Source organism: Salvelinus alpinus, chromosome 12, assembly GCF_045679555.1.
Source record: "Salvelinus alpinus chromosome 12, SLU_Salpinus.1, whole genome shotgun sequence".
In the NCBI taxonomy this organism is placed as follows: Eukaryota; Metazoa; Chordata; class Actinopteri; order Salmoniformes; family Salmonidae; genus Salvelinus; species Salvelinus alpinus.
Window position 1 is genome coordinate 25,929,361 of NC_092097.1, and position 125,714 is coordinate 26,055,074.

The window sequence follows — 125,714 nt, forward strand, 5'->3', positions numbered from 1 at the left end:
TTCCAGGTGACTACCTCATGAAGCTGGTTGGGAGAATGCCAAGAGTGTGCAAAGCTGTCATCAAGGCAAAGCATGGCTACTTTGAAGAATCTTAAATATAAAATATTTTTATTTGCTTACCACTTTTTGGGTTACTACATGATTCCATGTGTTTTTTCATAGTTTTGATGTCTTCACTATTATTCTACAAATGCGTCTCTGTGTAAAGTGGATTTAGAGTTTTTTTCCCTCTAGTTGCACACTGATAGAAATTAGGTCAAGCAGATTTCAGTTTTCCTGCATTACAATCCCTTTTATTATATGCTTATGGCCATATACAGCTCGTTGTGTGCAGTCTTAGTGCCAGCATCGGTTTGTGTTGGTAAATAGACAGTTATGAAAAATATAGATAAACTCTCTTGGGAAATAGTGTTGTCTACTGCCTTTAATGAGGTACTCTAGCTCAGGTGAGCAAAACCTTGAGACTTCCCTAATATTAGAGAAAGGCAGATTATCCACTCGTCAGGTAACCTGCTCACCGGCCTCATCTTACTAATGATGGGGATTTGGGCCTGGTCCGGGTAGAGCAGTATGTCCTTCGCATCCGACTCATTGAAGAAAAAATCCTTGTCCAGATCGAGGTGAGTACTTGCTGTTCTGATGTCCAGAAGATATTTTTGGTCATAGGCAACAATGGCAGAAACATACAAAATACCACACTTAGTCAGGAGCCTGTAAAATGACAGCTATCCCCTCCAGCGCCATCCAGTGTTAATATTGTTAAACATACAGCATGTCAATGTTCTAAAAAGAGTGCCCCAAAGGACACTGTTAAGGCCTAACCTATTTGCAAGACAACCACTGGTTGGATCTGGATCTGACAATTAATCTTGATGGTTGTACAGTCGACTCAAATAAAACTGTAAAGGACCTTGGCGTTACTCTGGACCCTGATCTCTCTTTTGACGAACATGTCAAGACTGTTTCAAGGACAGCTTTTTTTCATCTACGTAACATTGCAAAAATCAGAAACCTTCTGTCTAACAATGATGCAGAAAAATGTATCCATGCTTTTGTCACTTCTAGATTAGACTACTGCAATGCTCTACATTCTGACTACCCGGATAAAGCCCAAAATAAACTTCAGTTAGTGCTAAACATGGCTGCTAGAATCTTGACTAGAACCAAAAAATGTGATCATATTTCTCCAGTGCTAGCTTCCTGTTAAGGCTAGGGTTGATTTCAAGGTTTTACTGCTAACCTACAAAACACTACATGGGCTTGCCCCTATCTATCTTTCCAATTTGGTCCTGCCGTACATACCTACACGTACGCTACGGTCACAAGACGCAGGCTTCCTTATTGTCCCTAGAATTTCTAAGCAAACAGCTGGAGGCAGGGCTTTCTCCTATAGAGCTCCATTTTTATGGAATGGTCTGCCTATCCATGTGAAAGACGCAGACTCTGTCTCGACCTTTTTAAGTCTTTATTGAAGACTCATCTCTTCAGCAGGTCCTATGATTGAGTGTAGTCTTTAGTCTAGGGGTGTGTAGTCTAGGGGTGTGAAGGTGAACGGAAAGGCACTGGAGCGACGAACCACCCTTGCTGTCTCTGCCTGGCTGGTTCACCTCTCCACTGGGATTCTCTGCCTCTAACCCTATTACGGGGGCTGAATCACTGGCTTACTGTTGCTCTTCCATGCCGTCCCTAGGAGGGGTGCGTCATTTGAGTGGGTTGATTCTCTGACGTGATCTTCCTGTCCGGATGGCCCCCCCCCCCTCGGGTTCGTGCTGTGGGGGAGATCTTATTGGGCTATACTCGGCCTTGTCTCAGGGTAGTAAGTTGGTGGTTGAAGATATCCCTCTAGTGGTGTGGGGGCTGTGCTTTGGCAAAGTGGGTGGGGTTATATCCTGCCTGGTTGGCCCTGTCCGGGGTTATAGTCGGACAGTGCCACAGTGTCTCCCGACCCCTCCTGTCTCAGCCTCCAGTAATTTTGCTGCAATAGTTTATGTGTCGGGGGCTAGGGTCAGTCTGTTATATCTGGAGTATTTCTCCTGTCTTATCCGGTGTCCTGTGTGAATTTAAGTATGCTCTCTCTAATTCTCTCTTTCTCTCTCTTTCCCTTATCTCGGAGGATCTTAGCCCTAGGACCATGCCTCAGGACTACCTGGCCTGATGACTCCTTGCTGTCCCCAGTCCACCTGGTCGTGCTGCTGCTCCAGTTTCAACTGTTCTGCCTGCGACTATGGAACCCTAACCCTGACTCTCTACCGCACCTGCTGTCTCTAACTCTGAATGATCGGCTATGAAAAGCCAACTGACATTTACTCCTGAGGTGCTGACCTGTTGCACCCTCTACAACCACTGTGATTATTATTATTTGACCCTGCTGGTCATCTATGAACATTTGAACATCTTGGCCATGTACTGTTATAATTTCCACACGGCACAGACAGAAAAGGACTGGCCACCCCTTAGAGCCTGGTTCCTCTCTAGGTTTCTTCCTAGGTTCCTGCCTTTCTAGGGAGTTTTTCCCAGCCACCGTGCTTCTACATATGCATTGATTGCTGTTTGATGTTTTAGGCTGGGTTTCTGTATAGCACTTTGTGACATCGGCTGATGTAAAAAGGGCTTTATAAATAAATTTGATTGATATTCTTTAGTCATGGTCCATGTGTTTCACTCAAAACCCTGTATTTCCTCTTCTCTTTCTCTCCCTCAGTATCCATATCTCTCTCTGTCTGTCTGTCCGTTAGTCTCTCTCTCTTGCATTTCAGCTATGTAGTATGAGTTGATACATTTAGTAGGTACGCCCAATCCCATCACCACTCCACCGTCTAAACCACTCTCTCCCCATCCTACCCTCTACTGCTCCCTTACTCCAAGTTCGTCCCGTCTTTCTCCTCTCCCACACCCTACTCGCTACTTCGCTCCCACTCCACCTTCAACCTCTCTCTCTCCTTTCTCCTACCCTCTACCTCTCCCCCACCTCTTGTGTCTATCCCAGAGCAAAATAAGCGGTAACTGCGAGCTGCAGTTTTCCAGCTGTGCTGCACGTGTAAAATGTCCAGTGTTAATCCATAAATGTGTTATGTACCTTTGTTTGTAACAAATGTTTTTTCCCCCTTCTTTCTCACAGTGATGTGTGGCAGCCCCATGCCTAGGATGATGGCGTGTCATATGACTATGCCCAGGTCTATGGGCAGTGTTCATTTTGTGAACACCTATTTTTCAGCAGCAATTGAGGAGACTATAACTGACTAAATAAACCTAGAAAAACCATTCATTTGACTTAAACAGGAGGAGACTAAATTATCTGTGACTAAAATCTGACTACTGAGTGGACAGGACAATAGTTTTTGGAGAGATTGAGAGCTTTCCAGTGATAAGCACAATTATTATGTACAGCACAGATGCGCAACACAGTTCCGTTCAGCAGTGTGAAGGACGCGCCACACCCGACATACAGCCTAGCCTATATCAGCTTGTGAATTGATGGGGAGCAAGCGATGAGTGTGAGCAGACAGGCTCCGCCTCCTATTATACACATCACTTAGGCGACTCTCTTGCTTCACCTGTAGCTAACCAGTCACCAGCAGCCTGGTTAAGAAACGCAAGCTGTTTTACGAAATGAAAAACAATAGCAGCATTAAGTTTAAGAGTAAAACAACAGTCTAGCTATATTTCTGTCCCTTGAGTGTAGAAACGTGTAGTCTCTATCAACCCTTGTACTTTCCCCACTGCTTGTCATAGCCAGGTTCTGTAACCAACGAACTAGCCAAGTCTCCCTCTTTTCCTCTGAGGAAACGGTGTGATTTTAGCCATTACCGATCAAAAGATATGACCCATAATACCGGCGCTATTTTTTTTCTTTCTATCGTGCATTGGTGGGTCGCATTTTACATTCACAAAGCATAACCAGGCTACTTACAGACCGCACCGTTAACCACCTTGTTCAGTCATGTTACCTCATTAGCTAGCTACAGCTAACAACCTGGGGTGCATTCAGCAGGACACAATGTTTTGGAACGTTCAGATTGAAATATTCTATGTGGAACATAGACATGTTGAATAAGGAATAAAGTTGGCTCTATTCATGAATTTCTATCTGCAACATTCAAGAACGTTTTGCAACTGAATGTGGCTCTGGTAACATTGCCAGTAGCTTATATTATGCAAACATTTCGTGGCACAGAAAGAAAGGATATCAAACAATTTATGAACTAAATCCCTCTTGCCACTACCCTATATCTGTATTTTGAGTTAATGTGGACCCAATGACTCAGACTTCAGTACTTGGACCAGGACTTGAGCACGGGGACTTCAGCCATAGGGACATGTGACTCGATAATTGTTGACTCTTACTTGGACTTGGACACAGGGGACTTGGAACTCGATTTCGGACTCGAGGTTTAGTGACTCGACTACATTACTGGGCGAAACAGTTATCAGCTCCCTTTCTACTTTTGGACATCAATGTGGCTGTGTTGATAACAATGGCAATGACTTGGCCGAGTGATGGAGGTGCAACCCATACTACTTTTCCAATACTTTGCGACACCATCTGGTGATTGTGCTACTCTCAAGCATGTCTGTTTTTTAGTTAAATGTGCAATATCTGTGTAGGCTGAATTAGGACTTTACATGGCCGGATAATTGTTAAAGTATATATTCTTAGATAGTGAACAATAACAACAAATATAAATGCAACATGTAACAATTGCAAAGATTTTACTGAGTTACAGTTCATAGAAGGAAATCAGTCAATTGAAATTAATTCATTAGGACCTATTCTATGGATTTCACGTGGCTTGGTGCAGCCATGGGTGGGCATAGGCCCAACCACTTGGAACCTACCTACCTGGCCGCCCGGCCGGCATGACCTTCCTATCTGGCCAGCCAGACCTACCTGGCCGACCAACCTATCTAACCTACCTAGCTCGCTGGCTGGCCAGCTGGACCTACCTGGCCGGACTTATCTGGCAGACCTACCTGGCCGGAACTAGCTGGCCAACTGGCTGGACCTATCTTGCCAGCCTGACCTACTAACTGACTGTCCAGGTAGGTCCGGCCGGCAAAATAGGTCCGGCCAGTCGGCCAGCTAGTTCCAAAACATACCCTTAATAATAATGAATGCAAGTCATGCAGAGCCCCTGGTCTAGTGATAACCCAGCTTAGACATGTCACCCTTCTCCCACATTATGTTGTGTTACAGCCTGAATTTAAAAGTGATTAAATTGAGATTTATTGTCACTGGCCTACACACACTGTTTTTCAAACTATTTACAAATGAATTAAAACTGAAAAGCTGAAATAAGTATTCAACCCCCTTGTTATGGCAATAAGTTCAGGAGTAAAGATTTGCTTAACAAGTCACATAATAGAGCCCCACAGTAGAGGTGTCATAATAGCCATAAAACCTAGCAGTCAAACAGGGAAATGGTTCCAACCGTTTTTCAAACATATTTTTTCCCATAGGGGATTTTAGAAACACAGACTGTGTTTCATGTAGGTGTTGCGTGGTTCGTTCTGCTTTGTGTACTTTTAATTAGGACGCTGCCACAACTGAAGGTCTGCTAGTTGAATTATTTTTATTTGCCCTGCACACTTAGAGACAACACACATGTTATGTTAACGCTTGGCACAGTCCTAGCTCTCAGGCACCTTGCTAGCCGAAGGTCAGGCAAAAGAGAACCAAAAGGAAATAACAGGTGCTGCGTGCACACATTCGATGCACAACAGCACACCATACAATACAAGTAAAATGATACAGAACATAATTCGGACAAAATAAAAGACATACCTGCACACGAAGAGACAACACACATTATGTTAACCCTTGGTGCAGTCCTAGCTCTCAGGCACCTGCGCGAGCACATGGACACTCACTCAAACACTGTCCCAAGTACTCACAAGTTACAATAGATACCCTAGTTAGCGAGCTTTGTGAAACTTGTTAACATAAATCTTTTTATTATCCACATTGTAACAAACTTATGGTTGCATAACAGTACATTGTGTAACATTATGACGGTTTTATATTAAACAATTTCGGAGCCAAGGACAACATACCTTGCTAGCCGAAGGTCAGGCAAAAGAGAACAATAAGGGGGTACAGAAATACCAGTGGTGGGCCGTCAGGGCCTGCAAGGCCTTCTCTGCTGGCCTAAACATCATCAGAATATAATTTTTTTTTTAAATATATTTTCCCACAAATATGTATTAAATTATTCCCCAGAGTAAGAGTTATACTCTTCATTTCATAGCTTTCCTCTTGGTTGCACTGCTTCCAGCCCCAGGTTGAGATTTGGAGGGCTGGTCTTTATGTTAGATCTTTTATCCAATCATATTCAGCCATCATGTGTTGCCAGGGGTCTAAAATCTGCCCTCAGGCCTTCAGAATCAACAGTGCGGGCGCTTGTAGCTTATAGTGAATGGAAATGAAAATTTAGTGTCAACCAATCAGCTTTAGAGTTGGCTATTGTACGCCTGCTAGCTGGCTCCAGTGTTACACAGGAGCCAGCTAGCAGGCGTAGTGCGTGCACGTCTTTTGATTGGATTACCAATATTGAGAGGCAGGTCCTATTGGCAGGTCTATGCAGATCTAGGAAACAGAATTTGATAAACAAATTAATTCACGTACTACTAAGCTGTTTTTTCAACCCACAATGGCGGAAGGAGGAGAAGATATCGATTTGGTCGAGGATATAATTATAACGCCATTCTCAAGACGAACTTTTCAAGAAAAGTTAGACATTGTAAGGAGAGGTCGCCCGACGCCACAAAGCCTGTCACAGGCGGGAAAGCCACTTTCAAAGTTTCAACTACGAGCGCTGTCAATGGCTCACAGACTCCGAGAAGCACTGCAAACTGTACTGCTGGGAATGCCTATTATTTGCAAGTGATCGATTTGGTGTTTGGAGCCACACTGGCTTTGCAAACTTGAGTTGTCTAACCAAGGTATCGATTTGGTCGAGGATATAATTATAACGCCATTCTCAAGACGAACTTTTCAAGAAAAGTTAGACATTGTAAGGAGAGGTCTCCGAGAAGCACTGCTACGAATTAATTCACATACTACTAAGCTGTTTTTTCAACCCACAATGGCGGAAGGAGGAGAAGATATCGATTTGGTCGAGGATATAATTATAACGCCATTCTCAAGACAAACTTTTCAAGAAAAGTTAGACATTGTAAGGAGAGGTCGCCCGACGCCACAAAGCCTGTCACAGGCGGGAAAGCCACTTTCAAAGTTTCAACTACGAGCGCTGTCAATGGCTCACAGGCTCCGAGAAGCACTGCAAACTGTACTGCTGGGAATGCCTATTATTTGCAAGTGATCGATTTGGTGTTTGGAGCCACACTGGCTTTGCAAACTTGAGTTGTCTAACCAAGGCAGCAACGAGACTCCAAAGTACGGCTGGGCACTTACAAGCAATTGTGCTTTTGAAAACTTTTGGGGACACCGGAGTGGATCTACAGCTCAAAAAACAAGCGCACAGGGCAACGGAGCTGCACAATGAAAAGGTGAAGGGAAATATTGAAAAGACTCATTGATTGTGTCATGTTTTTGGGTAAACACTGTTTACCCAAAAATGTCAATTTGTCAATTTCAAGGTGACGCAACGCCTGGTTATACTGCGTTTCTGTCTAAATGTATAGTGTCTAGAGTCATGGCATCATAATGATGGTAATAAGAGGTGGATTAATTCGGGCGGGACTGTGTAGTACCTCACTGAAGGCCCAGGCCCCAGGCCCACGGCACACCACTGAGAAATACAGATAACCCGCGATGGGCCAAACCAAAATATACAAAACTTTTACAATCACAGGTATGTACAATATTGATATGAAAAAGTGTTTGTATACCAAATAAAAACATTAGCTATGCAGCTGTAATTCAATTTAAAAAATACACTGAATTATTATTATCAAATTATTAACATCCCCTCTTGACCTGGCCTATTTGAATTGGTCCTTGTGTGCAACTTGGTTGGTAATCTAGGGGAACAACATCACACTGCTACATAGGCTTACTCTGGCATGACGTTTTGATATCCATATAAAGTGCCTTTGGAAAGTATTCAGACCCAATGACCTTTTCCACATTTTGTTACAATACAGCCTTATTTTAAAATGGATTAAATAAAATGTAAAAAACTCTGCAATTTACACACAATACCCCATAATGAAAAAGCAAAAATAATTTTTTGAAATGTTTGCAAATTTATAAAAAATAAAGAACAGAAATACCTTATTTTACATAAGTATTCAGACCCTTTGCTATGAGACTCGAAATTGAGCTCAGGTGCATCCTGTTTCCATTGCTCATCCTTGAGATGCTTCTACAACTTGATTGGAGTCCACCTGTGGTAAATTCAATTGATTGGACATGATTTGGAAAGGCACACACCTGTCTATATAAGGTCCTACAGTTGACAGTGCATGTCAGAGTAAAAACCAAGCCATGAGGTCGAAGGAATTGTCTGTAGAGCTCCAAGACAGCATTGTGTCGAGGCACAGATCTGGGGAAGGGTACCAAAAAATGTCTGCAGCATTGAAGGTCCCCAAGAACACAGTGGCCTCCATCATTCTTAAATGGAAGAAGTTTGGAACTACCAAAACTCTTCCTAGAGCTGGCCGCCCGGCCAAACTGAGCAATCGGGGGAGAAGGGCCTTGGTCAGGGAGGTGACCAAGAACCCAATGGTCACTCTGACAGAGCTCTAGATTTCCTCTGTAGAGATGGGAGAACTTTCCAGAAGGACAAGCATCTCTGTAGCACTCCACCAATCAGGCCTTTATGGTAGAGTGGCCAGACGGTAGATATTCGTCAGTAAAAGGCACATGACAACTAGCTTGGATTTAGCCAAAAGGCACCTAAAGATTCTCAGACCGTGTGAAACAAGATTCTCTGGTCTGATGAAACCAAGATTGAACTCTTTGGCCTGAATGCCAAGTGTCATGTCTGGAGGAAACCTGGCACCATCCCTACGGTGATGGCAGCATCATGCTGAGGCAGGGACTGGGAGACTAGTCAGGATCGAGGCAAAGATGAACAGAGCAAAGAGATCCTTGATGAAAACCTGCTCCAGAGTGCTCAGGACCTCTGATTGGGGCGACGGTTCACTTTCCAACAGGACAACAAACCTAAGCACACAGCACACAGCCAAGACAAAGCAGGAGTGGCTGAATGTTCTTGAGTGGCCCAGCCAGAGCCCGGACTTGAACCCTATCTAACAGCTTTGGAGAAACCTGAAAATAGCTGTGCAGCAACGCTCCCCATCCAACCTGACAAAGCTTGAGAGGATCTGCAGAGAATAATGTGAGAAACTCCCCAAATACAGGTGTGCCAAGCTTGTAGCGTCATACGCAAGACATTTACATTTACATTTAAGTCATTTAGCAGACGCTCTTATCCAGAGCGACTTACAAATTGGTGCATTCACCTTATGATATCCAGTGGAACAACCACTTTACAATAGTGCATCTAACTCTTTTAAGGGGGGGGGGGGTTAGAAGGATTACTTTATCCTATCCTAGGTATTCCTTAAAGAGGTGGGGTTTCAGGTGTCTCCGGAAGGTGGTGATTGACTCCGCTGACCTGGCGTCGTGAGGGAGTTTGTTCCACCATTGGGGTGCCAGAGCAGCGAACAGTTTTGACTGGGCTGAGCGGGAACTGTACTTCCTCAGAGGTAGGGAGGCGAGCAGGCCAGAGGTGGATGAACGCAGTGCCCTTGTTTGGGTGTAGGGCCTGATCAGAGCCTGAAGGTACGGAGGTGCCGTTCCCCTCACAGCTCCGTAGGCAAGCACCAAGACGACTCCAGGATGTAATTGCTGCCAAAGGTGCTTCAACAAAGTACTGAGTAAAGGGTGTGAATAGTTATGTAAATGTGACATTTCTGTTTTTATTTTAATAAACTTGCAAACATTTCTTAAAACCTGTTTTTACTTTGTCGTTGTTGGGTATTGTTTGTAGATGACGAAAAACAACAATTTAATCAATTTTAGAATAAGGCTGTAAGTCCCTGCAAGCTCCTACATGTCATCTCTAGTTGACATCTTTGCTAACAGGTATTGTGTCAATTTAAAACTTGCACAAGACAGTTCACAGAATTGTTCATTTAAAGAAATGTATGCAATGTATTAATTACTACATTTAACTAACATTAGATAGATTAGATCCAGAGATTCTTACCTTTTCCCCGATTCGGCAGTCTCATCCAGATCATCATGGCATTTAGTTCTTTATGATAGCCACATTAACAGCTAATTAGCATTTCATTTTGGGGGGGGGAGTGTAAATACAGGCAAATATATTCATAAAAGCCACCTTGTCCTAGAGAGATTTACATGGTAATCCAAATGTCACGCCACAAAACATGAAACACAGCCCTTTAAGTGTTTCTAAAATGCCCTATGAGAAAAATTTAAGGTGGAAAAACGATTGGAACCATTTTCCTGTTTGACCGCTAGGTTATGGTTATGACTCATACTGTGATACTCTATAAGTTGCATGGACTCACTCTGTGTGCAATAATAGTGTTTAACATGACTTTTGAATGACTACCTCATCTCTTTACCTCACACTTACAATTATCTGTAAGGTCCCTCAGTCAAGCAGTGAATTTCAAACAGATTCAACCACAAAGACCAGGGGGGTTTTCCAGTGCTTCGCAAAGAAGGGCACCTATTGGTAGATGGGAAAAAATGCAGACATTGAATAACCCTTTGAGCATGGTGAAGTTATAAATTATACCTTGGATGGTGTATCAATACACCCAGTCACTACAAAGATACACGTGTCCTTACTAGGGGGCGGCAGGTAGCCTTGGGGTTAGAGCGTTGGGCTGACAAGATAAAAATTAGTCGTTCTGCCCTTGAACAAGGCAGTTAACCCCCTGTTCCCCGGTAGACCATCATTGTAAATAAGAATTTGTTCTTAACTGACTTGCCTAGATAAATAAAGGTTAAATAAAAAATAAAATACTAACTCAGTTGCCGGAGAGAAAAGAAACAGCTAAGGGATTTCACCATGGGGCCAATGGTGACTTTAAACCAGTCACAGAGTTTAATGGCTGTGATAGGAGAAAACTGAGGAAGGATCAACAACATTGTAGTTACTCCACAATACTAGCCTATTTGACGGAGTGAAAAGAAGGAAGCCTGTGCAGAATAAAAATATTCCAAAACATGCATCCTGTTTGCTACAAGACACTAAAGTAATACTGCAAAAAACGTGCCAAAGCATTTCACTTTGTCTTGAATACAAAGGGCAAATCCAATACAACACATTACTGAGTACCACTCTTCCTATTTTCAAGCATTGTGGTGGCTGCATCATGTTGCCAAGTCAACCAGCAGTTCTCTCAGCTCCTGTTTTTCCCAGTCTTTTTCTCATCCTCCTGGTTTTGACTCTTGCCTGTCCTGACTGAGTCCGCCTGCCTGACCACTCTGCCTGCCCTTGACCTCGCGCCTGCCTGTCTGAGACCAGCCACATGGACAGCCGATGAACCTGAGGAGTATTTCTGTCTGTATTAAAGCCCTGTTGTGGCCTATGCCCTTCCAAGGCCCACCCATGGCTGCGCCCCTGCCCAGTCACGTGAAATCCTTAGATTAGGGACTAATTAATTTGATTAAATTGACTGATTTCTTTATATGAACTGTAACTCAGTAAAATCGTTGAAATTGTTGCATGTTGAGTTTATATTTTTGTTCAGTATATACACTGCTCAAAAAAATAAAGGGAACACTTAAACAACACAATGTAACTCCAAGTCAATCACACTTCTGTGAAATCAAACTGTCCACTTAGGAAGCAACACTGATTGACAATAAATTTCACATGCTGTTGTGCAAATGGAATAGACAAAAGGTGGAAATTATAGGCAATTAGCAAGACACCCCCAATAAAGGAGTGATTCCGCAGGTGGTGACCACAGACCACTTCTCAGTTCCTATGCTTCCTGGCTGATGTTTTGGTCACTTTTGAATGCTGGCGGTGCTCTCACTCTAGTGGTAGCATGAGACGGAGTCTACAACCCACACAAGTGGCTCAGGTAGTGCAGCTCATCCTGGATAGCACATCAATGCGAGCTGTGGCAAGAAGGTTTGCTGTGTCTGTCAGCGTAGTGTCCAGAGCATGGAGGCGCTACCAGGAGACAGGCCAGTACATCAGGAGACGTGGAGGAGGCCGTAGGAGGGCAACAACCCAGCAGCAGGACCGCTACCTCCGCCTTTGTGCAAGGAGGAGCACTGCCAGAGCCCTGCAAAATGACCTCCAGCAGGCCACAAATGTGCATGTGTCAGCATATGGTCTCACAAGGGCTCTAAGGATCTCATTTCGGTACCTAATGGCAGTCAGGCTACCTCTGGCGAGCACATGGAGGGCTGTGCGGCCCCACAAAGAAATGCCACCCCACACCATGACTGACCCACCGCCAAACCGGTCATGCTGGAGGATGTTGCAGGCAGCAGAACGTTCTCCATGGCGTCTCCAGACTCTGTCACGTCTGTCACATGTGCTCAGTGTGAACCTGCTTTCATCTGTGAAGAGCACAGGGCGCCAGTGGCGAATTTGCCAATCTTGGTGTTCTCTGGCAAATGCCAAACGTCCTGCACGGTGTTGGGCTGTAAGCACAACCCCCACCTGTGGACGTCGGGCCCTCATACCACCCTCATGGAGTCTGTTTCTGACCGTTTGAGCAGACACATGCACATTTGTGGCCTGCTGGAGGTTATTTTGCAGGGCTCTGGCAGTGCTCCTCCTTGCACAAAGGCGGAGGTAGCGGTCCTGCTGCTGGGTTGTTGCCCTCCCTGCCCCAATCACTATTGTTTCTGGGGCAGGGCTCCCATAGCTAGCTCTGTTACCTCCCACCAAAATAATTAGACTAACTGGTTTTAATAGTTTTTGTTGCAGAGGCCATTGCACCTGTCTGGGAAGTATAACCACTGGTCTTTTTGACTCAAACGATTCAGTGTAAAACCCAACTTAAGTAAACCACCCCAACCTGTTTGTGGGCAGCAGTGTGGGAGTTATGTAATATGTAGGTTAGGGTTTTTTCACCCCTTGATGATTCTTCCTGTACTGTTATGACTTTTAATTCAGTCAACCCACAAGCACAAGAAAATGGTACATTTGGTTGATAGCCTAATTTTTGTATTTGACAAGGCAACATTAAACATGTCACCCCCCAAGGCGGTACGGACGGACAGACGGAGACCGATCCACAGTCCCTTCCCCGATTTCATCATGGGGGACAATAATACTGTTTCCTGTGTGTATCCCTGCCAGGTGCTTCTCCTTTAGGATCGGGGAGGATGCTGTGTGTGTGTGCATACGTAATGAGCGCAGTATTGGTTAGAACATATTTCTCTACTACTTTTTCTCTCCCTCTAATTTTTTTCATTTCCCATACGCAATGAGAAAAAAAGACTGTAAAAAAAAAAAATTGATCATATGTCATAAGGTTTTGACGTGTCTGTCCTAAATCTAGGAGATATAAGAAAGGTCAGGAAATATATATATTTTTACACACATTTAACCCCTTACTTTGTTGGCACAATACCTCCATACTTCCATTTGTTTGTATGGATTGCCTTCAGATTCTAGATTCTCATGACACTCTTGGGGGTCCTAGAGCAGAACACAATCGTATTCGTGAGTCTCCCCTTTCCATAGAGTTGTCAACAGTGTGTAGGCCAAACTGTTCAGACACAACATACGTTTTCGTCTGACAAACACCTTCCACCGCAGATGCGGGAGCCCGACATAGGCGGAGGAGGTGGATTGAGACGCAGCCCATGCAACAAAAAAATATATCTTTAGCTTAAACTGACAGATTTTGTGGAGGATTTTTAAAAATATGTTACGGGTGAGCCAATAGACAAAGATTTTAAACTGCAAAAGCACCGGTTTTATAATTGAATTGTGATTCAAGGAAAAACTTGGTTTAATTCTTTAGAGTCAAAGGCGTTGGAGGAAGGGGGTGCTAAGCTGACATATGGCATTGTTTTAAAATGGTCATACTATGGATCATTTTCCTATTAGATTTTTAATTTCAGGACACCTTAAGGTATCAAAAAAAAAATTTTTTTGATACGGAGAACACCATCGTGTTTGTGAGAATCTTCCCTTTCCACAGTGTAGGTCAAACCCTTCAGACACTAGACGTTTATGTGAGAAGACCGATTTTCAGGATGTCTCATGGTCTGACAAAAACCAGTCTAGCTCTGCCACCTTTCACCTCAGATGTGGATGTGTCACACTGGCGGATGCGGTGGATTGAGACGTGTCCAATGCAACAACAAAAAACATCTCTCTCTAACTTGACAGATTTTGATGGGGATTTTTTTGTCTTAGCTTGATGAACAGGTGCATCAAACGACTCTAGGGGGTTTAATGTAAAATACTACTTTTTCTGAAATATGCACTAGGTGTAATGTTTTGTGCAACAGGGTCTAATGAATGAAACATGAATCAAAATCCTTAATATGGCTACGTATTCAGAGGTTGTCTTTATCAGAACTATAGTTATGTATATAGAACTCTGTTTCTGACTACTGTATCAAGTTAATAAATCTAACTCTTTAGTTTAGAGGAAATACACATCTGTTATAAGGCCAAACTAAACATAGGGACTCTGCTTCATTTAAAGTCATGCCTCTTAGACACACTTCCTTAGAATATAAACATTTAAGATTTAATCCTTAGATTTGCATTATAAAGTACTTTGTGCATAGTTGTGCTGTTGATTGGGAAATAGAAATGTACACAATATTCATTTACAGCTATAATTAGATCAATATAGCTTTTTGAAAGAACACTGGGGAAAAAGTCTAATTTGAAACAGAAAAGCGATGCTGTAAAATCTCATACAGGCACCCCATTGTTCTAAATGCCAACATTAAGACACACACCTACACAGACAATATTAACAATATCAAAATACTTAACAAAGACATGGATTTAAGTTTCACTCCTTAAGGCTTCGATGCTCAAATAGTCAATGCCATTAGTCCAACAATGAGTATAGAAAACCGTGTAAAAACCAAAGACATCACCATTAAAAAACAGACTATAAAACAGCATGGAGCCTCGCATCTGGTCATGTAACAAAACCACAGATTACAATTCAGATTGTTAGGGTGATAGGGGAGGGGTAAACGGAATTCATTGAAAATACATGTCAGCTGAAGTTCACATCACTATTTTCTCTGTCATATGATTGTATCTGACACCTCATAAGCAGATAACAGACACAAAGAGAGGGAAAGAAGAGAGGGATTAAGACAGGTTTGAAGGTGTACTGATAAATCATATACATGTGTACTGTACATGTTTTAGCTCGTGCAAAATTGAGTTTAGCAGAATCTCCCTAGAAATTATTTGTGGTACATTAAAAGCTCATGTTCCTCATTCACAGGACTTGCAAATGTGGGTGACGATATTCCATACTTAAAATGACTGTCATTCAAATCATAATACCTATGCAAACCTGTTCTAAAACATGGATCATACAAACCAAAATGTAAATGTTATGTCACATTACAACGTCATGAGAATACGTGAAAAAAAACGCTATTGTGACAGGCTTTGTGAACACCCTGTGTCTGACAGTAGCCTGCTTCTGCCTTCAACCGTGCCACATCATTGCCCTTTCTAAACAGTCTTGACAGGGTGACATGTTTGCAACACAGAAACAGACTGGCACCACCCAGGCTATTCACTGGCCATGTCATGGCAAGGGTCGTTTTACACACAAGGGTCATTTTACCCACACCTGGGAGAGGAAACACATAGGAGAGCCGACTTTACAGACGAGTAAAGGACCGGTAGAAATCTATAATACTTACATTATGTAGTCTATTACTTTATCAATTCACGTTATAAACCAAATACTGTTAGTGCTCTGTAGAAGCTGAGGTTTGCTCCCAGGGAGAGCGTATAGGCACCGAAGACCAGGGCAGAGGGAGTAGGATGGCTTTATATTATGGCTTTATATTAACAGAAGTGCATAGCCTTAGGGTTAGTTTAGGGTGAGGATCATTATTTGCTCAATCTCCACAAGGTTAGTGGCTATTTGTCAAAGGAGGTGATAATAATGGTCCATTGTACAACCTGAGGCCACAGGTTGGTTTAGATTTCCTTTGTAGGTTAGGAATATGGTTAAGGCTAGGTTTAAGGTTGGGACAAAGGTAATGGTTATGGCTTCTCATAAATGTACCGAGGTATAGGGGCTTTTTCACACAAATTCAAGCATTACCAACACATATGCCCATTTGTCTCTGGTATAAATGGTGGGTGCGAGGTGTTTTGGTTTTGTTCTGATGTGGCCTCCCTACTAGTCTAAGTGAGGGCGTTACAGTAAGGACTTCATCTGTTATGGCAACAGTTACACACTTCCGAGAGCAGGGGCATGTTTCTGACAGACCTCACACTGCTTCATATATAATAGCATGTAGAAGAGGGGATTGAGGTTTGGGATTGATGTGAGGGTAAAGTTTCAGATGAGGGTTATGGTCAGGGTAGAGTTGGTGTTGGCAAGCAGAGAAGCCAGTTGAAGCATTTCCCATCTGAGGTGGTCTCCAACGTTTAACAAATGAAACATGTCACGAGCTACAAATTATTTTCTAGCTTTCAAATATATACATTATTCTTCTCTCCTCTACAGATCCTTAGTGTAAAGAGAAAGTAGTGCACTGTTTTCTGTCAATATACCTGGTAAAATAATGGTTAATAAAAACTAAGGAGGGCCCTATAAAAATAAAATAAAAATCCCCAAATTTGGTTTAATATTTTCCCAAATTCTGTTTTCTCCGTTTTATTTTTCTTGGTTTTAGATTTTTTAGTTTGTCACTCTCAAAAATTACTATTGTTCACAGAGAAACAACCAAACTGGATGTTCTGAATCAATGTCAATGCTTAAAAAGAACAAACATTTAGATTTGAGTGAAATTCCTCTTTTTTAATATTTAATTGCGCATCTAGTGTGCCGTCTAATGTACCGGTCTAGCGGTGGTTCTGTAGTGCTGCTGCTCATTTCACGCAGTTTGCAAATAATAAATAATCGATACAAATTACTTACTTATTAATGATATACTCCTGCCAGGTAAGCCCATTTTGCAGTTAGCATTTAATTGAGAAGGTTTTGGGGAAAGTATTTCTGTCAACCCACAAGACGGTTATCACATGAACTGCCTACTAGTCATTCCGAGTCTTTTCTGTGAGCCAGATCATTTGGCGCCGTTCCCCTGAAATAGCCGTTAATTTGGCTCCCAAACGGCTCTTTGCTCTGTAATGCTTAGAAATTGACTTAAAACCATGAAAGAAAAGTCAATCTCTAATTTAAATCCTAAAACGTTGCCTATCATTATGTCAGATTGTGACAAAATTATTAGATGGCCTTAATGACGCTCTCTCCGCACTTATATTGTTCCTGCACTGAGGAATTACCATCTTCATAGAATGTTTTTATAATTTATCTTCAGATAATCGATGTCTGGAACTCAAAAGCAATAGTAAAAGTATGCAAATCAGGGAGCCAAATGAAGTGATGGGTTCGCGAATGACCCGTCACTAGTGGCTACACACAGAGTAAGACAAACGCCCGCACTACACAGACAGAAAGGGGCAATATTGCTGGAAATTCATTGGCAGATATTGTGTTAGGTTTGGCTTTTTAAGCCAATAGTGGCTAACCAGGGGTGGGATAATGTCAATGTTGCGTTGGTTAGATAGTAGCTGGGAGCTTGCAGTGTCCGATACTTGTGAGATTTGTTTATGACAGTTTGCAGTGAAACACGTGAAAATTGCATGTACTTTCAGAATTGTTTGGCGAGCTACTCATAGGTGGGCTGCGAGTTACTGGTATCTCGTGATTGACCTGTTGGAGACCCCTGGTTTAAAACATACAACAAATAGCAGGAACATTACCCATGAAAACATCTAAAAACTAAGTTGGAATTGACAACACAGCATCAAACTGAAAAAAAATCTGTAATATCATTGGTCTCAAGAACGGAGACACAATTGCCTGTTCCAGGTACAGATGCACATTTGTGACTGCTCAGCATGCAATCCGTGAACTTTGCAGCACCTGTTACTATGGCAATTCCTAAAAAGTCTGGCTAAGCCCTCTTTAGGGGAGTTGTGAACCACCGTGTCTTGTGTCTGTTTGGGGTGTGTGGGGGAGCTGAAGTAGGGCCTCAGTGTCTGGGTGCTCCACAGGTTCCAAGGATAAGGTCTCTTATGTCTTATGAGGGTCTGGGGTGAGGGGTCCAGGGGTGTTGGTCCCATCCAGGCTGTGTGTGGGGATATGGAAATGAGGGGTGAGCACCGAGGGGAACTGAAAGAGAACACATAAGAGAACACATGAGAACACAGAACTGCTTCAAATGGGTCATAAAGAGCAGAATTTGGGTCCATAGAATAGAGGACAGAAACAGACGACACAGTAAGGAGTAGAAACACAGGGTGTTTCTCAATATGCATACTACCGTGCTCCACACTCATGCTCAGAGTTCGTTCTCCGAGGACGCTAGTGTGGAGAATGCATAAAAAATTACATTTTGAGAAGCACTCCCCTGCTACTGCATTATCTTTGACCAATACAGACAAAGCAACTACATAAAGTAAATGCAAGCATGTAACTTCATAATTATCAGCCACCTATATGTGAAAAGTATTAATCTAGCCAGTCAGCTAGTTTTACATGTAAAAAACAACCTAAAACTAATGTAATGAAGAGGTAATGTAGATGGCCAACGTTAGCTACCAATTCTTTATCAGTTAGCCTACGCACACTACAGTGGCTATTCCAGGCAGTTAAACATTTCATAATTAACACAGTACGTATTTATTTTTAACGTATCAAGGCAACACGAGATGTGATTGGGCAACTTTTCATTCCAGTCTGAGGTAATTTTCTCACTTCAGCTCAAAACCAGCAGCCATTGTTTTCAAGAAATATTGAGTCGTTTTTTTACTTGGCTCGTCATATTACACCAACAATCCTGGGAATATTTCAATTGAAGCTTGAATCGATTAATACTGAGAAATTTGTACAAACGAAGTATGCATCTGCGAACAACCATCCATGTTCCATTTCATATACTTTGATTTGGACTCTGATTACCGTTCCATGCTCAAAGCACACTAGTATGCATATCGAACTGACAGAGAGGACAAGGACAGAAAGAGGGATAAGAGAAAGACTGAAGTGCAGTGGAGATTGGAGGGTTCCCTGAGAGAGGGATGAGTGAGGATAGAGTAATGAGAGTGGGGGTGTGTTCTGACCTGGAACAGGGTGTGTGCGCCCTGCTGGCGCCGGGTGGCAGGGCTGAGGGGAGCCACCGGGCTGAGCGTGCTCCAGAAGTGGATGTTAGACAAAAGGGGACTGGGGGTCAGCAACAGAGTGGGTGTCTGTAAATACACACACACAAAACACACAAGGAGCTAGTCAGCAATAGATTTGGACACATAAGTAGTCATTTGGGAATATCTCAAATGATGGCACAAAATTGTTCTCAAAACTAGAATTCCAGCTTTAAGTGCAAGTAGTCGTGCAGACTTGATAAAGACCAGAAGAGAAAAGATGTGCTCTTCTGTATCCATAATGGAGGCTTTGAGGGTTTCCCAGCAGCCCAAGGAAAAGTCAACCCAGAGGAGAAGCTGGCCTGGGGCTGGTTCAAACAGCGCTGTCTCATGACCACATTAACATATACGTTAAACCATAGAGGTAGAATCTGAGAGAATAATGAGACCATTGTCAGGTCCTGCTGATCTAATCTTAAGATCACAACAGGAACACATTGTCATGTGGTCAAACGGTCAACATCTCATTGTCATGGTACCTCTGTTCAGACTGGTAGAAGGGGTGTTCAATAAAACTACAAAATTGCTGCCATCTGCTGGGGGAAAACTAGCAATGAAATGTGTTGACATTTCACTTAGCCTTGTCCCTAATTGTAAATGTGTCTTCTCCTAATCAAGAACACATCTCAAACAATAATTCTGAGTGAGTGTGGAGTGTATAAGATTGCGTAAAAATGAATGTGTGTGTGTGTGCGTGTGTCTCACCTGTAGCAATGCAGGTGTGAGAGAGGCGGTGGGAAGGGAGGGGCTGTAGAGGTTCATAGGTGAGAGGTCAGAGGTGGTGACCACCAGTGTAGGAGTGGACAGCTCCAGGACTTTAGGAGGCTTGCGGGCCTTGCCCCCTGTGATATGGCCACTCACACACAACGGAGATAAACTCATCTCCCTATTCCCCCCCTTGTCCCTGTTCTCTACACACACCTCACCACCTGACACTTGGCCAAAACTCTGCACCTGAGAGATGGGGGCGGGGGGGAAGCAGTTGAATCACAGAAAGCAAAAACATGAATGCTAAATCCATCTTCATGTTTAGTAATCTGCGACTCTGTGGACTGGACGGAGATGGTCTCCATGTCGCAGTAGGTTTTGTGTGCATGTGTGTTTTCCTTACCCCCTGTATCTGCGTCTCTGTGGGCTGGGAGGAGATGGACTCGATGTCGCTGTCAATCACCAGCTCCTGGGTGGAGTCAGGCACCGTGATGGGGGAGGGGCTCCGAATGGGCAACTCTGATAGGCTGAAACTATTCAGGATTCGAAGACTCGAGGATTCCATGGGCTTGGCTTGCTCAAACGCACACACAGCCTGAGGCAGGAGGACAGAGTGTGTCATCACGACATCGCCCATGGGAGGGCACAATGGCGGATTAGGTGTTTCTATTGTAATCGGAGGGCTTCTCTTGGGAGGGGTGGTCCCGAACTTGATAACTGACGGCGACAGCATTGGCTGCTGAGAGGGCGGGTCTTGAGCCTGGGTATTGGACTTCCTGTCGGCCATCTTGTCTACAGGGTTCTCCATCTTAATGGACTTGAAGAGCTGGCGTCCATTTTGCAGCGAGGTGAGGGTGAAAGAGGTGTACAGGCCAGAGTGGATGTAGTCATTACGGTTGGATGGCTTAGTACTGGACCCCTGTGTCGCTGTCATACCTCCACCCCTGTCCCCACCTTCACCATCTCGGGAGTTGTTGTCGCCCCTCTCGGACAGGGGCAGGCTACCTCCTGCACCCCCCTCCCCTTCCGGCCGATCAGAGGCATCCCCTTTTAGGATGTCTGGGTAGGAGACGAAACGGTACACAAACTTCTGCCCGTTCACCTTCTTAATGATGTTCTAGAAGAGAGAGTAGGGGAGAGCGAGAAATGTTACGCTATGTGGAAAAATAGGCACAGAAGACAGACACTCTACACTCCCTTTCCTCCCCTCCCCCTCTCTCTCTTCCAAAAACAACCGACAGAGTAACCACTGTGTGGGACTGTTCCATTCTTCCTGTCTGTACCAAGCTAAATACAGCTCACCACCCCACCCACTGACAGAGGCAGGCTGTCTTTAGGCCAAACCACAGGCAGAGTGGACGAGACACACAGCGACATATGAACCCAGCAGTACTCTGGGTGGTGTGGTGACATCACAGGATGGCAAAACAGAAACTTCCCTGCCCATAGCTCTACCCAGCCCAGCATTAAACTAAACCCTGCACTCATTTTCAACAGGTCTCATCAAGGGGCCCCTTGTCAAAGTTAATGCATTGTGTGGGAGTGTAAGTTCGAGTGTATGTACCTTGTCATAGTATCTCAGTATTCTGCTGAGTTTGTTGTAATTCATGCTGTGTGTCTGTGTGTGTGTGTGTGGGGGGCCCTCTAAAATCTGTGATGCGGAGAACGCGGACGAGATCACGTAATCTAGACATTAAAACAGGATTCAACAATATAAAAAATTTACTTATTTGAAAATGTATTGACTTGCCCAAGATTATCATAGGACATGAACAAAATGCATCAGTGATTCTTATTTTCCTTCAACTTTCTGAAGAGGCAACAATGTGTGAATCCCGTCTGTGTGCTCGTTTGTGTATTCTGGTATATGGGAAGGCTTTTCAAAAAACCTTTGCAATTAAATGTTAACTACAAAGTAGCCTATGCCTACCTGGCAGAATGATATCAGGATTATTTTCATCATTCCAGAGGGTATTTGTTTAGCAAACTATGCAATCACATAAATGTGCACTACATAAAACAGCGCTAACCAAACAAGGCTCTTACATTTTTGTCATTTAGCAGACACTTATCCAGAGTGACTTACAGTAGTGGGTTCATACATTTTCATACTGGTCCTCCATGGGAATCAAACTCACAACCCTGGCGTTGCAAGCACCATGCTCTACCAAGTGAGCCAAGGACACTGTGTGCACTTGCTGGTGTGCACTTGAATCTTAGATTTTTCCCAGACCTCAAAAGTGGTCTGCTGATGTGGTTAAAGCATTGTTGTGGACTTAGAACATCCAATTGAAATGTTTCTACTAAAAATTGTGATCTTGAGAGCAAAAACCTGAAAACATGTTGGACAAATCAGAAACCTTGAAAAACAAAAATGGAGAAAACAGAATTTGTGAAAAAACTAAATGGAATTAGAAAAAAAAAAGTATAGATCTTATAGGGGTCTATGCATGCGTGTGTGTGTGTGTACCTTGTCGTAGTAGTATCTTAGGGCTCTGCTGAGCTTGTCGTAGTTCATACTGGGTTTGTTCTTCCGGGTGCCCCACAGCTTGGCCACCTCCTCTGCCTGCAGCAGCTTGAACTCGCCCTCCTCATTGGTCCAGCAGATCAGCTGATCATTGGTGGGGTCCAATAGGAGCTGGAGAAGGAACTGCCACAGGGTCACGGAGCTGTCCATGCTACCCGCTACAGAGAGAGAGAAAGGGGATGAAGATGCCAGACCAGACATGCAGTGTCACCAAAAGGCAGTTATTGGTGATTCCATGGTAAAGTCAACCTGAGCATGTAAAAATAAAGTTACATTTCCAAATGAAACCACATTCCAAATTATCATTAATGTTTATATGTTGGAGTTCAGGCTTTATTTGACCAATTAAAGCAGGAATTGCATGATTTCTTTATATTACAGTGTAGGAGGTCAACTCTCAAATAAGGCTTTTAGTCATTCATATTTCATTGCAATTAGAAAGGGCTCACAGAGCTTGTTTTTCCACTCACACCTGTCCCGCAGTGTTAATGAGGAAGATGAGATGTTAATGAAGCAATACAGAGCAAATTGAGTGTCTTGAGTTTTGTTTGCATGTTCTACAGTCTTGTAAATATAGGGGGAGTGACTGGGACAGTTTTGTAAAACATACACCTTACATCAGATTATTTAAACTTTCTCTGTAAAGCTAACTTTCATTAAGATTTTATATGGTCAACAAATGGGTCCTTTCTTTTCATTGTCAATACCCTTTTTCAGCATGATGAAATCTGTAACATTGATAAGTTGTGAATGTGATGGACATTGATTTATCAAATCGTAGCTTCACAGACTTGTGCATTCACCAGATTTTATATGCTTGTTCCGAGATGTATCCCGTAGACGTTTACTGAAGCAATTGTTGATATCTTGAAAATTGGGTTCAAGCTAAGAATATCTTGGAAAATATATGCTGAAATGCATTTCTCATATATGGCAGTACTGTTTTTTAGATAATATGTGAATAGTTTCATATGAAAGCCCTCCAAAATATACTGACTTCATCCAGTGTCCAGAAAAGTAGATTGGCAGCATAGGCACATGCATATGGTCTCACTTGCATATTTTGTTACAATGTTTCAGAAAAATTGTAATTACCCCAAAATATGATATTTTTGTGTCTACATTCAACTGGTAGGGGCTGATATTTATGAATAGCGAGGGAGAAAAATACATTTTAGGGTGTGGTACCTGGTCTTGTATACACTTTTTTATGTAACCTTTATTTAACTAGGCAAGTCAGTTAAGAACAAATTCTTATTTACAATGACAGCCTAGGAACAGTGGGTTAGCTGCCTTGTTCAGGGGCAGAACGACCGATTTTTTCCTTGTCAGCTCGGGGATTCAATCTAGCAACCTTTCGGTTACTAGTCCAACGCTCTAACCACCTGCCTCACGAGGAGCCCGCCTGTTACGTGAATGCAGTAAGAAGCCAAGGTAAGTTGCTAGCTAGCATTAAACGTATCTTATAAAAAACAACCAATCAATCATAATCACTAGTTATAACTACACATGGTTGATGATATTACTAGTTTATCTAGCGTGTCCTGCGTTGCATATAATCGATGTAGTGCGCATTCGCGAAAAAGGACTGTTGTTGCGCCAACGTGTACCTAAACATAAACATCAATGCCTTTCTTAAAATCAATACACAGAAGTATATATTTTTAAACCTGCATATTTAGCTAAAAGAAATCCAGATTAGCAGGCAATATTAACCAGGTGAAATGTCACTTCTCTTGCGTTCATTGCACGCAGAGTCAGGGTATATGCAACAGTTTGGGCCGCCTGGCTCATTGCAAACTAATTTGCCAGAATTTTACGTAATTATGACATAACATTGAAGGTTGTGCAATGTAACAGGAATATTTAGACTGATGGATGCCACCCGTTAGATAAAATACGAAACGGTTCCATATTTCACTGAAAGAATAAATGTTTTGTTTTCGAGATGATAGTTTCCGTATTCGACCATATTAATGACCTAAGGCTCGTATTTCTGTGTGTTATTATGTTATAATTAAGTCTATGATTTGATAGAGCAGTCTGACTGAGCGATGGTGGGCACCAGCAGGCTCGTAAGCATTCATTCAAAGAGCACTTTCGTGCGTTTTGCCAACAGCTCTGCTGTTTATGAATTCAAGCCTATCAACTCCCGAGATTAGGCTGGTGTAACCGATGTGAAATGGCTAGCTAGTTAGCGGGGTGCGCGCTAATAGCGTTTCAAACGTCACTCGCTCTGAGACTTGGAGTAGTTGTTCCCCTTGCTCTGCATGGGTAACGCTGCTTCGAGGGTGGCTGTTGTCGATGTGTTCCTGGTTCGAGCCCAGGTAGCGGCGAGGAGAGGCATGGAAGCTATACTGTTACACTGCCAATACTAAAGTGCCTATAAGAACATCCAATAGTCAAAGGTTAATCAAATACAAATGGTATAGAGAGAAATAGTCCTATAATTCCCATAATAACTACAACCTAAAACTTCTTACCTGGGAATATTGATGACTCATTTTAAAAGGAACCACCAGCTTTCATATGTTCTCATGTTCTGAGCAAGGAACTTAAACGTTAGCTTTCTTACATGGCACATATTGCACTTTTACTTTCTTCTCCAACACTTTGTTTTTGCATTATTTAAATTGATTTTATTGATGTATTATATTAAGTTAAAATAAGTGTTCATTCAGTATTGTTGTAATTGTCATTATTACAAATACATGTATAAAAAAAATTAAATAAAAAAAACGGCTGATTAATCGGTATCGGCGTTGAAAAATCAAAATCGGTCGACCTCTAATACAGTGCATTTGGAAAGTATTTAGACCCCTTCCCTTTTTCCACATTTTGTTACGTTACAGCCTTATTCTAAAATGGATTTTAATTTTGTTTTTAAAAAGCTTGTAGCGTCATACCCAAGAAGAATCAAGGCTGTAATCGCTGCCAAAGGTGCTTCACAAGGTACTTTGTAAAGGATCTGAATATTTATGTAAATGTAATATTTACAACATTTCTAAAAAACAGTGTTTGCTTTGTCATTATAGGGTATTGTGTGTAGATTGATGAGGGGGGGGGCACGATTTAATACATTTTAGAATAAGACAAAATGTAAAATGTGAAAAAAGTCTAGGGGTCTGAATATTTTCCGAATGCACTGTACACCTCAGACTTTTACTTATATGTTCAATCTCCCCAAAAAGTGTGTTTATGTCATGAAACATCCATAACGCTTTTTATTTTCTTTATTTCTTCAACATGCCACCATTGAAAAAAAAGTCTGCTTTTTGGGGTACACACTCCCCCCACGGGGTACCATAGACACACACATACGTTTAATTTTGCCTATATTTTGTTTGTTCATTCTGTGAGACATTAAAGTTGTGATTTTGCATGCAATTGTTATGTCCATAACACTTGAATCACCCTTATCAAACTGGTTAACTGCTCCTACTCATGGCCTTGTAAAGTCCCTCATTCAGAATCTACAGCCTCAGTCAACAAGCCTAGAGTATCTGCCCTTTTCTGCACTCAACAACGCAAAAGCAACAACAACAAAAAGTCTGGCACCAAGGCTATCAGATGTTAATGTCATTTGCAGCATTTGCTAATCTTGATCACCTAATAATGAGTTACTGTTTGGAATTCAAGGTGATTTGATGATCAGTGATTCTGCACAGCCCAGCTCCTTGGTCAGGCATATCATCTTGAATGTCCTTAAAAACAGTGTTTTTAAATTGAATCAGTCATGAAGAAAACATGTTTTAAACACCTTTTCACCTGTTCTCTAGAAATGCTGTACATTCATTCGCATACCACCCTGCATACCACTGCTGGCTTGCTTCTGAAGCTAAGCAGGGTTGGTCCTGGTCAGTCCCTGGATGGGAGACCAGGTGCTGCTGGAAGTGGTGTTGGAGGGCCAGTAGGAGGCACTCTTTCCTCTGGTCTAAACAAAGATCCCAATGCCCCAGGGCAGTGATTGGGGACACTGCTCTGTGTAGGGTGCCGTCTTTCGGATGGGACGTTAAACGGGTGTCCTGACTCTCTGAGGTCATTAAAGATCCCATGGCACTTATCGTAAGAGTAGGGGTGTTAACCCCGGTGTCCTGGCTAAATTCCCAATCTGGCCCTCAACCATCACGGTCACCTAATAATCCCCAGTTTACAATTGGATCATTCATCCCCCTCCTCTCCCCTGTAACTATTCCCCAGGTCGTTGCTGCAAATGAGAACGTGTTCTCAGTCAACTTACCTGGTAAAATAACGGTAAAATAAAATAAATAAATAAAATTCATAAGGCTTTGAGAGAGACAGAAACATTATATTTCTGAATTGTAAAGCTGCAGGGGACATCGGTGTTGTTTGGACTTCTCTAAAGGGGAACTAGAGGTGCAGCGGGAAAGCAGCCTTTCATACAACTCTGAATAACTCCATCACGCACCACTTCATGGACAACAACAAAGGAGCAGGGAGCTTCGTGCTGTATAACTCAGCTGTGAACTCGGCAGTGAGAGAACACACACAGAGGGGCTCAGAGGAGAGCTCTACTGTATGAGCCTGGCGTATGGAGGAAATAAGGCGGATTCTACTCCCCAGTCCAGGCCCATTAAATGGCTAGGTGGAGCCCACACCTATCCTGTCCCTTCAGATATTTAAATACAACAAGGATAGGGCCATAAACAGGACTTGGGTTGTTTTCAAACTGAGGAACAGCATTCGTTTTTAAAAATACAAAAAAGTGAATAGGCTAGTAAAGCTAAAAACTGATTTTGGTTGGTTGATTATGAATGCTAAACAAGACAGTTACACTAAATGTATCATAAACAACATACACATCAAAGCTATTAAGCACTACATACGTGCTCCTTCCCCTAAACAATATTATACTGAGATTGGGCCTGACACCATTTTAAAATCTCAATTTAAATAAGTTTGACTGCCTTAGATTTTTGTATTTTCTGGCATTCAATCTTCAATAGCTCTTATACAAAGCATGCCATGACTATGAAAATTATATATTCTGAATCAGGCGAGGATGGACAAAATCCACTTGTTTTTTTGTGGCTCTTAATCTTCAATAGTTTATATCATTTAAATAACACCATTTTTAAAAACATAATTCATTCTAAATGGATATCTAAAACACACTCCATACTGAAATCAAATACACTGCTCAAAAAAATAAAGGGAACACTTAAACAACACAATGTAACTCCAAGTCAATCACACTTCTGTGAAATCAAACTGTCCACTTAGGAAGCAACACTGATTGACAATAAATTTCACATGCTGTTGTGCAAATGGCATAGACAAAAGGTGGAAATTATAGGCAATTAGCAAGACACCCCCAATAAAGGAATGGTTCTGCAGGTGGTGACCACAGACCACTTCTCAGTTCCTATGCTTCCTGGCTGATGTTTTGGTCACTTTTGAATGCTGGCGGTGCTTTCACTCTAGTGGTAGCATGAGACGGAGTCTACAACCCACACAAGTGGCTCAGGTAGTGCAGTTCATCCAGGATGGCACATCAATGTGAGCTGTGGCAAAAAGGTTTGCTGTGTCTGTCAGCGTAGTGTCCAGAGCATGGAGGCGCTACCAGGAGACAGGCCAGTACATCAGGAGACATGGAGGAGGCCGTAGGAGGGCAACAACCCAGCAGCAGGACCGCTACCTCCGCCTTTGTGCAAGGAGGTGCACTGCCAGAGCCCTGCAAAATGACCTCCAGCAGGCCACAAATGTGCATGTGTCAGCATATGGTCTCACAAGGGGTCTGAGGATCTCATCTCGGTACCTAATGGCAGTCAGGCTACCTCTGGCAAGCACATGGAGGGCTGTGCGGCCCCACAAAGAAATGCCACCCCACACCATGACTGACCCACCGCCAAACCGGTCATGCTGGAGAATGTTGCAGGCAGCAGAACGTTCTCCACGGCGTCTCCAGACTCTGTCACGTCTGTCACGTGCTCATGTGCTCAGTGTGAACCTGCCTTCATCTGTGAAGAGCACAGGGCGCCAGTGGCGAATTTGCCAATCTTGGTGTTCTCTGGCAAATGCCAAACGTCCTGCACGGTGTTGGGCTGTAAGCACAACCCCCACCTGTGGACGTCGGGCCCTCATACCACCCTCATGGAGTCTGTTTCTGACCGTTTGAGCAGACACATGCACATTTGTGGCCTGCTGGAGGTCATTTTGCAGGGCTCTGGCAGTGCACCTCCTTGCACAAAGGCGGAGGTAGCGGTCCTGCTGCTGGGTTGTTGCCCACCTACGGCCTCCTCCACGTCTCCTGATGTACTGGCCTGTCTCCTGGTAGCACCTCCATGCTCTGGACACTACGCTGACAGACACAGCAAACCTTTTTGCCACAGCTCACATTGATGTGCCATCCTGGATGAACTGCACTACCTGAGCCACTTGTGTGGGTTGTAGACTCCGTCTCATGCTACCACTAGAGTGAAAGCACCGCCAGCATTCAAAAGTGACCAAAACATCAGCCAGGAAGCATAGGAACTGAGAAGTGGTCTGTGGTCACCACCTGCAGAACCATTCCTTTATTGGGGGTGTCTTGCTAATTGCCTATAATTTCCACCTTTTGTCTATTCCATTTGCACAACAGCATGTGAAATTTATTGTCAATCAGTGTTGCTTCCTAAGTGGACAGTTTGATTTCACAGAAGTGTGATTGACTTGGAGTTACATTGTGTTGTTTAAGTGTTCCCTTTATTTTTTTGAGCAGTGTATATTTGGGTCAGTATCAATGTGTGACGTCACGTCCGTAAAACAACCTGCACACGCATCAAGCTGACAATGGGAGGTGTCACAACTGGCCTATGAGGACAACCTTGGGTAAGATCATTTCTTACCTTAACATGAAAGTAGCCTAGACTATCCCTTTATGGTTTATTGTTATAGATCATTTTTGGGTGGAGTGAACTACACCTGCTGAAATTTTGCATGAAAGGAGAGTGTAATATGGGTGGTGCATTACAGAGATGAGCTGCTGTTAGAGCTGAGCGATTACACAGAAGTTTTTATTTTATCCCTCGATTATTAAACAACTAATTGACCGACGTAGGTTCAATTGCTTGAATTCAATTTAGTAGGCATGACAAATGTATTATAAAAATGTCAGTTATATAATCAAAATCAATAAATAAAGCATGTTTTGGGGCTCATTCTGTAGTCATGGCACGCTTTGTGTAAAAGCTATTGAAGATTGAAAGCACCCAAATCCTAAAAATAAACAAACACAAAAATAATTATATTTGTCCATCCTCCCCGATTGAGAACTTTAATGGTCATGGCACGCTTTGTCTAAGAGTTACTGAAGATTGGGGGCTTTCAAACAAATCCTAAAAGAAAATGTATCAAATAAAAAAAAACTGTGCATATTTGACCATCCTCCCCCAATTCAGAAAATGTTCATAGTCATTCCACAATGTATAAGAGCTATTGAAGATTGAAAGCTGAAAACATACTAATACAATTCTAATAAAATACAAAAAGCTGTGTATTTTTCTCCATCCTTCCCCGATTCAGACTATATAATTTTTATAGTCATGGCACTTTGTGTAAGAGCTACTGAAAATTGAAAGCCAGAAGAAAAATTATAAAACAACCCCCCCCCCCAATTCAGAAAATGTTCATAGTCATTCCACAATGTATAAGAGCTATTGAAGATTGAAAGCTGAAAACATACTAATACAATTCTAATAAAATACAAAAAGCTGTGTATTTTTCTCCATCCTTCCCCGATTCAGACTATATAATTTTTATAGTCATGGCACTTTGTGTAAGAGCTACTGAAAATTGAAAGCCAGAAGAAAAATTATAAAACAACCCCCCCCCCCGCAAAAAAACCCTGTGGATAATTGTCCATACTCCCCCAATTCAGAATATACAGTGCATTTGGACCCCATCCCTTTTCCCACATTTTGTTACGTTACAGCCTTATTCTAAAATGTATTAAATATATACATGTTTCCATCAATCTACAAACAATACCCCCTAACGACAAAGTGAAAAAAGGTTTTTAGAAATGTTTGCAAATGTATTAAAAATAAAAATAAAAAGAACAAAAATACCTTATTTACATAACTATTCAGACCCTTTGCTATGAGACTTGAAATTGAGCTCAGGTGCATCCTGTTTCCATTGATCATCTTTAACATGTTTCTACAACTTGATTGGAGTCCACCTGTGTTAAATTCTATTGATTGGACATGCTTTGGAAAGGCACACACACCTGTCTATATAAGATCCCACAGTTGACAGTATATGTCAAAGAAAAAAACAAGCCATGAGGTCGAAGGAATTGTCCATAGAGCTCTGAGACAGGATTGTGTCGAGACAGATCTGGGGAAGGGTACCCAAAAATGTCTGCAGCATTGAAGGTCCCCCAAGAACACAATGCCCCCATCGTTCTTAAATTGATGAATTTTGGAACCACCAAGACTTCCTAGAGCTGCCCGCTCAACCAAACTGAGCATTCAGGGAAGAAGGGAGGGGACCAATAACCCGATAGTCACTCTGACAGTTACTCTGTGGCAATGGGAGAACCTTCCAGAAGGACAACAACCTCTGCCACACTCCACCAATTATGGTAGAGTGGCCAGATGGAAGCCACTCCTCAGTAAAAGGCACGACAGCCAACTTCGAGTTTACCAAAAGGCACTTAAAGGACTCTGAGCATGAGAAACATGGTTCTCTGGTCTGATGAAACCAGGATTGAACTATTTGGCCTGAATGCCAAGCGTCAAGTCTGGAGGAAATATGGCACCATCCCTACGGTGAAGCGAGGTGGCAGCAACATGCTATTGGGATGTTTTTCAGCAGCAGTGACTGGGAGACTAGTCAGGATCAAGTGAAAGATTAACGGAGTACTGATGAAAACCTGCTCCAGAGCGCTCAGGACCTCAGACTGGGTCGAAGGTTCACCTTCCAACAAGATGACAACCCTAAGCATATAGCCAACACAATGCAGGAGTGTCTTCAGGACGAGTCTCAAAGTCCTTCAGTGGCCCAGCTAGAGGCTGGATAGAACATCTCTGGAGAGACCTGAAAATAGCTGTGCACCGACACTCCCCATCCAACTTGACAGAGCTTGAGGAGCTGGAGAGAAGAATGGGCAAAAACTCCCCAAAGACAGGTGTGCCAAGCTTGTAGCATCATACTCAAGGCTGTAATCACTGCCAAAGGTGCTTCAATAAAGTACTGAGTAAAGGTTCTGAATACTTATATAAATGTGATTTCAGTTTATTTTAAATAGTTTTGCAAAAATGTCAACCTGTGTTCGCTTTGTCATTATGGGCTATTGTGTGTAGATTGAGGGGAATCAATTTTAGAATAAGGCTAACGTAACAATGTGGAATAAGTCATGGGGTCTGAATACTTTCCGAATGCACTATCATTATCATAATGGCATTCTTTGCATAAGTTATTGATGATTAGAAATCGGAATATCTACCGAGTATCTAATAGAAAACGAATTGTACCTCGGTTTGATGTGGTACATCTGACTGCTTGCTCTCTGCATAGGTTTATGGGGCAAGAAGGCCTGATAGGGTTGTGTACTGAACACTGCCTACCTAATGCTTGTGCGTCTAAGAGGCTTAGATAAGTAAATCTGCCTTGACTCATCCAGGCCAGCTGGGACACACCCCCTACTCACAATCTGACCGTGTAAAAGGGGTCAAAACGGGACCAACTGGCTCTCAGTGCGGCCGCCAAGAGACAAGATTATTTATATATAAATATATATATGATTAGAGTTTATCCGACTATGTAACGACACAGCACTCACACACAGCTAGGACCCACAGAGAAGAGTGAGATGTCACTTGCAATATGTTTGTGGTGTTTTAGTTTGTCCACCAAAACAATATAATACCGTATAACAAATCACTAAAATACGGTGTTAATGTGATAGTTGACATTGCTTTTGTTAGTTACTAAATTAACTATCTTGAAATTCAGACAGCTAGCTGTTGGCTACAACATGGCCATTTCGCTAACGTTAGTAGTTAACCAACGCTAATTTAGCTAGCTGCACGAAAACCACCACTTGTTAGCTAGCCTAACGCTGAGATTGGATGTAACAATGCATTTACCCATATTGCAATTAGCTAGCTAGCATTTATTGTCATACCCTTTGTCACCAAGCTAGCTGGTTTACAGTATTGTAACTAGCGAACTACGCAAGCGTTAGTTACGGTACGTTGGTAGCTTACCTTGCTAGTATAGCTCGCTTAAAATATGAGCCGTCCAGAAGTGTCGATAAAAGTCCCAAAACATGACAGAAAATGAGCTTGCTATGTTCAGCAAGCCGAGTAGCAAATGGGTAACTACGTCATTTCAGTAAAAACTATAAATTGCCGTATACGTTTATGGCGATAAAAATACAGTGCGAATATTTAAGAACAGGAAATTAAAACCATGCTGTGATCACTTCCTTTTTTTGTTTGCGTTCCATAAACGCATTGTTTTTTGTCACCGCCGACTGCTACTGTGGTTTGAAGTGTCGTCGCGCCAACCAATTTTACTTTCAGCTAGTTACATTTGTCTTCCTGTCTTGACAAAAATTATATATATTAAACGATGCTGCAAGCTAAAATAAGTTCGCTGTCGACCCACAATCATATTGTGTAGGCCTGTAATGTAATATCGCAAGTTACAATTTAAAAGGCAGGTTTGCTAAGAAATAAGCATCTCGCTATTGTCATGCTTCTGAATCTCGTCTCGCATGAAGCATTGGTGCGTAGGAGACGTGGAGTGAGACATGTTGCGGCAACCACCCACCGCTGACGGCTATTCTAAAACAACTGGAAACATATTTAGTGCTTCTAGAATGTGTTGTCTGCCAATATGTTTTTTCCAGGTGTAAATATGCGTTATGTCACATTCTGCTTTTGACACTACTTTTCAGAGCAGAGATGGGTCAAAATAAAATCGGGCCAACCTGCTCAACAAATACCCCATCTGACCACTCTGTAGCAGCCTTGCACAACATTTACATTTGTTTGATCAGATTTTCAAAGGGCAAAGCATGTCCAGAGACAGAGTAACCAGTGTCTACTGTCGAGATGGATTGTAGGTTGCCTCTATAGATCATGCTCAGAAACCTATGGATCTCCTTTCCTTATCCTTATGAAAGAACAGCCTTTTCTGTACCGTGGAGGCATCTGGTGTGTGGTATTGGAGTGTCATACCTCTATTGACCAGATGCTTCAGTGGCAGTGGTGAACTGAAATTCAGCTATTTCCATACAGTGGATATTTTTCATGATTACAATGATCTAAGCCCCAAACAAAGTATATCGTCAGCTCACACCAAGCATAATGTAAAGAAAGGAAACTTGTATGAGACACACAGGCTAGTAGTAATGTAATACCAACCTGTGTAAGTAATGTGATACTGTAGTCATGTTATGGTTAGTGTATGTCTGTGAGTGTGTTTTACCAGTACAGTTCACCATATTGAGGGCACTAGGAGAGTAGAGAGGTTTTCAATGAAAGATAAAATGCAGGCTACACACATGACACTGGTTCAAGCACTGGACAGAAAACACACAGACTAGAGTGAACAAATGCTAAGATTGGTCAAAACATTGAATCACTCGAGTATATCAAATTTGTGGACAAATTATTCAACTTTTCAAATTCTGAGAGGGTTGTGGAGAGCTATAGATGGACTGTATATTTTTACTAAGATGGATCGAGAACTCACACAGAGTAGAAATAGCTGTTAAGCACAGATCTAGGATCAGTTGGGCTACCCTCCCTCCCCAATCTAAACCTCAACCATTACAGGGGGAAACACTAACCTGATATTTTGTATATAAATATACTGTATTTTACCATTCATAGACCAGCATCTGGTAGTAACCCTTCTCCATTGCAAACTTCATGTGAAATTCAGGACAATCTGAAGAACACCACCACAACATAAATGAAAAGATACCATAGACTACATTCATTCAGCTTGCCTGATGACTTAAACTGAATTATTTTGCAGAACCACCTTTTGCAGCAATTACAGCTGCAAGTCTCTTGAGGAAATGTCTCTATAAGCTTGGCACATCTAGCCACTGGAATTTTTGCCCATTCTTCAATGCAAAACTGCTCCAGCTCCTTCAAGTTGGATTGGTTCCGCTGGTGTAAAGCAATCTTTAAGTCATACCACAGATTCTCGATTGGATTGCGGCCTGGGCTTTGACTAGGCCATTCCAAGACATTTAAATGTTTCCCCTTAAACCACTCGAGTGTTGCTTTAGCAGTATGCTTAGGGCCATTGTCCTGCTGGAAGGTGAACCTCCGTCCCAGTCCCAAATCTCTGGAAAACAAACAGGTTTCCCTCAAGAATTTCCCTGTATTTAGCACCATCCATCATTCCTTCAAGTCTGACCAGTTTCCCAGTCCCTACTGATGAAAAACATCCCCACAGCATGATGCTGCCACCACCATGCTTCACTGTGAGGATGGTGTTCTCTGGGTGATGAGGTGTTGGGTTTGTGCCAGACATAGCGCTTTCCTTGATAACAGGGGAGGTTAGCATTTTTGATGGGGTGTGACATTTGTGCGTCTATAACTTTCTCACTCATCATTATTTATTCAGGATTGTCTAAACAGTGCCTTCGGAAAGTATTCAGACCCCTTGACTTTTTCCACATATTGGTACGTTACAGCCTTATTCTAAAATTGATTCAAAATTATTTTTCTTCATCAATCTACACACAACACCCAATAAAGACAAAGCAAAAACAGGTTAACAAAATTAACATAAGTATTCAGAGCCTTTACTCAGTAATTTGTTGAAACACCTTTGCTAGCGATTAGAGCATTGGGTCTTCTTGGGTATGACACTACAAGCTTAGAACACCTGAATTTGGGGAGTTTCTTCCATTCTTCTCTGCAGATCCTCTCAAGCTCTGTCAAGTTGGATGGGGAGCGTCCCTGTACATATTTTCAGGTCTCTCCAGAGATGTTAGATCGAGTTCAGTCTGAGGTACTGAGCGCTCTGGAGCAGGTTTTCATCAAGGATCTCCCTGTACTTTGCTATGTTCATCTTTGCCTCGATCCTGACTAGTCTCCCAGTACCTGCCGCTGGAAAACATCTCCACAGCATGATGCTGCCACCACCATGCTTCACCGTAGGGATGGTGCCATGTTTCCTCCAGACGTGTCGCTTGGCATTCAGGCCAAATCTTGTTTTCATCAGACCAGAGAATCTTGTTTCTCATGGTATGAGTGTCTTTAGTTGCTTTTTGGCAAACTCAAAATGGGCTGTCATGTGCCTTTTACTGAGCAGTAGCTTCCGTCTGGCCACTCTACCATAAAGACCTGATTGGTGGAGTGCTGCAGAGATGGTTGTCCTTCTGGAAGGTTCTTCCATCTCCACACAGAGGAACTCCAGAGCTCTGTCAGACTGACCATTTAGTTCTTGGTCACCTCCCTGACCAAGGCCCTTCTCCCCCGATTGCTCAGTTTTAGCCAGCTCTAGGAAGAGACTTGGTGTTTCCAAACTTGTTCCATTTAAGAATGATGGAGGCACTGTGTTCTTGGGGACCTTCAATGCTGCAGACATTTTTTGGAACCCTTCCCCAGATCTGTGCCTCGACACAATCCTGTCTCGGAGCTCCACAGACAATTCCTTCGACCTCATGGCTTGGTTTTTGCTCTGACATGCACTGTCAACTGTGGGACCTTATATAGACAGGTGTGTGCCTTTCCAAATCATGTCCAATCGATTGAAGTTCCACAGGTGGACTCCAATAAAGTTGTAGAAGCATCTCAAGGATGAGCAATGGAAACAGGATGCACCTGAGCTCAATTTCGAGTCTCATAGCAAAGGATCTGCATACTTACACTACCATTCAAAAGTTTGGGGCTACTTAGAAATGTCCTTGTTTGTTGAAAGAAAATCACTTTCCTTGTCCATTAAAATGACATCAAATTGATCAGAAATACAGTGTAGACATTGTTAATGTTGTAAATTACTATTGTAGCTGGAAATGGCTGACTTGTGAGGCGTCTGTTTCTCAAACTAGACACTCTAATGTACTTGTCCTCTTGCTCAGTTGTGCACCGGGGCCTCCCACTCCTCTTTCTATCCAGTTTGCGCTGTTCTGTGAAGGGCGTAGTACACAGTGTTGTATGAGATCTTCAGTTTCTTGGCAATTTCTCGCATGGAATAGCGTTCATTTCTCAGAACAAGAATAGAGTTGACAAGTTTCAGAAGAAAGGTATTTGTTTCTGGACATTTTGAGCCTGTAATCGAACCCACAAATGCTGATGCTCCAGATACTCAACTAGTCGAAAGGCCAGGTTTATTGCTTCTTTTATTAGAACAACAGTTTTCAGCTGTGCTAACATAATTGCAAAAGGGTTTTCTAATGATCAATTAGCCTTTTAAAATTATAAATTTGGATTAGCTAACACAACGTGCCATTGGAACACAGGAGTGATGGTATTCCATAAAAAATCTGCCGTTTCCAGCTACAACAGTAATTTACAACATTAACAATGTCTACACTGTATTTCTGATCAATTTGATGTTATTTTAATAGACAAAAAAAAATGCTTTTCTTTCAAAAACAAGGACATTTCTAAGTGGCCCCAAATTTTTGAACAGTTGTGTATGTAAATAAGGTATTTCTGTTTTTTATTAGTCATAAATTAGCAAAAATGTAGAACAATCTTTTTTCGCTTTGTCATTATGGGGTATTGTGTGTAGATTACTGAGGATGTTTAAAAAAAAGAAAAAGATTTTAGAATAAGGCTGTAAGTTGTCTGAATACTTTCCGAAGGAACTGTAATCATGGTAGCATCCACATTTATGTATGTGTTTAAAAATACATATTCTATTCTTGTTTACAACAAAAATGACCTTAAAAGGGTCATATTAGATTGTGTAGAAATGCAGGAAATTAGTTTTAGATGCCCAAGGAAAGTCTGAGCGAAGACCCCCAAACTCCGCCAGGTTATGCGGAGTTCTAAAACCAAAGTTGTGCCCCTGGCCACATGTCCTACCTATATATCAGTACACTCTTAATAACAACCTAAAAATTACGAAACGTATATTCGAGCAAATAAGCCATTACATTTCTTGTTGACCAAATTCGACACTTATTGACCGCTATACAAAAACTCCTTGCTTGGTTAGCAAAAGAAAAGAAATGGCACCTGCTGGAAAATACAGACTTTTGGCAGAGTTGGGACTCTTGCTTCACCTCTTCCTCTCTGACCCACTTTTCAATCAACTATTGTTTTCTCGAAGTAGAAAAACATGCTAACATTTAAAAATGAGATTCTACTTATCCTAATATCAAAACAAAATTGCACAATTAGCTGCATTTGTTTTGATAACCATCAATTTGGGATTCCACCCTGTAAACATAATTTGGCCAATGACATGCGGTTGGAGGAGTCTCATTTCATTCAAGCGCATTTTCACATACTTTCCCTCTCCTTGACTTTTTGACCTTTTTCCAAAAAGAGGCCAGAGGAAAGAGGACGCATGAGTTAAGCAAAACCAATTGACAAAAGCCCTAGGGTGAGTGATGGAGGCTTACAGCTACCCAGATATCTCAGGTTTGTAAAGGGGAATGAAAAAGGGCAGGGGATGCTATTTAAATTTAAAAAATGAAATGCAACCCAGACTTCTTCTAGACATTCCCAGAACAACTCAGCTCCACACAGAGCCAGACATTCCAGTTTTACAGGCAGGCTGGCTTCTGAAGCGCACAGGGAGAATTCCTCTCTCTCTCTAGCATTGAACACCCACATTCCTTCACCCTGTAACAGCGGAATCAATGGTAGAAATATGCCATCATTCACAGTACTGGAGTCTACGGCATTCTCTTCCCAGGCAGTCTTGTAGGAACGGCCTACCGCTGTGGTTGCTGTGCCACCACCTACCCACTGTCACAATCCTCCCCATTGTTTGGAGAAAAGAAAAATAAACACTTTTACAATCTTTGGATCTTTCCAATGAAAGCATGGATCATTTTGTGTGTTGAAATTCACAAAACATAAGCCATGATGACTCAAATAACGACGAGGATGATGCTTTAATTTTCTTAGCCTTTATTATCATACATAAGAAAATAGCTTTTCTGGTATTTGAAAAAATAGAACCTGTATTTCAGCAAACATACAGTACAGTTGAGTGTGTGTATACTTTGGATGATATAGTTATTGGGAGAGAAACCCATGGTTAAAGGTAAGGCAGGAAGGGGAACACACAACAGGACTGAATCAGAGGAACTAGACCAGCCATGGACACACAGCTGGGTCAGACTTCTGAGTGGGATTGTGATCTATTCAAACTAGTTATGCTCAAAGAACAACAAACTTTTTAAGAGGCCATGTGATGGTGATGATTACCAGTGATGCTGTTGATGAAGGGCGGTGGTATGTTGGAGTGCTCAATTCTGAGTTGACCCATCCAAAGGCAACACAACGTGTGTTTTAACCAAAAGTTCTGAACCACTGTGATGGGTGGCAAATGTGAGTACAATTCACTCAAGGGATGTTGGCCAAGACTGCTACCCTGAAAAGTCCATAGTTCTCTATATGATTTCCTACGTCCAGTAGCCTGTTGAAAAAGCACCTTTTACAATTTTAAACTCAAACACATAGATACAGCTTACATACCCATAACAGAGCCCTCCAGTGCTTGGCATAGCATTTCTCCATGCTAAACCCCCTCCTGCTAACATACAGTAAGTGCACTTGAGAACAAAGGGCTCATCTTGATGGGATGTGATGGGTTAACTCATTAATGTTAGAGTGGGTCTCATAATTAATTCCTGTCTGGCTGACCTGATAACCCCTCAATAACATTCTACAGGTTCACCAAGATACACTACATGAGAGAATCAAGCACAGACACCCCTGGATAGCTTAATATACTGACTGGGGGGGTTGTCTCGGGATAGGAGCTCCTACATGTTCTGTACATGTAAATGTGATATTTGACGGACACAGATTGGACAAAGATCAGCTGCTCTTTTCAGGTACAGTATGCTACTATACTGTAAATTATTAGCTTTGCTTGCTGACCTAACATACTAACCTCTACTACTGTAAATGACTAAGCAGTTCCTTACAAAATTGGTTACTTTGCATTGTAAAGCCAATGTACAAATACAGTATACACAACTAGCTTTCGCCAAGTCATTTCAACATTGATTTTAAAGACATAGAAATAAAGTAAAATAGCTTATAGGTTCTACATCATACAATGTGTGAGCAGATAGCACAAAAAGGTGACTAAAAAGTCAAATAGGACGTTTGGTTTGGCAATATTTTGTTTTTAAACTCATTCCAGTCGTTTAAGAGCATGGACCAGGAGGGCTGTGATTTCTGCTGGTTTTCACTCAGTCACTCTTACCCTTCAATCAGTATCTGATGCAAACCTGGGAAACCAGGTGGGTGTGAGTGGACTCTTAACGAACCAGTTATTACATAATGGAACAGTGAAGTACCATGGTGAAAACCAACAGACACCAGTCTGCAGCCCAGAGGTCTTTTGTGGAGTGGGAGGAGGCACGAGGTCAGGGAAGCGGTGGTAAAAGTACTGGATTGGCCCTTGTAGGGTCAGGTAGGGATGTGATTGGGACAGAGGTTTAGCACCGTGGGGAGCAGGAGGGGATATTTAAGAGATTTAGACTCATCACCTGTTCTCTGAGAGAATCTCTAAACTCACATATCAACACAGTAATTTCATCTGGGCTAATAGCACAGATTACAGGCTAGAATGAGCTGGGTTATTTACGGTGGATTGCCCTCTAAAACTGTTTTGTAGAGAGTAACTCATGAAGCAGATTCACAGAACAATAAAATATGTAGAATAGAATGTGTGACAGTATAGGGTTTTAAACACAATTAAATTACATTTAAAACAGTGTTATACAGTGAGCAACTGCCTGTCACAATTTGTCATCTGCTCAGGGTAACGAGGTGTGTGTATATGTATGGCGGGGGGGCTGAGCAGGATGCGATTTAGCCTTAAGGCCTGAAATCCACTTTAAAGGAGATGTTCACTTTATTTTAACCAAATCTGTATGTACACTACCATTCAAAAGTTTGGGGTCACTTAGACATTTCCTTGTTTTTGAAAGAAAAACACATTTTTTGTCCATTAAAATAACATCAAATTGATTAGAAATACAGTGTCAACATTGTTAATGTTATAAATAACTATTGTAGCTGGAAATGGCAGATTTTTTATGGAATATCTACATAGGCGTACAGAGGCCCATTATCAGCAACCATCACTCCTGTGTTCCAATGGCACATTGTGTTAGCTTATCCAAGTGTATTATTTTAAAAGGCTAATTGATCATTAGCGGGCACTATTTAATGAAGCTGACAGTTGAGGACTCCCACTCCTCTTTCTATTCTGGTTAGGGCCAGTTTGCGCTGTTCTGTGAAGGGAGTAGTACACAGCGTTGTACGAGATCTTCAGTTTCTTGGCAACTTCTCGCATGGAATAGCCTTCATTTCTCAGAACAAGAATAGACTGACGAGTTTCAGAAGAAAGTGCTTTGTTTCTGGCCTTTTTGAGCCTGTAATCGAATCCACAAATGTTGATGCTCCAGATACTCAACTAGTCTAAAGGCCAGTTTTATTGCTTCTTTAATCGTTACAACATTTTTCAGCTGTGCTAACATAATTGCAAAAGGGTTTTCTAATGATCAATTAGCCTTTTAAAATGATAAACTTGGATAAGCTAACATAACGTGCCATTGGAACACAGGAGTGATGGAGCGACCTATGTAGATATTCCATTTTTTTTTTTTATCTGCCATTTCCAGCTACAAAAGTCATTTACAACATTAACAATGCCTACACTGTATTTCTGATCAATTTGATGTTGTTTTAAAATTGACAAAAAAAAATGCTCGTCTTTCTAAAACAAGGAAATTTAAGTGACCCCAAACTTCTGAACTGTAGTGTAAATAGCATGTTATAGAAGTACCCACTTTTTACAATAAATTGTTTCTGAGAACCTTACACCACCAGCGATATACTTCCTCATGCTCGTTCTGCAGTTGCAGGGGCGCTAATTAAACATGAACAAAGGCTCCAAAAACACCCAAATACGTCATTTTAGAAACAGCAACGCTCTCAGTATTGTGATGCAGGTCTTTAGATGTTTCAGACATGAAATTGTGTCATTGAGAACTTTATCCGCAACGTTATATTCCATTTTGTGCGACTCGAGCGATAATTCTCTGTGTAGCCCACAAGACTTTTCCACACGGAGAAGCAGCACATCTGCAGAGGGGAAACCGTTTAGAATGACACAGTATCATGTGTCTGGGCACTTTTACAACATGCCATTTACATTCAAAATACAGATTTGGTTCAAATAAAGTGAACTTCTTCTTTAAGCTGAACAATCACATCCCTGAAATGGCCGTTACCTGTTAGTTCACTGTGTAGCACCAGGACAACCCCTCATCTGCTCCGGTTGCAGGAAGGAGGGGAGGCGGCAGAGGCCGGTTAGGGTCTGAATCAGATTCAGAGCCCTATTCCAGGGTCCTGGGGGCCCCTCTGGGTACACATTTTGGTTATTGCCCTATTACTACACAGCTGATTAAACTAACCAACTCATCATCAAGCTTTGATTATTTTAATCAGCTGTGTAGTGCTAGGGCAAAAACCAAAACGGGCACCCAGGGGGGGCCCCAGGACCAAGTTTGGGAAACCCTACCCTACGTTCTGGCCCAGGACTGCTTCTATAGCACCAGAGTCCTGATGAGGACCCAGACTCTCTGGCAAGGCCTCCCCGGGGTAGGCCTGGGTGGATGAGTCTCATGAGTCTGTCAGCCCGTGGTGGGGTTGAGATTGTACTGAGCTGGGTTGGGCTGGGCAAGAACAGCCAGGGTAAAGGTAGAGGACCAGGCTGCTCTGAATTCTGAATGCAGGTACTTATAATTCTGCCGTCCTGGTCAAGTGCTGTAACAGGGTTAAGGGTGAGTGAAGGTGGGTGGGTGGCATCAGGATCCAGACTGGGCTGGCTGGGTCAGACGGTAGTTCTGATGTTTTTGCCAGGCCGGGGGCTGCGGTGCACCTTGGTGTGTTTGGAGAGGTGGTCGCTGCGGGCAAACTTCTTCTCACACAGAGAGCACTCGTAAGGCTTGACCCCGGAGTGGGAGCGCCGGTGACGAGACAGCTCATCAGAACGAGAGAACCTACAGAGACAGAGGAGCACAGGTCAACACCCAAAGCCCTGCGATAAAACAAGTTGGTGTTTTGATCATTTCTCTGAATTCAAAATGTTTGAGTTAAACATTCAGTCGGTTACAGCTAAGTGTGTCAGGAGGCCGGTTTTTCCCACTGTTTGATAGCCCCCCGACTAGCGCTCAGACTCAACTCTGAGGGAAATAGAAACACTAAATGGTGGGTCAAACAGTATTTACAATATACACTGAGTGTACAAAACATTAGGAACACCTTCCTAATATTGAGTTGCACCCCTTATGTCCTGAGAACAGCCTTAGTTCATTGGGGCATGGACTCCACAAGGTGTCGAAAGCATTCCACAGGGAGTCAACATGCTGGCCGATGTTGACTCCAATGCTTCCCACAGTTGTGTCAAGTTGGCTGGATGTACTTTGGGTGGCAGACCATTCTTGATACACACGGGAAACTGTTGTGTGAAAAATCCAGCAGTGTTGCAGTTCTTGACACTCAAACTGGTGCGCCTGGCACCTACTAAAATACCATGTTCAAAGGCACATAAATCTTTTGTATTGCCCATTCACCCCAAATGGCACACATACACAATCCATGTCTCAAGGCTTGAAAATCCTTCTTTAACCCGTCTCCTCCCCTTCATCTACACTGATTGAAGTGGATTTAACAATTGACATAAATAAGGGATCATAGCTTCACCTAGATTAACCTGGTCAGTCTATGTCATGGTAAGACCAGGTGTTTCTAATGTTTTGTACACTCAGTGTACAAACAACATTATAAGCATATCCTTTCACATCCTCTAACTACCTCAATAACACTAACCCTTCCCTTAGGAAGCTCACTGCAGTTGCTTATAGGGATATTAGAAACTGTGAGCGTGTTGTAATATCTCATATTTGCAGAACCTCTATATTGTCTTATAAAAGCTCTATTCCCTACCTTCACAGACAGATATTATTTTTCTTTATGCTAAGCTTTGCAAAATAATTACAGTGGAATACTGTGTCAACATCCTAACAAGGGGTATAGAGCATTTTTTCTACTATCATCATTATACCTACTTCATTTTGAACCAGTCATTACAGGCTTTCTTCTCTCTGTTTATTATCCTATCACATGTTAATAACTAGCCTATATGATAATGAACTAAACAAACCTAAGCTTTCTGTGTTTTCTGCATGTTGACTAGCATTGTTATGATATAACCCACCTCCAGCCACAGTCAGGCCAGCTGCAGGTGTAGGGCTTCTCTCCGGTGTGTCTGCGGAAGTGGGCCTTCAGATGGCTGCTCTTGGTGTACATCTTCTCACAGCCTGGATGAGAACACTTGTGCACCCTCAGCGTCTCTGTAGGAGGGGGTCTGTTCACCTTATGTGGGGCCACAGCTTTCACCACGGCCCCTCCACTGTGACCCCCAACCACCGTTGCCCCAGCAAGCCCCCCGGCAATCCTCACGGTGATCGGTAGAGGGGCAATCTTCACGTACTTCTGGTCTGGAACTCCGGCGTCCATGCTGGCTACGTTGAGAAGGGTGGCTGGGGCAGAGGGCACCTGTGAGGCAAGCAGGGTAAAGTTCTGCCCTCCGTGGAGCCCCAAGACCAGGTGGGCCAATCTCAGCCCACTGGACGCCCCAGGAGGAGAGCCTGTCTGGGGGAGAGGCTGGGCCAGCGGCAGCGACTGGACCTGGAGTACCAAGGGTGCTCCCAGGAGCACTGAGGGGGTGGAGGGGGACGGGGAGGGGCACGGGGCTGCTGGGCTGTGGGTGTGAGGGATGTTGGGGGTTTGTGGGGTGGGGGGTGACAGGGCAGCGCTGGTCCCTGGGTCACTTTGTCCCCCTGGGGAGGAGAGAGGTTGTTCAATGGAGCTGGAAGGGGAGGGAGCGGGTTCCTCCATGGGTTCACTAGAGAAGAGAATCCCCTCTCTCACCAGCTCCATCTTCTCCCTGAGGAACTCCTCGATGTCCTCAAGGGTGGGAGAGAAGGGCGAGGGCAGGCGGGGACTGAAGTCAGGCAGCCTGGGGACCTGCAGCATGCCTTCTTCTTGCTTCTCCCTATCCCGCTCTATGGGGGTAAAATCCTCCTCCTCCTCCTCTTCCTCCTCTCCGGGGCTGAAGCTGAGCCGAGCACCCATGTCCCCGGCATCTGGGCTGTAACCAGAGGCAAAGCTATCCCCCTCGCTCCTCCCCTCACTGCCCTCTCCCTCCTCAAGCTCCAGGGAGACCAGACTAACACTGTCCCTAAAGAGGTCATTATCAGAGACCAGCGCTCTGCTGCTTAACGACACCATTGATACAGTCCAGATACACAGGAGAGATGAGCAGAGAACCACGCTTCTCACTACACCTGCACAGAAAATGTGAGGGATAGCGCAGTTAAAAATGTGAACGGTTAAACATGAATAAGAATACAATATTTAAGACCTAGCTGTATTTGAAGGAACAGCAGAAATGTGGAATGGTCCAATGGAAATGCGAGTGCAAGGTGAGAGGATGTGTCAGCCAAGGTGGTGTGTGAAAACAGCATTAAAGTGTATCTTTTGGATTTGAAAGATTCTTTCTCGCTTATACTAACGTTAATAAGTTCCAAAGGTTTCCAAAACCATACTGCAAGTGAAGCGTATTTGCGTTTAGACAGAGTGTTGGGATTGTAGTTCACATGGAGCCAGCTGTGGTCCATACCATCAGCTGAGAACCCAAAAGTGGGGCCGGCTGTAAAATGTGTATACCCCCATTGGGTTCTCCAGAGCTAGGTAATAATAGGCTGAAAGCTAACAATCAACAAATGATTAGGCCAAACATCTAATCCGAATGGGATCAAGGCCTAAACACATGTGCTAAAACAAAGCAATAATATCTATCATCAAATGAAAAATAATAAACCTAATGTGTCACTTGATTTAATTAATTCGACCATCATAACAATAAAGCAACACGCGGGATAATTAAATGGATACATTGTGCACAATGACATGTCCAGCGTAAACACTTCCCACATGACGCCCATATGTGTCTCGGGCGCTAAACAACATGGTGCAGGACTGTAATAAGTGCGTAATTACACCAAAGTGAATCATGTTATACAATCGATAAACCTTATTCGACGTCAGCAAACAGTATTATTTAAAACTTCAACTGCTTTTAACCTCAGCGCATGGGCAGGCGAGGCGCATGGCAAGCCACCTGACTGCAACAGCCAGACAGGAATTCACGAGTCTCAAGTTCGAAGGGTTCTATAAATACAAATCTAAGCATCCAGCGCAAACGAAAAGAACAACTAACATTAGTAATGGCGAACTTACCGTCTATTATCATGAAATATATTAAGAGCTTTCGAAATACACCGTCCTCGAAGTTTTTGTCCGTCGTGTTATTGTTGCAGAGGGATCCCGTCATTGCCAAGGCTCCATGTTGGCATTCTTTATGAGCCCATCACATGACTGCATTTCTGTACACTCAGAGGCAAGGATCCAATTCCGGCTGTTTGGTTGGCTAAGGTTACGGAGGCTCGCCCTAAAACAAGAGATTTAATTGGTTTCCGCTTGATGGACGCTGTTTTTCCCCCAATATTTTGGAAACGTCATTGATCTAGGCCTACTGTCCCTATGCCACCGGGAAAATTAGAATTAACGCCACCACAGTTTATGTATCCAGTGTTCTCAAAATGATATCGTACATACAACGTGGCTCATTCAGAAACCATGTGTCATGAACTGACAAGATGGCAGAGTTTTGAACTGCAGCAGGTGGTACGATGGACATTTTGTTAAATTATAGCCTATGCATTGCTTAATTAGGATTAAGAATTATAGCCTTTTTCATGGTTAACCAAATGTTGGAGTGGCTGTCAGCCCTGTGGAGAGCACATGTATAAACACTAGACTCAGACTGGTCTCATAGACTAGACATAACATAGTTCATGTAAATCCGGGATACTCAAATTATTATATGTCACGTTTGGTATGGTTACATAAATTAGAAGGTTACTTAAGTAAAAACGAAAGGAGGGTGGTTGGTCGGGGTGGGTGGGTGGGTGTATGAAGCAAACATCTAGCAACCCTTGGGGTGGGGTGGGTATAAAGCGAATGACTAGCACGCCAAAGGTTGCATGTTTGAATCTCATCACAGACAATTTTAGCATTTTAGCTAATTAGCAACTTTGCAGTTACTTACTACTTTTTCACTACTTTGCAACTTAATTAGCTGTTAGCTAACCCTTCACCTAACCCTAACCATAACCCTTTTATCTAACCTGTCCCCTAACCCTAACTCCTAGAGCCAACATGGCGCCGACAGAGATGGTCGCCTCGCTTCACGTTCTTAGGAAACTATGCAGTATTTTAATTTTTTTAATGTATTATTTCTTACACTGTTACCCCAGGAAATCTTAAGTCTTATTACATACAGCCGGGAAGAACTATAAGAGCAACATCAACTTACCAAAATTACGACCAGGAATACGACTTTCCCGAAGCGGATCCTCAGTTTGGACCACCACCCAGGACAATGGATCGGATCCCAGTAGGCGACCCAAAACAATAGCGCCGCAGAAGGGGCAGACGGAGCGGTCTTCTGGTCAGGCTCCGTAGACGGGCACATCGCTCACCACTCCCGAGTATACTACTCGCCAATGTCCAGTCTCTTGACAACAAGGTAGACGAAATTCGAGCAAGGATTGCCTTCCAGAGAGACATCAGAGATTGTAACATTCTCTGTTTCACGGAAACATGGCTCACTCGGGATACGTTATCAGAGTCGGTAAAGCCACCCGGTTTCTTCACGCATCGCGCTGACAGAAACAAACATCACTCTGGTAAGAAGAAGGGCGGGGATGTATGCCTTATGATTAACGAGTCGTGGTGTGATCACAACAACATACAGGAACTCAAGTCCTTTTGTTCACCTGACCTAGAATTCCTTACAATCAAATGCCGACTGCATTATCTACCAAGAGAATTCTCTTCGATTATAATCACAGCCGTGTATATCCCCCCCAAGCAGACACCTCGACGGCCCTGAAAGAACTTCATTGGACTCTATGTAAACTGGAAACCACATATCCTGAGGCTGCATTTATTGTAGCTGGGGATTTTAACAAAGCTAATGTGAAAACAAGGCTCCCTACATTTTATCAGCATATCGAATGCGCTACCTGGGCTGGCAGCATTCTGGATCATTGCTACTCTAACTTACGCGACACATACAAAGCCCTCTCTCGCCCTCCTTTTGGCAAATCTGACCACGACTCCATTTTGTTGCTCCCAGACTATAGACAGAAACTAAAACAGGAAACGCCCGTGCTCAGGTCTGTTCAACGATGGTCCGACCAATATGATTCCACGCTTCAAGACTGCTTCGATCACGTGGACTGGGATATGTTCCAGATAGCCCCAGACAACAACATTGATGTATACGCTGATTCGGTGAGCGAGTTTATTAGTAAGTGCATCGGTGATGTTGTACCCACGGTGACTATTAAAACCTTCCCCAACCAGAAACCGTGGATGGATGGCAGCATTCACGCAAAACTGAAAGCGCGAACCACTGCTTTTAACCGTGGCAAGGCGACCGGAAACATGACCGAATACAAACAGTGTAGCTATTCCCTCCGCAAGGCAATCAAACAAGCTAAGCGTCAGTATAGAGACAAAGTAGAGTTGCAATTCAACGGCTCAGACACGAGACATATGTGGCAGGGTCTACAGTCAATCACGGATTACAAAAAGAAAACCAGCCCCGTCGTGGACACTGACGTCTTGCTCCCAGACAACCTAAACAACTTCTTTGTTTGCTTTGAGGACAATACAGTGCCACTGACACGGCCCGCTACCAAAACCTGCGGGCTCTCCTTCACCACAGCCAACGTGAGTAAAACATTTAAATGTGTTAACCCTCTCAAGGCTGCCGACCCGGACGGCATCCCTAGCCGCGTCCTCAGAGCATGCGCAGACCAGCTGGCTGGTGTGTTTATGGACATATTCAATCAATCCCTATTCCAGTCTGCTGTTCCCACATACTTCAAGAAGGCCACCATTGTTCCTGTTCCCAAGAAAGCTAAGGTAAATGAGCTAAATGACTATCGCCGCCGTAGCACTCACTTTCATCATCATGAAGTGCTTTGAGAGACTAGTCAAGTGTCATATCACCTCCACCCTACCTGACACCCTAGACCCACTCCAATTTGCTTACCGCCCCAATAGGTCCACAGACGACGCAATCACAATCACACTGCACACTGCCCTATCCCATCTGGACAAGAGGAATACCTATGTAAGAATGCTGTTCATCGATTACAGCTCAGCATTTAACACCATAGTACCCTCCAAACTCATCATTAAGGTCGAGACCCTGGGTCTGAACCCCACCCTGTGCAACTGGGTCCTGGATTTTCTGACGGGCCGCCCCCAGGTGGTGAGGGTAGGAAACAACATCTCCACCCGCGAATCCTCAACACTGGGACCCCACAAGGGTGCGTTCTCAGCCCTCTCCTGTACTCTGTGTTCACCCATGACTGCGTGGCCATGCACGCCTCCAACTCAATCATCAAGTTTGCAGACGACACTACAGTGGTAGGCTTGATTACCAACAGCGACGAGACGTCCTACAGGGAGGAGGTGAGGGCCCTCGGAGTGTGGTGTCAGGAAAATAACCTCACACTCAACGTCAACAAAACAAAGGAGATGATTGTGGACTTCAGGAAACAGCAGAGGGAGCACCCCCCTATCCACATTGACTGGACAGTAGTGGAGAGGGTAGTAAGTTTTAAGTTCCTCGGTGTACACATCACGGACAAACTGAATTGGTCCACCCACACAGACAGCGTTGTGAAGAAGGCGCAGCAGCGCCTCTTCAACCTCAGGAGGCTGAAGAAATTCGGCTTGTCACCAAAAGCACTCAAAAACTTCTACAGATGCACAATCGAGAGCATCCTGTCGGGCTGTATCACCGCCTGGTACGGCAGCTGCTCCGCTCACAACCGTAAGGCTCTCCAGAGGGTAGTGAGGTCTACACAACGCATCACCGGGGGCAAAATACCTGCCTTCCAGGATACCTACACCACCCGATGTCACAGGAAGGCCAAAAACATCATCAAGGACAACAACCACCCAAGCCACTGCCTGTTCACCCCGCTATCATCCAGAAGGCGAGGTCAGTACAGGTGCATCAAAGCTGGGACCGAGAGAGTGAAAAACAGCTTCCATCTCAAGGCCATTAGACTGTTAAACAGCCATCACTAACATTGAGTGGCTGCTGCCAACATACTGACTCAAATCTCTAGCCACTTTAATCTACTTGGTACTCATCCCGGATCTGGGAGCACCCTCATCAGTAAAATAGCTGACTAGCCTAGCATAGCGCCACAAGTAAATACTAGCATCTAAATATCATGAAATCACAAGTCCAAGACACCAGATGAAAGATACACATCTTGTGAATCCAGCCATCATTTCCGATTTTTAAAATGTTTTACAGGGAAAACACAATATGTATTTCTATTAGCTAACCACGATAGCAAAAGACCCAACCGCATATTTTCACATTTTTTTTACTGCATAGGTAGCTATCACAAATTCGACCAAATAAAGATATAGTCACTAACCAAGAAACAACTTCATCAGATGACAGTCTTATAACAGATTTATTGTATAGCATATGTTTTGTTCGAAAAATTTGCATATTTCAGGTATAAATCATAGTTTTACATTGCAGCCACCATCACAAAATCTCACCAAAGCAGCTAGAATAACTACAGAAACCAACGTGAAATACCTAAATACTCATCATAAAACATTTATGAAAAATACAAGGTGTACAGCAAATGAAAGACAAACATCTTGTGAATCCAGCCAATATTTCAGATTTTTTAAGTGTTTTACAGCGAAAACACAATATAGCATTATATTAGCTTACTACAATAGCCTACCACACAACCGCATTCATTCAAGGCACGTTAGCGATAGCGAATAAACCAGCAAAAGATATTAGTTTTTCACTAACCTTCTCAAACTTCATCAGATGACAGTCCTATAACATCATATTACACAATACATATATGGTTTGTTCGAAAATGTGCATATTTAGCGGTACAATTCGTGGTTGAACAATGTGAATACGTAGCCAAACTGCACAAAATTATCCGGATATATTTCTGACACTCACATCATCTAATCAAATAACTAATCATAAACTTTACTAAAGAATACAGGTTGGACAGCAAATGAAAGATACACTAGTTCTTAATGCAACCGCTGTGTTAGATTTTTAAAAATAACTTTAGTACGACATACAGCTTACGTTATAGCGAGACAGCGCCCGAAATCTGGGCGGAATATACGTCTAAACATTTTCGACAGAAATACGAAATAACATCATAAATTGTTCCTACTTTTGATGATCTTCCATCAGAATCTTGTACAAGGGGTCCTTTGTCCAGAATAATCGTTGTTTGGTTGTAGAATGCCCTCTTCATCTGTAGAACGCTAGCAAACGCTAGCCATGCGGCACAGAAGTGTCCAACTCACCAGAACGCATAACAAAGAAAATACCGAAAATCTATATCTAACGCCTATAACGAAAGCTTTTCAGAATGCAATCCAGGGGTCCCCTTCGCGCCATGCAGAATAAAGGAAAGAGTGGTCGCGTCATTCCAACAGGTCTTGTTCGGCCTGAGATAGAGCTGTACACCCCATTCCAACTCTCACTGCCTACTGACATCTAGTGGAAGGCGTATGCAGTGCATGTAGACCCATAGATTCCATGCAAATTGATAGGCTGACCCTGGAACAGAGCCCCCGATTTCAGATTTCTCACTTCCTGACAGGACGTTTGCTGCAAAATGAGTTCTGTTTTACTCACAGATATAATTCAAACGGTTTTAGAAACTAGAGAGTGTTTTCCATCCAATAGTAATAATAATATGCATATTGTACGAGCAAGAATTGAGTACGAGGCAGTTTAATTTGGGAACGATTTTTTACAAAGTGAGAACAGCGCCCCCCCCTATTGAGAAAAGGTTTTAATTATAAAAAATTGGATGTAATAAATGTATCACTAGTCACCTTAAGAAATGCCACTTTATATAATGTTTACATACCCTACTCTTACTCACCTCAAATGTATATACAGTGAGGGAAAAAAGTATTTGTGCAAACCTGGTCAAGAACTACAGGAAATGTATGATCTCTGTAATTGCAAACAAAGGTTTCTGTACCAAATATTAAGTTCTGCTTTTCTGATGTATCAAATACTTATGTCATGCAATAAAATGCAAATGAATTACTTAAAAATCATACAATGTGATTTTCGTTTTAGATTCCGTCTCTCACAGTTGAAGTGTACCTATGATAAAAATTACAGACCTCTACATGCTTTGTAAGTAGGAAAACCTGCAAAATCGGCAGTGTATCAAATACTTGTTCTCCCCACTGTATATGTACATATTCTTATTCATTCCTTTACACTTGTGTGTATAAGGTAGTTGTGAAATTGTTAGATTACTTGTTAGATATTACTGCACGGTCGGAACTAGAAGCACAAGCATTTCGCTACACTCGCATTAACATCTGCTAACCATGTATGTGACCAATACATTTGATTAGATTAGCACTAGCTAATGTTAGCATTAGTCACCTAGCTAACGTTAGCCACAACAAATTGGAATTCATAACATATCATAATTTTTTCCTATTCGTAACATATTTAACTTTTTCAAATCCCTAACAAATTGTACGAATTACAATTCGAACATATACAAATTGTAATTCATAACATATCATACGAAATGGATGATGGACAATTACAAATTAATACATACCATACCAAACATAACAGATCATACTAAATAGATCATACTAACGGTTTTACGTACAGAATAATATGAAATGCCCTGAGACCACATTGCAAGACTAGAGAGCCTACCTCCATTATCATGTTTGGGAGTGTTTTAGCGATACAACGGGGACCTCTGCTGGAGATTCAGGATATTGGCCACAATGATCCAGTCTGCTGTGATTTTAATCCCTTCATTGTGTTGGTGTGGATTTGGGTGGTGTTATCTGAATCCAGCCCAGTCCTTATGAATAACTTCTGTATCAAACATAACGGACAGTCAAACTCAAATAATTTAGTTTACATATGAAAAAGAATGTTTGATGTTTAAAATATTTTATTCACAAGATAAAAGGAAGGAGAAAGAAGCTTGCAAATAAAAATGAAATTATGTAAGGCACTACTACCTGCTATTACCTTGTGTAACAACTTAACCTTTCCCTTGATACAATTACAAACGGTTTAAAACCATAAAAAAATATAAAACAATCCAATATATTATCAAAAAAGTTTGAGCATTAGGTAAAATTCAATTGATTGGACATGATTTGGAAAGGCACACACCTGTCTATATAAGGTCCCACAGTTGACAGTGCATGTCAGAGCAAAAACCAAGCCATGAGGTCGAAGGAGTTGTCCGTAGAGCACCGAGACAGGATTGTGTCGAGGCACAGATCTGGGGAAGAGTACCAAAACATTTCTGCAGCATTGAAGGTCCCCAAGAACACAATGGCCTCCATCATTCTTAAATGGAAGAAGTTTGGAAACACCAAGTCTCTTCCTAGAGTTGGCAGCCCGGCCAAACTGAGCAATCGGGGGAGAAGGGCGTTGGTCAGGGAGGTGACCAAGAACCCGATGGTCACTCTGACAGAGCTCTAGAGTTCCTCTGTGAAGATGGGAGAACCTTCCAGAAGGACAGTCATCTCTGCAGCACTCCACCAATTGGGCCTTTATGGTACAGTGGCCAGACAGAAGCCACTCCTCAGTAAAAGGCACATGACAGCCTGCTTTGCCAAAAGGCACCAAAAGACTCTCAGACCAGAAACAAGATTCTCTTTGGCCTGAATGCCAAGCACCATGTCTGGAGGAAACCTGGCACCATCCCTACAGTGAAGTATTGTGGTGGCAGCATCATGCAGTGGGGATGTTTTTCAGCTGCAGGGACTGGGAGACTAGTCAGGATCGAGGCAAAGATGAACATAGCAAAGTACAGAGATATCCTTGATGAGAAACTGCTCCAGAGCACACAGGACCTCAGACTGGGGCAAAGGTTCACCTTCCAACAGGACAACGACCCTAAGCACACAGCCAAGACAACGCAGGAGTGCTTCGGGACAAGTCTCTGAAATCCTTGAATGACCCAGCCAGAGCCCGGACTTGAACCCGATCGAACATCTCTGCAGAGACGTGAAAATAGCTGTGCAGCAACACCCCCCATCCAACCTGACAGAGCTTGAGGGCATCTGCAGAGAAGAACGGGAGAACTCCCCAAATACAGGTGTGCCAAGCTTGTAGCGTCTTACCCAAGAAGACTCAAGGCTGTAATCGCTGCCAAAGGTGCTTCAACAAAGTACTTAAAGGGTCTGAATCCTGTGATATTTCAGTGTTATATTGATATCACTCAAATCAGTGTAGATGAAGGGGAGGAGATGGGTTAAAGAAGGATTTTTAAGCCTTGAGACATGGATTGTGTACGTGTGCCATTCAGAGGGTGAATGGGCAAGACAATAATTATAAGTGCCTTTGAACGGGGTATGGTAGTAGATGCTAGGTACACCGGTTTGTGTCAGGAACTGCAACGCTGGGTTTTTTCTGTTTGTATCAAGAATAGTCCCCCACCCAAAGGACATCGAGCCAACTTGATACAACTGTGGGAAAGAAGCATTGGAGTCAACATGGACCAGCATCCCTGTGGAAAGATGGACCAGAATCTATGTGGAAAGCTTTCGATGCCTTGTAGAGTTCATGCCCTGATGGATTGAGGCTGTCCTGAGGGCAAAAGGGGTTGGGGGGCAGGGTTCAGCTTAATATTAGGAAGGTATTCTTAATGTTTTGTACACTCAGATTAGGTTAGTATTGAATCTACTGGTTATTAACCCGCAAATCACCAGGTCCTGGGAAAAAACACTTCTCTCTCCTTTCTCTCAAGCTGTAGTGTTTGAGGACATCATTGGTAGGAAATTTGTAGAGGACCTTGCACACGATGGTGTTGTGGTCCCTTCCCCCCAGGGAATGGATGTAATGGATCTAAAATGACAGACAAAATTGAGAGGCAGTTATCCCATCATCCTGAATACTGTGATTTACAACAGATTGCTATGGGAAGTTCTTGGAACATTTTCAAAGATTAAGATATATACCATCTCTTTATGTCTTGTGATGGCCTCCTCCAGACTCTTGCAAGGTCCTCTAACTCCTCCTTGGTCCTACAAGGTCTATGCAGGACTCCGTTTTGCAGGTCTTGCGCTCCAGCGGCTAGCAGCTGTCGCTGAATTGCCAGTAGTTCCACTTGGTTCTCGATTATTGTTTCCAGCTTCATCAGCACGGTTGTTTGGAATACTGTAATAACTTTAAGTCGAGTACAAAGGGTATAGTTAATAGTAAAATTCATTTAAATGTTTTCTATTCTTAGTGAATAATAATCTCACCATAACATCACCAAAATACACTACGGAATTTGGCTGTGATCTGTGATTATCCAAGTTAAATAGTGTCCATGATACTTTTATGCAGTAGGTCTTAACCTAAAAACATATCGGGAACTCATACGAATAAAGGTAGAATCTTGGGCATCCCGAGTGGCGCAGTGGACTCAGGCACTGCATCGCAGTCTTGCGGCGTCACTAAAGCCTGGGGTTCAATCCCAGACTGTGTCACAACCGGCCATGACCAGGAGGCGCACAATTGGTCTAACTCCCCCGAGTTAGGGGAGGGTTTGGCCGGGGGTGCCTTACTTGGCTCATTGTGCTCTAGCAACTCCTTGTGGCAGGCTGGGCGCCTGCAGTTTGACTTCGGTCGTCAGTTGAGCAGTGTTTCCTCTGACACATTGGTGCTTCTGGGTTAAGCGAGAGGGTGTTAACTTCTCTGCTCTACGGATCCCTTTTACGGGATCATTTTCCTAAACAACCGCTGAATTGCAGGGCGCAAAATATTTTAGTAATATTTATAATCATGCAATCACAAGTGAAATATACCAAAACACAGCTTAGTTTGTTGTTAATCCACCTATCGTGTCAGAGTTTGAAAATATGCTTTACAGAGAAAGAAATCCAAGCTTTTGTGAGTGTATCAATCAATGCTAGAACAGCTAGCCCCAAATTAGCATGGTCACGAAAGTCAGAAAAGCAATAAAATTAATTGCTTACCTTTGATAATCTTCGGATGTTTGCACTCACGAGACTCCCAGTTACACAATAAATGTTCTTTTTGTTCGATAAATATTACTTTAATTAATTTTTTTTAAACGCCATTTGGGTTGCGCGTTATGTTCAGAAAACCAAAGCCTTGTTCCGTTCGACGAAAATTCCAAAAAGTATCCGTAATGGTCGTAGAAACATGTCAAATGTTTTTTATAATCTATCCTCAGGTTTTTTTAACAAACATAATCGACAATATTTCAACCGGACCGTAACCTATTCAATAAGAGAGAAAAAGAAAATGGAGAGCTACCCTCTCGCGCGCAGGAACTAATCAGAGGACACCTGACTAGTTTTGAAAAATCTCGCTCATTTTTCAAAATAAAAGCCTGAAACTATGTCTAAAGCCTGATCACAGCCTGATGAAGCCATTGGAAAAGGAATCTGGTTGATACCCCTTTAAATGGAAGAAAGACGGGCCAGGAAACACAGATAAAAAAAAACAAAAATAAACACTTCCGGGTTAGATTTTCAGACGGATAACTCGATCTCTCCCGAGCCCGTTGGGGAGTTGCAGCGATGAGACAAGATCACGAAAAAGGGGGTAAAATTACACCATTTTTCTTTTTTGAAACTGTCCACCCTCTGGAGAGACCAGTGGTTGCGGGTGGTGCAGTTGCCGTACCAGGTGGTGATACAGACCGACAGGATGCTCTCAATTGTACATCTGTAATCTGTAAGTTCGTAAGGGCCTTAGGGGCCAAGCCAAATTTCTTCAGCCTCCTAAGGTTGAGGAAGCGCTGTTGTGCCTTCTTCACCACACTGTCGGTGTGGGTGGACCATTTCAGATTGTCATATATGTACTGTATATGCAGAGAAACTTTAACGTTTTCACCTTTTCCACTCCTGTCCCGTCAATGTGAATAGGGGCCTGCTCTCTCGGTTGTCTCCTTCATTTTGTTGAGGTAGAGGTAATTTTCCTGACACCACTACACCAGGGCCATCACCTCCTCCCTGTAGGCTGTCTCATCATTGCTAATCAGGCCTACTACTGTTGTGTCGTCTGCAAACTTGGTGATTGAGTTGGAGGCATGAGTGGCCACTCTCTCATCGGTGAACAGGGAGTACAGGAGTGGGCTGAGCACGCACCCTTGTGGGGCCCCTTTGTTGAAGATCAGTGTAGTAGAGGTGTTGTTTCCTATCTTCACCACCTGAGGGTGGTCTGTCAGGAAGTCCAGGACCCAGTTGCAGAGAGCGGGGTTCAGACCCAGGGCCCCAAACTTAATGATGAGCTTGGAGAGTACTATGCTGTTGAAGGCTGAGCTATAATCAATGAACAGCATTCTTACATAGGTATTCCTCTTGTCCAGATGAGATAGGGCAGTGTGCAGTGCAATGGCGATTGCATCATCTGTGGATCTATTGGGGCGGTAGGCAAATTGAAGTGGATCTAGGGCAGGCCTGGGAAACTCCAGTCCTCGGGGGCCTGATTGGTGTCACACTTTTGCCCCAGCCCCAGCTAACACACCTGACTCCAATAATCAACTAATCATGATATTCAGTTTAGAATGCAATTAGTTTAAATCAGCTGGGTTTGCTGGGGATGGGCGTAACGCATGACACCAATCAGGCCCCTGAGGACTGGAATTGCCTAGGCCTGGTCTAGGCTGTCAGGTAAGGTGGAGGTGTTATGATCCTTAACTAGCCTCTCAAAGCACTTCATGATGACACAAGTGAGTGCTACAGAGCGATAGTCATTTAGTTCAGTTATCTTTGCCTTCTTGGGTATAGTGGTAGAGATCTTGAAGCAAGTGGGGACAGCAGACTGCGAAAGGGAGAAATTGAATATGTCCGAAAACACTCCAGCCCGCTGGTCTGTGGATGCTCTGAGGACGTGGCTAGGGATGCCATCTGGACCTGCAGCCTTGCGAGGGTTAACACGCTTAAATGTCTTACTCACATTGGCCATGGAGAACGAGAGCCCACAGTCCTTGGGAGCAGACCGTGTCGGTGGCACTGTGTTATCCCCAAAGCGGGCAAAGGTGTTTAGCTTGTTCGGGAGCAAGACGTTGGTGTCCGCGACATGGCTGATTTTCCCTTGTAATCCGTGATTGTCTGTAGACCCTGCCACATACGTCTCTTGTCTGAGCCGTTGAATTGCAACTCCACTTTGTCTCTGTACTCACGTTTTGCCTGTTTGATTGCCTTACAGAGGGAATGATTACACTGTTTGTATCTGACCATATTTCCAGTCACCTTGCCGTGATTAAATGCAGTGGTTCGCGCTTTCAGTTTTGCGCGAGTGCTGCCATTTATCCACGGTTTTTGGTTTGGGTAGGTTTTAATAGTCACAGTGGACACAACATCCCCTATACACTTCCTGATGAACTCAGTCACTGTGTCTGTGTATATGTCAATGTTATTCTCTGAGGCAACCCAGAACATACCCCAGTCCACGTGATTGAAACAATCTTGAAGCATGGATTCTAAATAGACCTTAGCAAGGGTACTTCCTGTTTGAGTTTCTTCCTATAGGAAGGGAGGAGCAGAATGGAGTTGTGATCTGATTTGCCGAAGGGAGGGCGGTGGAGGGCCTTGTAGCTGTCCTAGAAGGGAGAGTAACAATGTTTGAGAGTTTTTGTAGTGTGAGTGCTACAGGCAATGTGTTGATAGAACTTCGGTAGTGTTTTCCTCAAATTAGCTTTGTTAAAATCCCCAGCTACAATAAATGCGGCCTCAGGATATGTGGTTTCCAGTTTTAAAAAAGTCCAGTGTAGTTCCTTGAGGGCCGTTGTGGAATCGGCTTGAGGGGGAATACAGACGGCTGTGACTATAACTGAAGAGAATTCTCTTGGTAGGTAATACGGTCGACATTTGATTGTGAGATATTCTAGGTCAGGTGAACAAAAGGACTTGAGTTCCTGTAGATTATCACAATCACACCATGAGTAGTTGATCATGAAACATACACCACCGCCTTTCTTCTTCCCGGAGAGTTCTTTATTCCTGTCTGTGCAATGTACTGAGAACCCAGCTGGCTGTATGCACGGGGACAGTATATCCAGAGAGAGCCATGACTCTAAGTTGCTTAGGAGCTAGAAGCAAAGCTACCATGTCTTTCGGCGCCATCTTCAGTTTGAGTGCCCATCTTCAGTTGGAGTGCTGAATGAACACTTCAGGAGAAAGTAGATTAATGGAACAAAGGAATTTTGGAGTCGACACAGACTCCTGACTATCAAATTTCATATATATATATTTTTTTAAGTGCCAGGTTTAGAATACTGTAGCTGATGTACTTTGTGATCTTGGATGTGCTGCCGTTAATTATTTCTCTCTCTTGTAACTATTACCTAAGGGACAGAGATGTGCTCGAGACCACCCGGTTTGTTTCTCATTCATCAATGCCCTCCCTTCCTTTGACCTGATTTCAACTTTATCCACACAGCATCTCCTGCCCTGTCGGCACCATTGAGAGCATCTTGAATGGCTGCATCACCGCTTGGTATGGCAACTGCTCGCATCCGACAGCAAGGCACTACAGAGGGTAGTGCATACGGCTCAGTGCATCACTGGGGCACGAGCTCCCTGTCATCCAGGACCTCTATACCAGGCGGTGTCAGAGGAAGACTCCAGCCATCCAAGTTACAGTCTGTTCTCTCTGCTACTGCACGGTAAGCAATCAATCAATCAAATGTATTTATAAAGCCCTTCTTACATCAGTTGATGTCACAAAGTGCTGTACAGAAACCCAGCCTAAAACCCCAAACAGCAAGCAATGCAGGTGTAGAAGCACGGTGGCTAGGAAAAACTCCCTAGAAAGGCCAGAACTTAGGAAGAAACCTAGAGAGGAACCAGGCTATGAGGGGTGGCCAGTCCTCTTCTGGCTGTGCCAGGTGGAGATTATAACAGAACATGGCCAAGATGTTCAAATGTTCATAGATGACCAGCAGGGTCAAATAACAATAATCACAGTGGTTGTCGAGGGTGCAACAGGTCAGCACCTCAGGAGTAAATGTCAGTTGGCTTTTCATAGCCGATCATTGAGAGTATCTCTACCGCGACAGCAGGTCTGGGACAGGTAGCACGTCCGGTGAACAGGTCAGAGTTCCATAGCCGCAGGCAGAACAGTTGAAACTGGAGCAGCAGCACGGCCAGGGGGACTGGGGACAGCAAAGAGTCATCAGGCCAGGTAGTCCTGAGGCATGGTCCTAGGGCTCAGGTCCTCTGAGAGAGAGAAAGAAAGAAAGAAAGAGAGAAAAAGAGAGAATTAGAGAGAGCATACTTAAATTCACACAGGAAACCGGATAAGAGGAGAAATACTCCAGATATAACAGCCTGACCCTAGCCCCCCGACACATAAACTACTGCAGCATAAATAGTGGAGGTTGAGACAGGAAGGGTCGGGAGACACTGTGGCCCCATCCAACGATACCCCCGGACAGGGCCAAACAGGCAGGATATAACCCCACCCACTTTGCCAAAGCACAGCCCCCACACCACTAGAGGGATATCTTTAACCACCAACGTACCATCCTGAGACAAGGCAGAGTATAGCCCACAAAGATCTCCGCCACGGCACAACCCAAGGGGGGGCGCCAACCCGGACAGGAAGATCACGTCAGTGACTCAACCTACTCAAGTGACGCACCCCTCCTAGGGACAGCATGGAAGAGAAACAGTAAGTCAGTGACTCAGTGACTCAGCCCCTGTATTAGGGTTAGAGGCAGAGAATCCCAGTGGTGAGAGGGGAACTGGCCAGGCAGAGACAGCAAGGGCGGTTCGTTGCTCCAGAGCCTTTCCGTTCACCTTCACACTCCTGGGCCAGACTACACTCAATCAGCGGTATAAGCGGTACTGGTACCGGAGTGCCAAATCTGGGACCTAAGTGCTTTTGAACAGATTCTACCCCAAAGCCATGACTGCCAAGCAGTTAATCAAACGGACACCCAGACTTTCTGCTTTTTACCCATAGCTAGATGTCCATAGTACTTCAATCACCTAACCAAACCTACATGTACATATTACCTCAATAAATCAACCCAAGTACCTCTTACTTCAGTGATTTGTATTAACTTTTTAAAAGTTAAGTTGGCACTCTTCTGTATGGCACTCTTCTGTAGAAAACATACATAAGGGTAGTTATTGAGAACGGATTGTAGGAACAAATTTCTTTTTTTTCTTTTTTATAAATTGGCAAAAATGTATAAAACTTGTTTTTGCTTTTCTCACTATGGGGTATTGTATGTAGATTAATAAGGGGAAAAAACGATTTAATTAATTTTAGAATAAGGCTGTAACATTACAAAATGTGGAAAAAGTCAAGGGGTCTGAATTTCCACTGGATATCATAAGGTGAATGCACCAATTTGTAAGTCGCTCTGGATAAGAGCGTCTGCTAAATGACTTAAATGTAAATGTAATACTTTCCAAATGCACTGTATTTACATGATGGGTCATGTGACTTGGTTACCATCGTCAGGTACTAGCCAAGTAGCCTCGTCAATCAACAAATCAAATATATCGCCATCCGTTTCAAAATACTCAAATTCTAACCCAATTTATGACATAGCAAGACGTTTATCAGACCTCAATTGTCACTCTCCATGGAAATACGTTTTTTAAATAGTTTTATGGTCAGACCTAGCTAGCAGCCAATGCAGCTGGAGGACATGCTAGCTAAGCTAGCTAACTTATGCGTAAAAAAATAATCTACACACACATGTTCAAAAATAACTGTATTACCCCCTAACATGTTAATATAAACACGTGTTGTAGATTTGTATGTTTCTCTGACTCCTTACCTGTACAAATACTAATATTAGCAGTACTTGAAACAAGCTCAACTGCCTGGCAGCCATTTCCCCAACCATCAACAGTTGCTATGGTGACCAAGGTGTCACAAGACCGTTTGTATTGTAAATAAATTGTAAAGGAGAGTTCAAATGTTTTTGGGGGGGAAATAAAAAACTAGCTAGCTATTTACGAAATGATGGTCACTCACCACACACTTTATCTTCTCTTTCAGCAGTTTGATCCAATGGAACTTCGATACGGAACATTCCCAGAACTTTTTTTCTTCCAAAGACCAAACGGGAACCACAAGTCCCATTTGGCCAACATAAAAGTTCAAATTCACCAAAATAATAACGTTATTTAATGAGGTTATTTGAACGTTCTCAGAAAACAATTTGTTACTACCTTACCAAAATAGCAACGTTCCCTTAAGGTTCTCCCTTGGTTCTTAGTAAAAATAACTTTCCCAGAATTTTGGTTTATTGTTTGGGGGCTTATTTTTCTAAAATGCAAAGAAGAACCTTTAGGGAATATTACAAGAACGTTCTGTGCTAGCTGGGAAGCTTGTGTGTGCAGAGCAGCACTAGAATAAAAAAAATATATTTTTGTAGTTAAAAAATCTAATGTGAAACATGATAACTATAGTATCCTTAACTAGCGTTGAAAAGGTCAATCCATTCTATTTAAACATCTTTCCCTAATTTCTGAATTCGTCTACGCTTGTAATGTCATCAGTAGGCTACAGTAACCTATGCTTCAGATGGGCGTGGCAGGTAACCTACACACACACACACACCCATTGGCAAAGATTTCCAGCTGGCAGGCAGACTCTGGAATGAGTTTCTGAATGACAGCAGAGAGGAAAAGGAAGAGAGGCCTAACTCAGCGGAGAATCTGTCTCGCGCCAGCAGGTGGCGTTTGTTCATTATTTCGCCCTCCAAGCAAGGAGTTTTTGTTTGACGGTTAATGAGTGTCGAATTCCCCTCCCCACCAAAAAATCGATTGGCTTATTTGCTACATGAGGTTGATTTGATCGAATAGAAATGTCATAATACTTAAGCTGTTACGAGTGTACTGATATAAGTAGGACATCCCAGCAACTTTGAGAAAAAACACTTTATATCGGAGTTGTCTCAAGATGGCTATGCATATTAATGGGATGAGGTTAGTAGCATCTCTCTCTACTGGCGGTTGACGTCAATAACCCTCATCGAATATTTAAAAAAGGTTTACAATAATTAGATGTATGCACCAATCCAAAGAAAGGATAGGCGGGAGCTAGACAGCCCGCCATGCCGCGTTGTGGACAATGACTCCCATTGTTAGGTTGGAGAGACATGTATCTTGTCAGTATATCCATAATCTTTGGTGACAGAGTGAGGGCATTGCATAGGCACTTTGTTGAGATTTTTGTGGGACTGGAAAAAAATGCCTGGGACTTAACAGAACATTATTAACTAGTTCCCATGCTTTTAAATTAACAGTTCTGTTCCGGAACATTATAGGTCTCTTTAGTTTTTGGTTCGGGTTCTGTTCCTCAAATAATGTATTTTTTTCCCGGTTAATTTCCGACCCTTGCTTACCATATAATTACAATCAGCAAAATGGACATACAGTTGAAGTCGGAAGTTTACATACATTTAGGTTGGAGACATTAAAACTGTTTTTTCAACCACTCCACAAATGTCTTGTTAACAAACTATAGTTTTGGCAAGTCGGTTAGGACATCTACTTTGTGCATAACACAAGTAATTTTTCCAACAATTGTTTACACAGATTATTTCACTTATAATCCACTGTATCACAATTCCAGTGGGTCAGAAGTTTACATATACTAAATTGACTGTGCCTTTAAACAGCTTGGGAAATTCCAGAAAATGATGTCATGGCTTTAGAAGTTTCTGATAGGCTAATTGATATCATTTGAGTCCATTGGAGGTGGACCTGTGGATGTATTTCAAGGCTTACCTTCAAACTCAGTGCCTCTTTGCTTGACATCATGGGAAAATCAAAAGAAATCAGCCAAGACCTCAGAAAAAAAATTGTAGACCTCCACAAGTCTGGTTCATCCTTGGGAGCCATTTCCAAAAGCCTGAAGGTACCACATCTGTGCAAACAATAGTATGCAAGTATAAACACCATGGGACCACTCAGAAGTCATACCGCTCAGGAAGGAGACACATTCTGGTTACTTTGGTGCGAAAAGTGCAAATCAATCCCAGAACAACAGCAAAGGACCTTGTGAAGATGCTGGAGGAAACAGGCACAAAAGTGTCTATATCCACAGTAAAACGAGTCCTATATCGACATTGGCCTTTCAGGTTCTCAGCAAGGAAGAAGCCACTGCTCCAAAACTGCCATAAAAAAGCCAGACTACGGTTTGCAACTGCACATGGGGACAAAGATCGTACTAAATGTCCTCTGGTCTGATGAAACAAAAATAGACCTGTTTGGCCATAATGACCATTGTTATGTTTGGAGGAAAAAGTGGGAGGCTTGCAAGCTGAAGAACACCATCCCAACCGTTAAGCACGGGGGTGGCAGCATCATGTTGTGGGGGTGCTTTGCTGCAGGAGGGACTGGTGCACTTCCCAAAATAGATGGCATCATGAGGAAGAAAAATTATGTGGATATATTGAAGCAACATCTCAAGACATCAGTCAGGAAGAGCTTGGTCGCAAATGGGTCTTCCAAATGGACAATGACCCCAAGCATACTTCCAAAGTTGTGACAAAATGGCTTAAGGACAACAAAGTCAAGGTATTGGAGTGGCCATCACAAAGCCCTGACCTCAATCCTATAGAACATTTGTGGGCAGAACTGAAAAAGTGTGTGTGTGCAAGGAGGCCTACAAACCTGACTCAGTTACACCAGCTCTGTCAGGAGGAATGGGCCAATATTCACCCAACTTATTGTGGGAAGCTTGTGGAAGGCTACCTGAAACGTTTTACCCAAGTTAAACAATTTAAAGGCAAAGCTACCAAATACTAATTGAGTGTATGTAAACTTCTGACCCACTGGGATTGTGATGAAAGAAATAGAAGCTGAAATAAATCAGTCTCTCTACTATTATTCTGACATTTCACATTCTTAAAATAAAGTGATGAACCTAACTGACCTAAGACAGGGAATTTTTACTAGGATTAAATGTCAGGAATTGTGTAAAACTGAGTTTAATGTATTTGGCTAAGGTGTATGTAAACTTCCGACTTCAACTGTACATGACAGACAAGTGAGATTGAAGAGGAGTCTCTGCGAGTACTGTACCACAGAGGTTTTAAACCCAGAAGCGCAACATCAAGAGACTTCCGGGAACACTTGCAAAACAGACAAAACAGACTAGGCAGGGGTTTGAAAAGGTAGAGGTAATTTTTAGTTGTTAATTTCTTTGAAATCTAAAGCCACAGCATAGAGTCGAGCCAATGTCTTAAATAGTTACACATGTTATTCCTCCAACCTCATAAAAGTGACAAACTGACACGTTTTCACCCCCCCCCTCCCCCCCCCAAAAAGGAGTGCCTTTGATTTGAAGGTCTGCTCATGTGCAGTTCGGTGCGAGACAACCGTTAGACCCGATGACGTGTTTCTACGCTAGCCAAAGTCACCCACAAGTGTGATTGGGGATTTCTATTAGAGAAGCAGTTTTAGCCTATCTTCATATTGTACTGTATTTAACTGTACTATGTTACATATGGCACTCCTTATGAGAGTGGAACCAGATTGCTTCCCTAGCAACAGAGCACAGCAGGATCGGATCAGACCAATTATGTTTAAAAACCCTGGTGCTGTATAGAAGCCACCCGGGCAGCCATCATGGCACTCCTCAATTGACTTGTTTATTCTATTACAGACACCTGAATGCATACTTTTAAATTATATTATGTGCGCTAAACAAAGATTTTAAAAAAAGAAAAAATATATTAAACATTTACCTTAAAGTTTTTTTTTTTGTACTAATTATACTGTCCCCAGTACGACAACAAAATACTTAAATGTAATGTAATTTTGTCCTTGAAACATTTAATTGAAATACTGTAGAATTCCATTCATTCCTATGGAGGACTGCTCCTACTGGGGAGTGCCAATATGGCCTGCCGGTGGCGTTAAAGCCTCTCAATGGCCAATACATAGCATTGTCAATCGAGGATTTATAATAGTCTTGGATCAGACACACTGAGAGGAGTCCACTGACCCCCCCCCCCCCCCCCCCCCCACCAGGAATTATCATTACCATGGAAACATGGGGGGAAAACACAAACAAAAACACATCACCTCTCCTCCTTACCCCTCAACCCCAATGCAAATAGCAGAGTGGGAGTCATACCCCAACTTTCCCTCTGGCCCTGGGGCTCACATAAATACATACATCCATATATACATCAAGTAAACTTACTGTACACAAAGGCACAACAGACTTCAGAATACTCTCATGGCCTTAGATAGCAATCATGCTACATTTTAGTTATAGCAGTAAACAAAGTGTACTTTGACACATATTAGATTGCAGTAACCAATAGCAAACATAATACATTTCAGACATAGCAATAAGCAGTATAACTTTATCCTCCTTTACTGTGTCAGAGGAACAGTAGCCTGTCTCAGCATTCCCCCTGATATATTGAAGCATCTATGACCAGCATATATGGTGACCAATCTAGGAAGGAAAATTATTTTACTGTCCATTACAGTGTTTCCCAGGATTGACCTACTCTCTTGGTTGTGCCAGCACACTAAACAAGAAGTACCTGTCCTTTCAGTCAGTCAGTCAGTCTCAGAGGTGCTGATGTCAGGATTGCAATCATCAACCCTTGGTTCTTTAACCCCTGATGCATTTGAGGAGTCAGGTGGCATATTTTGCAATCTACAGGATTCCATACCGGATTTTACAGGATTCCGGATTCCATTCGATGATAATGGACAGACAAAATCCAATAGAAATCTGCAATTCCACAACACAGATACATCCACAATGGGTTAACTCTTTAGCCCCGTCAGTGTTGGAGCGCTGTCCTTTGAGCCTGTGAGCTTGTGGAGGTCACTGCGTGTGAAGACGACACCGGTGGAGCAGAGCATGGCCATGATGCTGAGGGAGCAGGCTGAGGCCATATAGGCACTGACACTGTGAGACTGCTGCACTATGGAGCCCAGAAACAGAGCAGGCAGCACCTGGACAGAGAACAGAACACAATAGAATAACCATTATTGTTGAGGCAAATAACACACACTAGTCTGTTCACTGGTCAACTGGTCTAACCTGTAGAGCCTAGCTTTAGTGTTTACCTGTGAAAGCAGGTAGGCACTGTCTAGGATAGCCATGTCTAGACACATCCCTCTCTGAGGCAGGGGTATGGGCTCTCCTTCTCTCTCCAGGGGAAGGGACACGTGGGGGGAGGTGGAGGAGAGAAGGGGGGCCCCGGGGAGATTGACCCCTTCTGGATACCTGTTGCCATGGATATGGATGGAGTCAGGGGGAACGAGGGGCTTGGAGTGGATGTGGTCATCACTATCTCCTGGGTGAGAAGGTCTGGATTTGGAACTGGAGAAGAAGACCTGAAAGTGTGTGTGTGTGAGAGAGAGAGGAGAGAGAGAGAGAGAGAGAGAGAGAGAGAGAGAGAGAGAGAGAGAGAGAGAGAGAGAGAGAGAGAGAGAGAGAGAGAGAGAGAGAGAGAGAGAGAGAGAGAGAGAGAGAGAGAGAGAGAGAGAGAGAGAGAGAGAGAGAGAGAGAGAGAGAGAGAGAGAGAGAGAGAGAGAGAGAGAGAGAGAGAGAGAGAGAGAGAGAGAGAGAGAGAGAGAGAGAGAGAGAGGAGGGTGGGATTGAGTTTATCTACTGTGATCACTTCCCTGTCAGAACATGTAGTGGTAATCTGTCTCACCTGTCTGTCAGAGTGGTACAGACACAGCAGGGTGTAGGGCAGGACCTGCAGCACACAGAAGGTATATCCAGTAGCTGCGGCCATGACAGTGACCATCACTACACTCTTTGAGAAACTCATCACAGCTGTAGCTAACGCTAGCAGGACCACACTGCTAACATACACAGCCCGGGTGCCTAGCAACACTATCCAGCGCTCCATCAGGATGGAGCAGACCACTGAGGTCAGGCACTGCAGGAATAGACCCACACTCGCCATGCGCACACCTGGGGAGATACGGGGGAAAGTAGGTGTATGAGTGTATTGAAATGGATGCATTGACAATCTAATATGAAAATGTTACAAGGGTTTAAGATAAGGAGTGGAAAGGAAAAAAGGAGAAGACAAAATTTGCTGCAAACATTGCGGTAAATGAAAAGATGAGAATCAAGTAAAAGTCTGTCCATCCTACCTTCATCGTATCGTAGTCTCTCCTGTGTTCCAGGTGTAGCGTTGGGTACTCCCCGGTACAGCCCCACTCCCATAAAGTCTGTGTAGAACAGCATGAAGCTCATCAGAGCCATCCAGCTGAACAGTTCGGCTACAAACAGCCTGCGTATGACTGCCGGCACGTGCATACACACACTGTACATGCGTGGCAGCGCTGACACACACAGCGACACACTCCGCCCCACCGCCAGCCGCACACACTGAGGCCGCGGCAGCAAGGAGTGTGCACAGTATCGGTTCAGGGCGGAGCTAACACTATCATCCTTCCTGATTGTCTCTCCCCCTCTGGTGTATCTTTCCTCTGAGATGAAGACTGTGCTGAGGAGGCAGGTGAGGAAGATGAGGGTGAGCAGGGCATAGATGAAGGCCTCCTGGCCGCCCAGGTAGGCTGCTGTCGGGGCATGGCTCCAGTCCAGGGCTGGCAGCAGGTACCTAGGATGAGACCGAGAGGGCTACCACAGGAGGACTCTGGTCTCTTTTATGATACGATCTCTGTCCAATTCACTATCTCAGAGAGATGGAGAGAGTTACCCTGCCCCAGGCAGCACCTGAGGCTGATCTTTAGGGAATAGACAGAGAGAGAGAGAGAGTGAGAGCGATAGATAAGAGACAGAGAGGTCCCTTACCCCAGGCATCCTCCCAGGCTGATCATCAGTGAGTAGACAGAGAAGGCCCTTCTGCTCTCCTCCTCTCCTGGGAACTGGTCTGAGATCAGAGCTTCCAGCGGCGTGAAACAGGCCTGTGGATCACAACAGTCATTTAGCTGCTATAAACACCACACACACAGACACAGACACAGACACACACACACACACACACACACACACACACACACACACACACACACACACACACACACACACACACACACACACACACACACACACACACACACACACACACACACACACACACACACACACACACACACACACACACACACACACACACACACACAGTAAGGAGCAAAAAATACAGTTTGAATTCAAATAAAGAATTCAAATATAGTCAGAAATATCTACATAACAATGTTATCTAAGAAAAATGCAGGTAAACTACAGCAATTACAAGCCTATGAACTACTTCATTTCAACTCAATCAGATTTATATAGGCAAGTCAGTTAATTTAAGAACAAATTTGTATTTACAATGATGGCCTAACCCAGATACAGATACAGCACTAGTGTATTTATACTATTTAACAATATATTTTCTGCTCTACCTGCCCAGAGAACTCCAGCAGACAGGCTGACACCGCCAGCAGGACCCTCTCCATCCAGCGGGGGTGCTGCGGGTAGAGCAAGGCAGCTAGGTGAGAGGCCTGGGGCATCACCTGCAGGCCCAGCAGAATCCCCACACAAAGGAGCCAGATGAATGGCCGCCGCCGACCAAAACGTCCACGCCACGAGTCACTATACAAACCGATCATGGGCACGAAGATCAAACCCAGAACTGGCCCCACTCCTGAGAGAGCGAGAACGGGAAGGAAGAGAAGGAGATCTACTTCAGAGCTGGAGAACAAATCATTTATTCAAACCATGGTCATACAGTGTTCACACTACAGTCATTCAAGAACGACAATATGGTCATAGAGTGTTGCCTCACCCAGCACCATGGTCATGTAGCGTTCCTCCATGCCGGCCTGCAGCAGTAGAGGGGGGATGTAGAAGGTCCCTGCAGCCATACACACCTCCAGACCACAGGTCAAAGCATTCACCAGCAACAGCTGACACACACGGCCCTGCATGACTCAAAGATGCTTCCTCTGTCTATACCTCTATATCTATCTATCTCGCTCTCTGGTCTATCCCCTACTTTCTGTCTCTCTCCCACACAGTTTCTGAGACAACTGTGATACAGAAGTTTATAGTGACTGTGTGGACAGGACAGAATGCTCTTTTCTATCCATGTGATCTAAGGGTCTAGGCTTACAGGGGGTAGTCCTTGAGTGACCTGCGTATGTAAATGAGTACGTGGGGCAGAGTGAAAGGAGGCTGGTGTTTGTGTCCCATGCTGCTGCCCGGAGGTCTCAATGTCTCTTTACTCAAGATAGTGGATAACAGACAAGGCTTCCCCATGTATAATGTTGTCTGTACTCACATTGCACTTCTGGCAGACAGAGATAGTGGGAGAGTTGTATGTCTAGCTCTGTCTATTTCTCTCTGTCCTATGGAGGTAGTAGAGAAGGGTCAGTGAAGATAAAGGGTACCAGTCTTGTGGTCATGCCTGGTGAGTGTAGGTGTAGTTAACTCAACTCTGCCAATCGACAGAGAAATCCACACACGGAAACATGGGCCCTGAGAGAAGTAAGGGAGAACAGGCTAACATAAATAGTCACAACATGATGAAGGATAAAATATCATAAGTCATACTGGACGCAACAAGCTTCCAAATTATTTCTACAGTCATTTATACATGTGTTTCCCTACTGGTGGGCCTGGACTTGGGACTCATTGGTGGGCTTTAGATGGGTCACAATGCTGAAACTTTAGTAACCACTGGAATAAACTGGTTATAAACAGGTGTGGAGTTAAGCTACAGCTTAACACTTATGACAGAGAAGAGGCGGGAAAGCAGGGTTCCGTTTATCTATCTGCCTCATCCTGTAACTCGCAGGGAAAACAGGATGGAAAACGGTTGATTAAGATTCCAAGATGTGATATATTAAAATAAGACACTTCAGGTGAGCTGGAATATACTGTACCTTTCCAGGAAGGAATCAAATAAATCACTGTGTACATACACCCTTTCAGGTTTATGTACCTTCAGTCATCCGACATTTAACTTACAACACTTTGTCCAGATAAAATGAAAGCTTTAAAGAACTGAGAGACAGGATTTACAGTTGATCCAATGTGGGAGTGTCGCGTGTGTGTGTGTGTGTGTGTGTGTGTGTGTGTGTGTGTGTGTGTGTGTGTGTGTGTGTGTGTGTGTGTGTGTGTGTGTGTGTGTGTGTGTGTGTGTGTGTGTGTGTGTGTGTGTGTGTGTGTGTGTGTGTGTGTGTGTGTGTGTGTGTGTGTGATACTTCTGTGGATCAGCTCAGTCATTTCATCAGTAGATGAAATTTCACTTCCTTATGTTATAAAATACATTTTACCAAGACAAATAGGATTCTTCATGTTCTGAATCATTCAGTGTGGCCTTTCTCTAACATATCATTAACATTATATGCCAAAAGTCAGATTTAGACTTTTTCAATAATAAGCACTGAGCTCGAACCAGGGACTGTAGTGATGCCTCTTGCACTGAGATGTAGTGTCTTAGACCGCTGCACCACTCGGGGGCCCTCGGGAGCCCTGTTGATAGTGCGGTGCTGCTTTTTCAAAGTAACATTTGAGGGTTTTACATGTTGTGGTGGTCGTCTGCAAAGTTGTTTCTGATGTTCACAAAAAGCTAAATCAGCATGACACAAGCTGATTTAAATATAAAAGGCTTTGAAAATAAAAAGCTTGCGGTATGCTCAATGCGCCGTTGACATTTCACAGAGATAAGATTGTTTGTGTGAGATATCCTACAGTTTGTACACTGAGGTGTGTCCTCCTCTTTCAGCCTGGCTGCCAGCTCACCTCACACACAACGCAATCAAACCCTGACACAATACTTGGATACCTAGTGTACTGTGCCTAGATAAAGCTATCTGACTTATATCAGGAACAAGAAACTGACTTACAAAGACTTGGCATCACAATTGAGACAACTTGACAAATTAAATGAGGAATATACATAGTCCTGTCATGTCAAACTATCATTTTTTCTGTATGTTTTTGTTTGTGACATTGAGGAAGAGTCAGGAACATCTTAGCAGATCTCAGAAAGCAGCTCTGCTTGAAATTAAGATTTCATGTACACTACCATTCAAAAGTTTGGAGTCACTTAGAAATGTCCTTGTTTTTGAAAGAAAAGCACATTTTTTGTCCATTAAAATACATCAAATTGATCAGAAATACAGCGTAGACATTGTTAATGTTGTAAATGACTATTGTAGCTGGAAACGGCCAATTTTTTATGGAATATTTACATAGGCGTACAGAGGCCCATTATCGGCAACCATCACTCCTGTGTTCCAATGGCACGTTGTGTTAGCTAATCCAAGTTTATCATTTTAAAAGGCTAATTGATCATTGGAAAACCCTTTTGCATTTATGTTAGCACAGCTGAAAACTGTCGTTCTGACTAAAGAAGCAATAAAACTGGCCTTCTTTAGACTAGTTGAGTATCTGGAGCATCAACATTTGTGAGTTCGATTACAGGCTCAAAATGGCCAGAAACAAAGCACTTTCTTCTGAAACTCGTCAGTCTATTCTTGTTCTAAGAAATGAAGGCTATTCCATGTGAGAAGTTGCCAAGAAACTGAAGATCTCATACAACGCTGTGTACTACCCCTTCACAGAACAGCGCAAACTGGCTCTGACTTGAATAGAAAGAGGAGAGGGAGGCCCCGGTGCACAACTGAGCAAGAGGATTTTCTAATGATCAATGAGCTAATCCAAGTTTATCATTTAAAAGGCTAACACAACGTGCCGTTGGAACACAGGAGTGATGGTTGCTGATAATGGCCCTCTGTAAGCCTATGTAGATATTCCATTAAAAGAATCAGCCGTTTCCATCTACAATAGTCATTTACAACATTAACAATGTCTACAGTGTATTTCGGATCAATTTCATGCTATTTTAATGGACAAAATGTTTTGCTTTTCTCTCAAAAACATTTTCTACGTTTTCTAAGTGACCCCAAACTTTTGAACGGTAGTGTATATATAATAAGATTTCACAGTAAGCTCTCTTTCATTTCATTATTATATACAGGTAAATCAATTATTTATTAAAAAACGTCTTGAGATTTCTAATTCCCACACTTAAATGATTAAATGAATAAATACATTTTATAGCTTACACTTCTTCAATTCTGTTAAGTATGGCCTAATCCATCCCTTAGAATATTAACACTGTAATGTCAATACAAATACAAAACTCACAGTCTAATGTTCCTCTGGGTCACTCGTAGAGCTGTTTCTGTCCACTCATGTGCCTATGTCTGTCAACTCTCAGAAGGAAGTAAGTCCTGTGTGTGTGTGTGTGTGTGTCGTTTCTGATAAGCCACGCAATGCTAGGCGTAATCAGAAATTGACCTAGGTAACACACCTGTTGTGATGTGTGTCGCACCTGTGGTGAGGTAACACACCTGTAACACACCTGTCTTCAGCTGACGTGGGAGCTGTCAGGAGTGCCAGGCTCAGGCTCAGGTTGGGTACTGGAATATCAGCATTCCCATTATATGTCCTAGAGAATTGACTTGTAGGGGCGGGGCTAACCACCACAAGACAGCCAAAAGCCAAAAGCAGAACAGCGGCTGTCACTAATAGTAGAAAACACACTTCTCAGGACACATATTCCTAGGAACACACCGCTTAGGAAAATGGTTTCTAACCCTAGTTCTGGAGAGCTTTAGGGTGTGCAGACTTCTGTTCCAGCCCAACACAACTTCTGTTCCAGCCCAACACAATTGACTCAAAGAATCAAGGTCATAATGATTGTTTGACTAGTGCTAGGCTGTAACAAAGGCCTACACACCCTGTAGCTCTCCAGGACCAGGGTTGGTGACCACTGCTGTAAAAACAGACAGACTCTTTGTATCTGACTCTCAGTTTAAAGACCTGATTATGTCCCAGCAGAGAGGTAAAGCAGTTGTCAGTCAGTCACTACACAGCATGCCCGGAGTGACTGTTTACTGAGGCCGCCATAAAGCTGAGAATCACATCCCGGTCCCACACCTGCCAGCGAAGCGTATCAGTGACAACAACAGGTAAGTAACCTAAACCACCAGGACAGTCAGTCGGAGGTCACTGCTTCAATAAATCCAAAATGAGAGGGATTTAATAGTTATTATGTTACAAAAGAAGCACAGCTCTGAGCCGCAACTACCTTTGACTGGCACAGAAATCCCAGATGGACATGAATAATGTTCAAGTCAGGATAATCAAGAAATGCTTAACATGAGCAGAGAAATGAGTCATGTAGTAGGGCAAATCATGACAGTGCTCAAGCTGAAACAAGCACTTTGAAGGAGAAAAACACATCAAAGATGAGATGAGTGAAATGTTTTGCTCAGACAGTGGCTCGGCCATCCATCATCTCTGCTTTACCGAACTCTCTGCTTTTTCAGTCTGTCTTGATTTAATGGCATTTGTAGCTAGAGAGTGCCAGACCTCTGTCCTTTCTCAATGATAATAGACTGTTTGAGCTCTAGGTTAACTGACTGACTGAAGTGCAGTATATCCACACCGCATCAAACTCTACAACATTAGAGATGCGTTTAAAGTTACTGTACCTTTTAAACCCCAGTGGTTGAACCTGCAGCTTCATTCTGCAGAGGTCGTGGAGACAGTGCGCGTACTTGGAGATGCTTCCAAGTTTTGTAGCTGAGTCAAATTAATATGTAACAGTCTGCCTGACTGTCTACTGCAATTGCATTGGGGGGGAAAAGTAAGTTGAATAACAAAATACTTTCCATAACAATATGCACAAAACATTTGATATTGATAGGCCATGATAACAGAATGATTGACATACCGGTACATTGTCTGCAAAAGCAGAGCTTCTGTATAGTGGAATGCCCTCTTTATGTCCAGTCCTATTGATGTGAAATGTCCACCAACGTATTTGCAGCTGCCAATCAGATGTTTGTGTTTCATGATTGTTCAATCAAGTTTAATGATTCAGATTGGCAGGGCATAGAGGATTCTAGTCTATTGATAGGGTGCATCTCAATAGTCTACTCAACAGTGGTTTGCTCTTGTCTCCTCTCCTTCCCTTCATCTGTACTGATGACTAGACAGGTGATATTTCCAGTGGGAATCTACCATATTGTTTTCACCTATTCTGTGACTACAAATGAGTGTTAAAGGGGATGAGGCCACTAGACTAAATTACTGTGATGCACCCGTAGACTGCATGGAAACAGTGCCACTTTGTGGCTAACAGTGTGTAGTGCCAAGGTTGGGCCCTTGGAGAAAAAGTCCCCTGGAATAGAGCCCCGCAGTGAAGGTTCATAATACCTATAAAACCTAGCGGTCAAACAGGGAAATGGTTCCAATCGTTTTTCCACCATTCATTTATCCTATAGGGAATTTAGAAAACATTTAAATAAGGGCATTGTTTCCCGTAGGCTTACCCTGGCGTGATGTTTCGATAACCGTGTAAAATCTCTCGGGCAAGGTGACTTTTATCAAAATATTCGGCACTATTTACTCTCAGATTCAAACATTCTAATTAGCATAAAAGTAGGCATGCAAGACTACAAATCCCTGCAAGCTCCTGCACATCATCTCTAGCTGATACCTTTGCTAAGAGTTATTGTTTCAATTTAAAACTTGCATAAGGCATTTCACAGAATTGTCCATTTAAAGAAATGTATTCATTACTAAATTTAGCTAAAATAAAATAGTTAATCCAGAGAATCTTACCTTTGGCTCGATTTGGCAGTCTCATCCAGATCATCATGACATGTGTAGGTCTTTATGATAGCCACATTAACAGCTAATTAGCATTTAATTTTTGCCGGGTAAATACAGGCAAATATATTAATAAAAGTCACCTTGTCCGTGAGACATTTACATGGTTATCAAAATGTCACACCAGGGTAAGCCTACACAAAACACAGGCCTTATTTTAAGTATTTCTAAAATCCCCTATGGGAAAAATGAATGGTGGAAAAATGATTGGAACCAATTCCTTGTTTGACCGCTAGGTTTTGTGGGTATTATGAATCTATGAGCCCCACATCACTCACACATAAAACACAGAGGTCGACATCAGAAAACAACTAGTTAAATCCATATAAAAAGTAGGTTGCCTTTATTAGAAGCTGGGAAACCAAAACGTCTTCAACATCATTGTTGTCGATAATATTTTGTAAGACCACAATATTGTTTTCTTCATCATCATCACTGCTCACTTTTCCACAACATGCAAAAGATTCAACAGTTCAACGTTCCCTTTCCACACCACTGACAAAAGCTTCTCGGCACCATCACCTGTAAGAATCACAATTTTGCTTAAATTGTACTAGCAATGTAAATGTAAGCTACATAGAAAATACGAATGAAAAGCAATATAAATGCAGGGATACTGAAGAAAGCATGGGAAAGAAAGAGCAAATCCATGATTTATCATGTTTATGTCTTCATGTTAAACAGGGGGATTCAAATCTGGGCCTGGAGGTCCCCAGCACTGCTTGTTTTCATCCTTCCCCTCTAATAAGGGCCTGATTCAGACCTGGGACACCAGTGACAATCATTCGGTTATCGAGCATAAAAAAGCCCAGCAGTATGGATCTCATATTCCTGTGTGGGAGCCCCTGCTGCCTGGACACAGAAACCCCATACAGTACAAGCATTCAGTGACATTCAGGAATATGATAGAAGTCCTATACTAAGATGACCAATCTAAATGAACTCCTAACCCCAAGGCCTTCGTGTAGAAAAGGATTGAATAGATATAATCAATATGGTCAAAGGGCTAGCGGTCGTTTTGGAATTAGGCAAATAAACTTATCCACTGCAGTCAGGAGGGTAACAGTGAAAGTGCACCAGAACCAGGTTCAGTTTGGGTCTGCTCAAACAGCTTCTAGGGCATGTGTTTGCAGTCTTGGGGTCTTGAGTGATTTGGTATTGGTCAGAACACATTATTGGGCCTGAAGGATAGACCAACAAAATATATACATATAGTCCTCCCCTGGTATGACAGCTTCGATCTTGGTCAGCTAGGTCTTTTATTTGATTACATGTCAGACACCCCCTCCTCATCCTCTTTTTCTATGTCAGATATATGGCTTCAGTTGGTCATTATCAAAGAGGCAGAGCAGTCATTTGCTGAAGTCCAAAGTTACCCCTAATGCCCTAGGCAGTACTGTAGACTAGGTGGAATCATTTCAGATCTACAGGATTGTCTGAGGATTAGGGGGCTAGGGATTGGTTTAGTATTCACCCTAAACACAATAACATCCCCTCCAATCCACATGTATCACACCATAACACAGTGCCTCTAGTTCAGCAGGACCAAGGGAAAATAAAGCAATAAGAAACAGATTCAATCTTTAAGCATCCAAACTCATTTTAATAACTGGTAGAGTTCATTCTCAGCTAAAACAATAATGAATCCATTTAGACCAAGAACACTTTTTGATACCATAGGTTTGGCTCAAAAGTTTTTCAACCCAGGGAGGAGTTGAAAAACAGCACTCATTTCATGCTGTCTCTCACCTCTGCACTATTTGCTGATCAGAAACAACCAGGAAGGCATAAGCAGTGGTTTGACCTATATTCCTTCATATTGCTGTCACCTATCCAGTCATATCAGATCTCTGCAGGGCAGAGTAGGGGAAATACAGCTAGTGTTTCTTGGTTGTGGAGGAGAGCAGAGGTGTGGAGCAACACATTAGCTGGCATCAAGCTTCTGTGAGAGAGGGAGTGAGTATGAACTGAGTGAAGGAGCAGGAGATGAGAGAGTAATAGAATGAGAGAAAGGAAGTGAGTGGAACAGAAAGGAGGGATTTCTGGGTCTGCTCTCCCAGACAGTTATAACACAGCAGAAAAACAGATGGATAGGGTCAACTTTTCTTTAAAATCAAGATACATTTTATTTCTTTTCTTAAAAAACAAACATTACAAAAAAATCTGAATAGAGAAGTAAAGCCAACCCCCCCAAAAAAATCTATTTGGGGACTCAAAAAAAAACACATTCTCGATTCAATTTAAAAAAGCTTGGGGATGCCTGTCACAAAGGGTTGAACAAGAGAGGATGCTCTGTGTGTATGTATCATGCCCAGCACAGAGGCATCCAAAGCATCTAACATCTCTGAACCACAAACCAAAGGTAGAGGGCATAGGTTGAGGAAACGCCAAACCCCTTGAGCGTGTGCTCCATCACACCCTCGCACTGTAGTAATACCAGCACACAGTAAAGACACATAAAGAAGAGGTTCTCGGAAGGCTGATCTAGGACCTGCTTCCATGACCCCCTCAATCACCACATCATTAACCGTTTACAGCTCATAGCAGAAGCTCAGAGCACTCACTCTGTCTAAAGCACAATAACACACTGCTACTCCAAAGCAGTGATCTTCAACTCTGTTCCTTCTAGCACATTACTGAACCGTTACATATTCAATAACAAAACAAGCTTTGTGTATGTGTTAAACTGAAGGTCCTTGACACAGGACCAGGGCATGACCTCAGAGTAGGGGGAAATATAACATAGCATTAATTCAACTAAGTTAACATTAAAATAACAACCATAAAACCTTCCTGTTAAAACGTGTTGTGTTTGAGAGTTTCAAAAGCACAGTGTCTGTTTGCACAGTGCCATGGGGTTAGTTGGCCTAGGGCCTCAGTGAAGGCAATCTAGATACAGGGAAATAAACAGACAGGAAACACAGACATCATATCCTCCCTCAAGAGTCTCCAGTGTGGCCCTCTCTGATTCGTCACCAGTGGGTTCCGACTGAACCAATGGGTAGTGTTGCACAGTGAATAAAGTGCTTTGATTGAACACCAGCAGTCCACTGACAAACCAAGATGGAGAGGGAGACCCTAACCCAGACTGGCTGAACAAACCCAGGGCTCAGTTAGTAATCCCTGATCTAACACTACTGGATAGGCAAAAGCAAGGGTTACACTACATTGCTTGCACCTATCCAGTCATGTCAGACCAGAGATTACTTGAGGAGGAGAGGGGGGACGGAGAACAGGAGTAGAAAGAAAATGGCTGTAGAAAGTGTATTTTTTTTAATAGAAGGCTCACTTGCACACACACCTGCAGAGTGAAAACTAACGACTCTACACACCAAGCGACTGTTGAGGACGGATCCCTACTAGCACTGAGCACTCAGAAAGGCAAACTAACAAAGCCGAAATAAACTGTTTTCTGATATTCACACAGACTTGTGTAGGAAAGACTAATGCAGCCACTGCAGAGAAGGAGATGAGAAATGCGAGGAAAGGTGAGCCAGTGGAGGTGAAGCTGAGCAGAGCAGACAGTGATGGGGGGATGGGACAGAGAGTCAAATCTCACACGTTCTTCCCTTCCGTCCCTCACAGCCATATGGTGGTATACATGTTCTCATGCACAGACACTGTCCTCAGTCAGTCAGTCATTCATTCATTAGGGGAAGATAAAAACTAACACTAAACAACAAAACCACGAGGTTCAAACCATTGAGCCAGGCCACCACGGAAACCGAAATAAAACCCTCTAAACCAAGAGAAACAAAACAAAAAACATAAGGTTAAGAGAGAAAGACGTGGAAGGGGAGAGAGGTGGAACTTCTGTGGGGCTAGTCTTCCCCAGAGGGTGCGTCCTCTTCCGAACCGTCCTCCTCTTCCTCCTCCTCCTCGGCGTCTTCCTTCTTCTCCTTCCCAGGTGCCTCCTTTGTTTTCTTGGGAGCGGGGGAGGAGTCTTTCTTCACCACCTCCTCCTCCTCCTCTTCTTCCTCCTCCAGAGGGCTCTCTGGCTCCTCCTCTTCCTCCTCTTTGGGCGAGCTCTTCTCCGGGGCCTTGGCGGCGCTTGGGCGACCTTTACCCTTTCCTTTCATTGGGCTGGGGGTCACTGGGAGAGGAGATGCACACACACAGTTAGAGATACACATTCATTCAATTATGTTTTGAGGCTGGGAGGATACAAAACCTTTATCGAAAAACAGCCTGTACAACAACCTATGCTTTTAGTTCTGAAGGATATGGGTGATTGATTCATAGTGAGCAGTCCTACCGGTGGCCTTTAGTCTTGGTTTGGGGGATTTCTTCTCCTTCCTCTCCGGCCTGCTCCGTCTGATCACCTTCTTGCTGCTCCTCTTGCTCTTGGAGCGGCCGTAGTCACTATCATCATCATCCTCAACCATGAAGTCTTCATCACTGCCCGACTCATCAGCTAGAGAGGAGAGGGGGACGAGCTGGTGATTATTGGTCATTTCACCCGACAAATGTCACTTTCCATATTGGTTTAATTTACGCTCCATGAAAACTATTCATGTGGTTTATTCATAGTTTGTAAAGCACTGTGGTTGATATACGCGCGATGTAATATTGAGTGATTGACTTACGATCCATGTAGGCCGGCTCAGTGCTGTGTGTATAACTTAAAGTTTCAGTGTACATTTTTGTGGTTGTGTCAGTAGGACTATAGTGTAGAGTGGTTGACTTATGGTCCAAGTGGGTCCGTTTTGAGTGGTTGACTTACGGTCTGGGAAGGCCTCCTCTTGGTCTTCGCGTTCCTCGTCCTCGCTGCCCCCGTCTCCCAGCAGGATCTCTCTCTGTTTGGACACGGCCTTGGTGGCAGCCTGGCGCACCGTACGCACCTTACGACTCCCCTCCTCATCACTGTCATCTACACACAGAAAGATGTAGTCAGCTTATAACACAGTCGTTATAACTGGCACACACACACCTCAGTGTATGAGTCTTACCTGCAGGTCGTTTTCTCTTGGGTGTTCTCTTGGTGGGCTTTGCCACTTTGGCTGTTTTTCCCTTTTCCCCTTGTTTAGCTTCAAAGTCACTCCCTCCATCCTCCTCATCCTCCTCTCCAAAGTCGTTGCCTTCATCACTACCAAAGTCATCTGCACCCAAACAGAAACATTCACCACTAGCACGGCCCCAAAACATCTCCTATCCCTAGTCCCCTTTCAATAGCCCATGCACCTAGTTAGACCCAAACCCCTATAACCTTAGCATCATAGATTTATCAGAAATGAAGATTTAACAAACATAACATTGTTAATCAACCAGAATGGCTTACCTGCCGAATCATTTTTGGATTTTGAGAGTTTTTCATCAGAATCCTCACTGAAACCAAAAACAACAACTGAGCAACAAGCACCAAAGGAGGCAGATACAGTTCCTCTACACATCAAGGCCGGATATTATAGAACCGCTTAATCTTGAGTTGAGCCCTCAACTCGTATTTCGAAATAATGCTTGACGACAACGTGAGATGTTAACTGAAGTGTGAGTTAGGATTCAGCCTTGTGCTGCTGTTCTCTGGGCTCACCTGTCCTCCTGCGAGTTCTTTGAACGCTTGCGCTTCACCTCACGAGGAGCCGCACGAGGCTTCTTAGGCTTGTCTGAGTTCCTCCCATACTCCTCATCTACAAGGGAAGGGAAAAGGGGTTACACACTCACAGTTTAGCTACAGGGGAGAGGGGTTGCAGTTGCACACACACACACTCTCTTGCCCTCTCACCTGCATCATCAGACTCTTGGAATTGGGAGTAATTCACCACCTTCTTGTTCCTGTGAAGTAAACAAACAGCCAATCAGAAATTCCCTTTCCTGTTTCTAGTCAGTTAGGAGGACTGTCGTTGTAGGACAAAACATGCAGAAATAATAATCATCACAGCCGTTCACTACCGTAAAGGTTACATGCTGTCAGGGGGACCCAGTCATCTTACTCAGACCTCTCCTCACAGAGGACACAATAAGGCTAAAGGGTACAAATTAATAGTCTAATGTGGCTATTCATCTGCACCAATCTCAACACACAGGGTTGATTAAAGATAAATGGAGGATCATGTCTTTTGAATGTCCAATGCTTTATGCGAGTCCAGATGGGCCCAATTATATAATGTTAGCTATGTAGGCCTACCTAGCTCTACTAATTCACAAATACGCTTTTCACAAAATCATGCTGCTCTGAACAATACCGTGCTGGCTGGAATATTGGCCTGATAATATCTTGTGGTGGTGACTCAAGACCATGCTAGCCCACTGATTTTATGATCGGCATTGGCCCTAGGAAGTAACAGAAGTCTTCAGATTAGAGATTAGACAAACATAACACCCCATCTGGTTCATATAAAATGCCCAACTCTATATGGTTCTTATCTCTAGTAAGAGGATAATATGTGTCAAAATGCAGCCAAAGATTTCAGGAGCAACAGGGTTATCAAATCTCAGCTCCCTCTATTCTACCACACTCAGCGGTCAACCATGTATCAGCAGCATGTGTTGCATGCGTTTTAATAATCAATCCGTTTTAGTAAACTGGTGTCCCACTTCTCCAGTTTCAAGGGCTCATTTGGGAATGTGGGTGAGTGGAATGGTTGAACGCACGCAAACACACACCCCACATTCTGAAATTAAATGTTTGCCCCCCCCCCCCCCAGTTTTATCATTGCACTGTGATACAAAAAGTGTCATCTGTGCCTTAAGAGTGGTAGGATAGGCTGTTTGGCAGTATGAGCTGCCTGGATTTAAGATGGACACTACAGAATGTGCGAATGGAAGTTGTTGTCTGTGTGTGTTGTGTTTTTCTCTGACTTGTAAAAGCAAGCAGAACAAAAACTGGCTACTTTTATTTGACTGATGTAGCTGGCAAGGCAACTGCTGTTTGACATAACAGAAAAAAGTATTTATTTCCAGTGCTGAGTTAGTAGTGTAACTGACATGTAACATTAGCTAATGCGTTACATGTTTCAACCCCTCTCGACTGAAGTTCTGTCTGAAGTGAATGAACTAGTTTGCTAGTTAGTAGCTACTACAGCCAGTTCAGCTTTAGCCGCTAGCTATCTGTCAGGTAGCAGTATCTAACAGCTGTTGTGTGCATGGAAATGTTTTGTAGCCTTTGTTTTGTCCCGTTTCAAAATAAGTAAATTAACTTAGCTAGTTTTCACCAGCTGATGTACCATTAGAGCTAGCCAAAGGTTGGCTAATGTTAGCTAGATAGCTCACTAACTTTAGCTATTATTTTTGCCTCAATCACACTAGACCTGAATCAAACGCTGAAACCTGCAGCCAAATGATTGAAGACCAATATTCTGACATTTGACAGAGCAGTGTGAGTTTTTATTAGAAACTGCAGAGTCAGGCAACCACGTCTGACTGTGCCGAGGCAAACTTTTGCAGGTTACATTTCTATTCTAGGCAAGTCTGATTGTGCCGAGGCAAACTTTTGCAGGTTACATTTCTATTCTAGGCAAGTCAGTTAAGAACAAATTCTTATTTACAATGACCGCCTACCCCGGCTAAACCCAGACGACGCTGGGCAAATTGTACGCCACCCTATGGGACTCCCAATTATGGCCGGTTGTGATACAGCCTGGAGTCGAACCAGGGTGTCTGTAGTGACGCCTCTAGCACTGAGATGCAGTGCCTTAGACCGCTGCGCCACTCGGTGCAACACTTTATTCTCTCTTTGCATCTAACACTAGCCAGAAGATTTAAAGATTTAAAATAGTTTCAGGCAGTCTGACAAAAGTTGATTTCCAAACTGTATCAAGGGTTGATAGGCTTTTTCCAATGACAGAAAAATCTGAGGAAGACACATTTAATGATAATGATTCATATATGCCAGTGAAACTGAATATCATGGACTCAAATGTAATTCCTCTGCAGGAGGTGTAAAACACAAAAAGGGGACCTATCTGCATATGTTGTGCTCTTGTGAAGGCTGGCTGAATTCAGCATGTTTACAGATTCTCCCTTCCCGCCATTTTTGTTCGCTTGGAAATGTTGATACTGGAGACTTATCAGAAGTGTAATCTAGCATTTATAGTGGCTCAGAAATGCATTACCATTAATTGGAAGGTTGGTTATCCTCCCACAATGGATGGCAGAAATGTAATGCATCACCAGATTTGATTCAATACAAGATTAAAGGTATACTGTGCAACTTTCATAAGGTCTGGATGCCTTATATGGAATACTGTACAACAAAAGGAGTCAATTTTGAAAACATGCCCACTTAAGGGGAGATACATATTCAGGCAATCCCTAACTGCTGGGCTGCCCAGTCATGGCCCTGGGGGTTTGCCGTACTGTTGGTTAATGAATATTTCACTAAGATCCTAAAGCTGAGTGGGGTGTGCTGAGTTGGGGCGCTGCAGGGTGGTGGATCCCTAGGGGCAGGACAGGGCAATCCAGCTATATAGTGCGCAAGTAAAAACAGCTCTACAGTACTATTAGGCCTATATGAATTACAGTGCCCTCCATAATTATTGGGACAGCTAATCATTTTTTCTTCTTTTGTCTCTATACTCCAAGTTTGGATTCGAAATCAAACAATGACATTTAAGTGCAAACTGTCAGCTTTAATTTGAGGGGGTATTTTCATCTGTATTGGGTGAACTGTTTAGAAATTAGAGCACTTGTTGTACATAGTCCCCGCCCATTTTAAGGGATCAAAAGTATTGGGCCAAATTCACTTGTATGTGTATTAAAAGTAGGAAAAAGTATTTGGTCCCACATACATAGCACACAATGACTACATCAAGCTTGAGACTCTACACATTTGTTGGATGCATTTGCTGTTTGTTTTTGGTTGTTTCAGATTATTTTGTGAAATAGAAAGTAGAAATGAATGGTAAATAATGTATTGTCATTTTGGAGTCACATTTATTGTAAATAAGAATAGAATGTTCCTAAACACTTCTACATTAATGTGGTTGCTACCATGATTACCGATAATCCTGAATGAATCGTGAATGATGATTGGTGAGAAAGTTAGATGCACAAATATCATACCCCTTCAAATGCTAACCTCCCCTGTTATTGTAATGGTGAGAAACAGCTCTACAGGGGGTAAAAAATAAAAAGTAAAAAAATGTAACCTTTATTTAATAGGCAAGTCAGTTAAGAACAAATTCTTATTAACAATGACGGCCTACCCCTGACAACGCTGGGCCAATTATGCACCACCCTATGGGAATCCCAATCATGGCCAGATGTGACAGCCTGGATTTGAACCAGGGACTGTAGTGACACCTCTTGCACTGAGATGCAGTGCCTTAGACAGCTGCACCACTCAGGAGCCCGTATCTATAACTTTCTCACTCATCATTACTCATGATTCATTCAGGATTATCCATAATCATGTTAGAATCCACATTCATGTTGAAGTGTTCAGAAACATATTATAGGCTTAATTACAATTAAAGTGACCGCAAAATGGTCATATTAGACTGTGTAGAAATGCAAAATTATCTTTAGATGCCTAAGAAAATTCTGAGGGAGGAACCCCTGTCAGGTTATGCCCCCCACTTCTAAAACCAAAGTTTTGCCTCTGCACACACACTACAGGAGACCAGCACTTCAGGTGACACACTGCTGACCACAGACCATGCTCAATGTAATACACACCTTCAGAGCTGTGCTGTAATATACACACACAGGCATTCAAAACCTACATATAGTTGTCTTGTTCTGGTAAACGTACACACATGGATCAGAACCAAAAACCTTGGATTTTGTATTATATTTTGCCACCACCCTGACCTCCCAACACACAATAGTCCTGGAAGCACCCTTATTGTAATAGTATAGGCTAACAGTACCACACATGGTTAAATTAGCTAACGGGAGCGAGGAAGAGTCGTCAGGGCAATAAGTAATTTTACAAGCGGTTAGATTGCAAAGCCAGGCCCTGTCGCCACCTTGCAACACAGACAGACAGACCGAAAGCTGACCACCACTAGAACAGTGACCATAATGAGCCAAAATATCGAGGGACTGGGACCCGCGAATTACCTGGAAGGAATAGAGCCTGGGTTACCTGCGACGCCACATTGCAAATTTTTCTTTTTGCATATCAGTGGGCGCAATATCGGTTTCATTGTTTGTGGCAGCCAAATAAACTCCACGATTTACGACGGAATTGAGCGGCGACTAGTGTAATGACTGGACCGATGTCACAAATGTACGTTTATTTATATATATAAAAAACGACTGATTTCAGCACCCAAAATAGCCCGCAGTTACACACGACATTGTTCAGTATAAATGGGGCCTGAAATGTGTATTTTATATATATCAAAACGTAATTTTATGTGACCTCTGCCGTCCACACCAGTCACCGCTCAAATCATCATAAACCGTTGAGTTTAATCAGCTCTTTGCGGTTACAGTGTTGCAACATTCGGGTGGCGCGTGCTTCGCATCCGATAGTATGCTACATTGTATCAACAAGTATCGTCCATTTGTTAGTGGTTATCTTGAGATACAAAGACGATTTCTTTCTTCGCTCAAATGCGACCCTTTCGGTCTTTTCAGGCAGTGAAGAGCTAGGCATGGGGGTGTGGTGACTTCTAAAGCCACTCCGCCCCCTCTGACACACTTCCAGTGTTAATTTACTGCCATCAGTGAAAATGTAGTTCCTCCGCTCTCCCCTTCTCCTACCGCGTTTTCACTGAAAACCAACAAGGCTGCCTCGGCCTTTTTACATTTCATTGTTCCCTAGTAATAAGACTATTAAAATATAAGACAATTGCATTTTAAATGTAGATATTTGTAGTTAGTGCACACGTCGCAAGGCTGCGCGCTAACAATAGTACATCCCATGAGCCGATGTCTACCTCCAGCCCTGGTTTTTATTAGCTTTTCAGAGTCCCCCGTGGATGAATGGGTAGCCATATTCCCCAGTCTGTCTCCTTCCCCTTTCACGCAAAATACCAGGCCATGCCACAGTCCAGGGACATATAAAACAATGGTAAATCCGACAAAACATTAAGGTTAGTGCACCAAATGATGCTCGCGTTGGATCGTTTTTTAGGCATGATTTGCACCAGATGCACGCACACACGCCAAGGTACGCGCATTATAGACATTTCAACCTAACCATGGCGAACAGTCCACATAGTAAGGAATCATGCTATCAAGTGCGTGCACGACAAGAAAAAAAAAACATTTACATAAATGTTTAATCAAATAAACGCAACGGTGACCAAAATGCACAACATGGTAGCGACGTGCGTGTTGCCTGCGAAAGGCAACGTGCACACCGTGCAGTCTCAGCGGAGGACATATTAGGAAAAACCTACCTCACTGGTCTTGACATTTTGCAGAAATACTGTAGAGGTTAAGAATGTAAGAAAGGGGAAAGGAAATCCAGAAAAATAAAAACAAAATCGTCCCGCTCTGCAACTCCAAAGGGCGCAACGAGACCTTCCAACTCCAACGCCCCGGCTACTGCGTAAAACTAAATCTACGGCAACGATTTGTCTTCCAAACGCGATTTTAGTTAAAAATGTTACCTTCAGCTACTCAAAATGGTGAATAAAACAAACTGAAACTGCAGCCTATGCGCAACCTAACCAAGTGGCCCTTGGCATAAAGGACCGCCCATCGTCGCCACTGAGAGGAGAGCATCAACACTCCAAAGCTTCCATTGGGCAGTTTGAATGATAATTTACTTTTTGGTTGGATGTTTTAGTTGCTCATCAAACCCGTGGTACAACCCATTTACCCTCCCCCCTTTGAAAGATAGGTTGAGAAGGCACTGCTAAGAAAACAAAAAGAGGCCCTCAGTGTGGATGCAAGTTGCCCGAATTTGTGTTCGAAATTACCACAATTTAACTTTCTACTGGGAAATATGCGCGGCCTGCCAGCATGTAGTTACATGAGTGTCTATAGAAAGCTATGCATTTGTAATGATTTTATTTTCCACTGAGGAGGGCTTGGGGTACTGGCACTGTATCCCCAGGCACTACATTGTAAGCTTAATTGCACAGAAGACAGTCAGGTATAGATGTGGTTCTACTGTTTGATAAATTGTGCAGAGTAATAGCCTCCTCGCCAGTATCAGAATGTCCAAACAACTATGATGTTAAATGCAAAGAATTTGAAACAGAAAAAAACACATCAGGTTTTAGGCTACGTCTACAGTATAACTTTTCCCTGTCAATATTTGAAGGTGAGGGACATGGGCTGTGCCTACAACAAATGCCTTAATTTTATACTGATGACAATACAGCTTGGAGGGGGGTATTCTGATACTGTCTTTATTCATAGCTTTTCTTTGTTGACAAATATCCTTGACATTTGAAGAGATTGTCTCGTGATGAATGAGAGGATTGTGCTGAGACTGTTTGATTGTTAGAATATGTGTAGTATCTATTTCACGTGTGTTTTTCTCCCTCCATAGCAAAGTGAGGAGCTGGAAGTATTGTGGATCTCCAAGGACATGAATCCATTAATCGCTTGAAGGCCTCCATTACCTGCATTAAGCCTCCGCTATACAGCCACAGAGCACTAGAAATGATAGTGTAATTCATTTCAATAGAGAACATTTAGAATTAGAATAAAGAGAACTCCACGGAGGATGCACAAGTAGAATGGACTGAGAGTTGTTTTCTTGGAAAAGGGGATTTTAAATAACCGATGTCCATCACTAACAACCCAATGGGCACACCACGTAATTTCAATGTGGAGAATTTGGTAATATTTGGTAGATAGGTTCATCAATGAGATTCCAACCTATTTTTACCCACTCAAAAAAACTGCCTAAAGTTTGTTGAGTTCCCAATTTGTTATCACTATGCTTTCAACCATCTAACAGCACAACCACATTGGAATGGAAAATCTATGTCGGATTTTTGTTTTAGTTGTCACCAAAATGTGTTACCACTGTGCTTTCAACCATTTAAAAGCACACCAAAGTTCAAATGGGATGCAATGTCAGATATTTTGTTAATTTATACAACAACTTAATGTGTTATCCCTGTGCTTCAAATTATAGCACAACCAAATGGCCTAGATTGCAATTGAGATTATTAAAGTACATGGTGCAAGTTCTCAATGCCATTTGAGATTCTGTGCAGATTATTATAGCAATTGTGAAGATTTCCACACCCCTGCGACCCTGAACATGCACACTTTCTATGATTACATAAGAAGTCATTTATTTTTCCAGTAACCTCACAATGTGGCCAATGATGTGCTACTCATTTTAAGGTTAAATAAATACTGTTACATTAGTTTGTAAGACAGCCTTAAAGGTAAACTTCGGGATTTTGGCAATGAGGCCCTTTATCTACTTCCCCAGAGTCAGATGAACTATGAGATACAGTCTTTATGTCTCTGCGTGCAGTTTGAAGGAAGTTGCTAACTAGCGCTAGTGCAATTGCTAAATTGTTAGACTTCCAGTCATTGCGCTAACGCTTATTAGCATTGGACACAGAGACATAAAAATGGTATCCACAAGTTCATCTGACTCTGGGAAAGTAGATAAAGGGCCTCAATGCCAAAATCCTGAAGTATCCCTATAAGATTAGGCTATTTACTGTCTTACAAAAGTAAAATTGAATTGTGTTTGGTTGACAATGCAACTAAATAACAACACTTAAAGGAGACGTATCTACTGCTTGAATAGTTACATCTGAGCCACTGGCTTAATCCTATTTTTTTACTTTTATTTTTGGTTGAGATGGAGATGTGAAACCATCGTATAATTTGTTAACAAGTTAATATGCTGTTTACCATATTGCAAAAGTGACATTGAATTGTGTTTGTTGTCAACGCAATAAAATATACACTTTTGAAAGAAATGTATTTTCTGCTTGGATAGCTCCATATGTGCCACTTAGTGTGGCTTTATTTCCAGTTTGTTTACAAATTAATAATTGATATGTTGGAATCAAGTCTCCATTTCAAACAAAAATCTAATTTAAAGAATATAATTAAATCAAATCAAACTTTAAATGCACTTATATAGTTTGATTTGATTCCAAACTATTCTTTAACTTGTAGTTTTGGTTAAGATGGAGATGTGAATCCAACATATGTATTATTAACTTGTAGATTCCATTTGAAATCAACCAAACCTTGAAACCCTAGGCCTGTATGTATTGTTTATTTTTAGTTGAATCCTGGGCTGAATTTAAACAATAGTTGTTGATGACTTCCCAAATGCTGTACATGCTTAAATAGAATAATTGATGATATATGATTGATAAAGTATGGTTACTCTGTTGAACCTACTGTTTAGAATGACTTCGATAGCAACAGTTAATCTATTAAGTGTAGATTGTTCAACAATCATTCTCACAATAGCACATTGGTAATAGTCAGTGACAAATATCAAAGCTAAGCAGGAATGGGAGACTGATGGGGTAGCTGTAAATTTATCAACTCTCTAGTAGGAGGGGCGTCCCACCCAATTTCTTATTTTTATAGCGGGTATTACGTTGAAGATCTGACGTTGTTTCAAAGGTACAAATTCAGCATATTTTATACAAGGTTTGTCTATGCTGAAAATTGGTTACCATGATGACGTAATCCTGCGGTTGAAATTTTACCCTCAAAACAACAGTTGAGGACTTTTTTCAAATCCAATGTATTTTCCACATAGATTCCACATCACAATACGTTGACATTGACCAATTGCGTAGAAAAAAATGTTGATTTAATCATTTTGTGCCCAGTGGGAATGTCCCAAAGGGCTATGTAGTAGAGGTTTCAGTAACTCAGTGTCAAGGGCCTGTTCAGGGGGATGTAACGTTGCACAATGTCATTCAGATGTAGAACAAATATCTGTATTTTTCATAGAATAGGGAATCATGTCAGCTCCATTCATTCTATTTCTATCTGCATCTTTTACGTTCCACATCACTAAACACAGACCTAGTTGTTCTATTTGATTTGTCCCATGCCAGATTTGGTTGAATTTTGCTTCTGTGTAAAATGAATAAGCTCAATTGTTGAGCACGAAAGTTCCCAATAACAGCCCCAGGAATCAGTGGAAGAATAGAGGGCCAGCCATTTTACTTTACCGTTAGGAGCTAGTTACACGCATTTTGCAGCACCCGCTACAACATCTGCTAAACATTATACTTGACCAATACACTTTGATTTGATTTGTTGTAAAGTCATACCATTATAAGGGCAAATGGACCTCTGCTCTCTCACCTTTCATTTCTTTAACATCTGGTGTCAATCATTGTTGTGCACCAGTCATGGATGAATCTGAGATATGCTATGAATTATGTCAAATAGCGATGAATTACGCACAGCTAGATGTAACACTGTGGGTAAATCTCAAAATAGGGCTACTTAACGTTAGATCCCTCACTTCAAAGGCAGTTATAGTCAATGAACTTATCACTGATCATAATCTTGATGTGATTGGCCTGACTGAAACATGGCTTAAGCCTGATGAATTTACTGTGTTATATGAGGCCTCACCCCCTGGTTACACTCGTGACCATATCCACCATGCATCCCGCAAAGGGATGCCTCTCAGTCCGGACTGAGAGGCAGCTCTGTACTGAAAGGCAGCTCTGTACTGAAAGGCAGCTCCGGACTGAAAGGCAGCTCCGGACTGAAGGACAGCTCCGGACTGAGGGACAGCTCCGGACTGAGGGGCAGCTCCGGACTGACGGACGGCTCTGGCGGCTCCTGGCTGACGGACGGCTCTGGCGGCTATGGACAGACGGGCGGCTCTGGCGGCTCTGGACAGGAAGACTGCTCAGGCGGCGCTGGACAGGAAGACGGCTCAGGCGGCGCTGGACAGGAAGATGGCTCAGGCGGCGCTGGACAGGAAGATGGCTCAGGCGGCGCTGGACAGGAAGACGGCTCAGGCGGCGCTGGACAGGAAGACGGCTCAGGCGGCGCTGGACAGGAAGACGGCTCAGGCGGCGCTGGACAGGAAGACGGCTCAGGCGGCGCTGGACAGACGGGAGACTCATGCCTGCCGAGGCGCACAGTAGGCCTGGTGCGTGGTGCCGGAACTGGTGGTACCGGGCTGGGAACACACACCTCAGGGCGAGTGCGGGGAGCAGGAACAGGGCATACTGAACCCGGGAGGTGCACAGTAGGCCTGGTGCGTGGTGCCGTAACTGGTGGTACCGGGCTGGGAACACGCACCTCAGGGCGAGTGCGGGGTGCTGGAACTGGAGCCCTGGTACGTGGTGCCGGCACCGGAGGGCTGGTGTGAGGGGCTGCCGCAGGAGAACTGGTACGTGGGGCTGCCACAGGAGGGCTGGTGCGTGGAGAAGGCACCGGATAGACCGGACCGTGGAGGCGCACTACAGGTCTCGAGCACCGAGCCTGCCCAACCCTACCTGGCTGAATGCTCCCCGTAGCCAGGCCAGTGTGGCGAGGTGGAATAGCCCGCACTGGGCTGTGCTGGCGAACCGGGGACACCATGCGTAGGGCTAGTGCCATGTACACCGGCCCGAGGAGACGCACTGGAGACCAGATGCGTAGAGCCGGCTTCATGGCACCTGGCTCGATGCCCACTTTAGCCCGGCCGATACGAGGCGCTGCTATGTACCGCACCGGGCTATGCCTGCGCACAGGGGACACCGTGCGCATCTCTGCATAACACGGTGCCTGCCCGGTCGCTCTCTCTCCACGGTAAGCACGGGGAGTTGGCTCAGGTCTCCTACCTGGCTTAACACCACTCCCCGTGTGCCCCCCCCAATACATTTTTGGGGCTGCCTCTCTGGCTTCCAGCCGCGCTTTCGTGCAGCCTCCTCATACTGCCGCTTCTCCGCTTTTGCTGCCTCCAGCTCAGCTTTTGGGCGGCGATATTCACCAGCCTGTGCCCAGGGTCCCTTACCGTCCAGAATTTCCTCCCAAGTCCATTTCTCCAGATATCGCTGCCGCTGCTGCTGCTGCCCGTTACCACGCAGCTTGGTCTTAGTTTGGTGGGTGGTTCTGTAACGGCTTTCTTCTTCCTCCTCTGATGAGGAGTAGTAGGAAGGATCGGAAGACCAAAATGCAGCGTGGTACGTATCCATAATGACTTTTAATGAGAATGAATACGACAAAATACAAACTAACAAAGTGAAACAAAATGAAAACCGAAACAGTCCCGTAACGTGAAACACACAAACACTAAACAGGAAATAACCACCCACCAAACCCAGGTGGAAAAAGGCTACCTAAGTATGATTCTCAATCAGAGACAACTAACGACACCTGCCTCCGATTGAGAATCATACCAGGCCAAACGAAAAAACTAACATAGACAAACGAACATAGATTACCCATCCAACTCACGCCCTGACCACACTAAAACAAAGAAATAACAAAAGAACTAGGGTCAGAGCGTGACATGATGGTTGTACAGTCGTCTCAAATAAAACTGTGAAGGACCTCGGCGTTACTCTGGACCCTGATCTCTCTTTTGACGAACATATCAAGACTGTTTCAAGGACAGCTTTTTTCCATCTACGTAACATTGCAAAAATCAGAAACTTTCTGTCCAAAAATGATGCAGAAAAATTAATCCATGCTTTTGTTACTTCTAGGTTAGACTACTGCAATGCTCTACTTTCCGGCTTCCCGGATAAAGCACTAAATAAACTTCAGTTAGTGCTAAATACGGCTGCTAAAATCCTGACTAGAACCAAAAAATGTGATCATATTACTCCAGTGCTAGCCTCCCTACACTGGCTTCCTGTTAAGGCAAGGGCTGATTTCAAGGTTTTACTACTAACCTACAAAGCATTACATGGGCTTGCTCCTACCTATCTTTCTGATTTGGTCCTGCCGTACATACCTACACGTACGCTATGGTCACAAGACGCAGGCCTTCTAATTGTCCCTAGAATTTCTAAGCAAACAGCTGGAGGCAGTGCTTTCTCCTATAGAGCTCCATTTTTATGGAATGGTCTGCCTACCCATGTGAGAGACGCAGACGCAGACTCGGTCTCAACCTTTAAGTCTTGACTGAGGACTCATCTCTTCAGTAGGTCATATGATTGAGTGTAGTCTGGCCCAGGAGTGTGAAGGTGAACGGAAAGGCTCTGGAGCAACGAACCGCCCTTGCTGTCTCTGCCTGGCCGGTTCCCCTCTCTCCACTGGGATTCTCTGCCTCTAACCCTATTACAGGGGCTGAGTCACTGGCTTACTGGTGCTCTTCCATGCCGGCCCTAGGAGGGGTGCGTCACTTGAGTGGGTTGAGTAGCTGACGTGATCTTCCTGTTTGGGTTGGCACCCCCCCTTGGGTTGTGCCATGGCGGAGATCTTTGTGGGCTATACTCGGCCTTGTCTCAGGATGGTAAGTTGGTGGTTGAAGATATCCCTCTAGTGGTGTGGGGGCTGTGCTTTGGCAAAGTGGGTTGGGTTATATCCTGCCTGTTTGGCCCTGTCCGGGGGTATCATCGGATGGGGCCACAGTGTCTCCTGACCCCTCCTGTCTCAGCCTCCAGTATTTATGCTGCAGTAGTTTATGGGTCGGGGGGCTAGGGTCAGTCTGTTATATCTGGAGTACTTCTCCTGTCTTATCCGTGTGAATTTAAGTATGTTCTCTCTAATTCTCTCTTTCTCTCTTTCTTTCTTTCTCTCTCTCGGAGGACCTGAGCCCTAGGTCCATGCCTCAGGACTACCTGGCATGATGACTCCTTGCTGTCCCCAGTCCACCTGGCCGTGCTGCTGCACCAGTTTCAACTGTTATGCCTGCGGCTATGGAACCCTGACGTGTTCACCGGACGTGCTACCTGTCCCAGACCTGCTGTTTTCAACTCTCTAGAGACAGCAGGAGCGGTAGAGATACTCTCAATGATCGGCTATGAAAAGCCAACTGACATTTACTCCTGAGGTTCTGACTTGTTGCACCCTCGACAACTACTGTGATTATTATTATTTGACCATGCTGGTCATTTATGAACATTTGAACATCTTGGCCATGTTCTGTTATAATCTCCACCTGGCACAGCCAGAAGAGGACTGGCCACCCCTCATAGCCTGGTTCCTCTCTAGGTTTCTTCCTAGGTTCTGGCCTTTCTAGGGAGTTTTTCCTAGCCACCGTGCTTCAACACCTGCATTGCTTGCTGTTTGGGGTTTAAGGCTGGGTTTCTGTACAGCACTTTGAGATATCAGCTGATGTAAGAAGGGCTATATAAATACATTTGATTTGATTTGAACACAGGACCTGGAAAAATAATATGAATAAAGTACATTGCCAAAAAGGGAAGTGAATCCTTCCAAGCTGGTCCCAAGGGTCAAACATCTTTATTTGAGCTTTTGATACAACTACTATAATTCACCAAATAAGAAACTACATAGTTCTTGTGTAGTTCCAACAGCACATTCCCTCTGTGTGATGACATTTTGAAGCTGGTCTAATTTAAAGTGTAGTACACGTGTAATAACGAAGAGTAGGGCTTTGCTCAAATTGTAGACTATGTTCTGTGCTGGTTTGGAAAGGGAAGTGTTGTCAACGAGCAGTGTGTGTGTGTCTGTGTGTGTGTGAAATGTTTTCAGTAAGAGTTTGAAGTTGTGTAGAGCTGAGAACTGGGCGACACTGGTGCAGGGGTGACCGATATTATTATAACTGCTGTATGTAGTGCCCTGAGTAACAGCGAAGAATAGATCCATGATCAAGATACAGTTGTAGAAAATAATGTTGAAACACAGGGATTTAAACATATTATTGAATAAACAATTAATTAACTTATACATGACAAATATTGAGGGGTGTTTCAGAGAAGTCAGAAGCATTGTGTGGTGTGTATGGAAGGTGTGTGCATGATACCTGTGGGTTGTAAATGTATCAGGTGAAGCAGCTTTAAAAATGCATGCTGTCTGTCTTCTGTGTGAGATCAGACGGACCTCTGTCTCTCTGGGCTTAGGGATGATACTGGAATAAGGAGAAGACATGTTTCCATGGTAACCAGGTGAGATAGTTTCTCCCCTCAACCTCACCCCTTATTATGCTTTTTGTCCATTGCGCAATGCTCCAGCATCTGAGATTAAGCTTACCTAAAATGGATGGAATTAGGTCTTCAGATTTCTCGGGGGAAAAAATAAACATTGATTTTGGGGTGTAAGGTTGCTAAAGGTTGTATCCAAGGTTGCTAAAAAATAAACAGTTTGTCACTTACCCAACATGCCAAAGCAGAGATATTTCATTGTTTCAGCTTTCTGTAAACCTCAGGTACATAGAAAATAGAATTGATCCTCTCTGCCACCATGCCTTGCATCCAGAGCCATTTCATACTTCAGTCTTTCTGGATTCTTGAACTACAGGGAACAGCTACTCTATTTCACGATGCACTAATACCCTCACATTCCTTCTGCCTCAAATCAGTTACAAATTTAGGCCAGGAAACTGTGGCAATTTGTGACATGAATGGATGAAAGCCAGTTCCCAACACCAGGAATTTCCTACCCCTGGACTAAGAGCTACGTAAAGTGGCTAGGGACAGGAATAGAACCAGGCCAGCCACAGTAGAGTTGCTGGATCAGTAATACATCTGCCGGTGTTGTACTGCCATCTACTGGTTAGAGAATGGTATTACAAACCATCCATTGAAACTTTCCGATCTTGTACGTGAATGCTCTTTTTTCAAGTTGAACGCACATAACAATGAAATCACACTGAAATCACACGGGGGCAGTGCAAGAAAGCCATTGGCAATGTGCATAATCAAGTTTCTTCCTACATCCCATAGCCTACTGTAAAGCCTGACTCACATGATAGCTGACCTGAGAAGATTCTGGGTTATCTGTGCCCAATAATGTTTGTACCATGTTTTGTCCTGCTACCATGTTGCGCTGCTGCTATGTTGTAATGCTACCATGTTCTTGTCATGTTGTGTCATGTTGTGTTGCTATCATGCTGTGTTTTCATGTGTTGCTGCCATGTTGTCGTCCTAGGTCTCTCTTTATGTCGTGTTGTGGTCTCTCTCTTGTCGTGATGTGTGTGTTGTCCTATATTTTATTACATTTTTATTTTCAATCCCAGCCTCGTCCCTGTAGGAGGCCGTCCCTGTAGGAGGCCATTGTTAATAAGAATGTGTTCTTAACTGACTTGCCTAGTTAAATAAAGGTTAAATAAATAAATAAAATCAGGGTTATCTGTTGATAACCTTCAACTTGTCTTTCAGCAGCTTATGTCTGTGTCCTCCTGGTGGAGAGAGAGAGTGAGAGAGAGAGAGAAAGAGAGAGAGAGAGAAAGAGAGAGAGAGAGAGAATGAAAGAAAAAAAAAGCTCAGGGATAAATTCATTTCGGTGAATGAATTTCCTATTTAAAGACTTACAGTTGAAGTCGGAAGTTTACATACACTTAGGTTGGAGTCATTAAAATTTGTTTTTCAACCACTCCACAAATGTCTTGTTGACAAACTATAGTTTTGGCAAGTAGGTAAGGACATCTACTTTGTGCATGACAAAAGTAATTTTTCCAACAATTGTTTACAGACAGATTCTTTCACTGTATCACAATTCCAGTGGGTCAGAAGTTTACATGCACTAAGTTGACTGTTCCTTTAAACAGCTTGGAAAATTCCAGAAAAATATGTTATGTCTTTAGAAGCGTCTGATAGGCTAAATTACATAATTTGAGTCAATTGGAGGTGTACCTGTGGATGTATTTCAAGGCCTAACTTCAAACTCAGTGCCTCTTTGCTTGACATCATGGGAAAATCAAAAGAAATCAGCCAAGACCTAATAAATAAAATTGTAGACCCCCACAAGTCTGATTCATCCTTGGGAGCAATTTTCAAACGCCTGAAGGTACGACGTTCATCTGAAGGTACCACGTTCACCACGTTCAAAAGTACGCAAGTATAAACACCATGGGACCACTCAGCCGTCATACCGCTCAGGAAGGAGAAGCGTTCTGTCTCCTAGAGATGAACGTACTTTGGTGAAAAAAGTGCAAATCTATCCCAGAACAACAGCAAAGGACCTTGTGAGGATGCTGGAGGAAACAGGTACAAAAGTATCTATATCCACAGTAAAACGAGTCCTATATCGACATAACCTGAAAGTCCACTCAGCAAGGAAGAAGAACACTGTTCCAAAACCGCCATAAAAAAGCCAGACTACGGTTTGCAACTGCACATGGGGACAAAGATCATACTTTTTGGAGAAATGTCCTCTGGTCTGATGAAACAAAAATAGAACTGTTTGGCCATAATGACCATCGTTTTGTTTGGAAGAAATAGGGGGAGGCCTGCAAGCCGAAGAATACCATCCCAACCGTGAAGCACGGGGGTGGCAGCATCATGTTGTTGGGGTGCTTTGCTGCAGGAGGGACTGGTGCACTTCCCAAAATAGATTGCATCACGAGGAAGAAACCTTATGTGGATATATTGAAGCAACATCTCAAGACATCAGTCAGGAAGTTAAAGCTTGGTCGCAAATGGGTCTTCCAAATGGACAATGACCCCAAGCATACTTCCAAAGTTGTGGCAAAATGGCTTAAGGACAACAAAGTCAAGGTATTGGAGTGGCCATGACAAAGCCCTGACCTCAATCCTATAGAAAATGTGTGGGCAGAACTGAAAAATTGTTTGCAAGCAAGGAGGCCTACAAACCTGACTCAGTTACACAAGCTCTGTCAGGAGGAATGGGCCAAAATTCACCCAACTTATTGTGGGAAGCTTGTGGAAGGCTCCCCGAAACATTTGACCCAAGTTAAACAATTTAAAGGCAATGCTACCAAATACTAATTGAGTGCATGTAAACGTCTGACCCACTGGGAATGTGATGAAAGAAATAAAAGCTGAAATAAAACATGCTCTCTACTATTATTCTGACATTTCAGATTCTTAAAATAAATTGGTGATCCTAATTGACCGAAAACAGGGAATTTGTACTAGGATTAAATGTCAGAAATTGTGAAAACTGAGTTTAAATGTATTTGGCTAAGGTGTATGTAAACTTCCGACTGAAACTGTATGTAATTTCTTCTGGCAGAGAAGTCGTTTTTTTATCCCTTGCTTTTTCTGTTTCATCCCTTACTTTCTCAGTTCTTCCTCTAAATGCGTTGCTCTAGGGGGGTTATTGGACGAGTGGACCCTACTTCAGAAGAGAGAGTCGGGGAGCGAGGGACATGAAGAAAGCGAGACAGAGACAGAGACAGAAACAGTGTGTGTTTGTTTCTGTCACAATGAGAACTCTGCAGTTTTATGAATTCAGCTAACCAGTGTTATGACAGGGATTGCATCCCCTGCCGAGAATTGCTTTTCTCATCATGTCACCAGCTCTCCATTTAACCCTTCCATTCTTATTCTAGTACCAATAATAAAGGGTGGTGGTGGGGTTATGGAATGGGGTTATGGTAAGCTACAGACAATGAACACAATCGCATTTTATCGATGGCAATTTGAATTTACAGATATACCGTGACGAGATGAGGCCCATTGTCGTGCCATTCATCCGCCGCCATAACCTCATGTTTCAGCATGATAATGCACGGCCCCATGTCACAAGGATCTCGGAAGCTGAAAATGTCCCTGTTCTTCCATGGCCTGCATACTGCATCAGGCTCCTTTGGAGTCACTCCTAGGACCAGCAGGAGGAGTCTGCCCGGTTCCATCCATGAGAGGAACACATTGACCTCACTTTGTCACTCCTCCACTGGGCCTGACTCCCTTCCAGTGTGTCCTGGGGTATCAGCCAGCCGTGACCCTGTGGACCTAGAGCCAGACCAAAGCCCCTGCGGTGGACGAGTAGTTCCGGAGCACAGATGAGGTTTGGAGCACTGCCCACGTGAGGCTCCGGGCATGCCGTCCACCGCCAAAAGGAGCAGGCGGATCGCCACCGCAGTGAGGCTCCTGTGTTACATCCCGGTGTTTGCGTCTCGCTCTCCACCAGGAACCTCAAGCTCCACCTGCCCTTCCAGAAGCTGAGCCCCCAGTTTGTGGGGCCCTTTAAAGTCCTCCAGTGGATCAATGAGGTAACTTATCGCTTTCAACTCCCCACCAACTACCGGATCTCACCCTCTTTTCATGTTTCCCTCCTCAGGCCAGTGGTTCCTGGTCTCCTGGCTGATGCCAGGGGACCAGGAACACCCCACCATCTCCCCTGGACATTGATGGGACCCCCCACCAATGCTGTCAAGTCCCTCCTGGACTCCTGATGTCATGGGGGTCGGATCCAGTACCTGTTGGACTGGGAGGGGTACGGCCCAGAGGAGCTCTGTTGGGTCTCAGCGGCCGACATCCTGGACACCAATATCACCCGGGATTTCCATCTACACCATCCGGACCGGCCCGCTCCTCGCCCTCGGGCCGTCCTCCTGGCCGGCGTCGTCCTAAGGCTGGGGGGTTTACTGTCACGCCTACCCCGGCTCCGGTGCTCGACATCGCCGGTCTACTAACCAGCCATCACCTTGATTACTCTCCCTTTATTTAGCCCTCTGTAGCCTAAGTCATCAAGAAGTATTGGTTTGTGTTCACGTTCAGTACGCTTCTACTATTTTGCTTAACAGCCTTTTCTTATCATTAAATATTCACCTTCTGCACCTGCTTCCTGTCTCCCAGCGTCTTCGTTGCTCCCTCCTCTCAGACTGGCTGCCAGGTGCAAATCAAATCAAAGTTCAGTTCAAGAAATAGAGTTAAGAAAATATTTATGAAATAAACTAAAGCAAAAAATAAATGTTTTAAAATTAAATTAAATAACAATATCGAGGCTATATACAGTCAATATGCGGGGGTACAGGTTAGTCGAGGTAATTTGTAAAGTGAATATGCATAGATAATTAGCAGCGAGTAGCAGCAGTGTAAAAACAAAGGGGGGGGGGGGGGGGGGTCAATGTAACTAGTCCAGGTGGCCATTTGATTAATTGTTCAGCAGTCTTATGGCTTGGGGTAGAAGCCTAGAGTAGGTACTGTAGTACAGTAGGTACTGGATGTCAGGAAGCTTGACCACAGGGATGTACTGGGCCGTCCACACTACCCTCTGTAGCGGCTTATGGTCAGATGGTGAGCAGTTGCCATATCAGGCGGTGATGCAACCGGTCAGGATGCTCTCGATGGTGCAACTGTAGAACTTTTTGAAGATCTGGAGACCCATGCCAAACCTTTTCAGTCTCCTCAGGGGGAAAAGGTGTTGTCATGTCCTCTTCACAACTGTCTTGGTGTGTTTGGCTCATGATAGTTTGTTGATGATGTGGACAAGAAGGAACTTGAAACTCTCGACCCGCTCCACTTCAGCCCTGTCTATGTAAATTGGGCCTGTTCGGCCCTCTTTTTCCTATAGTCCACGATCAGCTCCTTTGTCTTGCTCACATTGAGGGAGTGGTTGTTGACCTGGCACCACACTGCCAGGCCTCTGACCTCCTCCCTATAGGCTGTCTTATTGTTATCGGTGATCAGGCCTACCACTGTCGTGTCGTCAACAAACTTAATGATGGTGTTGGAGTCGTGCTTATCCACACAGTCGTGCGTGAACAGAGAGTAAAGTAGGGGACTATGCATGCACCCCTGAGGGGCCCCAGTGTTGAGGACCAGCGTGGCAGATGTGTTGTTGCCTACCCTTACCACCTGGGGGCGGCCTGTCAGGAAGTCCAGGATCCAGTTGCAGAGGGAGATGTTTACTCCCAGGGTCCTTAGCTTAGTGATGAGCTTTGTTGGTACTATGGTGTTGAAAGCTAAGCTGTAGTCCATGAACAGCGTTCTCACATAGGTGTTCCTTTTGTCCAGGTGGGAAAGGGCAGTGAGGAGTGCGATTGAGATTGCGAACTGGAGTGGGTCTAGGGTTTAGGGTTTCCGTTATGATGGTGTTGACATGAACCATGATCAGCCTTTCAAAATACTTAATGGCTACCGACACGAGTGCTATTGGGTGGTTATCATTTAGGCAGGTTACCTGTCAGTGAAGACACTTGCCAGTTGGTCCATGCATGCTTTGAGTACATGTCCTGGTAATCCGTCTAGCTCTGCGGCTTTGTGAATGTTGACCTGTTAAAAGGTCTTGCTCACATTGGCCTGTAAACCATGGCTTCTGGTGGCATATGTATGTATGGTCACTGTGGAGATGACGTCGTTGATACACTTATTGATAAAGCCGGTGACTGAGGTGGTGTACTCCTCAATGCCCTTGGATGAATCCTGGAACTTATTCCAGTCTGTGCTAGCAAAACAGTCCAGTAGCGTAGCATCCACGTGATCTGACCACTTCCATATCGAGCGAGTCACTGGTACTTCCTGCTTTAGTTTTTGCTTGTAAGCAGGAATCAGGAGGATAGAATTATGTTCAGATTTGCCAAATGGAGGGTGAGGGAGAGCTTTTCTATGTGTCTCTGTGTGTGGCGTAATGGTGGTCTAGAGTTTTATTTCCTCTGGTTGCACATGTGACATGCTGGTAGAAATGAGGTAAAACGGACTTAAGTTTGTCTACGTTAAAGTCCCCGGCCACTAGGAGCGCCACTTTTGGATGAGCATTTTCTTGTTTGCTGATGGCCTTATACAGCTCGTTGAGTGTGGTCTTAGTGCCAGCATCGATTTGTGGTGGTAAATAGATGATAATATAGATGAGAACTCTCTTGGTAGATAGTGTGGTCTACAGCTTATCATGAGGTATTCTACCTCAGGCAAGCAATAACTCGAGACTTCTTGAATATTAGACATTGCGCACCAACAGTTACTGACAAATAGACACACACACCAGCCCCTCTTCTTACCAGACATACTGTAGCTGCTCCCTCTTGCCGATGTACGGTGGAGCCAGCCAGCTCTATATTATCCGTGTCGTCGTTTATCCACGTTCCGGTAAAACATAAGATATTACAGTTTTTATTAATGTCCCGTTGGTAGGATATTCTTAATCGTAAATCATCCAGTTTGTTTACCAATGATTACATGTTGGCCAATAAAGCGGAGTGTAGTGGTGGTTTACCTACTAGACCACAGTTGATTAGGAGTCCGTAAAATGGCAGCCATCCCCTCCAGGACCATTAGTCCAGTAAAAAAACTAAAAAGCAAATTATTATGCTCAGTCAGCTGTGCCACACAAGTAATACAAAAATGTATATATTACCACTGTGATCATATACCAAACACTTTTTAAATATACTTTCAAAATGGTCGGAGAAGAACATCATTGGCATGGGAATTCAAGCATAGCCAATATGCAGTGACAATGTATTGGGCCTATAGCCTACTGCACAAACCTCATTCCTACAGAACTGTTTTTAGTTGGTTAACATTCCACTGCATTGGGCAGTAAATCAGTGTCACACAGAGTGTTTCTTGGTAGTCTTAAACAAATCCATTTTGAAACAAAGTATACACCTCACACACATGGTTAAGGACGGAAAAATGAAGGCACCAAGTCAGATATTGAGTTGAAGTGTATTCAATTTTGAGTTTGCATCCCAATATTACACTTTATATGCATCACAGAAGAATGAAATATAACAAAACCGTTTGACATAGAAATACCGGATTTCTGGTGGATTATTGAAATAATGAAAAATATGAATAAGATTCCCTCCATTAGGCCGCCAAATGGCGATTCGGTAATTTGACTGCAGGAAAGGGTTTAATGTTGCATAGGCTTACGTTTTTAAATAATATTTTATAAAAATATGAACTTTAGATCTCGGCTTGCGTTTTGACAGTAATCTTGATTCAGAAAAGGTTGGTGACCACTGTTGTAGAGGAATGGTATGTATGTCTGTCTGTGTGCGCGGTAGGGTGCGTGGGTGGTTGGGTGCGTGCGTGCGTGCATATGTATGTGTGTGCCTGTGTATTCTGGAGGATGTGTTGCATTTAACCCAGCTCCAGCACTGTTTGATGCCACACGTCTCACCTCATGATAAGCACCTCAAAATATCTCTCTTCCCTCTCTCTTCTGTTTCCATCTACTCTCTTCTCCCTCTTCTCTCTTCTCCATCGCTCCAGATTGTTGAGGAGCTGTCATCTTTCCCGCGCATCTGCAAGGGCGGATCAAAGAGGGGCGGGGTGGAGACAGAGAGAGGGAGAGGAAGTGTGTCTGTTTTGGGATAAAAGAGAGGACACGGTGGCTCTCTAACATAGATTCAAAACCCAGCAGCAGATGTGTATTGAAGATTAGCTGCAGCTTCTATAAACCTGTTCCTTTGTACCTTCGTATCCCAAACTAAGGGAACGCTTGATTTAAAAATGGGGTCGCAAAAGAAACTAAACATTTTAAATCGTGCTTGGTTCATAGACCCTTGTTATGTCAGAAACCTCAGGTAGCCGCTAGAAGTGGTTGTAATAAACAGAGTGGTTTCTGTTTTCTTCCTACAAATGTGGCTCTATCCGTTGAACGGTTAAGCTACAAAATATTATGACCCCATCACTGAAAGATAGGACTCTCAGGAATACGCATGTGTGTTCTGTTTCCCTTTATAATGTCCACAAGTTGCACAGGACTTATTAGAACAGAGTGGAAAAGACCAGGCACTAAATCAGACTGAGGGAAAAAGAACATCTCAGAAGGTCATACAAAATGATCTGAACTTCCCAATACCTTTCTGATTCTGATTTTGTCGTGGAAATATTCAGTCAATAATATTTCCCAAATACCAGAGCTTGTGAGTTCAAATAGACTTTATTACAAAGTAACAAGAGCCGAGCTGGTTCATGAAGCAACTGCCTCTCCAGCCTCGGCACACACTTTTTATACAGTTTTCATCCTTACGTCACACACATAGTAACTCCTCTTTATGTTAATGATTCATCTCCTCTGGCATTTGGCCACCATTATCTTTTTGTCTTGCACCAATTTTAGCTTGGTTTCACATTACGGCATAGATTCCATTGGTGGCGTAACCATAGCAACAGTAAACAGGCCATAGCAAGGGTACAAAAATAAACAGACATGCACACTCCCAAGGCAGGTGCATGTCTAATGGTGCTTAAGTAATACAAACCTATGCTCCTAATGCACGTCTAACGAACCTCACTGGACTAGGTAATGGCTTCCTTAGCCCAATGACCTAGACACACACATAGAGTGCACTTATTCTGCTTACTACTTACTCTAAGATGTATAATGTGCACACATGTAATGGAAAATTCCCAATAATTTCAGTTACTTAAAACCATACTTCCTTCAGATTGAAATATTTTCAAAAGTATTGTCAGACTGATTTGTAATAGACTGTCATAGCCCCAATTTTAAAAAGTATTCAAATCTGAAGGAAGTATGGTTTGAAGTGACTAAAATCAAAAGGTATTGCATATTTATTTTTACATGGTGGGGTCATAATTTGTTTTTAATATCAAAATGGGGTCGCGGACATAGAAACGGGAAGTAGGGGTGCTGAGGGTGCTGCAGCACCGCCTAAATGACAATACAAAGATAAATAATATGAAAATTAAAAAAAATGTCACCAATTTATTGCACTAGGCCTTTATTAGCCAGCAGCATACCACCCTGCATACCACTGCTGGCTTGCTGCTGGCTTGCTTCTGAAGCTAAGCAGGGTTGGTCCTGGTCAGTCCCTGGATGGGAGACCAGATGCTGCTGGAAGTGGTGTTGGAGAGCCAGTAGGAGGCACTCTTTCCTCTGGTCTAAACAAAGATCCCAATGCCCCAGGGCAGTGATTGGGGACACTGCTCTGTGTAGGGTGCTGTCTTTCGGATGGGACGTTAAACGGGTGTCCTGACTCTCTGAGGTCATTAAAGATCCCATGGCACTTGTCGTAAGAGTAGGGGTGTTAACCCCGGTGTCCTGGCTAAATTCCCAATCTGGCCCTCAACCATCACGGTCACCTAATAATCCCCAGTTTACAATTGGCTCATTCATCCCCCTCCTCTCCCCTGTAACTATTCCCCAGGTCGTTGCTGCAAATGAGAATGTGTTCTCAGTCAACTTACCTGGTAAAATAATGGATAAATAAAAAAAATAAAATAAATAATTAGCCTGCATGAGCGATGAAAAATAATAGTCAGCAGAGCAGGGAGCAAAGTACCACATCCCCCCTCGAAAAATACTCATCAGCAGAAACCCCCCCCCCCAAAATGCTTTAATTATTTGTTATATTTCAAAAATTGTTGATAAAGGGCTTGTAAGTAAGCATTTCACCTGTTGTATTCGGCACATGAGACAAATAACATTTTATTTTATTTTATTTTGATACATTTTCCAAGTAGATTCCATGTCACAATTTGTTGACAAATTACATTGAATCAATGTTGATTCAACCAGTTTGTGCCCAGCAGGTGGGATTTATGGATGGGTGAATTAGCAGCATTTAGGGGAAAAGAGAGAAACGAGATCCATCATCCATCTATGATGACCCCCCACTGAGGATTGCTGTTGCATTGTTTGTTTAGTTAACAGGATTCATGTTCGTCTGAATTGTTAATGTATCAAAGCTGTATAGTTGAAGGGTCCTCCTCCTCATCTCCTCCCTCTGTACTCTATCTCTCTCTCTACTGTCTATTCCCCCCCTCCATCCGCAGTTCACTATAGATTATGCTTTTATCTTTTTAAGCTCTGTTCTGTTTTTAACACTCAACACTGTTTTTGACAAAGATCATACTTGTGTGGTTATTTAATGTTATTTAAAGTTTCTCAATAAAGAACAGTTGAAATGGAGTTCAGTGTTTTATCCCAAACCTCTATACATCCATAAGGACCTGGGTTAGCTTCCCACTGTCATAAATCAGGATCAATCGGAACCCTCATCAACAGACAGAGTTATGTGGTTGGTTCTCCTGAAGGGGTTTTAAGAAGCCTTTTTGACCTAGACTTGGCGCTCCGGTACCACATGCCGTGCGATAGCAGAGAGAACAGTCTATGACCTGGGTGACTGGATTCTTTGACAAGTTTTTGGGCCTTCCTCTGTAGCGCCTTAAGGTCGGATGCCGAGCAGTTGCCATACGAGGCGGTGATGCAACCGGTCAGGATGCGCTCGATGATAAAGCTGTAGAACTTTTTGAGGATCTGGGGACCTATGGCAAATCTTTTCAGTCTCCTGAGGGGGAAAAGGTGTTGTCGTGCCCTCTTCATGACTTTCTTGGTGTGTTTGGACCATGATAGTTTGTTGGAGATGTGGACACCAAGGAACTTGAAACTCTCAACCTGCTGCACTACAGTCCTGTCAATGGGGGCGTGTTCAGACCTCCTTTTCCTGTAGTCCACGATCATCTCCTTTGTCTTGCTCACGTTGTCTTACTCACATGATAGTTTGTTGGTGATATGGCAGATGTGTTGTTACCTACCCTTACCAATTGCAGAGGGAGGTGTTTAGTCCCAGGGTCCTTTGCTTAGTGACAAGCTTTGAGGGCATTATGGTGTTGAACGCTGAACTGTAGTCAATGAATAGCATGCTCACATAGGTGTTCATTTTGTCCAGGTGTGAAAGGGCAGTGTGGAGTGCAATAGAGATTGCATCATCTGTGGATCTGTTGGGGCGGTATGCAAATTGGAGTGGGTCTAGGGTTTCTGGGATAATGGTGTTGATGTGAGCCATGACCAGCCTTTCAAGCACTTCATGGCTACAGATGTGAGTGCTACGGGTCGGTAGTCATTTAGGCAGGTTACCTTGGTGTTCTTGGGCACAGGGACTATGGTGGTCTGCTTGAAACATGTTGGTATTACTGACTCGGTCAGGGACAGATTGAAAATGTCAGTGAAGACACCTGCCAGTTGGTCAGTGTTACGCACGCCTCTGTGAAGAGGGAACGCAACACCCTGCTGCAACTCAACTCCCCGTGAAGTGAAAAAGGTATGGGCTGTAGGTGCGAGTAAGGATGACACAAAAGCAGAATTGACCGTTTACTAGGATTTTATTCCTTACACGGTAATATGGGGAAAAGGGGCTGGACGGGACCAAAGCAAAGAAAGTAAATATCAAAGCTCCCCCTCTCCTATCTAACCTGCCTACCCACTTAACTTACCTAACTTAGTACCACCTGGTGCCCTAACCAAAATACAGGGGGTGGTCCGCCCAGGTCTTACCTAGTGTGCCTAGACAGTGAATATACTACGGGTATATGTATGCCCGCGGGCCTCTTGCCTAAGCACTCCCTAGGTGCCTTCCCCTTCCCCCCTGGGAACAAATGAAACAGAATATGAAACAATCCACTTCACAACAAAACTGAGAAAACTAACTCAGGCCACTAAAGAAGCTCTGTCAAAGCACAAACACAGAACATACCAAAGCTGCTACCAACAACAACAACTAACATAATACATATTTACAATCAACATGCTATACCACTCCGCCATCAACCTTCTCTCTCAGCAATGATCTAAGCCTGCCTATCTCTCACAATCAAACTCTCTGCATTCCTCAGCCTTCAATGATCTCACCCTGCCTATCATCTCTCTCCCAACAACAGAACACTGGCTTTTATAGCTTCAGGTGGCAATGGTGATTAGAAACAGCTGTATCCTGACGAGGGGGCGGGCTCAGACCAATCAGCTGCCTGGGGAGAACTTCAGGAAGCCATCTCCTGAAACACACACACTCAAATACAAACTAAAACACAGAAACTGGGGAACGTAACAGTCAGCGCAAGCTCGGAGTACACGTCCTGGTAATCCATCTCGCCCTGCGGCCTTGTGAATGTTGACCTGTTTAAAGGTCTAACTCACATCGGCTATGGAGAGCGTGATCACACAGTCATGCGGAACAGCTGGTGCTCTCATGCACGTTTCAGAGCCATTTGCAATGAAGCAAGCATATAAGTTATTTAGCTCGTCTGGTAGGCTCGTGTCACTGGGCAGCTCGCGGCTGTGTTTCCCTTTGTAGTCCGTAATAGTTTGCAAGCCCTGCCACATCCGACGAGCGTCGAAGCCGGTGTAGTACGCTTCAATCTTAGTCCTGTATTGACGCTTTGCCTGTTTGGTGGTTCGTCAGAGGGCATAGCGGGATTTCTTATAAGCGTTCGGGTTAGAGTTCCTCTCCTTGAAAGTGGCAGCTCTACCCTTTACCTTAGTGAGGATGTTGCCTGTAATCCATGGCTTCTGGTTGGGGTATGTACGTACGGTCACTGTGGGGACGACGTAATCGCTGCACTTATTGATGAAGCCAGTGACTGATGTGGTGTACTCCTAAATGCCAGCGGAAGAATCCCGGAACATATTCCAGTCTGTGCTAGCAAAACAGTCCTGTAGCTTAGCATCTGCGTCCTTTGACCACTTCCTCATCGGAGGGCGAAGGAGAGCTTTGTACGTGTCTCTGTGTGTGGAGTAAAGGTGGTCAAGAGTTTTTTCCCTCTGGTTGCACATTTAACATGCTGGTAGAAATTAGGTTAAACAGATTTAAGTTTCCCTGCATTAAAGTCCCCTGCCACTAGGAGCACCACCTCTGGATGAGCATTTTTCTGTTTGCTTATGGCCCTATACAGCTCGTTGAGTGCCATCTTAGTGCCAGCATCGGTTTGTGGTGGTCAATAGACTGCTACGAATAATATAGATGAAAACTCTCTTGGTAAATATTGTGGTCTATAGCTTATCATGAGATACTCTACCTCAGGTGAGCAAAACCTTGAGACTTCCTTAATATTAGATTTCGTGCAACAGCTGTTATTTACAAATAGACACAGACCGCCACACCTTGTTTTCCCGGAGGCAGCTGTTCTATCTTGCCGATGCACAGAAAACCCTGCCAGCTGTATGTTTTCCATGTCAACGTTCAGCCATGACTCGGTGAAACATAAGATATTACAGTTTTTAATGTCCCGTTTGTAGTATATCCTTGATCGGAGCTCATCCATTTTGTTATCCAACGATTGGCACGTTGGCTAATAGGACTGATGGTAGAGGGTGTTTACTTACTCGCCTATGAATTCTCAGACGGAAGCCCAACCTCAGCCCCCTTTTTATCTGTCTTTTCTTCACGCAAATGATGTGGATTTGGGCCCATTCTCGAGAAAGCAGTATATCTTTCGCATCAGACTCATTAAAGAAAAAATCTTTGTCCAGTTCGATGTGAGTAATCTCTGTTCTGATGTCCAGAAGTTATTTTCGGTCATAAGTGACAGCAGCAGCAACATTATGTACAGAATAAGTTTAAAAATAAGTTGCAAACAATGCAAAACATTTTACAAAATAGCACAGTTGGTTAGGAACAAGTAAAACGGCAGCCATCCGTTCCGGCACCAATACATTGGATTTGTAAACATTATTATTTTGAGGGTGAATTTTCAACCACAGGATTATGTAATCATGGTAACCAATTTTCAACATAGACAAACCTTGTATAAAATGTTGAATTTGTACCTTTGAAGCAATGTCATAGATTCAATATTGCATCCAATACCAGAAAAAAATTATAGACCGGGCAGACCCTCCTACTGGAGAGTTGATCTATCTACAGCTATCCCTTTGGTCTCCCATTCAGGGTTTTAACCTAGCGCAGCCCTGCTTAGCTTTGATAATTGTCACTGACTACTACCAATGTGCTGTCATAACCAATGTGCTATCACTTAACAACTAAATAGTTTCACTGTTGCTATCGAAGCCATTCCAAAGGGGTGAGAAGTGGGTGCGAGGGTGGTGCTGTTGGCTTATTTAAGATACTCTTTGAAGAGGTAGGCTTTCAGATGTTTTCGGAAGATGGGCAGGGAAGCTGGTTCCACCATTGGGGTGCCAGGACAGAGAAGAGCTGGGCTGAGCGGGAGCGGACCCTCCCATATGGGTGGGATGGCTAAGAGATCAGAGGTGGCTGAACGGAGTGCACAGGTTTAATTTTTTTAATTAACATTTATTTAACTGGTTGGGGTGTAGGGTTTGAGCATAGCCTGAAGGTAGGGAGGGGCAGTTCCTCTAGCTGCTCCATAGGCAAGTACCATAGTCTTGTAGTGGATGCGAGCTTCAACTGGAAGCCAGTAGTGTGTGGAGGAGTGGGGTGACATCTGAGATTGGGAAGGTTGAACCCCAGGCGGGCTGCAGTGTTCTGGATAAGTTGCGGGGGGGTTTGATGGCACAAGCGGAGAGCCCAGCCAAAAGTGAGTTGCAGTAGTCCAGACGGGAGATGACAAGTGCCTAGATTAGGACCTGCACCACTTTCTGTGTGAGATAGGGTCGTACACTATGGATGTTGTAGAGCTTGGACCTTCAGGAGTGAGTCACTGCTTTGATGTTTGCAGAGAACAACAAGGTGTTGTCCAGAGTCACGCCAAGGTTCTTTGCACTCTGGGAGGGGGACACCGTGGAGTTTTCAACCGTGATGGAGAGGCAGGCCTACCCGGGGAGGAAGAGCAGCTCCGTCTTGTCGAGGTTGAGCTTGAGGAGGTGGCCGACACCCAAGTTGAGATATCTGCCAGGCATGCGGGTCACCACCTGGTTGTCAGAAAGGGGGAACGAGAAAAGTAGTTGAGTGTCATCCGCATAGCAATGATAGGAGAGACCATGTGATGATATGACAGAGCCAAGTGATTTGGTGTATAGAGAGAAGAGGAGAGGGCCTAGAACCGAGCCTTGTGGGACACCAGTCATGAGAGTACGTGATGCTGACACAGATCCTCTCCAAGTCACCTGGTAGGAGTGGCCTGCCAGGTAGGAGTGGCCTGCCAGGTAGGACGCAATCCAAGAGTGTGCAGAACATGAGACGTCCAGCTCTGAGAGGGTGGAGAGGAGGATCTTATGGTTCACAGTGTCAAAGGCAGCGGATAGATCTAGGAGGATGAGAACAGAGGAGAGAGATTTTGCTTTGGCAGTAAGGAGAGCCTCTGTGACAAAGAGAAGAACAGTCACGGTTGGGTGACCGGCCTTGAAGCCTGCCTGAACGGGATATGATAGTAGGTGCCGGGCGCACCGGTTTGAGTGTCTCAAGAACTGCAGTTTCCCGTGTGTATCAAGAATGGTCCACCACCCAAAGGACATCCAGCCAACTTGACACATTTGTGGGAAGCATTGGAGTCAGCATGGGCCAGCATTTCTGTGGAACGCTTTCGACACCTTGTAGTCCATGCACCGATGAATTGAGGCTGTTCTGAGGGTTAAAAGGTTGCAACTCAATATTAGGAAGGTGTTCCTAATGTTTTGTACACTCAGTTTATTTGGGTAGCATGTGAGATGGAGGAGGAGATGTTGATTGTATAGTGTAGTGGTCCCTGGTGCCACTAGGTGTCATCCTTGGAGTTGTCCACTGGAACTAAAGGATCATTACCCCTTTCTGACTGACTTGGACTGCTGTGCCTTGGTCAGGCTGATTATTCAATATGTACTTAAAAGGGGATAGAGGAAGTTTTTACTGTATTAGCAAAACATAGAATAGAAAACAGATACAAAGAGGAATTAAAATCCTTTCTATAATCTGGTGTTCAGAGTTAGCCCCAAGCTCTTTCCTGGCTGTCTCACTGTTCAAAGACTGAGTTAGCAAAGATGTCACATTTACCCTTACACAAACTCACACAGTTTGACAGTCAGCTACTGTAGCACACTAGAGCTAGGGTAAAATATATGTAAAAAGGACAGTATAACTGTCTAAATCAGTGTGTCCTATATAAGAATACTGTGTCTTATATTCCTATACAGATATGTATACCATAGAAAGCCATGGATATGTATAGGGTGAGTGCATCCTGCCTGATATCCTTGTACCATGCATCTGCTCATTTTGTGGGATGAGTATGGATCCCAGACACCTACTGTATATACTGTAGGTCTCGCTCTCTGTGTGTGTGTGTGTGTGTGTGGAGTCACACAGACTCAGAAACAATCCATCTCCACTGTCCTGCAGTGTGTGTAATTATAAATGGCCTCCTCCACAGATTTCATCATCCCGGTGTGAGTTTGTGTCCATTAGTGTGTGTACTTGTGTATGTGTGTCTGCGTGTGTGTCTGCATGTATGTGTGTGTTTGTGTGTCTGCGGGTGTGTCTGCAGTGCGTGTATGTGTTTGCATCATGATTGTGTGAGCCACAGGAGCAGACAGGACAGGTAGGTAGGTTAAAGAGGGTGAGGTAAGGAGGAAAGAGGACGGGATGACTCCTCTTTTCTCTCTCTCTCTCTCTCTCTCTCTCTCTCTCTCTCTCTCTCTCTCTCTCTCTCTCTCTCTCTCTCTCTCTCTCTCTCTCTCTCTCTCTCTCTCTCCTCTCTCTCTCTCTCTCTCTCTCTCTCTCTCTCTCTCTCTCTCTCTCTCTCTCTCTCTCTCTCTCTCTCTCTCTCTCTCTCTCTCTCTCTCTCTCTCTCTCTCTCTCTCTCTCTCTCTCTCTCCAGCTTCCCTACCCTCTGTTTAGCTCATTTAGCTCGCCCTGCCTCTCGTCTTTCTTTCCCTCCCTATTCCACCCCCCCATCCCTCTCCAGTGTTAATAGCTTTTATTGCCTAAAACAGACACTATCAGTCAGTAATGTCTAAAGAGACTGTCTAAAGAGTCTGTGTGTGTGTGTGTCCTGTATCAAGCTGCTCTGCATGTTTACCTAGGCAGTTACACTGTCATTATGTCTCTTGCATGCCTAGACTGTGTGTGATGGTGTGTGTGCAGGGGTGTCATGCACGCCAAAAAACTAAGGGGGCACAAAGTAAGTGAGGATAGCTGAGGGGTGGTTCATAGGGGGGCTATGCCCCCTGTCCGTAACTTGGATAATTTTGCAACAGTCTTTTCCTGCAATCTAGAGTCATAGTCATTATGCTTAATTCTATTTAAAAAATATGTATATTTTCCTGCATATCTAAGCATACCTCTTGAGCTGTCTGTATCCTCCTGACTGGTGATCCTTTTTTTTTAAGAAACTAAATGTGCTTCTCTGCATCTCTGCTAAAATCTGGGTAAAATATTGAACAGAATGTGGATCTTATTCAGTACATTTAGCTATTGCTTGCTTTTCAAAAGTCTACCAAACTTGCCAGCAGGTATTCCAGCTAAGATAATTAGACAAGCTAGCTACTCTAACTTGACTGATACCCTGAAATGGCTTCTTGGTAGCTAGTTATGAGGTTGGGAGATTGGGAACTTATCTGGGCTGGCTAAAGCCAACTTGATAAAAGTGGCTAGTAGTATTCCAGAGAAAAAACAAACAATCCTCAAAAATGTAATGCCCTGTGGGCATGACGCCTCTGTGTGTGTTCGTGATGCGCACGCGCGCGCGCGCGCGCGTGTGTGTGTGTGTGTGTGTGTGTTGTGTTTAGTAGAAACACATGCACAGAGACAGCACTCAAACTCTTCAGTTCACATAGATTGTATGTGGAAGGTTTGACAGTTACTCAATTGGAGAGTGTGAGGATTGGGGAAATTTAAAAGATGAAACATTCTCATTTGCTCAATACAGAAAAAAGTCCTGTCAGAACAACTGTCATACCTTCACTATGTTGCAAAATGTTTTTGTGATTAAGAAGTCATGTAGGAACCAGAAGCAATTACAAGTCAACATGACACACTGTCCATCATTTAATAACGTTGAAGTCATACTTCTGCTTCAAAACCAGGAAACGTTAATGAAGAACAAGTTCAGTCAACTAGCTTTAAATAACAAGATACATCCATCAATGTAGCTATCAGATTCAGTTATCGCATGAAGTTCCGTGTGCTGGAACTCACACTACAGGCATCTCTGCTTCTACTGCTTGGAGTACTGTGAGAAATGGCAGTATTGTGTGTGTGCGTGTGTGTGCATGTGTGTGTGTGTAGCGTGTACGGAGGGAGTTTTCTCATGGAGCTAATATAGTTCAATAAAGAATAAAGCTTGCCTGTATTTGCATAGAGGAACAGCCCTTATTTTATCTGCAGATCTATTATAGGCAGATAGGACTCTACCGTGTAGTTCATTATAACTGTGTGTGTGTGTGTGTGTGTGTGTCTGTTTTGCTCAGAGAGTGATGTATCGAACCAATCACGAGTGACGTCTCATACATAATTTTTATTGCAGCATATTGCCCCCAATCCTCTCCTTCCCTCTTTCCCTCTTTCCCTCTTTCTCTCTCTTGTTCCCCCTCTCTCTCTTTCCCTCTTCCTTTGCTATTTATGGTGCACATTGTAGAAAAAAATGATAAATAATGAAGTTTTCATGAGACTTTGTAATTCTCAGAGACAAAGAGGTTCAGTGCCATTTTTTGATAGTCTGGAATGTGTTAGGTGGGAAAACAGTCTAACACATCGAATTCTTTATTATTATTATTTTAACCTTTATTTAACTAGGCAAGTCAGTTAAGAAAACATTCTTATTTACAATGACGGCCTACCCCGGCCAAACCCGGACGACGCTGGTCCAATTGTGCGCCGCCCTATGGGACTCCCAATCACGGGCAGTTGTGATGGATTTGGATTTGAGCCAGGGTGTCTGTAGTGACACCTCTAGCACTGAGTTGCAGTGTGTTAGACCACTGCGCCCCTTTATACTGAGTATAAAAATATATTTTGGCAAGTCACCTCTACAGTATTGTGTTGTATGTTAAAAGCTCCCACACAGACTTAGATACTGAAAGAAAAAGAGAAATCAGGAAAAGTGGATGCATCTCACTTCTGTGGTCAGAGTGAAAAATCGGATACTATTTTGTTGATGTTGGAAACAGAATAATGTCAGGACATAGCGTTAGGTTCAGTATCAACCAGCTATCAATCGCTCTGCTGGCCTTGCTGAATGAGGTGAATCAGGTTAAATCAGGTGAATCAGGTGAATCTGGTAAATCAGGGGAATCAAGTGCTGGATTGGAACAAAAAGTCTGCCCATTGCATAGCACTCCAGTGCTGAGTGGTTAGCTAAGTGTTTAGAGTGTTGGACTTGTAACCGAAAGGTTGCAAGATCAAATCCCCTAGCTGACAAGGTAACCCACCGTTCCTAGGCTGTTATTGAAAATAAAAATGTGTTCTTAACTGACTTGCCTAGTTTAAAAAAATTAAAGATCCCCCAAAAATCAACACATAGGCAGCTCAGTAGCAGATTCTCCTAAAAGCTCCAGAGTAGACTTGTAAGAACTGAAATCAATTTGGACTGTAGACAAAGCCAGCTGAGACATTGATTACTGCTATTTATAACACTGACAGTATCTTGGTGGAGGGACAACCTTATCTCTCTCTCTCTCTTCTCTCTCAGGGAGCAAAAATAATTCACAGACAACACTACCCCACTGGGCACAGTCGTCAATCTCTATTCCATGTTGGTTGAATTCATTGAGATGACGTGGAAGAAAGTTGATTCAACCAGTGCTCAGTGGGATGTGATCAAGAACACAGAAGTACACATGGAATTCCCATATGTGTTTCTGTTATGTTGAACAGCATACACCTTAGAGTTTGAGAAAGGCATTAGAGCAGACAAAACAACAGGGCCTCATACCCAGCTGGACATTCTTAGCGATTAGCTTCCAGACCGGTATGCCTGGACAGGTGTCACCAAGGAAAGGGGAGGCCTCAAATCTATTTCCAGGCTTCAGCCCCACTAGGCTGAGACAAGAGGGTCATTATAGCCTGCTCTAGCTCCCATAGGAGGTCGGAGTGGGGATAGAGAAGGGGAGATAGAGGAATGAGGGGTGGGGAAATGAGGGGTGGAGGAATGAAGGAATGGATGGGGGATCAAAGGGATGCAGATAGACTCTCAGACCTCAACAGAGAGACACAAGATGGTGCAGCAGTCGGACGTGTGTTTGTCTTGTCCCGTGTTAATAGTCTGTAAATAGTCTTTTTTTTTTTTGTGTGTATATATTTTAATCTCACTTTCCATCTACGAACTAAATATACTTTCCGCAACCCGCCTCACCCAATGTGGTACGGATCTGCTATTTTTTATACATTATAACTGCTCCATCAGGAGCTAGCCAGCAAACTAGCTACTAGCCATTGTTAGCCACTGCTAGCGGTCTTCACCTTTAGCTCGGACACCAGCCAGCTTTATCTCAGACAATTACCTGCCAGTCTGCACAGCGCGATATCAAGCCAGAGCATATCGGATTTCTTTTCTCTACCACATCACCGGATTCCTGCCGCAAGCTTTGGACCATTTACACTGGATAATCGCAGCTAGCTAGCTGCAACCGAGTGGTTATAGTTGGCTGACGCCTCTGTCCCGAAGCAAGCAACAGTTAGCCTTGAGCTAGCTTCGAGCTAGGCTCATCTCCTGGCCAGCCGACGGAGTATACCAGCTAATTCTTTGGCTACAATACCTATTTTGCCAATTGGCCTGGACCCTTTATTGTCAATACGGAGCCCCGCCGATCCATCACGACTGGTCTGCCGACGTAATCGTCTGATGTGGTTTCAACAGGCTTTTCTGTTGCAATGTCGCCGAAGACCCATCTGCTAGCCCCGGCCCGCTAGCTTTCTGAACGCCGTGTCCCCCGCTCGCCTAGCGTAGTAGCAACTACCAAACGGCTCCCTGATTCACCTGTTGCTGTTCATTGGACCCTATGATCACTCGTCTACACAGCTGATGCCTGCTGGACTGTTCATTAACACTGTACCTTATTTTGTTTATCTGTCGGCCCCAGCTTCAAACTCAGGTCCTGTGTGTACCTAACTGACCCTCTCTGCCCATTCATTGCCATTTACCCATTGTTGTTTTAGCTCTCCCAACCAACACCTGTGATTGCTTTATGCCTCTCTCTCTAATTTCAAAATGCCTATTCTACTTCTGTTTCGGGTAGTTCTTATTGTTTTATTTCACGGTAGAGCCCCCAGTCCCGCTCAACATGCCTTAGATAGCTCTTTTGTCCCACCCCCACGCATGCGGAGACCTCACCTTGCTTAACTTCTTTATGATAGGGGGCAGCATTTTCACTTTTGGATGAATTGCGGCCCATAGTGAACCGCCTCCTACTCTGTCCCAGATGCTAATATATGCATATTATTATTACTATTGGATATAAACACTCTGAAGTTTCTAAAACTGTTTGAATAATGTCTGTGAGTATAACAGAACTCATATGGCAGGCAAAAACCAGAGAAAAAATCCAAACAGGAAGTGAGAATTCTGAGACTGGTCAATGTTCAACTCATCGCCGATTCAATTCCCTGCAAGATATGGATCTGTTTGCACTCCCTACGCCTTCCACTAGATGTCAACAGTCTGTAGAACGTGGAATGAAGCCTCTAGTGTGATGTGGGGCCGGATGGGAGGTGTTTCAGTCATTGGTCTGGCAGAATACCAGTTCCTGGTCATGCGCTTTCCTCATGATATCGCCTTGCGTTCCATTACTTATACAGACATGAAGGAATGCTCCGGTTGGAACGTTATTGGATATATATGATAACAACATCCTGAAGATTGATTCTCTACTTAGTGTGACCAGTTTATTCAACCTGTTATATAACTTTTTGAAGTTTTCGTCCGAGTTCGCCTGCATTTGCGCAAGCGTTTGGACATGTGCACTAAACATGCTAGCAAAAGTAGCTACTTAGACATAAGTAATGGATATTTTCGAACAAAACAACGATTTATTATGGAACTAGGATTTCTGGGAGTGCATTCTGATGAAGATGATCAAATGTAAGGGAATATTTATGATGTAATTTTGTATTTCTGTTGACTCCAACATGGCGGAGAAATGTTGTTATGTTTGAGCGCCGTCTCAGATTATTGCATGGTGTGCTTTTTACGTAAAGTTTTTTTTAAATCTGACACAGCGGTTGCATTAAGAACAAGTGTATCTTTAATTATATGTAAAACATGTATCTTTCATGGCGCCAATGTAAACCGAGATTTGTGGATATAAATATGCACATTATCGAACAAAACATAAATGTATTGTGTAACATGATGTCCTATGAGTGTCATCTGATGAAGATCATCAAAGGTTAGTGATAAAGTTTATCTCTATTTCTGCTTTTTGTGACTACTATCTTTTGCTGGGAAAATGGCTGTGTTTTTCTGTGGCTATGTACTGAGCTAACATAATCGTTTGGTGTGCTTTCGCCGTAAATCCTTTTTGAAATCAGACATGTTGGCTGGATTCACAACATGTGTAGCTTTAATTTGGTGTCTTTCATGTGTGATTTCATGAAAGATTGATTTTTATAGTAATATATTTGAATTTGGCGCGCTACATTTTTTTCTGGCTTTTGCCAAGTGGGACGCTACCGTCCCACATATCCCAGAGAAGTTAAAACCTGTTATGGCTGCAGGGAAAGTATTGAGTAGCCAGATAAAAGGTGCCCATTTCAAACGGCCTCGTACTCAATTCTTGCTCGTACAATATGCATATTATTATTACTATTGGATAGAAAACAATCTCTAGTTTCTAAAACCATTTGAATTTTTTCTCTGAGTGGAACAGAAGTCATTTGGCAGCACTTTCCCTGACCAGGAAGTAGAATGTCAGAAATCTATTGCTCTCTTCAACGTTCTGCCTATACATGGTCATGATACGTAGGACCCTACGTACACTTCATACGCCTTCCTCTGGGTGTCAAGAGGATGTGAGAGAAGAAATTTTGTGTTCATCTTGTTCTGAGGTGGAATAAAAGCTATTTCTTTGACGTGACCGTCCACTTCCGGAACTCTGAAGCGCGCGACTTGGAAGTGAGATTGCGTTCTGTTTTGCTGCCGTTTCGGACGACAACTATCTCCGGCTCGGATTTTATTTGATAAATGTGACCATATCATCGTAATGTATGTTTTTTCAATATAGTTTAATCAGATTATTTGAATTTTTTCGGGAGTTTTGCCGTGTTCCGTTCTCTGACTTTTTTTTTACGTTGGAGAGATCCGTGCCACTCGACTAGTACCCATGCTAAATGAAGAGGGAAAGTTGCCATTCTGAATCCAAACAACGACTCATCTGGACAAAGGACACCTTGATCAACATTCTGATGAAAGATCAGCAAAAGTAAGACCCAATTTATGATGTTATTTCATATATCTGTCGTGCATGTGAACTGGTCGTGGGCGCCCAAGTGTTTCTGGCTATTGTGGCTATGCTAATATAGCGCTACATTTTGTTTTCGCTGTAAAACATTTAATAAATCGGAAATATTGTCTGGAATCACAAGATGCCTGTCTTTCAATTGCTGCACAGTATGTATTTTTCAGAAATGTTTTATGATGAGTAATTAGGTATTTGACGTTGGTGTCTGTAAATGTTATGGCTGCTTTCGGTGCAATTTCTGATTGTAGCTGAAATGTAATTTATGATTTATACCTGAAATATGCACATTTTTCTAAAAAAACATATGCTATACAATAAATATGTTATCAGACTGTCATCTTATGAAGTTGTTTCTTGGTTAGTGGCTATATATATCTTTATTTGGTCGAATTTGTGATAGCATACTGATGGAGTAAAAAACTGATGGAGTAAAAAAAGTGGTGTCTTTTGCTAACGTGGTTAGCTAATAGATTTACATATTTTGTCTTCCCTGTAAAACATTTTAAAAATCGGACATGTTGGCTTGATTCACAAGATGTGTACCTTTCATATGCTGTATTGGACTTGTTAATGTGTGAAAGTTAAATATTTAAAAAAAATTGATTTTGAATTTCGCGCCCTGCACTTGAGCTGGATGTGTCGGGCTGCAGCCATAACAGGTTAACTGGAGCCTCCAGAGATGCAACCTCTCTCATCGTCACTCATTGCCTAGGTTTCTCTCATCTTACCATACCCTTGTCTGTACATTATACCCTGAATCTATTCTACCACACCCAGAAATCTGCTCCATTTATTCTCTGTTCCCAATGCACTAGACGACCAGTTCTTATAGCTTTTAGCCGAACCCTTATCCTACTCCTCCTCTGTTCCTCTGGAGATGTAGAGGTTAACCCAGGCCCTGTAGCCACCAGGACTACACCTATTCCCCAGATGCTCTCATTTGTTGACTTCTGTAACCGTAAAAGCCTTGGTTTCATGCATGTTAACGTCAGAAGCCTCCTCCCTAAGTTTGTTTTATTCACTGCTTTAGCACACTACGTCAACCCTGATGTCCTAGCCTTGTCTGAATCCTGGCCTCGGAAGGCCACCAAAAATTCTGAAATTTCCATCCCCAGCTACAACATTTTCCGTCAAGATAGAACTGCCAAAGGGGGCGGAGTTGCAATCTACAGAGTTCTGTCTTACTATCAGGTCTGTGCCCAAACAGTTTGAGCTTCTACTTTTAAAAAGCCACCTTTCCAGAAATAAGTCTCTCACCGTTGCCGCTTGTTATAGACCCCCCTCAGCCCCCAGCTGTGCCCTGTGAATTGATTGCTCCCCATCTATCTTCAGAGTTTGTACTGTTAGGTGACCGAAACTTAACACCCCGGCCATTCCTACAATCTAAGCCAGATGCCCTCAATCTCACACAAATTATCAAGGAACCTACAAGGTACAACCCCAAATCCGTAAACATGGGCACCCTCATAGATATAATCCTGACCAACTTGCCTGCCAAATACACCTCTGCTGTCTTCAACCAGGATCTCAGCGATCACTGCCTCATTGCCTGCGTCCGTAATGGGTCCGCGGTCAAACGACCACCCCTCATCACTGTCAAACAGTCCCTAAAACACTTCAGCGAGCAGGCCTTTCTAATCGACCTGGCCCGGGTATCCTGGAAGGATATTGACCTCATTCCGTCAGTAGAGGATGCCTGGTTATTCTTTAAATGTGCTTTCCTAACCATCTTTAATAAGCATGCCCCATTCAAAACATGTAGAACTAAGAACAGATATAGCCCCTGGTTCACTCCTGACTTAACTGCCCTTGACCAGCACAAAAACATCCTGTGGCGTACTGCATTAGTATTGAATAGCCCACGCGATATGCATCTTTTCAGGGAAGTCAGGAACCAATACACAGTTAGTTAGAAAAGCAAAGGCTAGCTTTTTCAAACAGAAATGTGCATCCTGTAGCACTAATTTCAAAAAGTTTTGGGACACTGTAAAGTTCAAGGAGAATTAGAGCACCTCCTCCCAGCTGCCCACTGCACTGAGGCTAGGAAACACTGTCACCACCGATAAATCTACTATAATCGAGAATTTCAGTAATATTTCTACGGCCTGCCATACTTTCCACGTGGCTACCCCTACCCCGGCCAACAGCTCTGCACGCCCCGCAACAACTTGCCCAAGCCCCCCGCTTCTCCTTCACCCAAATCCAAATAGCTGATGTTCTGAAAGAGCTGCAAAATCTGGACCCCTACAAATCAGCTGGGCTAGACAATTTGGACCCTCTCTTTCTAAAATTATCCACCACAATTGTGACAACCCCTATTACTAGCCTGTTCAACCTCTCTTTCGTATTGTCTGAGATCCCTAAAGATTGGAAAGCCGCCGCGGTCATCCCCCTCTTCAAAGGGGGAGACACTCTAGACCCAAACTGTTACAGACCCATATACATCCTGCCATGCCTTTCTAAAGTCGTCGAAAGCCAAGATAACAAACAGATCACCGACCATTTCGAATCCCACCGTACCTTCTCCGCCATGCAATCTGTTTCTGTGTTGATCATGGGTGCACCTCAGCCACCCTCAAGGACCTAAACAATATCATAACCGCCATCGATAAAAGACAACACTGTGCATCCGTCTTCATCAACCTGGCCAAGGCTTTTGACTCTGTCAATCACCACATTCTTATCGGCAGACTCAATAGCCTTGGTTTCTCAAATGACTGCCTTGCCTGGTTCACCCATTACTTCTCAGATAGAGTTCAGTGTGTCAAATCGGAGGAACTGTTGTCCGGATCTCTGGTAGTCTCTATGGGGGTGCCACAGGGCTCAATTCTCGGACCGACTCTTTTCTCTGTTTATATCAATGATGTCGCTCTTGCTGCTGATGATTCTCTGATCCACCTCTACGCAGACGACACCATTCTGTATACATCTGTCCCTTCTTTGCACACTGTGTTTGCAAACCTCCAAACGAGCTTCAATGCCATGCAACACTCCTTCCGTGGCCTCCAACTGCTCGTGAATGCTAGTAATACAAAATGCATGCTCTTCAACCGATCGCTGCCCGCACCCGCCCGCCCGACTAGCATCACTACTCTGGACGGTTCTGACTTAGAATATGTGGACAACTACAAATACCTAGGTGTCTGGTTAGATTGAAACTCTCCTTCCAGACTCTAAATCTAGAATTAAATCTAGAATCAGCTTCCTATTTCACAACAAAGCCTCCTTCACTCATGCTGCCAAACATACCCTCGTAAAACTGACTATCCTACGATCCTTGATTTCGGCGATGTCATTTACAAAATAGCCTCCAATACTCTACTCAGCAAATTGGATGTAGTCTATCACAGTGCCATCCGTTTTGTCACTAACACCCCATATACTACCCACCACTGCAACCTGTATGCTCTCGTTGGCTGGCCCTCGCTACATATCCGTCACCAAACCCACTGGCTCCAGGTCATCTATAGTCTTTGCTAGGTAAAGCCCCTCCTTATCTCAGCTCACTGGTCACCATAGTAACACCCACCCATAGCACGCTCTCCAGCAGGTAAATTTCACTGGTCATCCCCAAAAAGCCAACACCTCCTTTGGCCGCCTTTCCTTCCAGTTCTGCCAATGACTGGAACAAATTGCAAAAATCCCTGAAGCTGGAGACTTATATCTCCCTCACTAACTATAAACATCAGCTGTTAGAGCAGCTTACCGATCACTGCATCTGTACACAGCCCATCTGTAAATAGCCCACCCAACTAACTTATCCCCATATTGTTATTTCTTTGCTCTTTTGCACCCCAGTATCTCTACTTACACATCATCATCTGCACATCTATCACTCCAGTGTTAATGCTAAATTGTAATTATTTCACCACTATGGCCTATTTATTGCCTTACCTCTCTAATCTTACTTCATTTGCACACACTGTATATAGATTTTTTTATTGTGTTATTGACTGTACGTTTGTTTATCCCATGTGTAACTCTGTGTTGTTGTTTTTGTCGCATTGCTTTGCTTTATCTTGACCAGGTCACAGTTGTAAATCAGAACTTGTTCTCAACTGGCCTACCTGGTTAAATAAAGGTGAAATAAAATAAATACAAATAAATAAACACACGACACCACTGAGAATGGAGAAAGAGAGAGGCGGAGGAGAGTGAGAGAGAGGGAGAGAGAAAAAGGGGAGAGAGAAAAAGGGGAGAGAGAGAGAGAGAGAGAGTACAGGTACCTGGCATCAACCACCACTGAGGTACACTAATTGGAGACAGGGTGGCGCATCAATTACTGAACACCAAAACCTCCTGTTTCTATTAGAGCACTTATTTCTTTAAATATCACTGAGCATCACAGCCAATCCAGATAGGCCGTTCGCTCATTATAGTGTCTATGTCAAATCCCCCCTCCAACCCTCTACCCCCTCTATCTCATCTGGGGATAAAAATAAGTATGGGATCAAAGCGTCCATGCTGCTGATCAAGCCTCATGACAAACACACAAACGTACACACATAGAGCCCCTTCATCTCAAAACCAGCACGAATCATCCTCAAGAAGAGGTGGAGAGAGTGATGGAATGATGGAGAGACAACCGCTTTATGTCTGCACTCTCACACTCGTCATAATCAATGGTCACAGTGACAGATTTTTTTCTCCTCCTTTCCCTCCTCTTCCTTCCTGCTTTCACAGGCCTGCTGTGTCCCCTCTCCAACTTAAACTCTCCTGTGATAAGTGTGTGTTGTGTTACAATTTGTGTGTATGCAAGTTAGATGAGAGAGTGGTGTGTCTTTGTGAATGTGTGTGTGCCTGCATGTGTGTATGTCTATCTGTGCATGTGTGTGTGAACAGAGGGAGTGTGAGCTGTCATATCTGAGGTTCTCTGCAGGTTCATGGTGAGGTTAGGTGTTAGAATGAAATATCAGAAAACAGAGAGAGAGGAGAGGAATGGAGAGATTAACTCTGCTCTTGCACTGGCATCCCACCAGCCCAGCCCCCCCGCAGGGTACGTACGTGTGTATGTGTGTGTGTAGCCTCTTCCCTTCCAGGTAGCATTGTTCAGGGCATTTCTTCTCCCATTTCAGATTTGTTATAGAGCAGTGGAAGCTGGTGGGAGGAGCTATAGGAGGATGCGCTCATTGTAATGGCTAGAATGGAATGAATGGAATGGTATCAAATGCATCAAACATATGGAAACCACATGTTTGACTCCGTTCCTTTTATACCATTCTAGCCATTACAATGAGCTCGTCCTCCTATAGCTCCTCACACCAGCCTCCGCTGTTGTAGAGAGAAAGTGAACTGACACACACTGGCAATGGTGTATCAGAAACCCAAGGTTATTCTGAAATTAGTTTCACTACTACAGCTTTGCTATAATAGTGAGTGTTGCAATTACACCAGAGTCAGTGTGTGTGCACATGTGTCATTAAAGCTATAATCCTTAGTTGCTATATCATTTTTGGACTTATAAATGAATGGTATATACCCATTGATTCTTGAAGAATATAACTTATAAATATTACGGTGGCATAAATTAGTCCCCATGATTCACCCTATTTTAATCTATGGCATGTGTAATTAAATGTGGTGCTGAATACTTCAGTTGAATAACTTGGTGTCATCAGACAAATTTAAATTTGCGCAATATGGGTCTTTATTTCAACCAAATCACATCAACGCCATCACAGGAATGCAGTGCGAGTCGATCAGGGCCAGATGCAGCTGCCGAAGTTGCGGCGCCGTCGGATGGACCAGTTGCTGAAGTTGTGTTGTCGGATGGACCCATTGTGGCGATGTCAGGCGGGCTGTCTCCCGGTCGATTATTCTGTCATGCTGGCATGAATGATTCGGGAGAGAGCTGTAGGAATGCGTAATAGTTATTATTTTATTTCTTAACAAAATTACGGCATGCCGTGTAAAGGCAAGGGGACGAAGAACAAACAAACACTATACAAAACACAGGGTAGAAACCCAAGAGGAGTACATCGAATAAATAACACAAGCGCCCAATGATTAACCCACGGGAGGAGACCCGTAATCATCTACGCAATCCACAATGGCATGAAAGCCAAAACACACAGCACAGGTACTCACACGCACCAACGGACATTGTAACAATAATCGACAACCCAATGGAAACCAAAGGGCATACTTATACAAGTCCTAATCAGTGGGAATAGGGAACAGGTGTGCGCAATGATCGTGACAATAAATCGTGACAATAAATGCCTCATGAGCTTAGTTCAACTGTCATACCCCATCAGAACCTAAAGGGTGCATTGCAACCAACAGGCAGAATGTAGCGCTGTGCTACATATTACCGCTGGATTTCTTAAAACGCTACTAACGGGAGATTACATGCACCTGCGTGTTAAAGCGAACGTGCTTGCAAACAAAAACCAACAAGAATAATCAGCAGGGCCCAGTTTCTCAAAGGCAGTTTA

The 125,714-nt window shown here is 43.5% G+C and overlaps 4 protein-coding genes and 2 long non-coding RNA genes across 8 annotated transcripts; 1 reads left to right on the plus strand and 5 right to left on the minus strand.

Moving 5' to 3' along the window:
* Positions 1-17,741: 17,741 nt before the first annotated feature.
* LOC139535755 (ETS domain-containing protein Elk-4-like) lies at positions 17,742-33,344 on the minus strand. 2 transcript variants are annotated; one of them, XM_071335525.1, is made up of 6 exons: positions 32,802-33,344; positions 22,531-22,745; positions 20,464-21,177; positions 20,058-20,306; positions 19,275-19,400; positions 17,742-18,324 (listed from the first exon to the last, which is right to left on the minus strand). In XM_071335525.1, the coding sequence occupies exons 2-6, from the start codon at positions 22,735-22,737 to the stop codon at positions 18,226-18,228; spliced, it is 1,395 nt and encodes a 464-aa protein (XP_071191626.1). In that variant the 5' UTR covers positions 22,738-22,745; positions 32,802-33,344; the 3' UTR covers positions 17,742-18,225. The 2 variants fall into 2 exon arrangements, with proteins under 2 accessions (XP_071191626.1, XP_071191627.1); XM_071335526.1 differs by lacking the exon at positions 20,058-20,306 and having other exon boundaries at positions 18,090-18,324; positions 32,802-32,936.
* Positions 33,345-38,637: 5,293 nt separating this feature from the next.
* On the minus strand, positions 38,638-46,692 carry LOC139535756 (Krueppel-like factor 15). Its single transcript, XM_071335527.1, has 3 exons — positions 46,077-46,692; positions 43,990-45,121; positions 38,638-42,772 (listed from the first exon to the last, which is right to left on the minus strand). The coding sequence occupies exons 1-3, from the start codon at positions 46,168-46,170 to the stop codon at positions 42,604-42,606; spliced, it is 1,395 nt and encodes a 464-aa protein (XP_071191628.1). The 5' UTR covers positions 46,171-46,692; the 3' UTR covers positions 38,638-42,603.
* Positions 46,693-52,927: 6,235 nt separating this feature from the next.
* LOC139535757 (uncharacterized) lies at positions 52,928-61,825 on the minus strand. Its single transcript, XR_011667190.1, has 3 exons — positions 61,760-61,825; positions 54,963-60,182; positions 52,928-54,849 (listed from the first exon to the last, which is right to left on the minus strand). It is a non-coding gene; the product is annotated as an uncharacterized lncRNA (long non-coding RNA).
* A 4,148-nt stretch (positions 61,826-65,973) lies between these two features.
* Positions 65,974-73,225, minus strand: LOC139535758 (solute carrier family 45 member 3-like). 2 transcript variants are annotated; one of them, XM_071335528.1, is made up of 8 exons: positions 73,090-73,225; positions 69,719-70,410; positions 69,336-69,577; positions 68,740-68,852; positions 68,076-68,545; positions 67,625-67,890; positions 67,032-67,301; positions 65,974-66,917 (listed from the first exon to the last, which is right to left on the minus strand). In XM_071335528.1, exons 2-8 carry the CDS (start codon positions 69,858-69,860, stop codon positions 66,726-66,728), a joined length of 1,695 nt encoding a protein of 564 aa, XP_071191629.1. In that variant the 5' UTR covers positions 69,861-70,410; positions 73,090-73,225; the 3' UTR covers positions 65,974-66,725. The 2 variants fall into 2 exon arrangements, with proteins under 2 accessions (XP_071191629.1, XP_071191630.1); XM_071335529.1 differs by lacking the exon at positions 73,090-73,225 and having other exon boundaries at positions 69,719-71,092.
* Positions 73,226-77,199: 3,974 nt separating this feature from the next.
* LOC139535759 (nuclear ubiquitous casein and cyclin-dependent kinase substrate 1-like) lies at positions 77,200-87,257 on the minus strand. The gene is made up of 8 exons (XM_071335530.1): positions 86,916-87,257; positions 81,347-81,396; positions 81,155-81,251; positions 80,903-80,949; positions 80,574-80,723; positions 80,348-80,494; positions 79,880-80,038; positions 77,200-79,717 (listed from the first exon to the last, which is right to left on the minus strand). The coding sequence occupies exons 1-8, from the start codon at positions 86,930-86,932 to the stop codon at positions 79,446-79,448; spliced, it is 939 nt and encodes a 312-aa protein (XP_071191631.1). The 5' UTR covers positions 86,933-87,257; the 3' UTR covers positions 77,200-79,445.
* Positions 87,258-87,380: 123 nt separating this feature from the next.
* On the plus strand, positions 87,381-88,206 carry LOC139535760 (uncharacterized). Its single transcript, XR_011667191.1, has 2 exons — positions 87,381-87,787; positions 88,019-88,206. It is a non-coding gene; the product is annotated as an uncharacterized lncRNA (long non-coding RNA).
* The last annotated feature ends 37,508 nt before the right edge of the window (positions 88,207-125,714 follow it).

Excerpts from the sequence above, each read along its gene's own strand:
- LOC139535755 (XM_071335525.1), bottom strand. The coding sequence starts at position 22,737 with ATGGACAGCTCCGTGACCCTGTGGCAGTTCCTTCTCCAGCTCCTATTG. Across the intron at positions 21,178-22,530 it reads TAAGATACTACTACGACAAG|AACATCATTAAGAAGGTGAA; the intron begins GTACACACACAC and ends TCTCTCTTCTAG. Across the intron at positions 20,307-20,463 it reads CAGAGACGCAGATACAGGGG|GTGCAGAGTTTTGGCCAAGT; the intron begins GTAAGGAAAACA and ends CCCATCTCTCAG.
- LOC139535758 (XM_071335528.1), bottom strand. The coding sequence starts at position 69,860 with ATGCAGGGCCGTGTGTGTCAGCTGTTGCTGGTGAATGCTTTGACCTGT. Across the intron at positions 68,853-69,335 it reads TGCTGGAGTTCTCTGGGCAG|GCCTGTTTCACGCCGCTGGA; the intron begins GTAGAGCAGAAA and ends TGTGATCCACAG. Across the intron at positions 67,891-68,075 it reads GAGACTACGATACGATGAAG|GTGTGCGCATGGCGAGTGTG; the intron begins GTAGGATGGACA and ends GTATCTCCCCAG.
- LOC139535759 (XM_071335530.1), bottom strand. Across the intron at positions 81,252-81,346 it reads CCAAGAGTCTGATGATGCAG|ATGAGGAGTATGGGAGGAAC; the intron begins GTGAGAGGGCAA and ends CTTCCCTTGTAG. Across the intron at positions 80,950-81,154 it reads AAGAACTCGCAGGAGGACAG|TGAGGATTCTGATGAAAAAC; the intron begins GTGAGCCCAGAG and ends TTTTGGTTTCAG.
- LOC139535756 (XM_071335527.1), bottom strand. The coding sequence starts at position 46,170 with ATGACGGGATCCCTCTGCAACAATAACACGACGGACAAAAACTTCGAG. Across the intron at positions 45,122-46,076 it reads ATATTTCATGATAATAGACG|GTGTAGTGAGAAGCGTGGTT; the intron begins GTAAGTTCGCCA and ends TTTTCTGTGCAG. Across the intron at positions 42,773-43,989 it reads TGGCCTGACTGTGGCTGGAG|GTTCTCTCGTTCTGATGAGC; the intron begins GTGGGTTATATC and ends CTGTCTCTGTAG.